The sequence below is a fragment of the Oncorhynchus tshawytscha genome, linkage group LG03 (genome assembly GCF_018296145.1).
Source record: "Oncorhynchus tshawytscha isolate Ot180627B linkage group LG03, Otsh_v2.0, whole genome shotgun sequence".
In the NCBI taxonomy this organism is placed as follows: Eukaryota; Metazoa; Chordata; class Actinopteri; order Salmoniformes; family Salmonidae; genus Oncorhynchus; species Oncorhynchus tshawytscha.
Window position 1 is genome coordinate 63,537,164 of NC_056431.1, and position 144,179 is coordinate 63,681,342.

At 44.6% G+C, this 144,179-nt stretch overlaps 1 protein-coding gene and 1 pseudogene across 2 annotated transcripts; one reads left to right on the top strand and one right to left on the bottom strand.

The window, feature by feature from the left end:
• The first annotated feature begins 18,901 nt into the window (after nucleotides 1-18,901).
• LOC112241278 (cholecystokinin receptor-like) lies at nucleotides 18,902-93,477 on the top strand. 2 transcript variants are annotated; one of them, XM_024409420.2, is made up of 6 exons: nucleotides 19,329-19,471; nucleotides 24,978-25,014; nucleotides 76,966-77,214; nucleotides 77,973-78,237; nucleotides 92,083-92,210; nucleotides 92,910-93,477. In XM_024409420.2, exons 1-6 carry the CDS (start codon nucleotides 19,457-19,459, stop codon nucleotides 93,452-93,454), a joined length of 1,239 nt encoding a protein of 412 aa, XP_024265188.1. In that variant the 5' UTR covers nucleotides 19,329-19,456; the 3' UTR covers nucleotides 93,455-93,477. The 2 variants fall into 2 exon arrangements, with proteins under 2 accessions (XP_024265182.1, XP_024265188.1); XM_024409414.2 differs by lacking the exon at nucleotides 24,978-25,014 and having other exon boundaries at nucleotides 18,902-19,471.
• A 21,722-nt stretch (nucleotides 93,478-115,199) lies between these two features.
• Nucleotides 115,200-121,361, bottom strand: LOC112224479 (annotated as a pseudogene).
• Between the last annotated feature and the right edge of the window lie 22,818 nt (nucleotides 121,362-144,179).

A 144,179-nucleotide genomic window follows, 5' to 3' on the forward strand; every position in this document is an offset into this window, starting at 1 on the left:
TGTAACGTATGGCGTAACTCCAACCCGTCCTCCTTATCCTCATCTAGGTCCCAGCCAGGCTTCAGCACCACCGCAGCCACACTGGAGACGGCGGGCTGGACCGGCTTACCTGAGGAACTGTTGGGAGAATCACGTACATAATATGTTTTCAGCATGTTAACATGACACACACGGGAAGAACGCATTCGATCTGTTGTCTTTATCACTCTTTCAAACGGTTCCCCTACCACAGGAATCGGGCAGAGTGGCGCTCGTGGAACTGTTTGATTCACTTTCCCAGTGAGTTGACATATGTGACATGTTTTACAAAATTGGACCACGTCAGACTTCAAACCTGGCCAGAAGAAATGACGAAGGACCCGGTTATAGGTCTTTGTGATCCCCAAGTGTCCAGACCACGCCTGGTCATGGGCGAGTGACAGCACCTGCTGTCGGAACGGTGTAGGAACAACCACTTGACACACTTCACTCCAGTCATTAATGGTGTCATGAGATGCCCATTTACGCATCAAAACTCCTGCTTCCATAAAGTAGGCAGTCTGTCTAGTTTTAGCTTCCTCAATGGAAATTACCGAAGCAAAACACTTGCGAAGACTGGTGTCTTCTTTTTGACATTCAATCACCTTCTCAGGGGTGACAGACAAAAGAATGTCATGTAATTGGGGCGCGATTTCATTTTCCCCTGCCTTAGTTTTTACTGGGGTAAAAACTGTCGGCAATGCAGAAGGAATACTCAGTGCATTGTCTTCTACCTCAACATTCTCAAAAATAGAACTAGCCAAATCCACCACATCTCCTAGCTTGCGAGATTGTGCCCTCGTTAACACACAAGCAGGAAAAACATGTGGAAATGCTTGAACCAATTTCTCATCTGTAGTTCTGATTTCTGGGTTGTCTACTACCTCTAACACAGGAGTGACATTACCACCAGCAATATCATTCCCTAGTAGCAATTTTACTCCTGATACTGGCAGTGTAGACACTACACCAACACGGAAACGTCCTGATACCAAGTCTGACACTAAGTGGACCCAGTGTAATGGTACAGGTACGGTTTTTGTCTCTATCCCCTGTAATATGACATGTGAGCCACAATACGTTTCAGGAGACCAGGGTAAAGCATCAGTAATGATTACTGACTGCGCCGCCCCGGTGTCACGTAGGATTTGGATAGGCTTTTGATCAGTTGGTTCTCCTGTTAAGGAAACATAACCGGCAGAGATAAACGGAGCATAGACAGGATCCGGTTTCTCAAATGCTGAGTCAATATCTCGATCCAATGGACGATCCAAAGACTTGACTAAACCCAAACTTCTCATTTTTGGGGACGGTGACTGGGACCGTTTCGGTTTATTTTTCAAAACTGGGCAGTCCGCAATCACGTGACCCTTTTGGTGACAGTAATAACATTCACGGATTTCTTGAAAAGGCTTAGGGTTGTTAGAGGAAAAGCGACCTGAACGAGGAACTGATGACGTAATCGTCCGGCCTTCAAAACATGGAGCACCAAAGACAGTCTTGTGTGTCAAAGCGTACTCATCTGCCAACACTGCTGCTTGGGCCAATGTCACCACTTTCTGTTCATTTAAATGAACTACAAGTCTATCTGGGAGGTTGCTTTTAAAGTCCTCCAACAGCATCAACTCCCGAATATCAGCAAAGGTGTTAGCTTTGCTGGCTGAACACCAACGACTAAACAGAGACTCTTTGTCCCTAGCAAATTCAACAAATGTACGGTGAGACGTTTTTGTGGTTCCTGAAGCGCTGCCTATAAGCTTCAGGCACCAACTCATAAGCCCGCAACACGGTAGTTTTAACTGTATCATAATGTAAACTGTCTTCCAGGGAGAGAGCAGCTACTACTTCCTGGGCTTTCCCAGACAATTTACATTGTAACAGAAGCGGCCAAACCTCAAGTGGCCAATGCAGCGCAGCGGCCACACGCTCAAACGCAGAGAAATAAGAATCAACTTCCGACTCTCGGAATGGAGGGACTAAAGCTATGTTTTTACTCACATCGAAGTGGGCTTGATGATGAGCAGCTTGTGGAGTCGCACTGGAGCCAGCATCTAGCTCCAGTTGTCGGATCCTCACCTCCTTGTCAGCTTCTATTTTCCTAATTTCAAGTTCAAAATTCATCTGTGTCTCTTTATCTATTGCTCCATTTCTAACCGAGCCAGCCTCACCTTCAGCCTAGCAGTCCCATCTGAACGACCCGAAGCAGAAGATAAAGGATCGAATCGGGGCAATGTAAAGGGGGTACGAGGAACCCCTTCCTCCGCCCTGTCCTCTGACTTGGCATCAGAAGGTCTACCAGTCTCCTCTCCTTGCAATGAGAGAATCCGTTCTCTCACTAAACCCTCCCTGACTAGCACCAACAGCTCAGCCTTTAGGGCTTTCTCAGGGAATACAAATCCATAATGGTCAGCTATAGCTATAAGGTCTACTTTACGAAACCTCACCAAACAATCAATAGAGGGCGCTTCAAAAAACTTGGAGATGGCACTGAACACTCCTCCCAGAGAGAGAGAGAGAGAGACCATGATGAATAACACTCCTCCCAGAGAGAGAGACCATGATGAATAACACTCCTCTCAGGGAGAGAGACCATGATGAATAACACTCCTCCCAGAGAGAGAGACCATGATGAATAACACTCCTCCCAGGGAGAGACCATAATGAAAAACATTCCTCCCAGATAGAGACCATGATGAATAACACTCCTCCCAGAGAGAGAGACCATGATGAATAACACTCCTCCCAGAGAGAGACCATGATGAATAACACTCATCCCAGAGAGAAACCATGATGAAGAACACTCCTCCCAGAGAGAAACCATGATGAATAACACTCCTCCCAGATAGAGACCATGATGAATAACATTCCTCCCAGAGAGAGACCATGATGAATAACACTCATCCCAGAGAGAAACCATGATGAATAACACTCCTCCCAGAGAGAAACCATGATGAATAACACTCCTCCCAGATAGAGACCATGATAAATAACACTCCTCCCAGATAGAGACCATGATAAATAACACTCCTCCCAGAGAGCGACCATGATGAATAACACTCCTCCCAGAGCGACACCATGACGAATAACACTCCCCTCAGAGAGATAGACACCATGATGAATAACACTCCTCTCAGAGAGAGAGACACCATGATGAATAACACTCCTCCCAGATAGAGACCATGATGAATAACATTCCTCCCAGAGAGAGACCATGATGAATAACACTCATCCCAGAGAGAAACCATGATGAATAACACTCCTCCCAGAGAGAAACCATGACGAATAACACTCCCCTCAGAGAGATAGACACCATGATGAATAACACTCCTCTCAGAGAGAGAGACACCATGATGAATAACACTCCTCTCAGAGAGAGACCATGATGAATAACACTCCTCCCAGATAGAGACCATGATGAATAACACTCCCCCCAGAGAGAAACCATGATGAATAACACTCCTGCCAGAGAGAGACCATGATGAATAACACTCCTCCCAGAGAGACACCATGATGAATAACACTCCTCCCAGATAGAGACCATGATGAATAACACTCCTCTCAGAGAGAGACCATGATGAATAACACTCCCCCCAGAGAGAAACCATGATGAATAACACTTCTGCCAGAGAGAGAGACCATGATGAATAACACTCCTCCCAGAGTGACACCATGATGAATAACACTCCTCTCAGAGAGACACCATGATGAATTACACTCCTCCCAAAGAGAGACCATGATGAATAACACTCCTCCCAGAGAGAGAGACACCATGATGAATAACACTCCTCCCAGAGAGAGAGACACCATGATGAATAACACTCCTCCCAGAGAGAGAGACACCATGATGAAAAACACTCCTCCCACAGCGACACCATGAGGAATAACACTCCTCCCAGAGAGAGAGACACCATGATGAATAACACTTCTCCCAATAGGTAGCAGCCCTCTCTCTATCTCTCTCTCTCCTTCTCTCTCCTTTGATTGGCATTCTCATAGGGTTGTTTATGTGGGTAATTGCACCTGCAGATTGACTGGCTGCATATTGAACTGGGGTAATTAAAGCTTTGGATACATTTGGTTCTGCGGTCTGGAGAAGTAATAATCAGTCATGGTTCTCTCTGAGGGAGAGCAGTTTGCGTTCATATTACCCCACCACAGGCCTTTGGATGAGTCCCTTCTCTGCAGAGCAATAACACGCCTCAGCAGGCAGCTATCTGCTACTGTACAACAGGTCCTTTGATTAAAATACAGCAGGTGTTACCGCCAATCCAGCGGCTCATTCATCTCTGCCTGCTTTTAAGGGAAACAGTGCAGGGAAGCCATGCGGAAAATAAATAGCTTGTTCCATTGGAAGTGAGTTGATAGAATAATGTGTCTTAGCCTATATGACAATAGTTTGTTATTGTCATTCTAATCAATGGAATAGATAAACATCTGTGTAGGTCCACTTCCTTGATGGGAAAAGCATTGTGTGAAAACTGTGCGTTGTGAGACATGGATCGGCTGCATTTCACACATGAAATAACAACCTATGTCAAGTTTCATATCTACATTTGGAGATGATTAAAGTACCGTATCAATATATAGATCTCCTGAAGTCATAAAGTAGAAGTCGATTGTGATAACCAAGGCCTTGCAATATTGAGCCCTGTAGACCGCTTACACTTTCTGGAATCTAAGCTTGTAAAATCAATGTGTTTATTCTCCACTTGAGGGAGCCACTGGAGTGCTCTGTTCAACCTGTCATTCATAACTTTCTACCTGAGTCAGAGGACCGTTGTCCTCCACCCCCAAACGCGGCTGCAAACAGACTCCACTACCAATCCCCTACTTCCCATAGCCGTGTAAGTAGGGGTTCTGGGGGTGCTGCAGCACCCACTGAAAAATATTAATAAAAACAAAATATGAATACATTTTTTTTTTTGATTTTCAGTTAGGTCATTCACAGCCACAACTTGTGAACTTGATTACGTGCTGCTGTGCAGTTTGTTGCTAACGTTACTTTGCTACTTTGCTACCTGCCAACTTTACAGTTTTTACTTTAATTTAAGTAATAGGAAAGAATGAAACAGCGTCTGTGCCACTAATAAGTACATATAGTAGTAGAAATGCCCTCGCACAGTCCCCACAGACGGATCATTTTCTCATGGCTTCTGAAAGGAAATGCTGTAGCCTTCTCTGGTCTCTCCTCTACCCGTTATGGGGTCTGAGACGCCAAAGCCTCCCACCATTAGCTCTGACAAATTAAAAACCCTAGTCATTGGCGACTCCATTAGACGTATTAGACTTAAAAATAATCATCCAGGGGACAGGGCTACCGAGGTTAAGGCTAATCTGAAGATGGTGCTGGCTAAGGCTAAAACTGGCGAGTGTAGAGAGTATAGGGATATTGATATCCACGTCGGCACCAACAATGTTAGGATGAAACAGTCAGAGGTCACCAAGCGCAACATAGCTTCAGCGTGTAAATCAGCTAGAAAGATGTGTCGGCATTGAATAATTCTCTCTGGCCCCCTTCCCAGTTAGGGGGAGTGATGAGCGCTACAGCAGTATCACAACTCAGTATCACAACTGGTTGAGAACTGTTTTCTGCCCCTCCCAAAAGATAGAATTTGTAGATAATTGGCCCTCTTTCTGGGACTCACTCACAAACAGGACCAAGCCTGGCCTGCTGAGGAGTGACGGACTCCATCCTAGCTGGAGGAGTGCTCTCATCTTATCTATGAACATAGACAGGGCTCTAACTCCCCTAGCTCCACAATGAGATAGAGTGCAGACCAGGCACCAAGCTGTTAGCCATCTTGCCAGCTTAGTGGAGTCTGCCACTAGCACAGTCAGTGTAGTCAGCTCAGCAATCCCCATTGAGACAGTGTCCGTTCCTCGATCTAGGTTGGGCAAAACTAAACATGGCGGTGTACGCTCTAGCAATCTCACTGGAATAAAGACCTCCTCCAGTCCTGTCATTATTGAAAGAGATTGTTATATCTCACATCTCAAAATAGGGCTACGTAATGTAAGATCCCTCACTTCAAAGGCAGTTATAGTCAATGAACTAATCACTGATCATAATCTTGATGTGATTGGTCTGACTGAAACATAGCTTAAGCATGATGAATTTACTGTGTTAAATGAGGCCTCACCTCCTGGTTACATTAGTGACCATATCCCTCACATATCCCGCAAAGGTGGAGGTGTTGTTAACATTTACGATAGCAAATTTCAAATAACAAAAAAACAAATGACTGCATTTTCGTCTTTTGAGCTTCTAGTCATGAAATCTATGCAGCCTACTCAAATCACTTTTTATAGCTACTGTTTACAGGCCTCCTGGGCCATATACAACGTTCCTCACTGAGTTCCCTGAATTCATATCGGACCTTGTAGTCATGGCAGATAATATTGACATTTTTGGTGACTTTAATGTTCACATGGAAAAGTCCACAGACCCACTCCAAAAGGCTTTCAGAGCCATCATCGACTCAGTGGGTTTTGTTCAACATGTCTCCGGACCTACTCACGGCCACAGTCATACTCTGGACCTAGTTTTGTCCCGTGGATTAAATATTGTGCATCTTAATGTTTTTCCTCATAATCCTGGACTATCGGACCACCATTTTATTACGTTTGCAATCACAACAAATAATTTTCTTAGACCCCAACCAAGGATTATCAAAAGCTGTGCTATAAATTCTCGGACAACCCAAATATTCCTAGATGCCCTTCCAGACTCCCTCCACCTACCCAAGGACGTCAGAGTACAAAAATCTGTATAACTACCTAACTGAGGAACTAAATTTACCTTGCGTAATACCCTAGATGCCGTAGCGCCCCTGAAAACTTAAAACATTTGTTATAAGAAACTAGCTCTCTGGTATACAGAAAATACCAGAGTCCTGAAGCAAGCTTCCAGAAAATTGGAATGGAAATGGCGCTGCACCAAACTGGAAGTCTTCTGATTAGCTTGGAAAGACAGTACCGTGCAGTATTGAAGAGCACTGACTGCCGCTCGATCATCTTATTTTTCAACTTAATTGAGGGGAATAAGAACAATCCTAAATGTATTTTTGTTGCTGTCGCAAAGCTAACTAGCAGTAAACAATTCATTAACTTCTTTGATGAAAAGATCATGATCATTAGAAAGCAATTACGGACTCCTCTTTAAATCTGCGTATTTCTCCAAAGCTCAGTTTTCCTGAGTCTGCACAACACTGCCAGGACCTGGGATCAGGGGAGACACAGGTTTTTTATACAATATATACAATATTTAATTAACACATTGATGAAAATTGTCATGGCCTCTAAACCTTCAAGCTGCATACTGGACCCTATTCCAACTACACTACTGAAAGAGATGCTTCCTGTGCTTCGACCTCCTATGTTGAACATAATAAACATCTCTCTATCCACCGGATGTGTACCAAACTCACTAAAGGTGGCAGTAATAAAGCCTTTCTTGAAACAGCCAAACCTTGACCTTAAACGATTGGCCTATATTGAATCTCCCATTCCTCTCAACATTTTTTGAAAAAGCTGTTGCCCAGCACCTCACTGCCTTCCTGAAGACAAACAATATATATGAAACGCTTCAGTCTGGTTTTAGACCCCATCATAGCACTGAGACTGCACTCATGAAGGTGGTAAACTACCTTTTAATGGCGTCAGCCCAAGGCTCTGCATCTGTCCTCGTGCTCCTAGACCTCAGTGCTGCTTTTGATACCATCAATAACCACATTCTTTTGGAGAGATTGGAAACCCAAATTGGGTCTACACAGACAAGTTCTAGCCTGGTTTAGATCTTATCTGTCGGAAAGATATCAGTTTGTCGCTGTGGACTATAAATTTCAGTGTTTTGTCAAGGTTCCGTTTTAGGACCACTATTGTTTTCACTATATATTTTACCTCTTGGTGATGTAATTCGGAAACATAATGTTAACTTTCATCACTATGCAGACAATACAGAGCTGTACATTTCGATGAAACATGGTGAAGCCCCAAAAATTGCCCTCCCTGGAAGCCTGTGTTTCAGACATGTCGTGTCTTTACTATGGTTAAATGAGATGACATGCTATTTTCAAATCGATTACCTAAAGTTGAATTATTTGATTAGTTGAATCAGGCAATAATTAACTTATTAGGAATCCAGGGTACCACAGACACATTAGTTGATATAGAGCAGGTATCTCTCTTAAAGATCTGAAGCTCTTTAATATCAATAGCAGTCAATCATTAATTATTGTATACCTTCTATCAGTCTCATCTGAATGTCATAAAATTCTTAGTTATCTGCACGAACCCTAGCATAAATTATGACTCAGCAATATACAAATTGTCTTAATAATTTATTTACAAACTAAATAATCACAGAAATACATAACAAACAAACAGTAGATATTGGTTACTAACAATGACAGAAAAGTCCCTAGTGGGCTAAACCGATATGACAGCTTAGTAGACAAGGAAAGGGGTGGGACTGAGAAAGAGCGGGAAAGACAAATGGATTCACTACACAGTCTATAATTATGTTCATTCAAATGCTATTCCTTTGCACATGAACAGCCACTCATTCGAGAATAATTGCAATATATATATATATATTTACGCCCGTATGTGTTTGTTGTCTTCTCTGTTGGAATCCTCGATCGTCCTGCAGGGTTCATCAGAGTCTCTGGTTAACTTTCATTGAGGTCACAAAGTCTTTCCTTGTTGTACCTGGTTAGAATGGATACTTCAGAGTACCATTCAGAAATGTTCTCAAAGAATAGATGCTTCGGCGGGTGTCTGTATTCTCATCCTAGGTTTACGTAATGTCTAGATGCAGACTAGTAATTATAGGTCTAAGATTTGCTCTTATTCTGTAGTGATCGATAGTCTCAGAGTTGAACCATTTCCAGCCGTGTAGCCAGTGTTCCACGTGGTATAGTCTTGTCCTTTGGTAGAGTTGTAGATTAAACCACTTCACACACCAGCGTCACCCGGCATGTTTTGGTCTTACAAATTCAACCATTTGCAACCTAGCTTACACCGGGGTTTGCGTGGTCTGGTGTGAATTTTATCAGGAGTGGGTTTTATGCGTTTCAGAAGAGAAGTGCGGTCCATTACGCCAACGTAATGTCTATGCTCATGTGGGCGTGGCCACTGACTAGTTAGTCTTTATATGAAAATCCTTACTCTCATTTTGAAGGTTAACATTACATCTTTTCACAAATAGTTTCAGGTTTAATCACATACGCTTCACAATGTTTAGATGTAAACCTGAAAGCTGGGAAATGTACACTTTAAGAGATAAAGTTATGTGTGTTTCATGTCCTTCATGAGATCACCAAATGAAACACTAGTCATAACTGTCCCATAAGTGTCCATGGACCCTTCCCACATTCTCAAAAGTAGAGATAATTTAATTCTCCCATTTTGGGGATTTAGAAGTTTTGCCAAGTGAACTCCTTTGTTCTCTCTCTGTGCTCTCTCCCTCTCTTTTTGCATGACCAGGGGGAGAGAGTCTCTGCCAGGAATTTATGACTTGAGTTAACAAAACCTGGGTTTAGGAGAGAGAGAGAAGGGGAGGTCCATGATCTATACCCAGAAAGGCCCATGTCATGACAGTTCCCCTCTGGTGGTTTAAATCTTGTGATTATCCTGCAAGTTGCAAACCAACATAAAATAATGACCAAGTGATGTCCTGGTTGTAGATCATCATTGCAGTCCCCCTCTGGTGGTTTACCTGAAAGCAGAGTAGTCCACCACTAGGATGGGCAGTGGATGTCTGGTTTGAGATCACCATTGCCGTCCCTCTCTAGTGGTTTACCTGGTAGGTTTCCTGGAAGCTGCAAAGTACCAAAAGAATGGCCAGGGGATGTCCTGGTTGGTGATCGCCATTGTGGTCCCCCTCTGGTGGTTTACCTTGGTAGGCTCTCTGAAAGCAGAGGAGTCCAACACAAGGATGGGCGGTGGATGTCCCGTTGGTAATCGCCGTTCCTGTCCTCTGGTGGTTGACCCGTGTAGGATTTCTGCCAATGGCCGCCACAAAAATGGTCAGTGGATGTCCGGATTGGGATCGCCATTCCGGGCCTGTCGTCCGGTTGTCCAGACTGGAAGATCAGGGCAGTAACTTAGGCAGATGTTAACAACGCACACACAATCACAAAATATATAATTACATTTCTTCCCAAATGAGCAGCGTTGTGGCACCGAGTGATGGTTGTATGGGAAACTTGTTTATGGCTCTATCACTTCCTAAGTGTCAAAAGAAATTAAATGAAAAGGAATGAAAGCATAAACAAAATATATACAAAATATAGTTATCACACCTTAATCATCTAATTGGACTGTATTCTATCTATGTCCATGGTCCTGGCAAAATGACCCTATCATGGCATTGTCTAATGTCATATCTAGGGTGTTCCTAATTTGTGGTGTGTTGCTTAGGGCACTATCCTAAGTTGATAACTACATGATAAGTCTACAGCTGCAAGGAACCAGCTTCGGGAAGTCTACAGGGATGACCTATGGACCTCTGTGGAGAAACTGGTGAGTACTGTAGCTGAAGAGTCAAAGGCGTCAGAGTACATTTTTAACTTTACTAACGCTGGTATTTTGTTTGAACCTTAAGTGATTCGAGCATAAATCCTCATTAAATGTTCCTTTGTACGTGTGCATTCATACTTACATAAGTGCACATGCCCAGGGAAAGAACCAAGAGGTTCCTGTAAACTGAGACGAGGATATCTGTCTGTGATATTGCAAAGTGTTTCACCAGTGGGAGTCATCGGGTCAGTTGCTGTGCTCTGACACTTTGTGTGGGTTGGGTGCAGGAACGTAGCGAACAGGTCAATTGTAGCGGTAGTCGTTTCGATGGCGACGTACTTGAGTTATTTTGAGCGCAGTGGTTATTGGAATTGTGGTTTTAAAACTAAACTTTCAACCAAATCTCCTGGTGTTTGTGCTACAAAACACACAGTGGCTGTCGAGGCATGTCAGTTACCACCGCGTCCGCGTGTGGCAACCTCTTCAGTACCTGCGAACTGAGACGAGGATATCGGTCTGTGATATCGCAAAGTGTTTCACCAGTGGGAGTCATCGGGTCAGTTGCTGGACTGACGCCATTAATGTCATTGTAAGGGTTGACAGTCCCCCACAAAGCAGAAGGTGTATCATCAGAAGCGCAGTGCACTCCGCGCGTTGATGCTTTTATTGCTCAGATGACTGCCGTGCATGCGGAAGTGTCTGAAGGGCAAGAGAAGTTCATCACAGCAACAGTATTGCTGGGAAGTTGCTCAATCACAGAGACAGCTGGCTCGAAATCATGAAAAGAATGGTCAATCAGGTTTGCCGATGGAATGTGTCGAGATATCGTAATATTTCATTGGATCGGATTCTGCACCAAGAGGTTTCGAAACGTCTTTTTCCCAAGGGGTGCTTTCGACAGATACCCCTCGTGGATGACTACATTGCAGCTGGCGTTTGGGGAAGACAGTGTGGTCAGGGGAGAAGGCACTGTGACCTGTGACCATACATGGTTGTTTTTCCAATCCATCAGTGGGAGTAACCGATCCATCAAGTCTGCTCCGAGTAGCAGGGTTTCAGATTCGAGGCTGGTAACATACACAGGGTGAATTAGTGATACGTCCTAGAAGTGTAGTTTCAGCATGACTCTCAATGTGAGAGATGAGGCAGTCCGAGTGAAACCTCGAAGAGTAGTGTCACATCGTTCCACTTTTAACCAACGTTTAGTTGCTTCAAAGCCCTTTTGAGATTATCAAAAAATGTTTGAGAGATGAACGATATTGTTTCGCCCGAATCAATTAGTGCATGACAAGTTAAGCAGTACTCCAGAACTGTTTCCAGGTATGGCCATTTAGAGTCACGTTTAGTGTACATATTCAGCACAAAGTGGAGCGGGCGTTCGCAAACAACATGATGTGCCATTTCTGTTCAAGGTGAAAGCAGATTGACTTTTCAGATTTTGAGTGGGCTTTAACAAAGCTTTTGATCTTTTTCTTCGCAAACCTTTGTTTCAGAGTCTATAGACAAAGTGGGCTTGTTTCTTGATCAAGTGGGCTCTGGATAGGGTCTCGAGTGAGAGCGGGAGAAATTTTAATTTTAATGTCCTTGCTAAGGGTGTTAATTCCTGCGAAACCTGGTGTCCAATAATTCCCCGTCTAGTCCTTGTGACATATCTTTTACCCTATCCTCACATTTTTCTTGCTTTAGTTCTTCACCTAGTGGAACTTCTAGAGAAGATTGGTCTAAGTTTTTATCATCCTTTAACCCTTTGTTACCCTTGTGCTCTGACACTTTGTGTGGGTTGGGTACAGGAACGTAGCGAACAGGTCAATTGTAGCGGTAGTCGTTTCGATGGCGACGTACTTCAGTTATTTTGATCGCGGTGGTTATTGGTATCATGGTTTCATGGTAGAAAATGTTGTTGTGCATCATCTCTTAACGCTCCAATACCTGATAATGCACCCTCTAACTGGAGAGAGTGCTCCTGGTCAAACTTCAAAACTGAGTGGTCAGGGCTCTTAGCGTTGTCAGCTTTTGATGCCTCAAAAGATGTGCTTGCAAGCACTCTGAGTTGTAAGATAGGGAAACCAACGTGGGCTGTAGGGCCCAAGTAGGTAATGAAGATGGGATACATGTTCGACAGAAACATTTGTTTGAATGGTAACAGCTCATTCATTCCTGTTTCAGTGAAGAAGCTTTAGGGGTGTTCATTCTGAGCTTGTTTGACAGTGTTAGCCAGTGAGCTATCGTGTTTGTGAGTCGCAGAACCACTGAATTGTAATTTCTAAGTTCTGGCAAGTTTATAGTAGTCGTTAAGCATGTGTTTCTGTTGTAGACGAATGAACCTCGTCACGTCTATTCGACGTTCGCTTCAACAGGTATAACCTGTCAGAATCTGTAAAGTTTGGGTAGCCATCCAATGCCTTTATGTCAGCTAGGAACGTCTCAGTATCGTTTGGCTGACCTAGAACGGGGTCAAAGGTGGGGAAATTCTTGACGAGTTTGTTAGTGTTCAGCGCCAAGCAGGCAGAGAGGGATGGCCTGTGGTGAAATTGAGGCCGAAAGGCCAAGAGGAGAAGCCAAGAATGGCCAAGATGAGAAGACTGAGGGACACATGAGGGAGGCAAAGTCTGAAACCTTCTATCGTCTTCACTCCTTTGAGTACCGGACTCCAGTTGCCTGAGTTCGTCACCTGAGTTCTCTTATCAGTAATTTGGTCAGTGACTTCAATGAGTTCTGCTGACCTGTCATCCAACTTAGTCATTGTGTTCATTAACTGATCTTCTTTGGTCTGCAGCATGTTGAGTAGAACATTGTTACTTTGAGTAGCGTTCAACAAAACTGCATGCATGTTATCAATTTGAGAGCTCCTGTCTGTAGATAACTCTTCAGATTTATCTAGTTTGGCGTGGACATCATCTTATTTAGTTTGGGCTAAATTGAGTTGTTCCTGTAGAATGCGATTTTGTTCCTGTAGAAGACGATTTTGTTCCTGTAGAATGCGATTTTGTTCCTGTAGAAGACGATTTTGTTCCTGTAGAAGACGATTTTGTTGAAGAGGTTGTTCTTGTTCTTTGTCATAAGTTTTTGCAATTATGTTTAATTGTTCACTTTTCAATTGCAGTTCGATGGCTAGCAGAATTTTCCCTTTTCTGCGTTTGTCATCAGTTTCCCTGTTCTCTCCACCTGTCCCTTTATGTCAGGGATGGGCAATTCCAGTCCTCGAGGGCCTGATTGGTGTCACAGTTTTGCCCCAGCCCCAGCTAACACACCTGACTCCAATAATGCCAGCACCATAACACCCTGCATACCACTGCTGGCTTGCTTCTGAAGCTAAGCAGGGTTGGTCCTGGTCAGTTCCTAGATGGGAGACCAGATGCTGCTAGAAGTGGTGTTGGAGGGCCAGTAGGAGGCACTCTTTCCTCTGGTCTAAAAAAATTAAAAATTAAAATGTCCCAATGCCCCATGGCAGTGATTGGGGACACTGCCCTGTGTAGGGTGCCGTCTTTTGGATGGGACGTTAAATGGGTGTCCTGACTCTCTGAGGTCATTAAAGATCCCATGGCACTTATCGTAAGAGTAGGGGTGTTAACCCCGGTGTCCTGGCTAAATTCCCAATCTGGCCCTCAAACCATCACGGTCACCTAATAATCCCCAGTTTACAATTGGCTCATTCATCCCCCTCCCCTCCCCTGTAACTATTCCCCAGGTCGTTGCTTTAAATGAGAATGTGTTCTCAGTCAACTTACCTGGTAAAACAACAGATAAATAAAACAATTAAAACATTTTTTTATCACCTAATCATGATCTTCAGTTTAGAATGCAATTTGATTAATTAGCTGTGTTTACTAGGGATGGAGAAAAAGTGTGACACCAATCAGGCCCTCGAAGACTGGAGATTCCCTCCCCTGCCCTATGTCTACCGTGTCCTGCTTGTGCTTCATCTGTGCACTGCAGTTTTGGAGCGATGCCAATCTTGGATGGCAAGACATCAGGGCTAAACTGGAGAGAACCTTTACAAGGCCTGAGTCCAATGGTTGATTTTGGAGGGCGTTTGTCTCCGATTTCTACTTTTTTTCCTCTAATGGCATAGTTAGTATCACTGCTGAGGTCAGAGATCAGTCCTTTTATGGGTGAGGTTTCACTAATTAGCTTGATAGCTTGCAGAACATTTGAGAGGAGAGAAAAACAATTAAAATATGTTTCCTATTTCCTATTTTTCCAAACTTTTGGTTTTGGATACGTTGGAAGCTGCAACAACGTTTGTAATGTATTTATAGGCTTTAAAGAACCATCAGTACTTTACTTTACTGACTTTATTGTCCCCATGGGGGGATTTGTTGCAGTGTCATGTACACATTTAAAGTGGTGTTTAAATACAAAACAAAACTGACAAACTTTCATAACAGTTACCAATAAAAATAATAATCACTATAATAAAGAAATAAAACATACTGTGCTTGTAATGTGGGAGTTGGATGTGAATTCATTTTCAAAGCAAATTGAATTGATTAGTCAATTATAATGATTAGCCATAACTGGATAGGCTATCTGGGAATTTAAACTTGAATTAACCTGAGAAGTTAATTCATTTAAGTTAATATTGTTAAGTTTATAATGTCTCATTTATTTGGAAGAACCCGAAAAGGTATGTTCAACAATTTAATTATTTTAATTGATTGATACGATGATATCCAATCATCTGAGATTGTCTGGATTATCATAAGTGTAACCAGTTGAGCAAATGTTATGGTATATTCACCACTAGGGTCACTTCTCCCTTTGGCCGAAGCCACATGGGATACCTGCTGGAGTCGGTAATTCATTCAGTACTGGGTAGTCCTGAATAAACTTGGCAAAAGCAAATTTTACTGACTTAATCAATGTTAATGATAAATCAAACCTGTATAGACTATTTGGGAATTAAACTTTAATTAACCTGAGAGGTTGGTTCATCTAGGTTAATATTGTAAAATATTAAGTTGTCTCATTGTAGAAAACCAATCAATTTTGATATTATTTAAAAGATCCACCTGAAAAGGTAAATCTGGCAATTTGACTTATTAGTTCAATTGAATGAGACATCGATATCCAATCAATTGCGATTGGCTGGATATCATAAGTAACCACTTGTTAAACGTGATCCACGTTTGGGTGTCACCTAACTAATTGTTGATTAAGAAATATACTGGCGATTCTTCACCACCAGGGTTCAATGATCGCACAAAGTCAACTTGAACGGAAGTACAATGGCGGAACTCTTCCGTCGCCCAAGGCGGAAGTGTTAGGCAGTGACACAGGAAAACAAAATGTCTACTATTCCTTTGTTAGCTGTAGCATCTCGTGCCAGCTAGCTATTCTCTACTGTTCCCAGAGCACAAAGGATTCCATACGGGGGTTTAGTAGTGGCATACTCTTTGCTAGCATTATATTACCTACACGCGGGGGACATAAAAACAGATACGCCTGTGGCGAGAGTCTCTTCCAGGAATGTATGACCTGATATAACAAAACCTGGGTTGAGTTAGAGAGGGGGGGGTGCTAAACACGGCTGCTAGAATCTTGACTAGAACCAAAAACTGTGATCATATTACTCCAATGCTAGCCTCTCTACACTGGCTTCCTGTTAAGGCAAGGGCTGATTTCAAGGTTTTACTGCTAACCTACAAAGCATTACATGGGCTTGCTCCTACTTATCCTTACGATTAGGTCCTGCCGTGCATACCTACACGTACACTACGGTCACAAGACACAGGCCTCCTTATTGTCCCTAGACTTTCTAAGCAAACAGCTGGAGGCAGGGTTCTTCTATATAAATCAATTTTTATGGAATGGTCTGCCTATCCATGTGAGAGACGCAGACTCGGTCTCGACCTTTAAGTCTTTATTGAAGATCCATCTCTTCAGTTGTTCCTATGATTGAGTGTAGTCTGGCCTAGGGGTGTGAAAGTGAACGGAAAGGCACTGGGGCGACGAACCACCCTGCCGTCTCTGCCTGGCCGGTTCCCTTCTCTGCACTGGGATTCTCTGCCTCTAACCCTATTACGGGGGCTGAGTCACTGACTTACTGGTGCTCTTCCATGCCGTCCCTAGGAGTGGTGTGTCACCTGAGTGGGTTGAGTCACTGACGTGATCTTCCTGTCCGGGTTGGTGCCCCCCTCAGGTTCATGCCGTGGGGGTGATCTTTGTGGGCTAAACTCAGCCTTGTCTCAGAGTAGTAAGTTGGTGGTTGAAGATATCCCTCTAGTGGTGTGGGGGCTGTGCTTTGGCAAAGTGGGTGGGGTTATATCTTGCCTGGTTGGCCCTGTCCACAGTGTCTCCCAACCCCTCCTGTCTCAGCCTCTAGTATTTATGCTGCAATAGTTTGTGTCGGGGAGCTAGGATCAGTCTGTTATATCTGGAGTATTTCTCCTGTCTTATCCGGTGTCCTGTGTGAATTTAAGTATGCTCCCTCTAACTCTCGCTCTCTTTCTCTCTTTTCTCTCTTCTCTCGGAGGAACTGAGCCCTAGGACCATGACTCAGGACTACCTGGCCTGATGACTCCTTGCTGTCCCCAGTCCACCTAGTTGTGCTGCTGCTCCAGTTTCAACTGTTCTGCCTGCAGCTATAGAACCCTGACCTGTTCACAGGACATGCTACCTTGTCCCGGACCTGCTGTTTTCAACTCTCTCTCTCTACTGCACCTGCTGTCTCTAACTCTGAATGATCAGCTATGAAAAGCCAACTGACATTTACTTCTGAGGTGCTGACCTGTTGCACCCTCTACAACCACTGTGATTATTATTAGTTGACCCTGCTAGTCATCCATGAACATTTGAACATCTTGGCCATGTACTGTTATAATCTCCACCCGGCACAGCCAGAAGAGGACTGGCCGCCCCTCAGATCCTGGTTCCTCTCTATGTTTCTTTCTAGGGAGTTTTTCCTAGCCACTGTGCTTCTACATCTGCATTGTTTGCTGTTTGGGGTTTTAGGCTGGGTTTCTGCATAGCACTTTGTGACATCTGCTGATGTAAAAAGGGCTTTATAAATACATTTGATTGATGAGTTGTTTTTCTCACAAAAGTAGTGCACTGGGCCTTTACTTGTGTTAGAAGACCGATATAGACATCTGTAGCACAGGCAAAACAGTTTAATTAAGAACCGTATCTTGCAGGATTCAATAGTTGTAAGACTTGTTGCCCTGTACCTTTTTCTGGGATTGTTATTCTAATTATTTATCTGTTATTTTACCAGATAAGTTGACTGAGAACACATGCTCATTTGCAGCAATGACCTGGGGAATAGTTACAGGGGAGAAATGAGACAATTGTAAACTGGGGATTATTAGGTGACTGTGATGGTTTGAGGGCCAGATTAGGTCTTTAGCCAGGACACTGGGGTTAACACCCCTACAATAAGTGCCATTGGATCTTTAATGACCTCAGAGAGTCAGGACACCTTTTTAACACCCCACCCTACACAGGGCAGTGACCCCAATCACTGCCCTGGGCTATTGGGATATTTTTGTTTAGACCAGAGGAAAGAGTGCCTCCTACTGGCCCTCCAACACCACTTCCAGCAGCATCTGGCCTCCCATCCAGGAACTGACCAGGACCAACCCTGCTTAGCTTCAGAAGCAAGCCAGCAGTGGTATGCAGGGTGGTATGCTGCTGGCTAATGGAATCCAGAAAGAACACAATCCTGTCCTAAAACATTTACATCAAAAGGTGCAAAGTTATGGTCAAAGACACAAAACATCCACATCAATTAGATGTTGTTCTTGATCCAATAACATGGAAAACAACCACTTTTTCTGCAGTATTAATTTACCATCCTTACAAACCACAAATGTACATTATGGTATTGTACATTTGCTGGTAATCTATGTTTGTACGGTAGACTTTTCATCACCATAAATAAAAACAATGCACAATACAGTAATTGAGTACACTGAGACAAAGTGGTTGTGTGATGATCTGGCTTAGTTGGTAGAGTATGGCCCTTGCAATGCTAGGGTTGTGGGTTTAATTCCCATGGGGGACCAGTACGGAAAATGTATGCACTCACTATTATACGTTGCTCTGGATAAGAGTGTCTATGGAAAAGGAATGACTAGACCATTATAGCTTTCACATTGAAATAAGATACATTTGCAAAGTTGTTTTTTTAAACTGGAAAACATATATTCAAGAAGGTATTTTTATATTCCACACATAATATCAGATTAACTGTTTTGTACAGATAATTATCAGACTCAAATTACAAAAGCTGGTAAACACTCAAATACATGTAGTTATTTTTTTCTCACACACAAGTAGTGCTTTACTGGTCCAGTATTAGCGACAAATACAGACATCTTCTGTGCCGTCAATTTAAAAAAAATGCTGTATCCACCACTGCATCCAAACGCAGAACCCCCACCCCCAAACTACTCCCCCCACCTTCCCACGCACTCAGCTGTCCCCCATAACCTCACCGCTGCAGTCCGAGCCACAGTCACCAGCGAGGCGCAGCGGAAAGGTGGGATCCCCGAACCTACAGCAAAGCAGAGATCCTTTCAACTCCGGGGTGAAAACTGTCAACTGGAAACTTCAAGGATGCCCAATAAAAGGGTAAAGTAGGAAATATACTTTGGAACATCTACAGACAAAGTAAGCAATCATTTGGTTGGATAATTTTGGGAAAGAATTAGACCACTTGAAAATATTTTGGTGGATTTCTATGGACGCAGTCATTTGACCAAAGCAGATACTCGCACATAGCACGAATATAATGTGCACTTCTGACATTTTTCTTTAACCCTCAAAATGGATTTACGAACACTGAACGAGACCTCTACGTTCCTGGAGTGTGTGGGAGCGCAAGACGCTGCGTCAAACAGAACAATGAACGTCAGTCTGGGACTCACAAACATCACCACCTGTGGAAACGAGTCCGTGGTGCTCAAACCGCAGCATGTCAAACAGAAAGGTGAGGAGCCGGGCCACCTATATTTATGTTTATTCATAAACCTAAATTAAGTGACCAAATACGGAAATAACGAAACACAAAAGCAGTGTTTTGGTTTGTTAACTGGATTCGTCTTGACATTCGGGATTTTCTTGTTTCTAGTTGTTTATTATTATTTGTGTACTTGTATGACATGTTTACTGCATTGTTGGGAGCTGGTAACACAAGCATTTCGCTGCACCCCCTATAACATCTGCTACACTGTTTACGCGACCAATAGGCCTACAGTTTGATTTGAAAAACCTTTTCATTTTCGTCAAACTACAGATTCCTTGATATTTCGTTTATCAATAGGCCCATTCCAAATATCGAAGTTAATCCGAGCCTGAGACAAAACAAAACAATTTGACAAAAAAGTTAATCATAATTACATGCGAAGTACAAATGCACATTTTTCCATGATGCTATTCCATAAATCTATTTAATAAATCAAATTATATATAATAGAATCATGAATTGGTTGCAATTAATAACATTTAAAAGGGCTGGAATATAATGATTGCTACAGTAATCAATGCCCCCTATCTTTCTAAGAATTGTAGGTCAACCCGAGTGCAGATGCCAAGACTTCTCCACAAAATAATTACAATAGCTCTAGTCTAGTGTGTTTTCATACAATGTGTCTCTGTCTCTGTGTGTGGTTGTGTGTGTGTGCATGTATATGTGTGTATGAGTGTGTTTGCATACAGTGTGTCTCTGTCTCTGTGTGTGGTTGTGTGTGTGTGCATGTATATGTGTGTGTATGAGTGTGTTTTCATACAGTGTGTCTCTGTCTCTGTGTGTGGTTGTGTGTGTGTGCATGTATATGTGTGTGTGTGTGTATGAGTGTGTTTTCATACAGTGTGTCTCTGTCTCTGTGTGTGGTTGTGTGTGTGTGCATGTATATGTGTGTGTGTGTGTATGTGTTTTCATAGTGTGTTTTCATGTACTGTGTAGTGTGTCTCTCTGTCTCTGTGTGTGGTTGTGTGTGTGTGCATGTATATTTGTGTGTGTCTGTGTATGAGTGTGTTTGCATACAGTGTGTCTCTGTCTCTGTGTGTGGTTGTGTGTGTGTGCATGTATATGTGTGTGTGTGTGCATGTATATGTGTGTGTGTGTGTATGTGTGTGTGCATGTATATGTGCGTGTGTGCATGTATATGTGTGTGTGTGTGTATGAGTGTGTGTGCATGTATATGTGTGTGTGTGTATGAGTGTGTTTTCATACAGTGTGTCTCTGTCTCTGTGTGTGTGTGCATGTATATGTGTGTGTGTGCATGTATATGTGTGTGTGTGTGTATGAGTGTGTGTGCATGTATATGTGTGTGTGTGTGTATGAGTGTGTTTTCATACAGTGTGTCTCTGTCTCTGTGTGTGTGTGCATGTATATGTGTGTGTGTGTGCATATATATATATGTGTGTGTGTGTGTATGAGTGTGTTTGCAGTGATGTAGCTAATTCATTTAGCAGCAGAAAAAGCAACAGCGCATTAAGCACTCATGTATCCAATCTAGTCACAACGAATCCCAATGCTGGAGAACATTACACTCATTCAGAAAGAAAATCGTCACTCCTGGAAATACACCCCTATCCCCCTTTAAAGCCTTGACTACCACCCATCCTTAAAGAAATTGTTGACAGACATTACTACTGCAATATTTAGCCTAAATGAAGCCAATCTCCAGTGCAGTCAGGAGACTGAAGCGTTGTGGCTGCTCCACAAGGTCAGCATTGCACTTTATCAATCTGGAAAACTGAATGTTCTAGCTGTATCTGTCCACTTCGAACAAGGTGGCTTTTTCCCACGCTCATTTTGATCCGTTGTCTAGAGCAAGGGCAGTGTGTGTGTGTGTGTGTGTGTGTGTGTGTGTGTGTGTGACCGTCTCTCAGATCAGATATTCCACTGTGGCGGGACATTTGATAGCTAGAGAATTTCCCAAAGAGAGCATTCCCTTCCAGCTCCTCCATCCATCCTTCTATCATTGAATGATATTGACATGCTGATGTATTGTAATGAAAATTAACTCTGAATAACTATGAGAAATGGGTTGGTGTCAGGTGTCTGAGAAATGTAATCAGAGAAATTATTTTGACATGCGAATAAGGTTGTGATACAAAACCATTATCCTTACAAACCAAGTATTATCAGGAAATTATGGTTTCTTGTCAAACAGGAGTGGAAGTGAATTGTACACCGCACCAACAAGAATAGATTAAGGAAGAGGGAATGTTGGTTAGAAATAATTATTGGGAATCAGATCGTTAATTGATTTGAGGCTATATCTACTCAGCATGGATACCAGCCTTTATGCAACTGGCCCATCAAATCAAATTGTATTAGTCACATGCGCTGAATACAACAGGTTACCTTACAGTGAAATGCTTACTTACGAGCCCCTAACCAACAGTTTAAAAAATGTCGGAGGCATCGGTTAGTTGAGGTAATATGTTCATGTAGGAGTTATTAAAGTGACTATGCATAGATCATAATGACAGAGAGTAGCAGCGTCATATAAGGGGGGGGCAAATTGTCTTGGTAGCAATTTGCTTAGATGTTCAGGATGTTCGGGAGTCTTACATGCTGACCAGACCGGACACGTCGCGTGCGCGAGCTTCACAAAATACATTTAGAAATCCATGTTATTCAATTATTGCACCCACACTGCGCGCCAACGAGCGTCTGCGACGCCAAGGGCTAAAATAGAAGTCGTTCCTATTTCTGACGCAGATCACGCTGAAAGTCATCTCCTCATTAGTTTATAGAAGCAGGTACCCACGTGCCATCTCCTCATTGGTTATAGCCACGTGGGTGATTGAAAGAAGAACTTTGTTGCTGGATGTCGTGGTAATACTATGAAAGTTTAGATGGCGATCACCATATAAGTTCAAAGATGAAAAAGCCTGGAAGGAGGAGAGATGACTAGAAACGATTCGGTTGGCCGTTTTATGTGTGGATTAATTGTCGGAGTAGAGGTCCTTGTGCATTTCAGGTAAAATAACAACTCAATGTTTATATCCCAGGACAAATTAGCTAGCAACAGCAAGCTAGCTAAATAGGACAAATTAATGTTAGCGAGCAAGTGCAAGCTAACTAGCTAAATTGCCATACATGTTTAATGCTTTTCGAACTGTCCCCAAATTAATATCATTGGTTCCGAGTTTGTTTTGATATTTTAACCTGCGTGTCGTGAATACATTTATGCACGATAGCGCACGATTGCGCACACGCGCAGACGGTTTGTGTTTCGTGTTATTGCTTGGGGATAAAAACTATTTAGAAGCCTCTTTGACATAGACTTGGCACTCCGGTACCACTTGCCGTGTGGTAGCAGGGAAAACAGTCTATGACTAGGGTGGTTGGAGTCTTTGACAATATTTAGGGCCTTCCTCTAGAGGTCCTGGATGGCAGCCAGCTTATTCCCAGTGATGTACTGGATCGTACGCACTACCCTCTGTATTGCCATGCGGTCAGGGGCCAAGCTGTTGCCATACCAGGCAGTGATGCAACCAGATGCTCTCGATGGTGCAGCTGTAGAACCTTTTGAGGATCTCAGGACCCATGCCAAATATTCTCAGTGAGGGGGAAAAGGTTTTGTCGTACCCTCTTCACGGCTGTCTTGGTGTGCTTGGACTAGAGGTCGACCGATTAATCGGCATGACTGATTAATTAGGGCCGATTTCAAGTTTTCAGATTACATTACATTGATTACATTACATTACATTAGATTACATTGCAATCCATGAGGAAACTGTGTGGCAGGCTGACCACCTGTTAAGCAAATGCAGTGTCAAAAGGACCTTGTGGCTTCAAGGAGCCAAGGTATGTTGCTACCTAGCATTAAACTTATCTCATAAAAAACAATCAATCTTCACATAACTAGTGATTAACTGCACATGGTTGATGATATTACTAGGTTACGTAGCTTGTCCTGCGTTGCATATAATCAATGCGGTGCCTGTTAATTTTCCATCGAATCACAGCCTACTTCAACTTCGCCAAACGGGTAATGTTTTAACAAAAACGCATTGCCAAAAAACCCACAATCTTTGCACAAATGTAGCTAACCATAAACATAAAAACATAAACACCATAAATACAAATGGTATAGAGAGAAATATTTGACGCGTCATGATTCCTATAATAACTACAACCTAAAACTTCTTAACTGGGAATATTGAACCACCAGCTTACATATGTTCTCATGTTCTGAGCAAGGAACTTAAACGTTAGCTCTTTTACTTGGCACATATTGCACTTTTACTTTCTTCTCCAACACTGTGTTTTTGCAATATTTAAACCAAATTGAACATGTTTAATTTTTTATTTTAGACTAAATAGATTATATTGTATTATATTAAGTTAAAATTGTCATTATTATAAATAAATAAATATATATATTATTTGGTATCTGCTTTTTTTGGTCCTCCAATAATCAGTATTGGTGTTGAAAAGTCATATTTGGTTCGACCTCTAGCTTGAACCATGTTAGTTTGTTGGTGATGTGGACACCAAGGAACGTGAAGCTCTCAACCTGTTCCACTGCAGCCTCGTCGATGAGAATGTGGGCATGCTCGGTCCTCTTTTTCCTGTAGTCCACAATCATCTCCTTTGTCTTGATCACGTTGAGGGAGAGGTTGTTGTCCTGGCACCACATGGCCAGGTCTCTGACCTCCTCTCTATAGGCTGTCTTGTAATTGTCGGTGATCAGGCCTACCACTGTTGTGTCATCGGCAAACTTAATGATGGTGTTGGAGTCGTGCCTGGCCGTGCAGTCACGAGTGAACAGGGAGTACAGGAGGGGACTGAGCACGCACCCCTGAGGGGCCCCTGTGTTGAGGATCAGGGTGGCGGATGTGTTGTTACCTACCCTTACCACCTGGGGGTGGCCCTTCAGGAAGTGTGTGTGTGTGTGTATGTAGCGTGGTGTGTGTGTGTTGTGATGTGTGTTTTGTGTGGTGTGTGTGTTTGACCAGCACTCTGTCAACAACAGCAGTTGATACAAACTGAGGCTGTGTACGGAGACGGGAGAGTCTTAAGCCTGAGGAGGCCCTTCACTGCCCTGTATGTAACACACACTATATTTAGCATGCCCCTCAGAATCACACACATTATCTGACACACGCACACACTGATGGGGAATATCCAAGACCGCAGCTGCTGCCATCATCTTTAGTCACTCAGTCACCCTAACACTTGCTCACTTTCTCACTCAACCACTCTAATTTCTCTGTTTCTCTCACTTTCACTTTGTCCCTGTGTGTTCTGGTATTTATAGAGCAGTAGACTGAAGTAGGCAGGCAGACAAACAGACAGTGCTGTATGCTAGTGGAATCACATAGAGGGTTGAGTGATTTCATAGCAAGCCAAGCCTCCTTGACCAGAGGACTAGAGGTTCATCTCTAACAGACTCAGATCACTCCCACATGCTTCAAGCCCTCTTGTCATTGTGAAGCAGACAGTCATACTTGATTTAAACTCTTTTTTGCAGGGCTGGGATGGATTCCATTTCAATTCAGTCAATTCAGGTGAGAAATTGAAAATTAATTTGACTGCAAATTACCCTTTGTTTTCAAATCAGATTATGAAATAAATTAATGAAATTTCAATACATTTTGTGAATCATTGGAGTTGAAATGTAGTTGAGCCTGGTTTGTGCTAAGGTAACTCCTCCTATCATGCATGACTAGGTGCTGCAACAGCATGAGCTATCATATCAAAAGACGTAACTCCTGACGAGTCATCTAACACGGCTATAACACAGCAACTCAGGTCGTCTGGAAACCCTTCTCACTAGCTGTAGTACATCACAACATACAATGTGACAGTCTTATAGCAGGTCATAAAGTGATATTATCTCTTATGGAATTGCTTGACATTTGTCACCTGTCGTATCATGCTTATGACATTGTAAAGTGGGCTGGATGATAGATGATCACTGTGTTACATTTTTTATTAAACTAATAAAACGTATCCCAGTAAAAAGTGTCTGCTGCCCCAGTGCACTCATATTGCTAAAGAGTAATGTTTATTCTTATGGCCCATTGTGCAGTATATGTGGTAATAAGGTGGATGTGACAAGCAGTGTCAAAGACAGGCTAGAGACAGTGACAAAGACAGGCTAGAGACAGTGACAAAGACAAGATAGAGACAGTGCCAAAGACAGGCTAGAGACAGTGCCAAAGACAGGCTAGAGACAGTGCCAAAGACAGGCTAGAGACAGTGCCAAAGACAGGCTAGAGACAGTGCCAAAGACAGGCTAGAGACAGTGACAAAGACAGGCTAGAGACAGTGCCAAAGACAGGCTAGAGACAGTGCCAAAGACAGGCTAGAGACAGTGACAAAGACAGGCTAGAGATAGTGACAAAGACAGGCTAGAGACAGTGCCAAAGACAGGCTATAGATAGTGACAAAGACAGGCTATAGATAGTGACAAAGACAGGCTAGAGACAGTGCCAAAGACAGGCTAGAGACAGTGCCAAAGACAGGCTAGAGACGGTGCCAAAGACAGGCTAGAGACGGTGCCAAAGACAGGCTAGAGACGGTACCAAAGACAGGCTAGAGACGGTACCAAAGACAGGCTAGAGACGGTGACAAAGACAGGCTAGAGACAGTGCCAAAGGCAGGCTAGAGACGGTGCCAAAGGCAGGCTAGAGACGGTGCCAAAGGCAGGCTAGAGACGGTGCCAAAGGCAGGCTAGAGACGGTGCCAAAGGCAGGCTAGAGACAGTGCCAAAGGCAGGCTAGAGACGGTGCCAAAGGCAGGCTAGAGACGGTGCCAAAGGCAGGCTAGAGACGGTGCCAAAGACAGACTAGAGACGGTGCCAAAGACAGGCTAGAGACGGTGCCAAAGACAGGCTAGAAACGGTGCCAAAGGCAGGCTAGAGACGGTGCCAAAGGCAGGCTAGAGACGGTGCCAAAGGCAGGCTAGAGACGGTGCCAAGGGCAGGCTAGAGACAGTGCCAAAGGCAGGCTAGAGACAGTGCCAAAGACAGGCTAGAAACAGTGCCAAAGACAGGCTATCGGTCACAAGTAGAATCCTCCTAGGTTCCAAATGGCACCCTGTTCCCCATATAAAGCTCTATGGGCCCTGGTCAAAAGTAGTGCACTGTGTAGGGAATAGGGTGCCATTTCAGTGTTTGGAGGGTGATAGGGTGGCCGGTGTTCCGGTGGTTAGCGCATTGGGCCAGTAACTGGAAGGTTGCCAGTTCGAATCCCGGAGCTGACAAGGCAAACGATCTGTTGTTCTGCCCTTGAGCAAGGCAGTTAGTTAACCCCCCAAAACGACTATGTCTACACGATAGTGTTGATTTGTGTGATTTTAACAAGGCATACTCAGTGGGTGTCATGTTTACTTCCCGTGAACACGTATGCACATGGATTTAGTGTGGCTTACCCCACCTCTAAACAATCACAACTACTACTTCCGTTTATGTAGTGTCCCATTCTCTCCGCTCCCCGCTGACTGTGTAAGCTAAGGAGAGATTTGTGCTGTGCTTTAAAATGGGAAAAATCTAACCAGTGTGATATCTTTGTGTGTTGTTTTCATTTGGAAATGTTGGTGCATGAGGCCGAGGTTGCTAGGCTACTGTGTATTGGGGAGAGAAACTTGAGGAAACATTCAACAAACTGGACATTCAACAAACTGGACTCTCTCTCTGTCTCCGCTACCTCTCTCTCTTCCCTTCCTTTCTCTCTTCCCTTTCTCGCTCTCTGAGAAGGGGGAATGTGTGTGTGATGGTCCATACTGATAAGGACTAGCAGGTTGTATCCCAGGGGTAATTAAGGAGAGAATTTGCTCTTCTCCTCTCCTAGTTCAAACAGCCAGCAGGATGACAAAAGTAAATGTGCTCAGGGAGTTATGGCTGTTCCCTGCAAAGCCACCGAGCACACAGGGAAACTAATTGGCTTCCCGTGTAACATATTTAATTAGAGAGAGCGAGAGAGGAACAGAGAGAGAGAGAGATAGAGAGAGAACATTTTTGTTATTGCATATCACAGCGTGATGTCATCTTTTAGGCAATGTGTTCGTTGATACAAGTAAGGCCTGTGTGATAAATCAGAGCCTGCAGCCATCACCTGCTGAATGATATAACTTCAGACAACTTAAGACAGCACAACATAAGCTCAATGAAGTTACTTTCGCTGTCGATAGAGGAAGGCTTTCTTTTAAAGCTCAAAGTGTGATATCAGTGGCACACAGCTGTTCTGATGAAACACGGGGAGAGAGACCAAATCCTCCTGAAGTTCCTCTTTGTTCCTGCTGGGTTTTCAGTATCCTGTATAAGCCTTTTACAGGGCACTGCTCTCAAAACTGCCTTCAGATAAACTGATCGATGAAGCTCAGATTGAGTGAACCAGCAGAGAGAGAATGATCCACAGTTGGATGATAAGCAGGTGGCCGTCTGAGAGATAGAGGAACAGAGAAAGACAGGCAGATTGAGAAAGAGACAGAGAGAGACAGGCAGATTGAGAAAGAGACAGAGAGAGACAGGCAGATTGAGAAAGAGACAGAGAGAGACAGGCAGATTGAGGAAGAGACAGAGAGAGACAGGCAGATTGAGGAAGAGACAGAGAGAGACAGGCAGATTGACAAAGAGACAGAGAGAGACAGGCAGATTGAGAAAGAGACAGAGACAGGCAGATTGAGAAAGAGACAGAGAGAGACAGGCAGATTGAGAAAGAGACAGAGAGAGACAGGCAGATTGAGAAAGAGACAGAGCGAGACAGGCAGATTGAGAAAGAGACAGAGAGAGACAGGCAGATTGAGAAAGAGACAGAGAGAGACAGGCAGATTGAGAAAGAGACAGAGAGAGACAGGCAGATTGAGAAAGAGACAGAGAGAGACAGGCAGATTGAGAAAGAGACAGAGAGAGACAGGCAGATTGAGAAAGACAGAGAGAGAGACAGGCAAAGAGAGAAAGACAGAGACATGCAGAGAGAGAAAGACAGAGAGAGACATGCAGAGAGAGAAAGTAATACAGTAATACAAATGGAGAGGAAAGACCTGCACTATAATAGCATACAGAGAGGTAGAGTAGACTGTAGGTATGACAGGGGAACAGAGTGAGGGGTAGAGTAGACTGTAGGTATGACAGGGAAACAGAGTGAGGGGTAGAGCAGACTGTAGGTATGACAGGGAAACAGAGTGAGGGGTAGAGTAGTATGACAGGGAAACAGAGTGAGGGGTAGAGTAGACTGTAGGTATGACAGGGAAACAGAGTGAGGGGTAGAGTAGTATGACAGGGAAACAGAGTGAGGGGTAGAGTAGACTGTAGGTATGACAGGGAAACAGAGTGAGGGGTAGAGTAGACTGTAGGTATGACAGGGAAACAGAGTGAGGGGTAGAGTAGACTGTATGTATGACAGGGAAACAGAGTGAGGGGTAGAGTAGACTGTAGGTATGACAGGGAAACAGAGTGAGGGGTAGAGTAGACTGTAGGTATGACAGGGAAACAGAGTGAGGGGTAGAGTAGACTGTAGGTATGACAGGGAAACAGAGTGAGGGGTAGAGTAGACTGTAGGTATGACAGGGAAACAGAGTGAGGGGTAGAGTAGACTGTATGTATGACAGGGAAACAGAGTGAGGGGTAGAGTAGACTGTAGGTATGACAGGGAAACAGAGTGAGGGGTAGAGTAGACTGTATGTATGACAGGGGAACAGAGTGAGGGGTAGAGTAGACTGTAGGTATGACAGGGAAACAGAGTGAGGGGTAGAGTAGACTGTAGGTATGACAGGGAAACAGAGTGAGGGGTAGAGTAGTATGACAGGGAAACAGAGTGAGGGGTAGAGTAGACTGTAGGTATGACAGGGAAACAGAGTGAGAGGTAGAGTAGACTGTAGGTATGACAGGGAAACAGAGTGAGGGGTAGAGTAGACTGTAGGTATGACAGGGAAACAGAGTGAGGGGTAGAGTAGTATGACAGGGAAACAGAGTGAGGGGTAGAGTAGACTGTAGGTATGACAGGTAAACAGAGTGAGGGGTAGAGTAGTATGACAGGGAAACAGAGTGAGGGGTAGAGTAGACTGTAGGTATGACAGGTAAACAGAGTGAGGGGTAGAGTAGTATGACAGGGAAACAGAGTGAGGGGTAGAGTAGACTGTAGGTATGACAGGTAAATAGAGTGAGGGGTAGAGTAGACTGTAGGTATGACAGGGGAACAGAGTGAGGGGTAGAGTAGACTGTAGGTATGACAGGTAAACAGAGTGAGATGTAGAGTAGACTGTAGGTATGACAGGGAAACAGAGTGAGATGTAGAGTAGACTGTAGGTATGACAGGGAAACAGAGTGAGAGGTAGAGTAGACTGTACGTATGACAGGGAAACAGAGTGAGATGTAGAGTAGACTGTAGGTATGACAGGGAAACAGAGTGAGAGGTAGAGTAGACTGTACGTATGACAGGGAAACAGAGTGAGGGGTAGAGTAGACTGTATGTATGACAGGGAAACAGAGTGAGAGGTAGAGTAGACTGTATGTATGACAGGGAAACAGAGTGAGAGGTAGAGTAGACTGTATGTATGACAGGGAAACAGAGTGAGGGGTAGAGTAGACTGTAGGTATGACAGGGAAACAGAGTGAGGGGTAGAGTAGACTGTAGGTATGACAGGGAAACAGAGTGAGGGGTAGAGTAGACTGTAGGTATGACAGGGAAACAGAGTGAGGGGTAGAGTAGACTGTAGGTATGACAGGGAAACAGAGTGAGGGGTAGAGTAGACTGTATGTATGACAGGGAAACAGAGTGAGGGGTAGAGTAGACTGTAGGTATGACAGGGAAACAGAGTGAGGGGTAGAGTAGACTGTATGTATGACAGGGGAAACAGAGTGAGGGGTAGAGTAGACTGTAGGTATGACAGGGAAACAGAGTGAGGGGTAGAGTAGACTGTAGGTATGACAGGGAAACAGAGTGAGGGGAGTAGACTGTAGTATGACAGGGAAACAGAGTGAGGGGTAGAGTAGACTGTAGGTATGACAGGGAAACAGAGTGAGGGTAGAGTAGACTGTAGGTATGACAGGGAAACAGAGTGAGGGGTAGAGTAGACTGTAGGTATGATAGGGAAACAGAGTGAGGGGTAGAGTAGTATGACAGGGAAACAGAGTGAGGGGTAGAGTAGACTGTAGGTATGACAGGTAAACAGAATGAGGGGTAGAGTAGTATGACAGGGAAACAGAGTGAGAGGTAGAGTAGACTGTAGGTATGACAGGTAAACAGAGTGAGGGGTAGAGTAGTATGACAGGGAAACAGAGTGAGGGGTAGAGTAGACTGTAGGTATGACAGGTAAACAGAGTGAGAGGTAGAGTAGACTGTAGGTATGACAGGTAAACAGAGTGAGGGGTAGAGTAGACTGTAGGTATGACAGGGAAACAGAGTGAGATGTAGAGTAGACTGTAGGTATGACAGGGAAACAGAGTGAGATGTAGAGTAGACTGTAGGTATGACAGGGAAACAGAGTGAGAGGTAGAGTAGACTGTACGTATGACAGGGAAACAGAGTGAGATGTAGAGTAGACTGTAGGTATGACAGGGAAACAGAGTGAGAGGTAGAGTAGACTGTACGTATGACAGGGAAACAGAGTGAGGGGTAGAGTAGACTGTATGTATGACAGGGAAACAGAGTGAGAGGTAGAGTAGACTGTATGTATGACAGGGAAACAGAGTGAGAGGTAGAGTAGACTGTAGGTATGACAGGGAAACAGAGTGAGGGGTAGAGTAGACTGTAGGTATGACAGGGAAACAGAGTGAGGGGTAGAGTAGTATGACAGGTAAACAGAGTGAGGGGTAGAGTAGTATGACAGGGAAACAGAGTGAGGGGTAGAGTAGACTGTAGGTATGACAGGGAAACAGAGTGAGGGGTAGAGTAGTATGACAGGGAAACAGAGTGAGGGGTAGAGTAGTATGACAGGTAAACAGAGTGAGGGGTAGAGTAGTATGACAGGTAAACAGAGTGAGAGGTAGAGTAGACTGTATGTAGGACAGGGAAACATAGTGAGGGGTAGAGTAGTATGACAGGTAAACAGAGTGAGAGGTAGAGTAGACTGTAGGTATGACAGGTAAACAGAGTGAGAGGTAGAGTAGTGTGACAGGGAAACAGAGTGAGAGGTAGAGTAGTATGACAGGGAAACAGAGTGAGAGGTAGAGTAGACTGTAGGTATGACAGGGAAACAGAGTGAGAGGTAGAGTAGTGTGACAGGGAAACAGAGTGAGAGGTAGAGTAGTATGACAGGGAAACAGAGTGAGAGGTAGAGTAGTATGACAGGGAGACAGAGTGAGAGGTAGAGTAGTGTGACAGGGAAACAGAGTGAGAGGTAGAGTAGACTGTAGGTATGACAGGTAAACAGAGTGAGGGGTAGAGTAGACTGTAGGTATGACAGGGAAACAGAGTGAGGGGTAGAGTAGTATGACAGGGAAACAGAGTGAGGGGTAGAGTAGACTGTAGGTATGGCAGGGAAACAGAGTGAGAGGTAGAGTAGACTGTAGGTACGACAGGGAAACAGAGTGAGAGGTAGAGTAGACTGTAGGTACGACAGGTAAACAGAGTGAGGGGTAGAGTAGTATGACAGGTAAACAGAGTGAGAGGTAGAGTAGACTGTATGTATGACAGGTAAACAGAGTGAGGGGTAGAGTAGTATGACAGGGAAACAGAGTGAGGGGTAGAGTAGTATGACAGGGAAACAGAGTGAGGGGTAGAGTAGTATGACAGGTAAACAGAGTGAGGGGTAGAGTAGACTGTAGGTATGACAGGTAAACAGAGTGAGGGGTAGAGTAGACTGTAGGTATGACAGGGAAACAGAGTGAGGGGTAGAGTAGTATGACAGGGAAACAGAGTGAGGGGTAGAGTATGACAGGTAAACAGAGTGAGGTAGAGTAGAGTAGACTGTAGGTATGACAGGAAACAGAGTGAGGGGTAGAGTAGTAACAGGAAACAGAAACAGGAAACAGTGAGGGGTAGAGTAGACTGTAGGTATGACAGGGAAACAGAGTGAGGGGTAGAGTAGATGACAGGGAAACAGAGTGAGGGGTAGAGTAGACTGTAGGTATGACAGGTAAACAGAGTGAGGGGAGTAGAGTAGATGACAGGGAAACAGAGTGAGGGGTAGAGTGACTGTAGGTATGACAGGGAAACAGAGTGAGAGGTAGAGTAGACTGTATGTATGACAGGGAAACAGAGTGAGGGGTAGAGTAGACTGTAGGTATGACAGGGAAACAGAGTGAGAGGTAGAGTAGACTGTATGTATGACAGGAAACAGAGTGAGGGGTAGAGTAGACTGTAGGTATGACAGGGAAACAGAGTGAGGGGTAGAGTAGACTGTAGGTATGACAGGTAAACAGAGTGAGGGTAGAGTAGACTGTATGGTATGACAGGTAAACAGAGTGAGGGGTAGAGTAGACTGTAGGTATGACAGGTAAACAGAGTGAGGGGTAGAGTAGACTGTAGGTATGACAGGGAAACAGAGTGAGGGTAGAGTAGACTGTAGTATGACAGGTAAACAGAGTGAGGGGTAGAGTAGACTATGACAGGGAAACAGAGTGAGGTAGAGTAGACTGTAGTGACAGGTAAACAGAGTGAGGGGTAGAGTAGACTGTAGTATGACAGGTAAACAGAGTGAGAGGTAGAGTAGACTGTAGGTATGACAGGTAAACAGAGTGAGGGGTAGAGTAGTAGACAGGGAAACAGAGTGAGGGGTAAACAGAGTAGGGGTATGACAGGGAAACAGAGTGAGGGGTAGAGTAGTAAACAGAGTGAGGGGTAGAGTAGACTGTAGGTATGACAGGGAAACAGAGTGAGGGGTAGAGTAGACTGTAGGTATGACAGGTAAACAGAGTGAGGGGAAGAGTAGTATGACAGGGAAACAGAGTGAGAGTAGAGTAGACTGTATGTATGACAGGTAAACAGAGTGAGGGGTAGAGTAGACTGTAGGTATGACAGGTAAACAGAGTGAGGGGTAGAGTAGACTGTAGGTATGACAGGGAAACAGAGTGAGGGGTAGAGACTAGTATGACAGGGAAACAGAGTGAGGGGTAGAGTAGTATGACAGGTAAACAGAGTGAGGGTAGTAGACTGTAGGTATGACAGGTAAACAGAGTGAGGGGTAGAGTAGTATGACAGGGAAACAGAGTGAGAGGTAGAGTAGTATGACAGGTAAACAGAGTGAGGGGTAGAGTAGACTGTAGGTATGACAGGGAAACAGAGTGAGGGGTAGAGTAGTATGACAGGTAAACAGAGTGAGAGTAGAGTAGTATGACAGGGAAACAGAGTGAGGGGTAGAGTAGTATGACAGGTAAACAGAGTGAGGGGTAGAGTAGACTGTAGGTATGACAGGGAAACAGAGTGAGGGGTAGAGTAGACTGTAGGTATGACAGGTAAACAGAGTGAGGGGAAGAGTAGTATGACAGGGAAACAGAGTGAGAGGTAGAGTAGACTGTATGTATGACAGGTAAACAGAGTGAGAGGTAGAGTAGACTGTATGTATGACAGGTAAACAGAGTGAGGGGTAGAGTAGTATGACAGGGAAACAGAGTGAGGGGTAGAGTAGTATGACAGGGAAACAGAGTGAGGGGTAGAGTAGTATGACAGGTAAACAGAGTGAGGGGTAGAGTAGACTGTAGGTATGACAGGGAAACAGAGTGAGAGGTAGAGTAGACTGTATGTATGACAGGTAAACAGAGTGAGGGGTAGAGTAGACTGTAGGTATGACAGGGAAACAGAGTGAGATGTAGAGTAGACTGTATGTATGACAGGGAAACAGAGTGAGGGGTAGAGTAGACTGTAGGTATGACAGGGAAACAGAGTGAGGGGTAGAGTAGACTGTATGTATGACAGGGAAACAGAGTGAGATGTAGAGTAGACTGTAGGTATGACAGGGAAACAGAGTGAGGGGTAGAGTAGACTGTAGGTATGACAGGTAAACAGAGTGAGAGGTAGAGTAGACTATATGTATGACAGGTAAACAGAGTGAGGGGTAGAGTAGACTGTAGGTATGACAGGTAAACAGAGTGAGGGGAAGAGTAGTATGACAGGGAAACAGAGTGAGAGGTAGAGTAGACTGTATGTATGACAGGTAAACAGAGTGAGGGGTAGAGTAGACTGTAGGTATGACAGGTAAACAGAGTGAGAGGTAGAGTAGACTGTATATGACAGGTAAACAGAGTGAGAGGTAGAGTAGACTGTATGTATGACAGGTAAACAGAGTGAGGGGGAGTAGAGTAGATGACAGGGAAACAGAGTGAGGGGTAGAGTAGTATGACAGGGAAACATAGTGAGGGGTAGAGTAGTATGACAGGTAAACAGAGTGAGGGGTAGAGTAGACTGTAGGTATGACAGGGAAACAGAGTGAGGGGTAGAGTAGACTGTAGGTATGACAGGTAAACAGAGTGAGGGGAAGAGTAGTATGACAGGGAAACAGAGTGAGAGGTAGAGTAGACTGTATGTATGACAGGTAAACAGAGTGAGGGGTAGAGACTAGACTGTAGGTAAACAGGTAAACAGAGTGAGGGGTAGAGTAGACTGTAGGTATGACAGGGAAACAGAGTGAGGGTAGAGTAGAGTAGTATGACAGGGAAACAGAGTGAGGGGTAGAGTAGTATGACAGGTAAACAGAGTGAGAGGTAGAGTAGACTGTTGGTATGACAGGTAAACAGAGTGAGGGGTAGAGTAGTGACAGGGAAACAGAGTGAGAGGTAGAGTAGTATGACAGGTAAACAGAGTGAGAGGTAGAGTAGACTGTATGTATGACAGATAAACAGAGTGAGGGGTAGAGTAGTATGACAGGTAAACAGATGAGGGGTAGAGTAGTATGACAGGGAAACAGAGTGAGGGGTAGAGTAGTATGACAGGTAAACAGAGTGAGGGGTAGAGTAGACTGTAGGTATGACAGGGAAACAGAGTGAGAGGTAGAGTAGACTGTATGTATGACAGGTAAACAGAGTGAGGGGTAGAGTAGACTGTAGGTATGACAGGGAAACAGAGTGAGATGTAGAGTAGACTGTATGTATGACAGGGAAACAGAGTGAGAGGTAGAGTAGACTGTATGTATGACAGGTAAACAGAGTGAGGGGTAGAGTAGTATGACAGGGAAACAGAGTGAGGGGTAGAGTAGTATGACAGGGAAACAGAGTGAGGGGTAGAGTAGTATGACAGGTAAACAGAGTGAGGGGTAGAGTAGACTGTAGGTATGACAGGTAAACAGAGTGAGGGGTAGAGTAGACTGTATGTATGACAGGAAACAGAGTGAGGGGAGAGTAGTATGACAGGGAAACAGAGTGAGGGGTAGAGTAGTATGACAGGGAAACAGAGTGAGGGGTAGAGTAGACTGTAGGTATGACAGGTAAACAGAGTGAGGGGTAGAGTAGTATTACAGGGAAACAGAGTGAGGGGTAGAGTAGACTGTAGGTATGACAGGGAAACAGAGTGAGAGGTAGAGTAGACTGTATGTATGACAGGTAAACAGAGTGAGGGGTAGAGTAGACTGTAGGTATGACAGGGAAACAGAGTGAGATGTAGAGTAGACTGTATGTATGACAGGGAAACAGAGTGAGAGGTAGAGTAGACTGTATGTATGACAGGTAAACAGAGTGAGGGGTAGTAGATGACAGGAAACAGAGTGAGGGGTAGAGGTATGACAGGGAAACAGAGTGAGGGGTAGAGTAGTATGACAGGTAAACAGAGTGAGAGGGTAGAGTAGACTGTAGGTATGACAGGGAAACAGAGTGAGAGGTAGAGTAGACTGTATGTATGACAGGTAAACAGAGTGAGGGGTAGAGTAGACTGTAGGTATGACAGGGAAACAGAGTGAGATGTAGAGTAGACTGTATGTATGACAGGGAAACAGAGTGAGGGGTAGAGTAGACTGTAGGTATGACAGGGAAACAGAGTGAGGGGTAGAGTAGACTGTATGTATGACAGGGAAACAGAGTGAGGGGTAGAGTAGACTGTAGGTATGACAGGTAAACAGAGTGAGGGGTAGAGTAGACTGTAGGTATGACAGGTAAACAGAGTGAGAGGTAGAGTAGACTATATGTATGACAGGTAAACAGAGTGAGGGGTAGAGTAGACTGTAGGTATGACAGGTAAACAGAGTGAGGGGAAGAGTAGTATGACAGGGAAACAGAGTGAGAGGTAGAGTAGACTGTATGTATGACAGGTAAACAGAGTGAGGGGTAGAGTAGACTGTAGGTATGACAGGTAAACAGAGTGAGAGGTAGAGTAGTATGACAGGTAAACAGAGTGAGAGGTAGAGTAGACTGTATGTATGACAGGTAAACAGAGTGAGGGGTAGAGTAGTATGACAGGGAAACAGAGTGAGGGGTAGAGTAGTATGACAGGGAAACATAGTGAGGGGTAGAGTAGTATGACAGGTAAACAGAGTGAGGGGTAGAGTAGACTGTAGGTATGACAGGGAAACAGAGTGAGGGGTAGAGTAGACTGTAGGTATGACAGGTAAACAGAGTGAGGGGAAGAGTAGTATGACAGGGAAACAGAGTGAGAGGTAGAGTAGACTGTATGTATGACAGGTAAACAGAGTGAGGGGTAGAGTAGACTGTAGGTATGACAGGTAAACAGAGTGAGGGGTAGAGTAGACTGTAGGTATGACAGGGAAACAGAGTGAGGGGTAGAGTAGTATGACAGGGAAACAGAGTGAGGGGTAGAGTAGTATGACAGGTAAACAGAGTGAGAGGTAGAGTAGACTGTTGGTATGACAGGTAAACAGAGTGAGGGGTAGAGTAGTATGACAGGGAAACAGAGTGAGAGGTAGAGTAGTATGACAGGTAAACAGAGTGAGAGGTAGAGTAGACTGTATGTATGACAGATAAACAGAGTGAGGGGTAGAGTAGTATGACAGGTAAACAGAGTGAGGGGTAGAGTAGTATGACAGGGAAACAGAGTGAGGGGTAGAGTAGTATGACAGGTAAACAGAGTGAGGGGTAGAGTAGACTGTAGGTATGACAGGGAAACAGAGTGAGGGGTAGAGTAGACTGTAGGTATGACAGGTAAACAGAAGGGGAAGAGAGTATGACAGGGAAACAGAGTGAGAGGTAGAGTAGACTGTATGTATGACAGGTAAACAGAGTGAGAGGTAGAGTAGACTGTATGTATGACAGGTAAACAGAGTGAGGGGTAGAGAGTAGTATGACAGGGAAACAGAGTGAGGGGTAGAGTAGTATGACAGGGAAACAGAGTGAGGGGTAGAGTAGTATGACAGGTAAACAGAGTGAGGGGTAGAGTAGACTGTAGGTATGACAGGTAAACAGAGTGAGGGGTAGAGTAGACTGTAGGTATGACAGGGAAACAGAGTGAGGGGTAGAGTAGTATGACAGGGAAACAGAGTGAGGGGTAGAGTGTATGACAGGAAACAGAGTGAGGGGTAGAGTAGACTGTAGGTATGACAGGTAAACAGAGTGAGGGGTAGAGTAGTATGACAGGAAACAGAGTGAGGGGTAGAGTAGACTGTATGTATGACAGGGAAACAGAGTGAGGGGTAGAGTAGACTGTATGTATGACAGGTTAACAGAGTGAGGGGTAGAGTAGACTGTAGGTATGACAGGGAAACAGAGTGAGGGGTAGAGTAGACTGTATGTATGACAGGGAAACAGAGTGAGAGGTAGAGTAGACTGTAGGTATGACAGGGAAACAGAGTGAGGGGTAGAGTAGACTGTATGTATGACAGGGAAACAGAGTGAGGGGTAGAGTAGACTGTAGGTATGACAGGTAAACAGAGTGAGGGGTAGAGTAGACTGTAGGTATGACAGGTAAACAGAGTGAGAGGTAGAGTAGACTGTAGGTATGACAGGTAAACAGAGTGAGGGGTAGAGTAGACTGTAGGTATGACAGGTAAACAGAGTGAGAGGTAGAGTAGACTATATGTATGACAGGTAAACAGAGTGAGGGGTAGAGTAGACTGTAGGTATGACAGGTAAACAGAGTGAGGGGAAGAGTAGTATGACAGGGAAACAGAGTGAGAGGTAGAGTAGACTGTATGTATGAAAGGTAAACAGAGTGAGGGGTAGAGTAGACTGTAGGTATGACAGGTAAACAGAGTGAGAGGTAGAGTAGTATGACAGGTAAACAGAGTGAGAGGTAGAGTAGACTGTATGTATGACAGGTAAACAGAGTGAGGGGTAGAGTAGTATGACAGGGAAACAGAGTGAGGGGTAGAGTAGTATGACAGGGAAACATAGTGAGGGGTAGAGTGATGACAGGTAAACAGAGTGAGGGGTAGAGTAGACTGTAGGTATGACAGGAAACAGAGTGAGGGGTAGAGTAGACTGTAGGTATGACAGGTAAACAGAGTGAGGGGAAGACTGTAGTATGACAGGGAAACAGAGTGAGGGTAGAGTAGACTGTATGTATGACAGGTAAACAGAGTGAGGGGTAGAGTAGTATGACAGGTAAACAGAGTGAGGGGTAGAGTAGACTGTAGGTATGACAGGGAAACAGAGTGAGGGGTAGAGTAGTATGACAGGGAAACAGAGTGAGGGGTAGAGTAGTATGACAGGTAAACAGAGTGAGAGGTAGAGTAGACTGTTGGTATGACAGGTAAACAGAGTGAGGGGTAGAGTAGTATGACAGGTAAACAGAGTGAGAGGTAGAGTAGACTGTAGGTATGACAGGTAAACAGAGTGAGGGGTAGAGTAGTATGACAGGGAAACAGAGTGAGGGGTAGAGTAGACTGTAGGTATGACAGGGAAACAGAGTGAGGGGTAGAGTAGTATGACAGGGAAACAGAGTGAGGGGTAGAGTAGACTGTAGGTATGACAGGGAAACAGAGTGAGAGGTAGAGTAGACTGTATGTATGACAGGTAAACAGAGTGAGGGGTAGAGTAGACTGTAGGTATGACAGGGAAACAGAGTGAGATGTAGAGTAGACTGTATGTATGACAGGGAAACAGAGTGAGGGGTAGAGTAGACTGTAGGTATGACAGGGAAACAGAGTGAGGGGTAGAGTAGACTGTAGGTATGACAGGGAAACAGAGTGAGGGGTAGAGTAGACTGTAGGTATGACAGGGAAACAGAGTGAGGGGTAGAGTAGACTGTAGGTATGACAGGTAAACAGAGTGAGGGGGGTAGAGAGTAGTATGACAGGGAAACAGAGTGAGGGGTAGAGTAGACTGTAGGTATGACAGGAAACAGAGTGAGGGGTAGAGTAGTATGACAGGGAAACAGAGTGAGGGGTAGAGTAGACTGTAGGTATGACAGGGAAACAGAGTGAGAGGTAGAGTAGACTGTATGTAAGACAGGTAAACAGAGTGAGGGGTAGAGTAGACTGTAGGTATGACAGGGAAACATAGTGAGGGGTAGAGTAGACTGTAGGTATGACAGGTAAACAGAGTGAGGGGTAGAGTAGACTGTAGGTATGACTTTGGAACAGAGTTAGAGGTAGAGTAGACTGTAGATATGACAGTGGAACAGAGTGAGAGGTAGAGTAGACTGTAGGTATGACAGGGAAACAGAGTGAGGAGTAGAGTAGACTGTAGGTATGACAGGTAAACAGAGTGAGGGGTAGAGTAGACTGTAGGTATGACTTTGGAACAGAGTGAGGGGTAGAGTAGACTGTAGGTATGACAGGTAAACAGAGTGAGAGGTAGAGTAGACTGTAGGTATGACAGGGAAACAGAGTGAGAGGTAGAGTAGACGGTAGGTATGACAGGGAAACAGAGTGAGAGGTAGAGTAGACTGTACGTATGACAGGGGAACAGAGTGAGGGGTAGAGTAGCCTGTAGGTATGACAGGGAAACAGAGTGAGGGGTAGAGTAGACTGTAGGTATGACAGGGAAACAGAGTGAGGGGTAGAGTAGGCTGTAGGTATGACAGGAAAACAGAGTGAGGGGTAGAGTAGACTGTAGGTATGACAGGGAAACAGATTGAGGGGTAGAGTAGACTGTAGGTATGACAGGTAAACAGATTGAGGGGTTGAGTATTATGACAGGTAAACAGAGTGAGATGTAGAGTAGACTGTAGGTATGACAGGGAAACAGAGTGAGGGGTAGAGTAGACTGTAGCTATGACAGGGAAACAGAGTGAGAGGTAGAGTAGACTGTAGGTATGACAGGTAAACAGAGTGAGAGGTAGAGTAGACTGTAGGTATGACAGGGAAACAGAGTGAGAGGTAGAGTAGACTGTAGGTATGACAGGGAAACAGAGTGAGAGGTAGAGTAGACTGTAGGTATGACAGGTAAACAGAGTGAGGGGTAGAGTAGTATGACAGGGAAACAGAGTGAGGGGTAGAGTAGACTGTAGGTATGACAGGGAAACAGAGTGAGGGGTAGAGTAGACTGTAGGTACGACAGGGAAACAGAGTGAGAGGTAGAGTAGACTGTAGGTATGGCAGGGAAACAGAGTGAGAGGTAGAGTAGACTGTAGGTACGACAGGGAAACAGAGTGAGGGGTAGAGTAGACTGTACGTATGACAGGTAAACAGAGTGAGGGGTAGAGTAGTATGACAGGTAAACAGAGTGAGGGGTAGAGTAGTATGACAGGTAAACAGAGTGAGGGGTAGAGTAGTATGACAGGTAAACAGAGTGAGAGGTAGAGTAGTATGACAGGTAAACAGAGTGAGAGGTAGAGTAGTATGACAGGTAAACAGAGTGAGGGGTAGAGTAGTATGACAGGTAAACAGAGTGAGAGGTAGAGTAGACTGTAGGTATGACAGGTAAACAGAGTGAGGGGTAGAGTCGTATGACAGGTAAACAGAGTGAGAGGTAGAGTAGTATGACAGGTAAACAGAGTGAGAGGTAGAGTAGTATGACAGGGAAACAGAGTGAGGGGTAGAGTAGTATGACAGGGAAACAGAGTGAGGGGTAGAGTAGTATGACAGGGAAACAGAGTGAGGGGTAGAGTAGACTGTAGGTATGGCAGGGAAACAGAGTGAGAGGTAGAGTAGACTGTAGGTATGACAGGGAAACAGAGTGAGGTAGAGTAGACTGTAGCTATGACAGGTAAACAGAGTGAGGGGTAGAGTAGTATGACAGGTAAACAGAGTGAGGGGTAGAGTAGTATGACAGGTAAACAGAGTGAGAGGTAGAGTAGACTGTAGGTATGACAGGGAAACAGAGTGAGGTAGAGTAGACTGTAGCTATGACAGGTAAACAGAGTGAGGGGTAGAGTAGTATGACAGGTAAACAGAGTGAGGGGTAGAGTAGTATGACAGGGAAACAGAGTGAGAGGTAGAGTAGACTGCAGGTATGACAGGGAAACTTAGTGAGAGGTAGAGTAGACTGTAGGTACGACAGGGAAACAGAGTGAGAGGTAGAGTAGACTGTACGTATGACAGGTAAACAGAGTGAGGGGTAGAGTAGACTGTAGGTATGGCAGGGAAACAGAGTGAGAGGTAGAGTAGACTGTACGTATGACAGGTAAACAGAGTGAGGGGTAGAGTAGTATGACAGGTAAACAGAGTGAGGGGTAGAGTAGTATGACAGGGAAACAGAGTGAGGGGTAGAGTAGACTGTAGGTATGACAGGGAAACAGAGTGAGGGGTAGAGTAGTATGACAGGGAAACAGAGTGAGGGGTAGAGTAGACTGTAGGTATGACAGGGAAACAGAGTGAGAGGTAGAGTAGACTGTATGTATGACAGGTAAACAGAGTGAGGGGTAGAGTAGTATGACAGGTAAACAGAGTGAGGGGTAGAGTAGACTGTATGTAAGACAGGTAAACAGAGTGAGGGGTAGAGTAGACTGTATGTATGACAGGTAAACAGAGTGAGGGGTAAAGTAGACTGTAGGTATGACAGGTAAACAGAGTGAGGGTAGAGTAGACTGTATGTAAGACAGGTAAACAGAGTGAGGGGTAGAGTAGACTGTATGTATGACAGGTAAACAGAGTGAGAGGTAGAGTAGACTGTAGGTATGACAGGGAAACAGAGTGAGGGGTAGAGTAGACTGTAGGTATGACAGGGAAACAGAGTGAGGGGTAGAGTAGACTGTAGGTATGACAGGGAAACAGAGTGAGGGGTAGAGTAGACTGTATGTATGACAGGGAAACAGAGTGAGGGGTAGAGTAGACTGTAGGTATGACAGGTAAACAGAGTGAGGGGTAGAGTAGTATGACAGGGAAACAGAGTGAGGGGTAGAGTAGACTGTAGGTATGACAGGGAAACAGAGTGAGGGGTAGAGTAGTATGACAGGGAAACAGAGTGAGGGGGAGAGTAGACTGTAGGTATGACAGGGAAACAGAGTGAGAGGTAGAGTAGACTGTAGGTATGACAGGGAAACAGAGTGAGGGGTAGAGTAGTATGACAGGGAAACATAGTGAGGGGTAGAGTAGTATGACAGGGAAACAGAGTGAGAGGTAGAGTAGACTGTATGTATGACAGGTAAACAGAGTGAGAGGTAGCGTAGACTGTATGTATGACAGGTAAACAGAGTGAGGGGTAGAGTAGACTGTATGTATGACAGGTAAACAGAGTGAGGGGTAGAGTAGACTGTAGGTATGACAGGGAAACAGAGTGAGGGGTAGAGTAGACTGTAGGTATGACAGGGAAACAGAGTGAGGGGTAGAGTAGTATGACAGGGAAACATAGTGAGGGGTAGAGTGATGACAGGTAAACAGAGTGAGAGGTAGAGTAGACTGTAGGTATGACAGGGAAACAGAGTGAGGGTAGAGTAGACTGTAGGTATGACAGGAAACAGAGTGAGATGTAGAGTAGTATGACAGGGAAACAGAGTGAGAGGGTAGAGTAGTATGACAGGGAAACAGAGTGAGAGGTAGAGTAGACTGTAGGTATGACAGGGAAACAGAGTGAGATGTAGAGTAGATGACAGGGAAACAGAGTGAGGGTAGATAGACAGGGAAACAGAGTGAGGGTAGAGTAGACTGTAGGTATGACAGGGAAACAGAGTGAGGGGTAGAGTAGATGACAGGGAAACAGAGTGAGAGGTAGAGTAGTATGACAGGGAAACAGAGTGAGGGGTAGAGTAGTATGACAGGGAAACAGAGTGAGGGGAGATGACAGGGAAACAGAGTGAGGGGTAGAGTAGACTGTAGGTATGACAGGGAAACAGAGTGAGGGGTAGAGTAGACTGTGACATGACATGGAAACAGAGTGAGGGGTAGAGTAGACTGTAGGTATGACAGGGAAACAGAGTGAGGGGTAGAGTAGACTGTAGGTATGACAGGGAAACAGAGTGAGGGGTAGAGTAGTATGACAGGGAAACAGAGTGAGAGGTAGAGTAGAATGTAGGTATGACAGGGAAACAGAGTGAGGGGTAGAGTAGACTGTAGGTATGACAGGGAAACAGAGTGAGGGGTAGAGTAGTATGACAGGTAAACAGAGTGAGGGGTAGAGTAGACTGTAGGTATGACAGGTAAACAGAGTGAGGGGTAGAGTAGACTGTAGGTATGACAGGGAAACAGAGTGAGGGGTAGAGACTGTAGTATGACAGGAAACAGAGTGAGGGTAGAGTAGACTGTAGGTATGACAGGGAAACAGAGTGAGGGGTAGAGTAGACTGTAGGTATGACAGGGAAACAGAGTGAGGGGTAGAGTAGACTGTAGGTATGACAGGTAAACAGAGTGAGGGGTAGAGTAGACTGTAGGTATGACAGGGAAACAGAGTGAGGGGTAGAGTAGTATGACAGGGAAACAGAGTGAGAGGTAGAGTAGACTGTAGGTATGACAGGGAAACAGAGTGAGGGGTAGAGTAGACTGTAGGTATGACAGGGAAACAGAGTGAGGGGTAGAGTAGTATGACAGGGAAACAGAGTGAGAGGTAGAGTAGACTGTAGGTATGACAGAGAAACAGAGTGAGGGTAGAGTAGACTGTAGGTATGATAGGGGAACAGAGTGAGAGGTAGAGTAGACTGTAGGTATGACAGGGAAACAGAGTGAGGGGTAGAGTAGACTGTAGGTATGACATGGAAACAGAGTGAGGGGTAGAGTAGACTGTAGGTATGACAGGGAAACAGAGTGAGAGGTAGAGTAGACTGTAGGTATGACAGGGAAACAGAGTGAGGGGTAGAGTAGACTGTAGGTATGACAGGGAAACAGAGTGAGGGGTAGAGTAGACTGTAGGTATGACAGGGAAACAGAGTGAGGGGTAGAGTAGACTGTAGGTATGACAGGGAAACAGAGTGAGGGGTAGAGTAGTATGACAGGGAAACAGAGTGAGAGGTAGAGTAGAATGTAGGTATGACAGGGAAACAGAGTGAGGGGTAGAGTAGACTGTAGGTATGACAGGAAACAGAGTGAGGGGTAGAGTAGACTGTAGGTATGACAGGGAAACAGAGTGAGAGGTAGTAGAGTAGACTGACAGGTATGACAGGGAAACAGGTGAGAGGGGGTAGAGTAGTATGACAGGGAAACAGAGTGAGGGGTAGAGTAGAAGTATGACAGGGAAACAGAGTGAGGGGTAGAGTAGACTGTAGGTATGACAGGGAAACAGAGTGAGAGGTAGAGTAGACTGTAGGTATGACAGGAAACAGAGTGAGGGTAGAGTAGACTGTAGGTATGACAGGAAACAGAGTGAGGGGTAGGTAGAGTAGACTGTAGGGGTAGACAGGACAGGTAAACAGAGTGAGGGGTAGAGTAGACTGTAGGTATGACAGGGAAACAGAGTGAGGGGGTAGAGTAGACTGTAGGTATGACAGGTAAACAGAGTGAGGGGTAGAGTAGACTGAGTGAGGGGTAGAGTAGATGACAGGGAAACAGAGTGAGAGGTAGAGTAGACTGTAGGTATGACAGGGAAACAGAGTGAGAGGTAGAGTAGACTGTAGGTATGACAGGGAAACAGAGTGAGGGGTAGAGTAGACTGTAGGTATGACAGGGAAACAGAGTGAGGGGTAGAGTAGACTGTAGGTATGACAGGGAAACAGAGTGAGGGGTAGAGTAGACTGTAGGTATGACAGGGAAACAGAGTGAGGGGTAGAGTAGTATGACAGGTAAACAGAGTGAGGGGTAGAGTAGTATGACAGGTAAACAGAGTGAGAGGTAGAGTAGACTGTAGGTATGACAGGGAAACAGAGTGAGGGGTAGAGTAGTATGACAGGGAAACAGAGTGAGGGGTAGAGTAGACTGTAGGTATGACAGGGAAACAGAGTGAGGGGTAGAGTAGACTGTAGGTATGACAGGGAAACAGAGTGAGGGGTAGAGTAGTATGACAGGGAAACAGAGTGAGGGGTAGAGTAGACTGTAGGTATGACAGGTAAACAGAGTGAGGGGTAGAGTAGACTGTAGGTATGACAGGTAAACAGAGTGAGGGGTAGAGTAGACTGTAGGTATGACAGGTAAACAGAGTGAGGGGTAGAGTAGACTGTAGGTATGACAGGTAAACAGAGTGAGGGGTAGAGTAGACTGTAGGTATGACAGGTAAACAGAGTGAGAGGTAGAGTAGACTGTAGGTATGACAGGGAAACAGAGTGAGGGGTAGAGTAGACTGTAGGTATGACAGGGAAACAGAGTGAGGGGTAGAGTAGACTGTAGGTATGACAGGGAAACAGAGTGAGGGGTAGAGTAGACTGTAGGTATGACAGGGAAACAGAGTGAGGGGTAGAGTAGACTGTAGGTATGACAGGTAAACAGAGTGAGGGGTAGAGTAGTATGACAGGGAAACAGAGTGAGAGGTAGAGTAGACTGTAGGTATGACAGGGAAACAGAGTGAGGGGTAGAGTAGATGACAGGGAAACAGAGTGAGGGGGAGAGTAGACTGTAGGTATGACAGGGAAACAGAGTGAGGGTAGAGTAGACTGTAGGTATGACAGGGAAACAGAGTGAGGGGTAGAGTAGATGACAGGGAAACAGAGTGAGGGGTAGAGTAGATGACAGGGAAACAGAGTGAGGGGTAGAGTAGACTGTAGGTATGACAGGTAAACAGAGTGAGAGGTAGCGTAGACTGTATGTATGACAGGTAAACAGAGTGAGGGGTAGAGTAGACTGTATGTATGACAGGTAAACAGAGTGAGGGGTAGAGTAGACTGTAGGTATGACAGGGAAACAGAGTGAGGGGTAGAGTAGACTGTAGGTATGACAGGGAAACAGAGTGAGGGGTAGAGTAGTATGACAGGGAAACATAGTGAGGGGTAGAGTAGTATGACAGGTAAACAGAGTGAGAGGTAGAGTAGACTGTAGGTATGACAGGGGAACAGAGTGAGAGGTAGAGTAGACTGTAGGTATGACAGGGAAACAGAGTGAGATGTAGAGTAGTATGACAGGGAAACAGAGTGAGAGGTAGAGTAGTATGACAGGGAAACAGAGTGAGAGGTAGAGTAGACTGTAGGTATGACAGGGAAACAGAGTGAGGGGTAGAGTAGTATGACAGGGAAACAGAGTGAGGGGTAGAGTAGACTGTAGGTATGACAGGGAAACAGAGTGAGAGGTAGAGTAGACTGTAGGTATGACAGGGAAACAGAGTGAGGGGTAGAGAGTATGACAGAAACAGAGTGAGGGTAGAGTAGACTGACAGGGAAACAGAGTGAGGGGTAGAGTAGAGGGAAACAGAGTGAGGGGTAGAGTAGTGACAGGGAAACAGAGTGAGGGGTAGAGTAGACTGTAGGTATGACAGGAAACAGAGTGAGGGGAGTGAGGGGTAGAGTAGGTATGACAGGGAAACAGAGTGAGGGGTAGAGTAGACTGTAGGTATGACAGGGAAACAGAGTGAGGGGTAGAGAGTAGTAGTATGACAGGGAAACAGAGTGAGAGGTAGAGTAGAATGTAGGTATGACAGGGAAACAGAGTGAGGGGTAGAGTAGACTGTAGGTATGACAGGGAAACAGAGTGAGGGGTAGAGTAGTAGGTATGACAGGGAAACAGAGTGAGGGGTAGAGTAGACTGTAGGTATGACAGGGAAACAGAGTGAGGGGTAGAGTAGACTGTAGGTATGACAGGGAAACAGAGTGAGGGAGTAGACTGTAGGTATGACAGGGAAACAGAGTGAGAGGTAGAGTAGACTGTAGGTATGACAGGGAAACAGAGTGAGGGGTAGAGTAGACTGTAGGTATGACAGGGAAACAGAGTGAGGGGTAGAGTAGACTGTAGGTATGACAGGGAAACAGAGTGAGGGGTAGAGTAGACTGTAGGTATGACAGGGAAACAGAGTGAGGGGTAGAGTAGTATGACAGGGAAACAGAGTGAGAGGTAGAGTAGACTGTAGGTATGACAGGGAAACAGAGTGAGGGGTAGAGTAGACTGTAGGTATGACAGGGAAACAGAGTGAGGGGTAGAGTAGTATGACAGGGAAACAGAGTGAGAGGTAGAGTAGACTGTAGGTATGACAGGGAAACAGAGTGAGGGGTAGAGTAGACTGTAGGTATGACAGGGAAACAGAGTGAGAGGTAGAGTAGACTGTAGGTATGACAGGGAAACAGAGTGAGAGGTAGAGTAGACTGTAGGTATGACAGGGAAACAGAGTGAGGGGTAGAGTAGACTGTAGGTATGACAGGGAAACAGAGTGAGAGGTAGAGTAGACTGTAGGTATGACAGGGAAACAGAGTGAGGGGTAGAGTAGACTGTAGGTATGACAGGAAACAGAGTGAGGGGTAGAGTAGACTGTAGGTATGACAGGGAAACAGAGTGAGAGGTAGAGTAGACTGTAGGTATGACAGGGAAACAGAGTGAGGGGTAGAGTAGTATGACAGGGAAACAGAGTGAGGGGTAGAGTAGACTGTAGGTATGACAGGGAAACAGAGTGAGAGGTAGAGTAGTATGACAGGTAAACAGAGTGAGGGGTAGAGTAGACTGTAGGTATGACAGGGAAACAGAGTGAGGGGTAGAGTAGTATGACAGGGAAACAGAATGAGGGGTAGAGTAGTATGACAGGTAAACAGAGTGAGGGAGTAGACAGAGTGACAGGTGAGTGAGAGGTAGAGTAGACTGTAGGTATGACAGGGAAACAGAGTGAGGGGTAGAGTAGGTATGACAGGGAAACAGAGTGAGGGGTAGAGTAGACTGTAGGTATGACAGGGAAACAGAGTGAGGGGTAGAGTAGACAGTAAACAGAGTGTAGAGTGACTGTAGGTATGACAGGGAAACAGAGTGAGGGTAGAGTAGACTGTAGGTATGACAGGGAAACAGAGTGAGGGGTAGAGAGTATGACAGGGAAACAGAGTGAGACAGGTAGAGTAGACTGTAGGTATGACAGGGAAACAGAGTGAGGGGTAGAGTAGACTGTAGGTATGACAGGGAAACAGAGTGAGGGGTAGAGTAGACTGTAGGTATGACAGGGAAACAGAGTGAGAGGTAGAGTAGACTGTAGGTATGACAGGGAAACAGAGTGAGGGGGTAGAGTAGAAACAGAGTGAGGGGTAGAGTATGACAGGGAAACAGAGTGAGGGGTAGAGTAGACTGTAGGTATGACAGGTAAACAGAGTGAGGGGTAGAGACTGATGACAGGTAAACAGAGTGAGGGGTAGAGTAGACTGTAGGTATGACAGGGAAACAGAGTGAGGGGTAGAGTAGACTGTAGGTATGACAGGGAAACAGAGTGAGGGGTAGAGTAGACTGTAGGTATGACAGGGAAACAGAGTGAGGGGTAGAGTAGACTGTAGGTATGACAGGGAAACAGAGTGAGGGGTAGAGTAGACTGTAGGTATGACAGGGAAACAGAGTGAGGGGTAGAGTAGACTGTAGGTATGACAGGGAAACAGAGTGAGGGGTAGAGTAGTATGACAGGGAAACAGAGTGAGAGGTAGAGTAGAATGTAGGTATGACAGGGAAACAGAGTGAGGGGTAGAGTAGACTGTAGGTATGACAGGGAAACAGAGTGAGGGGTAGAGTAGACTGTAGGTATGACAGGTAAACAGAGTGAGAGGTAGAGTAGACTGTATGTATGACAGGGAAACAGAGTGAGAGGTAGAGTAGACTGTAGGTATGACAGGGAAACAGAGTGAGGGGTAGAGTAGTATGACAGGTAAACAGAGTGAGAGGTAGAGTAGACTGTAGGTATGACAGGGAAACAGAGTGAGGGGTAGGGTAGACAGGGAGACAGTAGGGTATGACAGGGAAACAGAGTGAGGGGTAGAGTAGACTGTAGGTATGACAGGGAAACAGAGTGAGGGGTAGAGTAGTAGTATGACAGGGAAACAGAGTGAGGGTAGAGTAGACTGTAGGTATGACAGGGAAACAGAGTGAGGGTAGAGTAGACTGTAGGTATGACAGGGAAACAGAGTGAGGGGTAGAGTAGACTGTAGGTATGACAGGGAAACAGAGTGAGAGGTAGAGTAGACTGTAGGTATGACAGGGAAACAGAGTGAGGGGTAGAGTAGACTGTAGGTATGACAGGAAACAGAGTGAGGGGTAGAGTAGACTGTAGGTATGACAGGGAAACAGAGTGAGGGGTAGAGTAGACTGTAGGTATGACAGGGAAACAGAGTGAGGGGTAGAGTAGACTGTAGGTATGACAGGGAAACAGAGTGAGGGGTAGAGTAGACTGTAGTATGACAGGTAAACAGAGTGAGAGGTAGAGTAGACTGTAGGTATGACAGGGAAACAGAGTGAGGGGTAGAGTAGACTGTAGGTATGACAGGGAAACAGAGTGAGGGTAGAGTAGACTGTAGGTATGACAGGTAAACAGAGTGAGGGGTAGAGTAGACTGTAGGTATGACAGGGAAACAGAGTGAGGGGTAGAGTAGTATGACAGGGAAACAGAGTGAGGGGAGAGTAGGTATGACAGGGAAACAGAGTGAGGGTAGAGTAGACTGTAGGTATGACAGGGAAACAGAGTGAGGGGTAGAGTAGTATGACAGGGAAACAGAGTGAGGGTAGAGTAGACTGTAGGTATGACAGGGAAACAGAGTGAGGGGTAGAGTAGACTGTAGGTATGACAGGGAAACAGAGTGAGAGGTAGAGTAGACTGTAGATGACAGGGAAACAGAGTGAGGGGTAGAGTAGACTGTAGGTATGACAGGGAAACAGAGTGAGGGGTAGAGTAGACTGTAGGTATGACAGGTGAACAGGTAAAGAGACTGTAGGTATGACAGGGGAAAGGAGGTAGAGTAGAATGTAGGTATGACAGGGAAACAGAGTGAGGGGTAGAGTAGACTGTAGGTATGACAGGGAAACAGAGAGAGGGGTAGAGTAGTATGACAGGTAAACAGAGTGAGGGGTAGAGTAGACTGTAGGTATGACAGGGAAACAGAGTGAGGGGTAGAGTAGTATGACAGGGAAACAGAATGAGGGGTAGAGTAGTATGACAGGGAAACAGAGTGAGAGGTAGAGTAGACTGTAGGTATGACAGGGAAACAGAGTGAGGGGTAGAGTAGTATGACAGGGAAACAGAGTGAGAGGTAGAGTAGACTGTAGGTATGACAGGGAAACAGAGTGAGGGTAGAGTAGACTGTAGGTATGACAGGGAAACAGAGTGAGGTAGAGTGACAGGTGAAGGGAAACAGAGTGAGGGGTAGAGTAGACTGTAGGTATGACAGGGAAACAGAGTGAGGGGTAGAGTAGTATGACAGGGAAACAGAGTGAGAGGTAGAGTAGACTGTAGGTATGACAGGGAAACAGAGTGAGGGTAGAGGGACAGGTAGAGTGAGAGAGTAGACTGTAGGTATGACAGGGAAACAGAGTGAGGGGTAGAGTAGAGGGAAACTGTAGGTATGACAGGGAAACAGAGTGAGGGTAGAGTAGACTGTAGGTATGACAGGGAAACAGAGTGAGGGGTAGAGTAGTATGACAGGGAAACAGAGTGAGAGGTAGAGTAGACTGTAGGTATGACAGGGAAACAGAGTGAGAGGTAGAGTAGACTGTAGGTATGACAGGGGAACAGAGTGAGAGGTAGAGTAGACTGTAGGTATGACAGAGAAACAGAGTGAGAGGTAGAGTAGACTGTAGGTATGACAGGTAAACAGAGTGAGGGGTAGAGTAGACTGTAGGTATGACAGGGAAACAGAGTGAGGGGTAGAGTAGTATGACAGGGAAACAGAGTGAGGGGTAGAGTAGACTGTAGGTATGACAGGGAAACAGAGTGAGGGGTAGAGTAGTATGACAGGGAAACAGAGTGAGGGGTAGAGTAGACTGTAGGTATGACAGGGAAACAGAGTGAGGGGTAGAGTAGACTGTAGGTATGATAGGGGAACAGAGTGAGAGGTAGAGTAGACTGTAGGTATGAAAGGTAAACAGAGTGAGTGGTAGAGTAGACTGTAGGTATGACAGGTAAACAGAGTGAGAGGTAGAGTAGACTGTAGGTATGACAGGTAAACAGAGTGAGGGGTAGAGTAGACTGTAGGTATGACAGGGAAACAGAGTGAGGGGTAGAGTAGACTGTATGTATGACAGGGAAACAGAGTGAGGGGTAGAGTAGACTGTATGTATGACAGGGAAACAGAGTGAGGGGTAGAGTAGACTGTATGTATGACAGGGAAATAGAGTGAGGGGTAGAGTAGACTGTAGGTATGACAGGTAAACAGAGTGAGGGGTAGAGTAGTATGACAGGTAAACAGAGTGAGAGGTAGAGTAGACTGTAGGTATGACAGGTAAACAGAGTGAGGGGTAGAGTAGTATGACAGGTAAACAGAGTGAGGGGTAGAGTAGTGTGACAGGGAAACAGAGTGAGGGGTAGAGTAGACTGTATGTATGACAGGTAAACAGAGTGAGATGTAGAGTAGACTGTAGGTATGACAGGGAAACATAGTGAGAGGTAGAGTAGTGTGACAGGGAAACAGAGTGAGGGGTAGAGTAGACTCTATGTATGACAGGTAAACAGAGTGAGATGTAGAGTAGACTGTAGGTATGACAGGGAAACAGAGTGAGGGGTAGAGTAGACTGTAGGTATGACAGGGAAACAGAGTGAGGGGTAGAGTAGACTGTAGGTATGACAGGGAAACAGAGTGAGGGGTAGAGTAGACTGTAGGTATGACAGGGAAACAGAGTGAGGGGTAGAGTAGACTGTATGTATGACAGGGAAACAGAGTGAGGGGTAGAGTAGACTGTAGGTATGACAGGGAAACAGAGTGAGGGGTAGAGTAGTATGACAGGTAAACAGAGTGAGGGGTAGAGTAGACTGTAGGTATGACAGGGAAACAGAGTGAGGGGTAGAGTAGTATGACAGGGAAACAGAGTGAGAGGTAGAGTAGACTGTAGGTATGACAGGGAAACAGAGTGAGGGGTAGAGTAGACTGTAGGTATGACAGGGAAACAGAGTGAGGGGTAGAGTAGACTGTAGGTATGACAGGGAAACAGAGTGAGAGGTAGAGTAGACTGTAGGTATGACAGGGAAACAGAGTGAGGGGTAGAGTAGTATGACAGGGAAACAGAGTGAGGGGTAGAGTAGTATGACAGGGAAACAGAGTGAGGGTAGAGTAGACTGTAGGTATGACAGGAAACAGAGTGAGGGGTAGAGTAGACTGTAGGTATGACAGGGAAACAGAGTGAGAGGTAGAGTAGACTGTAGGTATGACAGGGAAACAGAGTGAGGGGTAGAGTAGACTGTAGGTATGACAGGGAAACAGAGAGAGGGGTAGAGTAGTATGACAGGTAAACAGAGTGAGGGGTAGAGTAGACTGTAGGTATGACAGGGAAACAGAGTGAGGGGTAGAGTAGTATGACAGGGAAACAGAGTGAGGGGTAGAGTAGACTGTAGGTATGACAGGGAAACAGAGTGAGGGGTAGAGTAGTATGACAGGGAAACAGAGTGAGAGGTAGAGTAGACTGTAGGTATGACAGGGAAACAGAGTGAGAGGTAGAGTAGACTGTAGGTATGACAGGGAAACAGAGTGAGGGGTAGAGGTATGACAGGGAAACAGAGTGAGGGGTAGAGACTGTAGGTATGACAGGGAAACAGAGTGAGGGGTAGAGTAGTATGACAGGGAAACAGAGTGAGGGTAGAGTAGACTGTAGGTATGACAGGGAAACAGAGTGAGGGGTAGAGTAGTATGACAGGTAAACAGAGTGAGGGGTAGAGTAGACTGTAGGTATGACAGGAAAACAGAGTGAGGGGTAGAGTAGTATGACAGGTAAACAGACTAGGCAGGTAGAGTATGACAGGAAACAGAGTGAGAGGTAGAGTAGACTGTAGGTATGACAGGGAAACAGAGAGGGAGTAGACTGTGAGACAGGGAAACAGAGTGAGAGGTAGAGTAGACTGTAGGTATGACAGGGAAACAGAGTGAGAGGTAGAGTAGACTGTAGGTATGACAGGGAAACAGAGTGAGAGGTAGAGTAGACTGTAGGTATGACAGGGAAACAGAGTGAGAGGTAGAGTAGACTGTAGGTATGACAGGGAAACAGAGTGAGGGGTAGAGTAGACTGTAGGTATGACAGGGAAACAGAGTGAGGGGTAGAGTAGACTGTAGGTATGACAGGTAAACAGAGTGAGAGGTAGAGTAGACTGTAGGTATGACAGGGAAACAGAGTGAGGGGTAGAGTAGACTGTAGGTATGACAGGGAAACAGAGTGAGGGGTAGAGTAGTATGACAGGGAAACAGAGTGAGGGGTAGAGTAGACTGTAGGTATGACAGGGAAACAGAGTGAGGGGTAGAGTAGACTGTAGGTATGACAGGGAAACAGAGTGAGAGGTAGAGTAGACTGTAGGTATGACAGGTAAACAGAGTGAGGGGTAGAGTAGACTGTAGGTATGACAGGGAAACAGAGTGAGGGTAGAGTAGACTGTAGGTATGACAGGTAAACAGAGTGAGGGGTAGAGTAGGTATGACAGGTAAACAGAGTGAGGGGTAGAGTAGACTGTAGGTATGACAGGTAAACAGAGTGAGGGGTAGAGTAGACTGTAGGTATGACAGGTAAACAGAGTGAGGGGTAGAGTAGACTGTAGGTATGACAGGGAAACAGAGTGAGGGGTAGAGTAGACTGTAGGTATGACAGGTAAACAGAGTGAGGGTAGAGTAGACTGTAGGTATGACAGGTAAACAGAGTGAGGGGTAAACAGAGTGAGAGGTAGAGTAGACTGTAGGTATGACAGGTAAACAGAGTGAGGGGTAGAGTAGACTGTAGGTATGACAGGTAAACAGAGTGAGGGTAGAGTAGACTGTAGGTATGACAGGTAAACAGAGTGAGGGTAGAGTAGACTGTAGGTATGACAGGTAAACAGAGTGAGAGGGAGTAGTATGACAGGTAAACAGAGTGTAGACTATGACAGGTAAACAGAGTGAGGGGTAGAGTAGACTGTAGGTATGACAGGGAAACAGAGTGAGGGGTAGAGTAGACTGTAGGTATGACAGGTAAACAGAGTGAGAGGTAGAGTAGACTGTAGGTATGACAGGGAAACAGAGTGAGAGGGTAGGTAGAGTAGGTAAGGGAAACAGAGTGAGGGGTAGGTAGTATGAAGGGAAACAGAGTGAGGGGTAGAGTAGACTGTAGGTATGACAGGTAAACAGAGTGAGGGGTAGAGTAGACTGTAGGTATGACAGGTAAACAGAGTGAGGGGTAGAGTAGACTGTAGGTATGACAGGTAAACAGAGTGAGAGGTAGAGTAGACTGTAGGTATGACAGGGAAACAGAGTGAGGGGTAGAGTAGACTGTAGGTATGACAGGGAAACAGAGTGAGGGGTAGAGTAGACTGTAGGTATGACAGGTAAACAGAGTGAGGGGTAGAGTAGTATGACAGGTAAACAGAGTGAGGGGTAGAGTAGACTGTAGGTATGACAGGGAAACAGAGTGAGAGGTAGAGTAGACTGTAGGTATGACAGGGAAACAGAGTGAGAGGTAGAGTAGACTGTAGGTATGACAGGGAAACAGAGTGAGGGGTAGAGTAGACTGTATGTATGACAGGGAAACAGAGTGAGGGTAGAGTAGACTGTAGGTATGACAGGGAAACAGAGTGAGGGGTAGAGTAGTGTGACAGGGAAACAGAGTGAGGGGTAGAGTAGTATGACAGGGAAACAGAGTGAGGGGTAGAGTAGAGTAGTATGACAGGGAAACAGAGTGAGGGTAGAGTAGACTGTAGGTATGACAGGGAAACAGAGTGAGATGGTAGACTGTAGTATGACAGGAAACAGAGTGAGGGGTAGAGTAGACTGTAGTATGACAGGGAAACAGAGTGAGGGGTAGAGTAGACTATATGACAGGGGAGTGAGACAGAGTAGATGACAGGGAAACAGAGTGAGGGTAGAGTAGACTGTAGGAATGACAGGTAAACAGAGTGAGGGGTAGAGTAGACTGTAGGTATGACAGGGAAACAGAGTGAGGGGTAGAGTAGACTGAGAGGTAGGTATGACAGGGAAACAGAGTGAGGGGTAGAGTAGACTGTAGTATGACAGGGAAACAGAGTGAGGGGTAGAGTAGACTGTAGGTATGACAGGGAAACAGAGTGAGGGTAGAGTAGTATGACAGGGAAACAGAGTGAGGGTAGAGTAGACTGTAGGTATGACAGGGAAACAGAGTGAGGGGAGTAGGGGTATGACAGGAAACAGAGTGAGGGTAGACTGTATGACAGGGAAACAGAGTGAGGGGTAGAGTAGACTGTAGTATGACAGGAAACAGAGTGAGGGGTAGAGTAGTATGACAGGGAAACAGAGTGAGGGGTAGAGTAGTATGACAGGGAAACAGAGTGAGGGGTAGAGTAGTATGACAGGGAAACAGAGTGAGGGTAGAGTAGACTGTAGGTATGACAGGGAAACAGAGTGAGGGGTAGTAGACTGTAGGTATGACAGGTAAACAGAGTGAGGGGTAGAGTAGACTGTAGGTATGACAGGGAAACAGAGTGAGAGGTAGAGTAGACTGTAGGTATGACAGGGAAACAGAGTGAGGGGTAGAGTAGTATGACAGGGAAACAGAGTGAGAGGTAGAGTAGACTGTAGGTATGACAGGGAAACAGATTGAGGGGTAGAGTAGACTGTAGGTATGACAGGGAAACAGAGTGAGGGGTAGAGTAGTATGACAGGGAAACAGAGTGAGAGGTAGAGTAGACTGTAGGTATGACAGGGAAACAGAGTGAGAGGTAGAGTAGACTGTAGGTATGACAGGGAAACAGAGTGAGAGGTAGAGTAGTATGACAGGGAAACAGAGTGAGAGGTAGAGTAGACTGTAGGTATGACAGGGGAACAGAGTGAGGGGTAGAGTAGACTGTAGGTATGACAGGTAAACAGAGTGAGAGGTAGAGTAGACTGTAGGTATGACAGGGAAACAGAGTGAGAGGTAGAGTAGACTGTAGGTATGACAGGGAAACAGAGTGAGGGGTAGAGTAGTATGACAGGGAAACAGAGTGAGAGGTAGAGTAGACTGTAGGTATGACAGGGAAACAGAGTGAGAGGTAGTATGACAGGTTCAGAGTGAGGGGTAGAGTAGACTGTAGGTATGACAGGAAACAGAGTGAGGGTAGAGAGTAGTATGACAGGGAAACAGAGTGAGAGGTAGAGTAGACTGTAGGTATGACAGGGAAACAGAGTGAGAGGTAGAGTAGACTGTAGGTATGACAGGGAAACAGAGTGAGAGGTAGAGTAGTATGACAGGGAAACAGAGTGAGAGGTAGAGTAGACTGTAGGTATGACAGGGGAACAGAGTGAGGGGTAGAGTAGACTGTAGGTATGACAGGGAAACAGAGTGAGGGGTAGAGTAGACTGTAGGTATGACAGGTAAACAGAGTGAGAGGTAGAGTAGACTGTAGGTATGACAGGTAAACAGAGAGAGGGGTAGAGTAGTATGACAGGTAAACATAGTGAGAGGTAGAGTAGACTGTAGGTATGACAGGGAAACATAGTGAGAGGTAGACACAGTTTGTTGATTTGGGTGCAGGCATGCATTAGTAGTCAATCCAATCCATATACTATGCCAGTGGTTTCAGCACCACAACCAATCAACATGCACGCACACATACACACGCACTCACGCACACACACAAACACACACGTCTGAGGCTGTCAAGCCCTGAGGGTGAGTGTTTTTAAGTATACCATTTCTGAGACACAGATACATGAATTTGTGCAGGTTTGTGTTTGTGTGCCTTTTTGTGATGCATGCACTTTACTGTAGGTGTGTTTATGTAGAGTCACCTGGGTATCTCTAATCCCTTGGGCATGGTCGCCGTGGGCAACCGGCTTTGGAGAGCACTCAGACTGTCTGTGTCAGTGGTGGATGGGTGGGCTGGTGGGCTGAAGTTTGAGTGACATGAAGAGAGACAGGACTTAAACAGGATATGACCCGCTGCAGGCCAAAATCCCCTGGGGTTATCGCTGCCTCTTCGAATACATGACCAACCAAACATCTCTCTCTCTTCTCTCTCTTCTCTCTGTCTCTCTCTCCTCTTCCTCTCTCTTCTCTTCCTTCTCTTCCTTCTCTTCCTTCTCTCTCTTCTCTTCCTTCTCTTCCTTCTCTCTATCTCTCTCCTCTTCCTCTCTCTTCTCTTCCTTCTCTCTATCTCTCTCCTCTTCCTCTCTCTTCTCTTCCTTCTCTCTATCTCTCTCCTCTTCCTCTCTCTTCTCTTCCTTCTCTCTATCTCTCTCCTCTTCCTCTCTCTTCTCTTCCTTCTCTCTATCTCTCTCCTCTTCCTCTCTCTTCTCTTCCTTCTCTCTATCTCTCTCCTCTTCCTCTCTCTTCTCTTCCTTCTCTCTATCTCTCTCCTCTTCCTCTCTCTTCTCTTCCTTCTCTCTATCTCTCTCCTCTTCCTCTCTCTTCTCTTCCTTCTCTCTCTCCTCTTCCTTTTCTCTCTTCTCTTCCTTCTCTCTATCTCTCTCCTCTTCCTCTCTCTTCTCTTCCTTCTCTCTATCTCTCTCCTCTTCCTCTCTCTTCTCTTCCTTCTCTCTCTCCTCTTCCTCTCTCTCCTCTTCCTTTTCTCTCTTCTCTTCTTTCTCTCTCTTCTCTTCCTTCTCTCTCTTCTCTTCCTTCTCTCTCTTCTCTTTCTCTCTCTTCTCTTCCTTCTCTCTCTCCTCTTCCTCTCTCTCCTCTTCCTTTTCTCTCTTCTCTTCCTTCTCTCTCTCCTCTTCCTCTCTCTCCTCTTCCTTTTCTCTCTTCTCTTCCTTTTCTCTCTTCTCTTCCTCTCTCTATCTCTCTCTTCTCTTCCTTCTCTCTATCTCTCTCTTCTCTTCCTTCTCTCTCTTCTCTTCCTCTCTCTCCTCTTCCTTTTCTCTCTTCTCTTCCTTCTCTCTCTTCTCTTCCTTCTCTCTCTCCTCTTCCTCTCTCTTCTCTTCCTTTTCTCTCTTCTCTTCCTCTCTCTCCTCTTCCTTCTCTCTCTCTCCTCTTCCTTTTCTCTCTTCTCTTCCTCTCTCTCCTCTTCCTTCTCTCTCTCTCTTCCTTCTCTCTCTCCTCTTCCTTTTCTCTCTCTCTTCTCTCTCTCCTCTTCCTTTTCTCTCTTCTCTTCCTCTCTCTCCTCTTCCTTCTCTCTCTCCTCTTCCTTTTCTCTCTCCTCTTCCTCTCTCTCCTCTTTCCTTTTCTCTCTTCTCTTCCTCTCTCTTCTCTTCCTTTTCTCTCTCTCTTCCTTTTCTCTCTTCTCTTCCTTCTCTCTCTCCTCTTCCTTTTCTCTCTTCTCTTCCTCTCTCTTCTCTTCCTTCTCTCTCTCCTCTTCCTTCTCTCTTCTCTTCCTTCTCTCTCTCCTCTTCCTCTCTCTTCTCTTCCTTCTCTCTCTCCTCTTCCTCTCTCTTCTCTTCCTTTTCTCTATCTCTCTCCTCTTCCTCTCTCTTCTTTTCTTCTCTTTCTCTATCTCTCTCTCTCTTCCTTCTCTCTCTTCTCTTCCTTCTTCTCTCTCTCTCTCCTCTTTTCTCTCTTCTCTTCCTTTTCTCTCTTCTCTTCCTTCTCTCTCTTCTCTTCCTCTCTCTTCTCTTCCTTCTCTCTCTCCTCTTCCTTTTCTCTCTTCTCTTCCTTCTCTCTCTCTCTTCCTCTCTCTTCTCTTCCTTCTCTCTCTCCTCTTCCTCTCTCTTCTCTTCCTTCTCTCTCTCCTCTTCCTTTTCTCTCTTCTCTTCCTTCTCTCTCTCCTCTTCCTCTCTCTTCTCTTCCTTCTCTCTCTCTTCTCTTCCTCTCTCTTCTCTTCCTTCTCTCTCTCCTCTTCCTCTCTCTTCTCTTCCTTTTCTCTATCTCTCTCCTCTTCCTCTCTCTTCTCTTCCTTCTCTCTATCTCTCTCCTCTTCCTCTCTCTCTCTTCCTTTTCTCTCTTCTCTTCCTTCTCTCTCTCTCTTCCTCTCTCTTCTCTTCCTTCTCTCTCTCCTCTTCCTTTTCTCTCTTCTCTTCCTTCTCTCTCTCTCTTCCTCTCTCTTCTCTTCCTTCTCTCTCTCTTCTTCCTCTCTCTTCTCTTCCTTCTCTCTCTCTCTTCCTCTCTCTTCTCTTCCTTTTCTCTATCTCTCTCCTCTTCCTCTCTCTTCTCTTCCTTCTCTCTATCTCTCTCCTCTTCCTCTCTCTCCTCTTCCTTTTCTCTCTTCTCTTCCTTCTCTCTCTCCTCTTCCTCTCTCTTCTCTTCCTTCTCTCTCTCCTCTTCCTTTTCTCTCTTCTCTTCCTTCTCTCTCTCTCTTCTCTCTCTTCTCTTCCTTCTCTCTCTCTCTTCCTTCTCTTCTCTTCCTTCTCTCTCTCTCTTCCTCTCTCTTCTCTTCCTTCTCTCTCTCCTCTTCCTCTCTCTTCTCTTCCTTCTCTCTCTCTCTCTTCCTCTCTCTTCTCTTCCTTCTCTCTCTCTCTTCCTCTCTCTTCTCTTCCTTCTCTCTCTCTCTTCCTCTCTCTTCTCTTCCTTCTCTCTCTCCTCTTCCTCTCTCTTCTCTTCCTTCTCTCTCTCTCTTCCTTTTCTCTCTTCTCTTCCTTCTCTCTCTTCCTCTTCCTCTCTCTTCTCTTCCTTCTCTCTCTCCTCTTCCTTTTCTCTCTTCTCTTCCTTCTCTCTCTCCTCTTCCTCTCTCTTCTCTTCCTTTTCTCTATCTCTCTTCCTCTTCTCTTCTCTTCATCTCTCTCCTCTTCCTCTCTCTTCTCTTCCTTCTCTCTATCTCTCTCCTCTTCCTCTCTCTCCTCTTCCTTTTCTCTCTTCTCTTCCTTCTCTCTCTCCTCTTCCTTTTCTCTCTTCTCTTCCTTTTCTCTCTTCTCTTCCTTCTCTCTCTCCTCTTCCTTTTCTCTCTTCTCTTCCTCTCTCTTCTCTTCCTTCTCTCTCTCCTCTTCCTCTCTCTTCTCTTCCTTCTCTCTCTCCCTTCCTCTCTCTTCTCTTCCTTCTCTCTCTCCTCTTCCTCTCTCTTCTCTTCCTTTTCTCTATCTCTCTCCTCTTCCTCTCTCTTCTCTTCCTTTTCTCTATCTCTCTCCTCTTCCTCTCTCTTCTCTTCTCTTCCTCTCTCTCTTCTCTTCCTTCTCTTCCTTTTCTCTATCTCTCTCCTCTTCCTCTCTCTTCTCTTCCTTTTCTCTATCTCTCTCCTCTTCCTCTCTCTTCTCTTCCTTCTCTCTATCTCTCTCCTCTTCCTCTCTCTTCTCTTCTCTTCCTTCTCTTCCTTCTCTCTGTCTCTCTCTCCTCTTCCTCTCTCCTCTTCCTTTTCTCTCTTCTCTTCCTTCTCTCTATCTCTCTCCTCTTCCTTTTCTCTCTTCTCTTCCTTCTCTCTCTTCTCTTCCTTCTCTCTCTTCTCTTCCTTCTCTTCCTTCTCTCTATCTCTCTCCTCTTCCTCTCTCTTCTCTTCCTTCTCTCTATCTCTCTCTCTTCCTCTCTCTTCTCTTCCTTCTCTCTATCTCTCTCCTCTTCCTCTCTCTTCTCTTCTCTTCCTTCTCTTCTTCTCTCTCCTCTTCTCCTCTTCTCTTCCTCTTCCTTCTCTCTCTTCTCTTCCTTCTCTCTATCTCTCTCCTCTTCCTTTTCTCTCTTCTCTTCCTTCTCTCTCTTCTCTTCCTTCTCTCTCTTCTCTTCCTTCTCTTCCTTCTCTTATCTCTCTCCTCTTCCTCTTCTTCTCTTCCTTCTCTCTATCTCTCTCCTCTTCCTCTCTCTTCTCTTCCTTCTCTCTCTTCTCTTCCTTCTCTCTATCTCTCTCCTCTTCCTTTTCTCTCTTCTCTTCCTTCTCTCTCTTCTCTTCCTTCTCTCTCTTCTCTTCCTTCTCTTCCTTCTCTCTATCTCTCTCCTCTTCCTCTCTCTTCTCTTCCTTCTCTCTATCTCTCTCCTCTTCCTCTCTCTCCTCTTCCTTTTCTCTCTTCTCTTCCTTCTCTCTCTTCTCTTCCTTCTCTCTCTTCTCTTCCTTCTCTTCCTTCTCTCTCTCTCTCTCTCTTCCTCTCTCTTCTCTTCCTTCTCTCTCTTCTCTTCCTTCTCTCTCTTCTCTTCCTTCTCTCTCTTCTCTTCCTTCTCTCTCTTCTCTTCCTTCTCTTCCTTCTCTCTATCTCTCTCCTCTTCCTCTCTCTTCTCTTCCTTCTCTCTATCTCTCTCCTCTTCCTCTCTCTTCTCTTCCTTCTCTCTATCTCTCTCCTCTTCCTCTCTCTTCTCTTCCTTCTCTCTATCTCTCTCCTCTTCCTCTCTCTTCTCTTCCTTCTCTCTATCTCTCTCCTCTTCCTCTCTCTTCTCTTCCTTCTCTCTATCTCTCTCCTCTTCCTCTCTCTTCTCTTCCTTCTCTCTATCTCTCTCCTCTTCCTCTCTCTTCTCTTCCTTCTCTCTATCTCTCTCCTCTTCCTCTCTCTTCTCTTCCTTCTCTCTATCTCTCTCCTCTTCCTCTCTCTTCTCTTCCTTCTCTCTATCTCTCTCCTCTTCCTCTCTCTTCTCTTCCTTTTCTCTATCTCTCTCCTCTTCCTCTCTCTTCTCTTCCTTTTCTCTATCTCTCTCCTCTTCCTCTCTCTTCTCTTCCTTCTCTCTATCTCTCTCCTCTTCCTCTCTCTTCTCTTCTCTTCCTTTTCTCTATCTCTCTCCTCTTCCTCTCTCTTCTCTTCCTTTTCTCTATCTCTCTCCTCTTCCTCTCTCTTCTCTTCTCTTCCTTTTCTCTATCTCTCTCCTCTTCCTCTCTCTTCTCTTCCTTCTCTCTATCTCTCTCCTCTTCCTCTCTCTTCTCTTCTCTTCCTTTTCTCTATCTCTCTCCTCTTCCTCTCTCTTCTCTTCTCTTCCTTCTCTCTATCTCTCTCCTCTTCCTCTCTCTTCTCTTCTCTTCCTTCTCTCTATCTCTCTCCTCTTCCTCTCTCTTCTCTTCTCTTCCTTTTCTCTATCTCTCTCCTCTTCCTCTCTCTTCTCTTCCTTCTCTCTATCTCTCTCCTCTTCCTCTCTCTTCTCTTCCTTTTCTCTATCTCTCTCCTCTTCCTCTCTCTTCTCTTCCTTCTCTCTATCTCTCTCCTCTTCCTCTCTCTTCTCTTCCTTCTCTCTATCTCTCTCCTCTTCCTCTCTCTTCTCTTCTCTTCCTTCTCTTCTTCTCTCTATCTCTCTCCTCTTCCTCTCTCTTCTCTTCCTTCTCTCTATCTCTCTCCTCTTCCTCTCTCTTCTCTTCCTTTTCTCTCTTCTCTTCCTTCTCTCTCTTCTCTTCCTTCTCTCTCTTCTCTCTCTTCTCTTCCTTCTCTCTATCTCTCTCCTCTTCCTCTCTCTTCTCTTCCTTCTCTCTCTTCTCTTCCTTCTCTCTCTTCTCTTCCTTTTCTCTCTTCTCTTCCTTCCTCTCTCTTCTCTTCCTTCTCTCTCTTCTCTTCCTTCTCTTCCTTCTCTCTCTCTCTCTTCCTTTTCTCTATCTCTCTCCTCTTCCTCTCTGTCCTCTTCCTCTCTCTTCTCTTCCTTCTCTCTATCTCTCTCCTCTTCCTCTCTCTTCTCTTCCTTTTCTCTATCTCTCTCCTCTTCCTCTCTCTTCTCTTCCTTCTCTCTATCTCTCTCCTCTTCCTCTCTCTTCTCTTCCTTCTCTCTATCTCTCTCCTCTTCCTCTCTCTTCTCTTCCTTCTCTCTCTCCTCTTCTTCTCTCTCTTCTCTTCCTTCTCTCTATCTCTCTCCTCTTCCTCTCTCTTCTCTTCCTTCTCTCTATCTCTCTCCTCTTCCTCTCTCTTCTCTTCCTTCTCTCTCTCCTCCTCTTCCTCTCTTCTCTTCCTTTTTTTTATCTCTCTCCTCTTCCTCTCTCTTCTCTTCCTTCTCTCTATCTCTCTCCTCTTCCTCTCTCTTCTCTTCCTTCTCTCTATCTCTCTCCTCTTCCTCTCTCTTCTCTTCCTTCTCTCTATCTCTCTCCTCTTCCTCTCTCTTCTCTTCCTTCTCTCTATCTCTCTCCTCTCTGTATGCTCTTCCTCTCTCTTCTCTTCCTTCTCTCTATCTCTCTCCTCTTCCTTCTCTCTTTCTCTTCCTTCTCTCTATCTCTCTCCTCTTCCTCTCTCTTCTCTTCCTTTTCTCTATCTCTCTCCTCTTCCTCTCTCTTCTCTTCCTTTTCTCTATCTCTCTCCTCTTCCTCTCTCTTCTCTTCCTTCTCTCTATCTCTCTCCTCTTCCTCTCTCTTCTCTTCTCTTCCTTTTCTCTATCTCTCTCCTCTTCCTCTCTCTTCTCTTCCTTTTCTCTATCTCTCTCCTCTTCCTCTCTCTTCTCTTCTCTTCCTTTTCTCTATCTCTCTCCTCTTCCTCTCTCTTCTCTTCCTTCTCTCTATCTCTCTCCTCTTCCTCTCTTCTCTTCTCTTCCTTTTCTCTATCTCTCTCCTCTTCCTCTCTCTTCTCTTCTCTTCCTTCTCTCTATCTCTCTCCTCTTCCTCTCTCTTCTCTTCTCTTCCTTCTCTCTATCTCTCTCCTCTTCTTCTCTCTTCTCTTCTCTTCCTTTTCTCTATCTCTCTCCTCTTCCTCTCTCTTCTCTTCCTTCTCTCTATCTCTCTCCTCTTCCTCTCTCTTCTCTTCTCTTCCTTTTCTCTATCTCTCTCCTCTTCCTCTCTCTTCTCTTCCTTCTCTCTATCTCTCTCCTCTTCCTCTCTCTTCTCTTCCTTCTCTCTATCTCTCTCCTCTTCCTCTCTCTTCTCTTCTCTTCCTTTTCTCTATCTCTCTCAATTCCCTCTCTCTTCTCTTCCTTCTCTCTATCTCTTCAATCTTCCTCTCTCTCCTCTTCATTTTCTCTCTTCTCTTCCTTCTCTCTCTTCTCTTCCTTCTCCTCTTCTCTTCCTTCTCTTCCTTCTCTCTATCTCTCTCCTCTTCCTCTCTCTTCTCTTCCTTCTCTCTCTTCTCTTCCTTCTCTCTCTTCTCTTCCTTCTCTCTCTTCTCTTCCTTCTCTTCCTTCTCTCTATCTCTCTCCTCTTCCTCTCTGCTTCTCTTCCTTCTCTCTATCTCTCTCCTCTTCCTCTCTCTTCTCTTCCTTCTCTCTATCTCTCTCCTCTTCCTCTCTCTTCTCTTCCTTCTCTCTATCTCTCTCCTCTTGGATCTCTCTTCTCTTCCTTCTCTCTATCTCTCTCCTCTTCCTCTCTCTTCTCTTCCTTCTCTCTATCTCTCTCCTCTTCCTCTCTCTTCTCTTCCTTCTCTCTATCTCTCTCCTCTTCCTCTCTCTTCTCTTCCTTCTCTCTTCTCTCCTCTTCCTCTCTCTTCTCTTCCTTCTTCTTCTCTCTCCTCTTCCTCTCTCTTCTCTTCCTTCTCTCTATCTCTCTCCTCTTCCTCTCTCTTCTCTTCCTTTTCTCTATCTCTCTCCTCTTCCTCTCTCTTCTCTTCCCTTTTCTCTAGTCTCTCTCCCTCTTCCTCTCTCTTCTCTTCCTTCTCTCTATCTCTCTCCTCTTCCTCTCTCTTCTCTTCTCTTCCTTTTCTCTATCTCTCTCCTCCTGTTCCTCTCTCTTCTCTTCCTTTTCTCTATCTCTCTCCTCTTCCTCTCTCTTCTCTTCCTTTTCTCTATCTCTCTCCTCTTCCTCTCTCTTCTCTTCCTTCTCTCTATCTCTCTCCTCAGATCTCTTCTCTTCTCTTCCTTTTCTCTATCTCTCTCCTCTTCCTCTCTCTTCTCTTCTCTTCCTTCTCTCTATCTCTCTTCTTCCTCTCTCTTCTCTTCTCTTCCTTCTCTCTATCTCTCTCCTCTTCCTCTCTCTTCTCTTCTCTTCCTTTTCTCTATCTCTGCCTCTTAAAAGGTCTTCTCTTCCTTTCTCTATCTCTCTCCTTTTCCTCTCTTTCTCTTCTCTTCCTTTTCTCTATCTCTCTCCTCTTCCTCTCTCTTCTCTTCCTTCTCTCTATCTCTCTCCTCTTCCTCTCTCTTCTCTTCCTTCTCTCTATCTCTCTCCTCTTCCTCTGTCTTCTCTTCTCTTCCTTTTCTCTATCTCTCTCTTATCTTGAGAGGCTCTCTTCTTCCTTCTCTCTATCTCTCTCCTCTTCCTCTCTTTCTCTTCCTTTTTTCATCGTTCCTCTCTTCTCTTCCTTCTCTCTGTTCTCTCTCCTCTTCCTCTCTCTTCTCTTCTCTTCCTTTTCTCTATCTCTCTCCTCTTCCTCTCTCTTCTCTTCCTTCTCTCTATCTCTCTCCTCTTCCTCTCTCTTCTCTTCCTTCTCTCTATCTCTCTCCTCTTCCTCTCTCTTCTCTTCTTCTCTCTAAAGATGTTTTTTCTGTCTTCTCTTCCTTTTCTCTATCTCTCTCCTCTTCCTTCTCTCTGAGCCATGTTTCCGTGAAGCAGAGAAACAGTCTCTGATGTCCTTGGAATCTCCCTTGCTCTCTCTCTTCCTTGTTGTCAAGAGACTGGACATTGGCAAGAAGAATGCTCCTCTTCCTCTCTCTCCGGAGTCTTCCAGAAGACTCTCTTCTCTTTTTCTGAGTCGTTTTTTTTTGGTCTCTCCTCTTCCTCTCTCTTGGTTGTCTTCCTTTTCTCTATCTCTCTCTCTTCCTCTACTCTTGAGTCTGATCTTTCTTCAGTATTCTTGTCTGTCTTCCTCTGACCTTCTCTTCCTTCTCTCTAAAAAAACAAAAAACTCTTCCTCTCTCTTCTCTTCTTCTCTCTCTCTCTCTTCCTCTCTCTTCTCTTCCTTCTCTCTATCTCTCTCCTCTTCCTCTCTCTTCTCTTCCTTCTCTCTATCTCTCTCCTCTTCCTCTCTCTTCTCTTCCTTCTCTCTCTCCTCTTCCTCTCTCTTCTCTTCCTTTTTTTTCTATCTCTCTCCTCTTCCTCTCTCTTCTCTTCCTTCTCTCTATCTCTCTCCTCTTCCTCTCTCTTCTCTTCCTTTTCTCTCTTCTCTTCCTTCTCTCTATCTCTCTCCTCTTCCTCTCTCTTCTCTTCCTTTTCTCTCTTCTCTTCCTTCTCTCTCTCCTCTTTCCTCTCTCTTCTCTTCCTTCTCTCTATCTCTCTCCTCTTCCTCTCTCTTCTCTTCTCTTCTTCTCTATCTCTCTCCTCTTCCTCTCTCTTCTCTTCTCTTCCTTCTCTTCCTTCTCTCTATCTCTCTCCTCTTCCTCTCTCTTCTCTTCCTTCTCTCTATCTCTCTCCTCTTCCTCTCTCTCTCTTCCTTTTCTCTATCTCTCTCCTCTTCCTTCTCTCTCTTCCTTCTCTCTATCTCTCTCCTCTTCCTCTCTCTTCTCTTCCTTCTCTCTATCTCTCTCCTCTTCCTCTCTCTTCTCTTCCTTTTCTCTATCTCTCTCCTCTTCCTTCTCTCTCTTCCTCCGCTCTCTCTTGCTCTCTCTCTCTCTCTTCCTGCACTGTTGGTTAAGGGCTCGTAAGTAAGAATTTCACGGTAAGGTACCTGTTGTATTCGGCGCGTGTGACAACTACAATTAGATTTGATTTCAAATGTTCTACCATGGCTATGCACAGTGTTCTAACAATGTCTATCTCTGTTTCTCTCTTTGTCTCTGTCCTAAACCTGAGCTACGTTTCATTTCAAACCGTTGCCCCCTCACGTCTGATCCAATCACTCACTCATATTCTTGCTTTGGCCCACATTGTGTTAGGCTCAGTGAAATACTGTACATGATAGCACAATTTAAGTGACATTTGAAATGAAGCCACTATAGTGTTTTACTCTGCACTATCAGGTCTTAGCTGTTTATATCACTTCTCTCCAATGAACATTCCTTCTTCCCCTATTCAATCATCACCTTACTATGTTCAATTCCTTTTTCTTCACCAATAGACACAGCTAGAAATGTCATCCCCATAATAAATGGTGGTGTATTAGGCCATGGTCTGTAAGTGATTAGTGTCTCACGGATTACTTTGAGAATCCTCCATTTAGTTTCCAGACCGGAAGAGGTATCCCAATGGAACCTTTAAGGTAGTCAACAGAGACTGGAATTATCTTTATTTTTATATACCTTCCTTCCTTCCTCTCTGTCTTTTTCTCACTCTTTCTTTCTCTCTGTCTCTCTGTCTCTCTCTAACTCTCTCTCTTCCTCTCTCTCTCTCTCTCTCTCTCTCTTGCCATCAAAAGGAACATAAATTTCAACATACCAATTAGGATTTGGCTAAAAATACTTGAATCAGTCATAGAGCCCATTGCCCTTTATGGTTGTGAGGTCTGGGGTCCGCTCACCAACCAAGACTTCACAAAATGTGACAAACACCAAATTGAGACTCTGCACACAGAATTCTGCAAAAATATCCTCCGTGTACAACGTAGAAAACCAAATAATGCATGCAGAGCAGAATTAGGCCGATACCTACTAATTATCAAAATTCAGAAAAGTGCCGTTAAATTCTATAACCACCTAAAAGGAAGTAATTCCCAAACCTTCCATAACAAAGCCATCACCTGCAGAGAGATGAACCTGGAGAAGAGTCCCCTAAGCAAGCTGGTCCTGTTCACAAACACAAACACACCCTACAGAGCCCCAGGACAGCAACACAATTAGACCCAACCAAATCATGAGAAAACAAAAAGATAATTGCTCAACACATTGGAAAGAATTAACAAAAAAACAGAGCAAACTAGAATGCTATTTGGCTTTACACAGAGAGTACACAGCGGCAGAATACCTGACCACTGTGACTGACCCAAAATTAAGGAAAGCTTTGTCTATGTACAGACTCAGTGAGCATAGCCTTGCTATTGAGAAAGGCCGCCGTAGGCAGACATGGCTCTCAAGAGAAGACAGGCTATGTGCTCACTGCCCACAATATGAGGTGGAAACTGAGCTGCACTTCCTAACCTCCTGCCCAATGTATGACCATATTAGAGAGACATATGTTAACATTGCCAAAGCCAGTGAGGTAGATAATATACAAAAGTGAAATAAACACTAATAATAAACAATAAAAATGAACAGTAAACATTACACATACAGAAGTTTCAAAACAATAAAGACATTACAAATGTCATATTATATATATATATATATATATATATATATATATATATATATATATATATATATATATATATATATATATATATATATATATATATATATATATATATATACAGTGTTGTAACAATGTACAAATGGTTAAAGTACACAAGGGAAAATTAATAAGCATAAATATGGGTTGTATTTACAATGGTGTTTGGTCTTCACTGTTTGCCCTTTTCTCATGGCAACAGGTCACAAATCTTGCTGCTGTGATGGCACTGTGGAATTTGTGGAATTTCACCCAGTAGATATGGGAGTCTCTCTCTAACTCTCTCTCTCTCTTCCTTTCTGTCTCTCTCTCTTCCTCTCAGTCTCTCTAACTCTCTCTCTCTCTCTCTCTCTTCCTTTCTGTCTCTCTCTCTTCCTCTCAGTCTCTCTAACTCTCTCTCTCTCTCTCTTCCTCTGTCTCTCTGTAACTATCTCTCTCTTCCTCTGTGTCTCTCTGTCTTTCTCTAACTCTCTCTCTCACTTCCTCCGTGTCTCTGTCTTTCTCTAACTCTCTCTCTCTCTCTCTTCCTCTGTCTCTCTGTCTCTCTCTAACTCTTCCTCTGTGTCTCTCTGTCTTTCTCTAACTCTCTCTCTCACTTCCTCCGTGTCTCTGTCTCTCTCTAACTCTCTCTCTCTCTTCCTCTCTCTAACTCTCTTCATCTCTGTCACTGTCTTTCTCTAACTCTCTCTCTCTCTAACTCTCTCTCTTCCTCTGTCTCTCTGTAACTCTCTCTCTCTTCCTCTCTGTCTCTCTCTAACTCTTCCTCTGTGTCTCTCTGTCTTTCTCTAACTCTCTCTCTCACTTCCTCCGTGTCTCTGTCTCTCTCTAACTCTCTCTCTCTCTTCCTCTCTCTAACTCTCTTCATCTCTGTCACTGTCTTTCTCTAACTCTCTCTCTTCCCCCCTCTCTCTCTCACTTTCTCTCTGTCTAACTCTCTCTCTCTCTCTCTGTCTAACTCTCTCTCTCACTTCCTCTGTGTCTCTGTCTCTCTCTAACTCTCTCTCTCTCTTCCTCTCTCTAACTCTCTTCCTCTCTGTCTCTGTCTCTCTCTAACTCTCTCTCTCTCTTCCTCTCTCTAACTCTCTTCATCTCTGTCACTGTCTTTCTCTAACTCTCTCTCTCTTTTTCTCTCTGTCTAACTCTCTCTCTTCCTCTCTGTCTCTCTGTAACTGTAACTCTCTTCCTCTGTGTCTCTCTGTAACTCTCTTCCTCTCTCTCTCTTCCTCTGTGTCTCTCTGTAACTCTCTTCCTCTCTCTCTCTTCCTCTGTGTCTCTCTGTAACTCTCTTCCTCTCTCTCTCTTCCTCTGTGTCTCTCTGTAACTCTCTTCCTCTCTCTCTCTTCCTCTCTGTCTCTCTGTAACTCTCTCTCTCTCTCTCTTCCTCTGTGTCTCTCTGTCTCTCTCTTCCTCTCTCTCTCTAACTCTCTTCCTCTGTGTCTCTCTGTCTCTAACTCTCTTCCTCTCTGTCTCTCTGTAACTGTAACTCTCTTTCTCTCTGTCTCTCTCTAACTCTCTTCCTCTCTGTCTCTCTGTAACTGTAACTCTCTTCCTCTCTGTCTCTCTCTAACTCTCTTCCTCTCTGTCTCTCTGTAACTGTAACTCTCTTCCTCTCTGTCTCTCTCTAACTCTCTGTCTCTCTCTTTCTCTCTGTCTCTCTCTCTCTCTCTTCCTCTCTGTCTCTCTGTAACTGTAACTCTCTTCCTCTCTGTCTCTCTCTAACTCTCTTCCTCTCTGTCTCTCTGTAACTGTAACTCTCTTCCTCTCTGTCTCTCTCTAACTCTCTTCCTCTCTGTCTCTCTGTAACTGTAACTCTCTTCCTCTCTGTCTCTCTGTAACTCTCTTCCTCTGTGTCTCTCTGTAACTCTCTCTCTCTTCCTCTCTGTCTCTCTGTAACTCTCTCTCTCTTCCTCTCTGTCTCTCTGTAACTCTCTCTCTCTCTCTCTCTCTTCCTCTCTCTCTCTAACTCTCTTCCTCTCTGTCCCTCTGTCTCTAACTCTCTCTCTTCCTCTGTCTCTCTCTAACTCTCTTCCTCTGTGTCTCTCTCTCTCTCTCTAACTCTCTCTCTTCCTCTGTCTCTCTGTAACTCTCTCTCTCTTCCTCTCTGTCTCTCTCTAACTCTCTTCCTCTGTGTCTCTCTGTCTTTCTCTAACTCTCTCTCTCACTTCCTCCGTGTCTCTTCCTCTCTCTAACTCTCTTCATCTCTGTCACTGTCTTTCTCTAACTCTCTCTCTCTCTTCCCCCCTCTCTCTCTCACTTTCTCTCTGTCTAACTCTCTCTCTCTCTTTCTCTCTGTCTAACTCTCTCTCTCTCTTTCTCTCTGTCTAACTCTCTCTCTCTCTTTCTCTCTGTCTAACTCTCTCTCTCTCTTTCTCTCTGTCTAACTCTCTCTCTCTCTTCCCCCCTCTCTCTCTCACTTTCTCTCTGTCTAACTCTCTCTCTCTCTTTCTCTCTGTCTAACTCTCTCTCTCTCTTTCTCTCTGTCTAACTCTCTCTCTTTCTCTCTGTCTAACTCTCTCTCTCTCTTCCCCCCTCTCTCTCTCTCTTTCTCTCTGTCTAACTCTCTCTCTCTCTTTCTCTCTGTCTAACTCTCTCTCTCTCTTTCTCTCTGTCTCTCTCTCTCTCTCTTCCTCTCTGTCTCTCTGTAACTGTAACTCTCTTCCTCTCTGTCTCTCTCTCTAACTCTCTTCCTCTCTGTCTCTCTGTAACTGTAACTCTCTTCCTCTCTGTCTCTCTCTCTAACTCTTCCTCTCTGTCTCTCTCTAACTCTCTTCCTCTCTGTCTCTCTGTAACTGTAACTCTCTTCCTCTCTGTCTCTCTGTAACTCTCTTCCTCTGTGTCTCTCTGTCTAACTCTCTCTCTCTCTTCCTCTCTGTCTCTCTGTAACTCTCTCTCTCTCTCTCTCTTCCTCTCTGTCTCTCTCTTCCTCTCTCTCTCTAACTCTCTTCCTCTGTGTCTCTCTGTCTCTAACTCTCTCAATTCAATTCAATTCAAGGGGCTTTATTGGCATGGGAAACATGTGTTAACATTGCCAAAGCAAGTGAGGTAGATAATATACAAAAGTGAAGTAAACAATAAAAATTAACAGTAAACATTACACATACAGAAGTTTCAAAACAATAAAAACATTACAAATGTCATATTATATATATGTATATACAGTGTTGTAACATTGTACAAATGGTTAAAGAACACAAGGGAAAATAAATAAGAATAAATATGGGTTGTATTTACAATGGTGTGTGTTCTTCACTGGTTGCCCTTTTCTCATGGCAACAGGTCACAAATCTTGCTGCTGTGATGGCACACTGTGGAATTTCCCCCAGTAGATATGGGAGTTTATCAAAATTGGATTTGTTTTCAAATTCTTTGTGGATCTGTGTAATCTGAGGGACATATGTCTCTCTAATATGATCATACATTGGGCAGGAGGTTAGGAAGTGCAGCTCAGTTTCCACCTGATTTTGTGGGCAGTGAGCACATAGTCTGTCTTCTCTTGAGAGCCATGTCTGCCTACGGCGGTCTTTCTCAATAGCAAGGCTACGCTCACTGAGTCTGTACATAGTCAAAGCTTTCCTTAATTTTGGGCCAGTCACAGTGGTCAGGTATTCTGCCGCTGTGTACTCTCTGTGTAGGGCCAAATAGCATTCTAGTTTGCTCCTAACTCTCTTCCTCTGTGTCTCTCTGTCTCTCTAACTCTCTCTCTCTCTTCCTCTCTCTCTGTCCAACTCTCTCTCTCTCTTCCTTTCTGTCTCTCTAACTCTCTCTCTTCCTCTGTCTCTCTGTAACTCTCTCTCTCTTCCTCTCTGTCTCTCTGTCTCTCTAACTCTCTCTCTCTTCCTCTCTCTCTGTCCAACTCTCTCTCTCTCTTCCTTTCTCTCTCTAACTCTCTCTCTCTCTCTCTCTCTAACTCTCTCTCTTCCTCTGTCTCTCTGTAACTCTCTCTCTCTTCCTCTCTGTCTCTCTCTAACTCTTCCTCTGTGTCTCTCTGTCTTTCTCTAACTCTCTCGCTCACTTCCTCCGTGTCTCTGTCTCTCTCTAACTCTCTCTCTCTCTTCCTCTCTCTAACTCTCTTCATCTCTGTCACTGTCTTTCTCTAACTCTCTCTCTCTCTTCCCCTCTCTCTCTCTCTTTCTCTCTGTCTAACTCTCTCTCTCTCTTCCTCTCTCTCTCTCTTTCTCTCTGTCTAACTCTCTCTCTCTCTTCCCCTCTCTCTCTCTCTTTCTCTCTGTCTAACTCTCTCTCTCTCTTCCTCTCTCTCTCTCTTTCTCTCTGTCTAACTCTCTCTCTCTCTTCCCCTCTCTCTCTCTCTTTCTCTCTGTCTAACTCTCTCTCTCTCTTCCTCTCTCTCTCTCTCTTTCTCTCTGTCTACCTCTCTCTCTCTTCCCCCCTCTCTCTCTCACTTTCTCTCTGTCTAACTCTGTCTCTCTCTTCCTCTCTGTCTCTCTGTAACTCTCTCTTCCTCTGTGTCTCTCTGTCTCTCTCTCTCTTCCTCTGTGTCTCTCTGTCTCTCTCTCTCTTCCTCTGTGTCTCTCTGTCTCTCTCTTCCTCTCTGTCTCTCTGTAACTCTCTTCCTCTCTGTCTCTCTGTAACTCTCTCTTCCTCTGTGTCTCTCTGTCTCTCTCTCTCTTCCTCTCTCTCTCTAACTCTCTTCCTCTCTGTCCCTCTGTCTCTAACTCTCTCTCTTCCTCTGTGTCTCTCTGTCTCTCTCTCTCTTCCTCTCTCTCTCTAACTCTCTTCCTCTCTGTCCCTCTGTCTCTAACTCTCTCTCTTCCTCTGTGTCTCTCTGTCTCTCTCTCTCTTCCTCTCTCTCTCTAACTCTCTTCCTCTCTGTCCCTCTGTCTCTAACTCTCTCTCTTCCTCTGTCTCTCTCTAACTCTCTTCCTCTGTGTCTCTCTCTCTCTCTCTAACTCTCTCTCTTCCTCTGTCTCTCTGTAACTCTCTCTCTCTTCCTCTCTGTCTCTCTCTAACTCTCTTCCTCTGTGTCTCTCTGTCTTTCTCTAACTCTCTCTCTCACTTCCTCCGTGTCTCTGTCTCTCTCTAACTCTCTCTCTCTCTTCCTCTCTCTAACTCTCTTCATCTCTGTCACTGTCTCTCTCTAACTCTCTCTCTCTCTTCCCCCCTCTCTCTCTCACTTTCTCTCTGTCTAACTCTCTCTCTTTCTCTCTGTCTAACTCTCTCTCTCTCTTTCTCCCTGTCTAACTCTCTCTCTTTCTCCCTGTCTAACTCTCTCTCTCTCTTTCTCTCTGTCTAACTCTCTCTCTTTCTCTCTGTCTAACTCTCTCTCTCTCTTCCCCCCTCTCTCTCTCACTTTCTCTCTGTCTAACTCTCTCTCTCTCTTTCTCTCTGTCTAACTCTCTCTCTCTCTTTCTCTCTGTCTAACTCTCTCTCTTTCTCTCTGTCTCTCTCTCTCTCTCTTCCTCTCTGTCTCTCTGTAACTGTAACTCTCTTCCTCTCTGTCTCTCTCTAACTCTCTTCCTCTCTGTCTCTCTCTAACTCTCTCTCTCTCTTCCCCCCTCTCTCTCTCACTTTCTCTCTGTCTAACTCTCTCTCTCTCTTTCTCTCTGTCTAACTCTCTCTCTCTCTTTCTCTCTGTCTAACTCTCTCTCTTTCTCTCTGTCTAACTCTCTCTCTCTCTTCCCCCCTCTCTCTCTCACTTTCTCTCTGTCTAACTCTCTCTCTCTCTTTCTCTCTGTCTAACTCTCTCTCTCTCTTTCTCTCTGTCTAACTCTCTCTCTTTCTCTCTGTCTCTCTCTCTCTCTCTTCCTCTCTGTCTCTCTGTAACTGTAACTCTCTTCCTCTCTGTCTTTCTCTAACTCTCTCTCTCTCTTCCCCCCTCTCTCTCTCACTTTCTCTCTGTCTAACTCTCTCTCTCTCTTTCTCTCTGTCTAACTCTCTCTCTCTCTTTCTCTCTGTCTAACTCTCTCTCTTTCTCTCTGTCTAACTCTCTCTCTCTTCCCCCCTCTCTCTCTCACTTTCTCTCTGTCTAACTCTCTCTCTCTCTTTCTCTCTGTCTAACTCTCTCTCTCTCTTTCTCTCTGTCTAACTCTCTCTCTTTCTCTCTGTCTCTCTCTCTCTCTCTTCCTCTCTGTCTCTCTGTAACTGTAACTCTCTTCCTCTCTGTCTCTCTCTAACTCTCTTCCTCTCTGTCTCTCTGTAACTGTAACTCTCTTCCTCTCTGTCTCTCTCTCTAACTCTCTTCCTCTCTGTCTCTCTGTAACTGTAACTCTCTTCCTCTCTGTCTCTCTCTAACTCTCTTCCTCTCTGTCTCTCTGTAACTGTAACTCTCTTCCTCTCTGTCTCTCTCTAACTCTCTTCCTCTCTGTCTCTCTGTAACTGTAACTCTCTTCCTCTCTGTCTCTCTGTAACTCTCTTCCTCTGTGTCTCTCTGTCTAACTCTCTCTCTCTCTTCCTCTCTGTCTCTCTGTAACTCTCTCTCTCTCTCTCTTCCTCTCTGTCTCTCTCTTCCTCTCTGTCTCTCTGTAACTCTGTAACTCTCTTCCTCTCTGTCTCTCTCTTCCTCTCTCTCTCTAACTCTCTTCCTCTGTGTCTCTCTGTCTCTAACTCTCTCAATTCAATTCAATTCAAGGGGCTTTATTGGCATGGGAAACATGTGTTAACATTGCCAAAGCAAGTGAGGTAGATAATATACAAAAGTGAAGTAAACAATAAAAATTAACAGTAAACATTACACATACAGAAGTTACAGAAGACATACACATACAGAAGACTCTCTGTTAACTCCATCCCTCTATTCTCTGTCTCTCTCCTCCTACCTCTAGAGGTGGACTCTCTGTTAACTCCATCCCTCTATTCTCTGTCTCTCTCCTCCTACCTCTAGAGGTGGACTCTCTGTTAACTCCATCCCTCTATTCTCTGTCTCTCTCCTCCTACCTCTAGAGGTGGACTGTCTGTTAACTCCATCCCTCTATTCTCTGTCTCTCTCCTCCTACCTCTAGAGGTGGACTCTCTGTTAACTCCATCCCTCTATTATCTGTCTCTCTCCTCCTACCTCTAGAGGTGGACTCTCTGTTAACTCCATCCCTCTATTCTCTGTCTCTCAAATCAAATCAAATCAAATCAAATTTTATTTGTCACATACACATGGTTAGCAGATGTTAATGCGAGTGTAGCGAAATGCTTGTGCTTCTAGTTCCGACAATGCAGTAATAACGAGCAAGTAATCTAACTAACAATTCCAAAAAAAACTACTGTCATACACAGTGTAAGGGGATAAAGAATATGTACATAAGGATATATGAATGAGTGATGGTACAGAGCAGCATAGGCAAGATACAGTAGATGATATCGAGTACAGTATATACATATGAGATAAGTATGTAAACCAAGTGGCATAGTTAAAGTGGCTAGTGATACATGTATTACATAAGGATGCAGTCGATGATATAGAGTACAGTATCAACGTATGCATATGAGATGAACAATGTAGGGTAAGTAACATTATATAAGGTAGCATTGTTTAAAGTGGCTTGTGATATATTTACATCATTTCCCATCGATTCCCATGATTAAAGTGGCTGGAGTAGAGTCAGTGTCATTGACAGTGTGTTGGCAGTCTCTCCTCCTACCTCTAGAGGTGGACTCTCTGTTAACTCCATCCCTCTATTCTCTGTCTCTCTCCTCCTACCTCTAGAGGTGGACTGTCTGTTAACTCCATCCCTCTATTCTCTGTCTCTCTCCTCCTACCTCTAGAGGTGGACTCTCTGTTAACTCCATCCCTCTATTCTCTGTCTCTCTCCTCCTACCTCTAGAGGTGGACTCTCTGTTAACTCCATCCCTCTATTCTCTGTCTCTCTCCTCCTACCTCTAGAGGTGGACTGTCTGTTAACTCCATCCCTCTATTCTCTGTCTCTCTCCTCCTACCTCTAGAGGTGGACTCTCTGTTAACTCCATCCCTCTATTCTCTGTCTCTCTCCTCCTACCTCTAGAGGTGGACTCTCTGTTAACTCCATCCCTCTATTCTCTGTCTCTCTCCTCCTACCTCTAGAGGTGGACTCTCTGTTAACTCCATCCCTCTATTCTCTGTCTCTCTCCTCCTACCTCTAGAGGTGGACTCTCTGTTAACTCCATCCCTCTATTCTCTGTCTCTCTCCTCCTACCTCTAGAGGTGGACTGTCTGTTAACTCCATCCCTCTATTCTCTGTCTCTCTCCTCCTACCTCTAGAGGTGGACTGTCTGTTAACTCCATCCCTCTATTCTCTGTCTCTCTCCTCCTACCTCTAGAGGTGGACTGTCTGTTAACTCCATCCCTCTATTCTCTGTCTCTCTCCTCCTACCTCTAGAGGTGGACTCTCTGTTAACTCCATCCCTCTATTCTCTGTCTCTCTCCTCCTACCTCTAGAGGTGGACTCTCTGTTAACTCCATCCCTCTATTCTCTGTCTCTCTCCTCCTACCTCTAGAGGTGGACTCTCTGTTAACTCCATCCCTCTATTCTCTGTCTCTCTCCTCCTACCTCTAGAGGTGGACTCTCTGTTAACTCCATCCCTCTATTCTCTGTCTCTCTCCTCCTACCTCTAGAGGTGGACTCTCTGCGTATCCTGCTCTATTCGGTCATCTTCCTCCTCAGTGTGTTGGGCAACCTGCTCATTATCGTGGTCCTGGCAGTCAACAAGCGCATGAGGACGGTCACCAACTCCTTCCTGCTGTCCCTGGCGGTCAGCGACCTGATGATGGCCATCTTCTGCATGCCCTTCACCCTCATCCCCAACCTCCTGGAGGACTTCATCTTTGGAGCCGCCATGTGCAAGATAGTGGCCTACCTCATGGGTGAGACAGGAGGAGAGCGGGGGGGAGAGAAGAGGAGAGAGAGAGGGAGACTGACTAGGTATCATGTAAGATGTATAGAGTAGGGCAGTGTAAAGGAAAACTTGGCACCTAGTGGCATGGAAGGAACTGAGACAGAGAATCATCATTAGGATGCATTGAGAGAGCAAGAGGGGAAAGGGCAGGATCTGGGAATCTGCTGGCCGTGCTCTCCAGCTGCTCCCGATGGTCCCCACAGAATAACGCAGCACAGGACACCTCACAGACCTGCACACAGACATACATAGAATATCGCACATGGATGAACACACACAAGCATGCAGGCTCCCAGGCTCCCAGGCCCCCCCCACACACACACACACACACACACACACACAGTCTAATGTCATGTTCCAGCTAGTAGGAGGATATGGATTAGGAGGAGAGCATAGAATCCTTTCCCTTCTCCAGTCTGGGGGATCAGATCAGGAGGTTCAGGATGTGATTTCCTCAAACACTATCTGTATTTAGCCAACATCTCCCACTCATGTTTCACTAACACATCCTTAAAAACACATCTTCACTCAAAAGTGCTCAGTACGTCCTGATCTATGATTCATAACCTTCAGTTAGGGTCACATCTGATAATTTACAAAAGTTGGAACCTTTCAAGATGTAAACTTAGCAGAACTCTTACGTAACTAACAGAAAAGGTTGTACATATTTGAAACTTTTAAAAGTGTTGTTTATGTGTCGTTTCTCATCTCTTTACTTTCCAACAGGTGTATCCGTGAGCATCTCCACCTTCAGCCTGGTTGCCATAGCGATCGAGCGCTACAGCGCCATCTGCAACCCGCTGAAATCGCGGGCGTGGCAGACCCGTTCCCATGCCTACCGGGTGATCGCCGCCACCTGGTTCCTGTCCTTCATGATCATGACCCCCTACCCCGTGTTCAGCCACCTGAAGCATGTTCCCCTAAAGGACAACATCACCATCGCACGCATGTGTCGCCACATCTGGCCCTATCCGGAGGTGGAGCAGGCCTGGTGAGTGTGTGTGTGGGGGGGAGGTGGTGTGTGGGGGTGAGGTTGAAGTGTGTGTGTGTGTGTGTGTGTACGGGTGGGTGTGTGTGTGTGGGGGTGAGGTTGTGTAAGAAGTGTGTTTGTGTGTAAGGGTGGGTGGGTGTGTGTGGGAGGTGAGGTTGAAGTGTGTGTGTGTGTGTGTGTGTGTGTGTGTGTGTGTGTGTGTGTGTGTGTGTGTGTGTGTGTGTGTGTGTGTGTGTACGGGTAGGTGGGTGTGTGTGGGGGTGAGGTTGTGTATGAAGTGTGTGTGTGTAAGGGTGGGTGTGTTTGGGGGTGAGGTTGTGTATGAAGCGTGTGTGTGTAAGGGTGGGTGTGTGTGTGTGTGGGGATGAGGTTGTGTATGAAGTGTGTGTGTGTAAGGGTGTGTGGGTGTGTGTGGGAGGTGAGGTTGAAGTGTGTGTGTGTGTGTGTGTGTGTGTGTGTGTGTGTGTGTGTGTGTGTGTGTGGGTAGGTGGGTGTGTGTGGGGGTGAGGTTGTGTATGAAGTGTGTGTGTGTAAGGGTGGGTGTGTTTGGGGGTGAGGTTGTGTATGAAGCGTGTGTGTGTAAGGGTGGGTGTGTGTGTGTGTGGGGATGAGGTTGTGTATGAAGTGTGTGTGTGTAAGGGTGTGTGTGTGTGTGTGTGTGTGGGGTGAGGTTGTGTATGAAGCGTGTGGGTGTGTGTGTGTGGGGGTGAGGTTGTGTATGAAGTGTGTGTGTGTAAGGGTGGGTGTGTGTGTGGGGGTGAGGTTGTGTATGAAGCGTGTGTGTGTAAGGGTGGGTGTGTGTGTGGGGGGGTGAGGTTGTGTATGAAGTGTGTGTGTGTAAGGGTGGGTGTGTGTGTGGGGGTGAGGTTGTGTATGAAGCGTGTGTGTGTAAGGGTGGGTGTGTGTGTGGGGGTGAGGTTGTGTATGAAGTGTGTGTGTGTAAGGGTGGGTGTGTGTGTGGGGGTGAGGTTGTGTATGAAGCGTGTGTGTGTAAGGGTGGGTGTGTGTGTGGGGGTGAGGTTGTGTATGAAGCGTGTGTGTGTAAGGGTGGGTGTGTGTGTGGGGGGGTGAGGTTGTGTATGAAGTGTGTGTGTGTGTAAGGGTGGGTGGGTGTTAATTCCTCTCATCTTACTTTTTGCTTAGTGCTGTTGTCCTAATACTGCATTTTAGGGGGTTTGGTTGGAATTGTGATAACGAACAAAATAAAATCTGTCTACACCTATACATTAGGGTGATGATACAGCAGTGTTGTTTTTGCATACTCATTAGAATATAAACACATTACTAAAATGGGTGCAACAGCAAAATAAGGTGTAACTTTCCACTAAAACAAGCTTTAGGTTTGATGTAGACTTCTCCAGGGAGAAAACACTGGCTGTAGCTGTAATGCGGCTCAGTCATTTTTCTTTCATGTTGGTACCACGCACGCACGCACGCACACACACACACACACACACACACAAACACATTCCTGAGGTTCTCCAGAAAACTAAAGTAAAAGTGAGAGAGACAGCTTGGAGGGAGGAGCAACGCCTGAAAAGGTTTGTTTACTTTTTATTTGGCTCTTTCTCTTCAAAGCAGCTCATCACTCTCCTCTACCTCCAACAGTGATAACTCCTCTCCTCTACCTCCACCAGTGATAACTCCTCTCCTCTACCTCCACCAGTGAGAACTCCTCTCCTCTACCTCCACCAGTGATAACTCCTCTCCTCTATCTCCACCAGTGATAACTCCTCTCCTCTACCTCCACCAGTGATAACTCCTCTCCTCTATCTCCACCAGTGATAACTCCTCTCCTCTATCTCCACCAGTGATAACTCCTCTCCTCTATCTCCACCAGTGATAACTCCTCTCCTCTACCTCCACCAGTGATAACTCCTCTCCTCTATCTCCACCAGTGATAACTCCTCTCCTCTATCTCCACCAGTGATAACTCCTCTCCTCTATCTCCACCAGTGATAACTCCTCTCCTCTACCTCCACCAGTGATAACTCCTCTTTCCTCTATCTCCACCAGTGACAACTACTATCCTATATCTCCACCAGTGATTCCATCCTCTCCTCTATCTCCATCAGTGATATCTCCTCTCTCCTCTATCTCCACCAGTGATACCTCCTCTCTCCTCTATCTCCATCAGTGATACATCCTCTCTCCTCTATCTCCATCAGTGATACCTCCTCTCTCCTCTATCTCCACCAGTGATACCTCCTCTCTCCTCTATCTCCACCAGTGGTAACTCCTCTCATCTATCTCCACCAGTGATAACTCCTCTCCTCTATCTCCACCAGTAATACCTCCTCTCTCCTCTATCTCCACAAGTGATAACTCCTCTCTCCTCTATCTCCACCAGTGATACCTCCTCTCTCCTCTATCTCCATCAGTGATACCTCCTCTCTCCTCTATCTCCATCAGTGATACCTCCTCTCTCCTCTATCTCCACCAGTGATACCTCCTCTCTCCTCTATCTCCACCAGTGGTAACTCCTCTCGTCTATCTCCACCAGTGATAACTCCTCTCCTCTATCTCCACCAGTGATATCTCCACCAGTGGTAACTCCTCTCCTCTACCTCCACCAGTGATAACTCCTCTCCTCTATCTCCACCAGTGATACCTCCTCTCCTCTATCTCCACCAGTGATAACTCCTCTCTCCTCTATCTCCATCAGTGATAACTCCTCTCTCCTCTATCTCCACCAGTGGTAACTCCTCTCGTCTATCTCCACCAGTGATAACTCCTCTCCTCTATCTCCACCAGTGATATCTCCACCAGTGGTAACTCCTCTCCTCTACCTCCACCAGTGATAACTCCTCTCTCCTCTATCTCCACCAGTGACAACTACTATCCTATATCTCCACCAGTGATACCTCCTCTCTCCTCTATCTCCATCAGTGATAACTCCTCTCTCCTCTATCTCCACCAGTGATACCTCCTCTCTCCTCTATCTCCATCAGTGATACCTCCTCTCTCCTCTATCTCCATCAGTGATACCTCTTCTCTCCTCTATCTCCACCAGTGATACCTCCTCTCTCCTCTATCTCCACCAGTGGTAACTCCTGTCATCTATCTCCACCAGTGATAACTCCTCTCCTCTATCTCCACCAGTGATACCTCCTCTCTCCTCTATCTCCACCAGTGATACCTCCTCTCTCCTCTATCTCCATCAGTGATACCTCCTCTCTCCTCTATCTCCATCAGTGATACCTCATCTCTCCTCTATCTCCACCAGTGATACCTCCTCTCTCCTCTATCTCCACCAGTGGTAACTCCTCTCGTCTATCTCCACCAGTGATAACTCCTCTCCTCTATCTCCACCAGTGATATCTCCACCAGTGGTAACTCCTCTCCTCTACCTCCACCAGTGATAACTCCTCTCCTCTATCTCCACCAGTGATACCTCCTCTCCTCTATCTCCACCAGTGATAACTCCTCTCTCCTCTATCTCCACCAGTGACAACTACTATCCTATATCTCCACCAGTGATACCTCCTCTCCTCTATCCCCACGAGTGATACCTCCTCTCTCCTCTATCTCCATCAGTGATAACTCCTCTATCTCCACCAGTGATACCTCCTCTCTCCTCTATCTCCACCAGTGATAACTCCTCTCTCCTCTATCTCCACCAGTGACAACTACTATCCTATATCTCCACCAGTGATACCTCCTCTCTCCTCTATCTCCATCAGTGATAACTTCTCTCTCCTCTATCTCCACCAGTGATACCTCCTCTCTCCTCTATCTCCATCAGTGATACCTCCTCTCTCCTCTATCTCCATCAGTGATACCTCCTCTCTCCTCTATCTCCACCAGTGATACCTCCTCTCTCCTCTATCTCCACCAGTGGTAACTCCTCTCATCTATCTCCACCAGTGATAACTCCTCTCCTCTATCTCCACCAGTGATACCTCCTCTCTCCTCTATCTCCACAAGTGATAACTCCTCTCTCCTCTATCTCCACCAGTGATACCTCCTCTCTCCTCTATCTCCATCAGTGATACCTCCTCTCTCCTCTATCTCCATCAGTGATACCTCCTCTCTCCTCTATCTCCACCAGTGATACCTCCTCTCTCCTCTATCTCCACCAGTGGTAACTCCTCTCATCTATCTCCACCAGTGATAACTCCACTCCTCTATCTCCACCAGTGATAACTCCTCTCCTCTATCTCCACCAGTGATAACTCCTCTCCTCTATCTCCACCAGTGATAACTCCTCTCCTCTACCTCCACCAGTGATAACTCCTCTCCTCTATCTCCACCAGTGATAACTCCTCTCCTATATCTCCACCAGTGATACCTCCTCTCTCCTCTATCTCCACCAGTGATAACTCCTCTCCTCTATCTCCACCAGTGATACCTCCTCTCTCCTCTATCTCCACAAGTGATAACTCCTATCATCTATCTCCACCAGTGATAACTCCTCTCCTCTATCTCCACCAGTGATACCTCCTCTCTCCTCCATCTCCACAAGTAATAACTCCTCTCTCCTCTATCTCCACCAGTGATACCTCCTCTCTCCTCTATCTCCACCAGTGATACCTCCTCTCTCCTCTATCTCCACCAGTGATACCTCCTCTCCTCTATCTCCAACAGTGATACCTCCTCTCATCTATCTCCACCAGTGATAACTCCTCTCTATATCTCCACCAGTGACAACTCCTCTTCTCTATCTCCACCAGTGACAACTCCTCTCCTATAGCTCCACCAGTGATACCTCCTCTCCTCTATCTCCAACAGTGATACCTCCTCTCGTCTATCTCCACCAGTGATAACTCCTCTCCTATATCTCCACCAGTGATACCTCCTCTCCTCTATCTCCACCAGTGATAACTCCTCTCCTCTATCTCCACCAGTGATACCTCCTCTCTCCTCTATCTCCACCAGTGATACCTCATCTCTCCTCTATTTCCACCAGTAATACATCCCCTCTCCTCTATCTCCACCAGTGATAACTCCTCTCCTCTATCTCTACTAGTGATACCTCCTCTCTCCTCTATCTCCACCAGTGATACCTACTCCCCCCTCTATTTCCACCAGTAATACATCCCCTCTCTTCTATCTCCACCAGTGATAACTCCTCTCCTCTATCTCCACCAGTGATACCTCCTCTCCTCTATCTCCACCAGTGATAACTCCTCTCCTATATCTCCACCAGTAATACATCCCCTCTCCTCTATCTCCACCAGTGATACCTCCTCTCTCCTCTATCTCCACCAGTGATACCTCCTCCATCCTCTATTTCCACCAGTGATACCTCCTCTCTCCTCTATCTCCACCAGTGATACCTACTCCCCCCTCTATTTCCACCAGTGATACCTCCTTCTCCTCTATCTCCACCAGTGATAACTCCTCTCCTATATCTCCACCAGTGACAACTCCTCTCCTCTATCTCCACCAGTGACAACTCCTCTCCTATATCTCCACCAGTGATACCTCCTCTCCTCTATCTCCACCAGTGATACCTCCTCTCCTCTATCTCCACCAGTGGTAACTCCTCTCCTCTAACTCCACCAGTGATAACTCCTATCCTCTATCTCCACCAGTGATACCTCCTCTCTCCTCTATCTCCACCAGTGATTCGTCCTCTCCTCTATCTCCACCAGTAATTCATCCTCTCTCCTCTATCTCCACCAGTAATTCCTCCTCTCTCCTCTATCTCCACCAGTAATTCCTCCTCTCTCCTCTATCTCCACCAGTAATTCATCCTCTCTCCTCTAGCTCCACCAGTAATTCCTCCTCTCTCCTCTATCTACAACAGTAATACCTCCTCTCTATTCTATCTCCACCAGTAATTCCTCCTCTCTCCTCTATCTCCACCAGTAATTCCTCCTCTCTCCTCTATCTCCAACAGTAATACCTCCTCTCTATTCTGTCTCCACCAGTAATTCCTCCTCTCTCCTCTATCTCCACCAGTAATTCCTCCTCTCTCCTCTATCTCCACCAGTAATTCCTCCTCTCTCCTCTATCTCCAACAGTAATTCCACCTCTCTCCTCTATCTCCACCAGTAGTACCTCTCTAATATCTACCTCTTCTTCTCCCGCCTCTTTATAGCCCCCTCTTTGCGTCCTCATCTCTCCGTCTGTCCGTCCGTCTGCTTGTCAGTCAGCTCGTCCCTCCTTCTGTCCGCCTCTGTTTCTCTCTCTCTGTCGCTCTCTCTCTCCTTATCCCCCATCCCCTCTCTCTGAGGCCCTGACATAGAACAACCTAACCTGTAAATGCCAGCTTGTTATGTTACAGGGCTCATTGTAATGACTGGAATGGAAATTATGGAACGTAGTCAAAGATGTGGTTTCATTATGTTTGATACCATTCCATTTATTCTATTCCAGCCATTACATTGAGCTCTTCCAATTCAATTCAATTCAAGGGCTTTATTGGCATGGGAAACATGTGTTAACATTGCCAAAGCAAGTGAGGTAGATAATATATAAAGTGAGTATATAAAGTGAAATAAACAATACAAAATTAACAGTAAACATTGCACATACAGAAGTTTCAAAACAATAAAGACATTACAAATGTCATATTATATATATACAGTGTTTTAACAATGTACAAATGGTAAAGGACACAAGATAAAATAAATAAGCATAAATATGGGTTGTATTTACAATGGTGTGTGTTCTTCACTGGTTGCCCTTTTCTCGTGGCAACAGGTCACAAATCTTGCTGCTGTGATGGCACACTGTGGAATTTCACCCAGTAGATATGGGAGTTTATCAAAATTGGATTTGTTTTCAAATTCTTTGTGGATCTGTATAATCTGAGGGAAATATGTCTCTCTAATATGGTCATACATTGGGCAGGAGGTTAGGAAGTGCAGCTCAGTTTCCACCTCATTTTGTGGGCAGTGAGCACATAGCCTGGCATAGTTAAAGTGGCTAGTGATACATGTATTACATAAGGATGCAGTCGATGATATAGAGTACAGTATCAACGTATGCATATGAGATGAACAATGTAGGGTAAGTAACATTATATAAGGTAGCATTGTTTAAAGTGGCTAGTGATATATTTACATCATTTCCCATCAATTCCCATGATTAAAGTGGCTGGAGTAGAGTCAGTGTCATTGACAGTGTGTTGGCAGTAGCCACTCAATGTTAGTGGTGGCTGTTTAACAGTCTGATGGCCTTGAGATAGAAGCTGTTTTTCAGTCTCTCGGTCCCAGCTTTGATGCACCTGAACTGACCTCGCCTTCTGGATGACAGCGGGGTGAACAGGCAGTGGCTCGGGTGGTTGATGTCCTTGATGATCTTTATGGCCTTCCTGTAGCATCGGGTGGTGTAGGTGTCCTGGAGGGCAGGTAGTTTGCCCCCGGTGATGCGTTGTGCAGACCTCACTACCCTCTGGAGAGCCTTACGGTTGAGGGCGGTGCAGTTGCCATACCAGGCGGTGATACAGCCCGCCAGGATGCTCTCGATTGTGCATCTGTAGAAGTTTGTGAGTGCTTTTGGTGACAAGCCGAATTTCTTCAGCCTCCTGAGGTTGAAGAGGCGCTGCTGCGCCTTCCTCACGATGCTGTCTGTGTGAGTGGACCAATTCAGTTTGTCTGTGATGTGTATGCCGAGGAACTTAAAACTTGCTACCCTCTCCACTACTGTTCCATCGATGTGGATAGGGGGGTGTTCCCTCTGCTGTTTCCTGAAGTCCACAATCATCTCCTTAGTTTTGTTGACGTTGAGTGTGAGGTTATTTTCCTGACACCACACTCCGAGGGCCCTCACCTCCTCCCTGTAGGCCGTATCGTCGTTGTTGGTAATCAAGCCTACCACTGTTGTATCGTCCGCAAACTTGATGATTGAGTTGGAGGCGTGCATGGCCACGCAGTCGTGGGTGAACAGGGAGTACAGGTGAGGGCTCAGAACGCACCCTTGTGGGGCCCCAGTGTTGAGGATCAGCGGGGAGGAGATGTTGTTGCCTACCCTCACCACCTGGGGGCAGCCCGTCAGGAAGTCCAGTACCCAGTTGCACAGGGCGGGGTCGAGACCCAGGGTCTCGAGCTTGATGACGAGCTTGGAGGGTACTATGGTGTTGAATGCCGAGCTGTAGTCGATGAACAGCATTCTCACATAGGTATTCCTCTTGTCCAGATGGGTTAGGGCAGTGTGCAGTGTGGTTGAGATTGCATCGTCTGTGGACCTATTTGGGCGGTAAGCAAATTGGAGTGGGTCAAGGGTGTCAGGTAGGGTGGAGGTGATATGGTCCTTGACTAGTCTCTCAAAGCACTTCATGATGACGGATGTGAGTGCTACGGGGCGGTAGTCGTTTAGCTCAGTTACCTTAGCTTTCTTGGGAACAGGAACAATGGTGGCCCTCTTGAAGCATGTGGGAACAGCAGACTGGTATAGGGATTGATTGAATATGTCCGTAAACACACCGGCCAGCTGGTCTGCGCATGCTCTGAGGGCGCGGCTGGGGATGCCGTCTGGGCCTGCAGCCTTGCGAGGGTTAACACGTTTAAATGTCTTACTCACTTCGGCTGCAGTGGAGAGACCGCATGTTTCCGTTGCAGGCCGTGTCAGTGGCACTGTATTGTCCTCAAAGCGGGCAAAAAAGTTATTTAGTCTGCCTGGGAGCAAGACATCCTGGTCCGTGACTGGGCTGGGTTTCTTCCTGTAGTCCGTGATTGACTGTAGACCCTGCCACATACCTCTTGTGTCTGAGCCGTTGAATTGAGATTCTACTTTGTCTCTGTACTGGCGCTTAGCTTGTTTGATAGCCTTGCGGAGGGAATAGCTGCACTGTTTGTATTCAGTCATGTTACCAGACACCTTGCCCTGATTAAAAGCAGTGGTTCGTGCCTTCAGTTTCACACGAATGCTGCCATCAATCCACGGTTTCTGGTTAGGGAATGTTTTAATCGTTGCTATGGGAACGACATCTTCAACGCACGTTCTAATGAACTCGCACACCGTATCAGCGTATTCGTCAATGTTGTTGTCTGACGCAATACGAAACATCTCCCAGTCCACGTGATGGAAGCAGTCTTGGAGTGTGGAGTCAGCTTGGTCGGATCAGCGTTGGACAGACCTCAGCGTGGGAGCTTCTTGTTTTAGTTTCTGTCTGTAGGCAGGGATCAACAAAATGGAGTCGTGGTCAGCTTTTCCGAAAGCTCATCTCCATTTTGGATAGATAATTCATCGTGTTGTTGTTTGTTTAGTGTTTTCCAATTTTCCCAGAAGTGGTTAGAGTCTATGGATTCTTCAATTACATTGAGCTGATTTATGACATGCTGTTCCTTCTTTTTCCGTAGTGTATTTCTGTATTGTTTTAGTGATTCACCATAGTGAAGGCGTAGACTCAGGTTTTCCGGGTCTCTATGTTTTTGGTTGGACAGGTTTCTCAATTTTTTTCTTAGATTTTTGCATTCTTCATCAAACCATTTGTCATTATTGTTAATTTTCTTCGGTTTTCTATTTGAGATTTTTAGATTTGATAGGGAAACTGAGAGGTCAAATATACTGTGAAGATTTTCTACTGCCAAGTTTACACCTTCACTATTACAGTGGAAAGTTTTACCCAGGACATTGTCTAAAAGGGATTGAATTTGTTGTTGCCTAATTGTTTTTTGGTAGGTTTCCAAACTGCATTCCTTCCATCTATAGCATTTCTTAATGTTACTCAGTTCCTTTGGCTTTGATGCCTCATGATTGAGTATTGCTCTGTTTAAGTAGACTGTGATTTTGCTGTGGTCTGATAGGGGTGTCAGTGGCCTGACTGTGAACGCTCTGAGAGACTCTGGGTTGAGGTCAGTGATAAAGTAGTCTACAGTACTACTGCCAAGAGATGAGCTATAGGTGTACCTACCATAGGAGTCCCCTCGAAGCCTACGATTGACTATGTACATACCCAGCGTGCGACAGTGCTGCAGGAGTTGTGACCCGTTTTTGTTGGTTGTGTTGTCATAGTTGTGCCTAGGGGGGCATATGTGGGAGGGAATGCTGTCACCTCCAGGCAGGTGTTTGTCCCCCTGTGTGCTGAGGGTGTCAGGTTCTTGTCCGGTTCTGGCATTTAGGTCGCCACAGACTAGTACATGTCCCTGGGCCTGGAAATGATTGATTTCCCCCTCCAGGATGGAGAAGCTGTCTTCATTAAAGTATGGGGATTCTAGTGGGGGGATACAGGTAGCACACAGGAGGACATTTTTCTCTGTTAGGATAATTTCCTTTTGAATTTCTAGCCAAATGTAGAATGTTCCGGTTTTGATTAATTTAATGGAGTGAGTTAGGTCTGCTCTATACCAAATTAGCATACCCCCTGAGTCCCTTCCCTGTTTCACACCTGGTAGTTTGGTGGATGGGACTACCAGCTCTCTGTAACCTAGAGGGCAACCAGTGGGTCCGTCTCCTCTATACCAGGTTTCTTGCAGGAGGACAATGTCTGTTCTTTGGTGAAGTCTGGGTTTCTGCTCTTTAGGCCAAAGGCAGATGACCTCAGGCCTTGGATATTCCAGGATGATATAGTGAAGGCTTTTTGTTCCATAGAGTGTCCAATGTTCTTGGTCGTGGTTTGTCCTCAGGCCAGTAAGTGTGAGCAGAGCCTGCTGGGCATCTGGTAAATGCCATTGGCTAGGGCGAGTGTGAGAGTGGGGGTTGGGCTGTTTGCCCGCTCACTACCTGGGCGTATGTGTGGCTTCCATGTTGAGGCCCTCTTTGCGGGGGTGGGGTGCATGGGGTGGGCAGGAGTGGCATAGGTCTGATCTGAGGGGGCCTAAATGGGGTGTGGGCATGGTTGACGTGGGGGTGTTGATTGGTTGGGGTGGGGGTGTGGATGTGTCTGGGGGTGCTGTGGTCTGGATGTAATTCCTCTTGGCGTGGGTCCTCTATGTGTAGGTCCAGGGGGGGGTCCTGCAGGTCTGGGAGGGTGTCTCGCTGGTCTGGGTGGGGTGTTTATTGATCTGTTGCTCCTGTGTGAAGTGTTGGGGATACGTTTGAGAGTGATGTCCTTTAGAGTTCGGGCAAAGGTGGGCACTGCTGCCTTGTAGAGGTGGACCTGGTCATAGAGGCTGTTCAAGTCCAGGGTGGAGTGGTGGGCCAGGAAAACATTTGGTTTGAGGCACAGTCACGAGAAATACTTGCGTTTACCCGCTCTATTGTGGCAGGGTAGAAGTCTTTTCGTGGTAGCAGGGTGTAGATAACCACTTGTGCGTTGGGGAAAGTAGAAGAAGCCTTTTCAATCACTCCCTTCAGTGCTGTGGCCACCCTTTCCTGCTGTGCTCTCAGGTCGTTTGTGCCTGTGTGTATTATTATGTGGCTAGGTGAGCCTAGTTGGTCCTCAGACAGAAGGTCGAGGGCGCGCTGGGTGTTTGGACACCAGAGTTTAGACACACTGTGTTTGGGAAAAAGTTTATTTTCTTCTATATATTTCCCATTTGAGTCCATAAGTAGTACAATCTGTGTCTTGTGTTTGTCCTCAGTGGGTGTGGGGGGGTTATCAGAAGGGCTATCAGGGTGGCTGACAGGGGGGTGCTCAGAGGGGGTGAGTGCCGCTGGGCTTGGGGTTCTTCATTTGTCTGTTCTGCTGCGATGTCGACTCTATGGTCAGGGTCTGGTGTGGACTGTTCTGCTGTGGTGTCGAGACTTTTGTCGGGTGCTGAGGTGGGCTGTTCTGCTGGCTTCTCTGTGGGGGTGCCACCTCTCTAGTGGGTTGTTCTCTGTCACACGCCGTCCCCCTCAACCTCTCCTCCGTCCCTCTCACCCCTCTACTCCATCCCCCTCAACCTCTCCTCCGTCCCTCTCACCCCTCTACTCCATCCCCCTCAACCTCTCCTCCACCAGCAGTCTGATCCTCTCCTCTTGTGCTCTGTTCTTCTCCTGATAATGCTCTTTCTCCTGTTGAAGTTGTCTCACCACTGTCCAGAGTGCAGATATGTCTCTCTCCACCTCCAGGATTCCGGGTCTGGTTAAGGGGGTGTGGTTGTGCTGGACTGTTGTCTGGGTCTGTGCTGACTGAAGTGTAATCACCTGCTGTTCCAGCTCCACCTGCCTTACCTCCAGCTGGGTGAATTTGTCCTTCATTTCAATGAGGGAGTGGTAATCTGTGCTGGGAGGTTGACTCTCCGCTGGGGGCTGCTTGTCTGTGGGGTTACATAATGAAGAGGTCTGGTCTGACCCGCTCGGGGTGGGGGTGTCTTTATCAAGGGAGAGCTTCTCCTGCTGGGCTAATTCTTTGATTAGGTGAAAGTCCAGCTGAAACTGTTTGGGGTTACCCTGTACCATTACTGTTCTGGACTTATAGATATTTATATTACCTGACTCAGAGTCCTCGTTATCAAGTATTCTGAGTTTCCACCCCTCGTTAACCCCCCCTCTCTTATCAAAGGGGTAGTGTGCTAATATAGGACTGTGCCATGCCAGGGGATGGTTTGTGTGGAAGATAAGGTTGCTGATGTTCCCATTTTTGTAATGTCTCTTGATTTTCCACAAGGAGCTTCATTTTGTAATCTTTTCTTGCCTTATCATTCTTTACATGCACAGGGTACTGTATTTTAATTACCTCTGAACAGCGGGAGGCAGCTTCTAAGGCCTCTCCATTTGGTTGGGGTAGACTGTGTGACTCTCCTGCCATTGTTGGGCTAATGGGCTTTGACACCTCTCACTTGACACGTCAGTGCTAGTTGAAGCTGAATCAAGCTTGGCAGAATTATGTTAGAATTCAGTCCTTATAAAGTAATGTTGTGTATTTTTCTTCTTGGCTTTTGGAAATAAAATATAGTTTCAGACTAAACATTACTCACTCAGTTCCAGGTTGGGATGGTGTTTTCAGGTTTCTGTTGTTTTCCAGAGAATTTGCTGTATAGAGTAATAATCCTTGGTAGTTCCGTAATTCCGTCCAAAATCAGGTTGTAGGTTTTAAGTTTTGATTTGAAGTAGGGGTTATGTTGTAGAGGGTAGAATCCAGTATTTGTTCCTGACAAAAAATCCAAGTTTATCTAACTCCTAATCTATATTTTTTAAGAAAATGCTGAAAAATGGAGGAGCTCATCTGATCCTGACCTCTGCTCTGCTCCCCTTCCTCCTATAGCTCCTTCCACCAGCCTACTCCGCTGTAGTCAGACATCCATTTGACATCATTATTGAGATTAATTAAATGCACGAAACGTACTCTCTTTACCCTCTCTTTCACTCTCCAAAGGGTTCAATAATGAGTTACAAAAGCAAGTTAAAACACTTGTAGGAACCAAACAGATAAAGAGACAGTTCCAAGGAAGAATGGATGCACATAACTATTCTAATCTAACTATGTCACTATTCTAATCTCCTACAGGCTCTCTTATGATTGTGGAATATTGTTCTAATAGCCATGGTGCCTCTAAACAATTTCAATGGACTATCAAGGACATAATTCATGTGGCTTTAGCCAGAGAGCTAATTTAATTCAAACTATTTATATTCCTAATCGACTAGCTCAATGTCCCTGTTAACATATTTAATACTTTTCGATTACCCGTTCCACATATTTTGTCCTCCACGACGACTAAATAGAATAACAGCATTGTGGTGGAATGTCTTCTACACTGGGTATCAACCATTATTGTCTCCAGCCGTTGGACCACAGCAAAGATATTGAAGAATTGAAGATCCCCATCTCTGGTTTGCACCTTCTAACCCAATGTCTATTTGACTTCCTCTGCCTAACCTCTTTCTGGAAGTCTCCTGTGAGAGCGAGCCCTTTTCTCCTATGCTCTCTCTATGCTCCTTGAAGAAGCTGGCCTCGGGAACAGATCTAGGATCAGAGTAGTCACCAAACATCCTAACCTTAACCATCTCAAGAGGGGTAAGGCACAACATACCTTGGATTAGTGTCTAAGGTCAATTTGTTAAACCCACTTCCTGTGTGTGTCCCAGGAACATGATGTTGCTGCTTACGCTCTTTGTTGTTCCGGGGGTGGTGATGATTGTGGCCTATGGACTCATCTCCAGAGAGCTGTACCGGGGAATCCAGTTTGAGATGGTTCAGAAGACATCATCCCCCGGTGAGACCTACATTACTGTTATTTAATTATTCACACATTTATTTACATCTTGCAGTGGAGAGGTTAGTAAGAAGATGTTAGAATGCTGAATTGGAATGAACTTTGAGTACTAGAATAAATAGTTATCATCCAGTTACTGCCCAGTAGTGTTTCCCAGATGTTTGAATTCTGAACCAGATTATTAGGATTTGGGCTGTCTCTTTTCTGTGGTCACACAGAATGAACATTTCATTAGCATTTCAATCATGTTAATGTGTTGCAGGTTAGAGCAACGTAACCTTTAGTCAGTGTGGAAGTGAGTAGCTGGAAGGATCTGATATATGGAGTATATCTGCTGCTGATGGCTGTAGACCTTCACCATCTGTCTGTCCAATATGAGAGAGGGAGGGATGGAGAGAGAAACAGAGGGGTAGTGATATGGAGGAAGAGAGAAACAGAGGGAACATTAGCCCTCAGATGAGAGATGTGACTCAGGTTTTTGGTGATGCGCCTCCTCTAAAATACATCTGTGACCCAGGGTTGTGTGGCTCATCATGGCTAAATTTAGATATATGGGGTGTTGAATGGATCATAAATATTTGTGACCGTCTGAAATTATTAGTTACAAAACCTAATTGATCTGACCCCTCCTCACAGTTTTGGACCTCTACTTGCCTGCGAAGTAAATCCTCTGTCATCTTCTTTGCCCCGCCCCCTCAGGTCTAAAGAACGGTCTGACCACCACCGGGGCTTGCGGCAGCGACGACGGTGATGGATGCTACGTCCAGCTCGCCAAGCGACCGCGCTCCATGGAGATGTCCACTCTGACATCATCGACGGCAACCGCGTCCAAATTGGAGCGTCCCCGCTGCAACACCTCGGAGGCCAAGCTCTTGGCCAAGAAGCGCGTGATCCGGATGCTGGTGGTGATTGTTGCTCTGTTCTTCCTGTGCTGGTTGCCCCTCTACTGCGCCAACACCTGGAAGGCTTTCCACCCTGTCTCTGCCCGCCGTGCCCTCTCTGGTGCCCCCATCTCCTTCATCCACCTCCTGTCCTACACCTCGGCCTGTGTCAACCCCATCACCTACTGCTTCATGAACACACGCTTCCGCACTGCGCTGCTCGCCACCTTCGCCTGCTGCTGCCGCCCGCCCTGCCGACACAGACGCCACGGGCTGCGGGATGGAGAGGAGGACGCCATGGCTATGGGGGTGTCCATGTCCAAATTTAGTTACACCACGGTCAGCACTATGGGGACGTGCTGAGGGAGGAACCATTGACTGACTGGGGGACGAGGGGGACATGGGGGGACAAGGGGGACATGGGGGGAAACCAGAGAGATATGTTATGTCATTCGTATAGGGAAACTGTTAACCTGTGGATGGTAGGTATGGGGAGATGCACCCACGGGCTATAGGGAAACCAACGCCTGACCATTACTGCAACGCTAATGTCAAGGCAGCCAATGGGGTCAGAGAGATAGTTAGATATGTCTATCTGAAGGGATGAACTAAGCATGGGTAAATCAAACCTGTAGTATACACTCAAAAAGGGAAAATACTCATGACCCATGGAGAATGCTTTCCTAACATACCCACAGGAAAATTATACACCGTGTAATAGTTGCCAAACAAAAGAAAATAAGGAAATATTATCGTAGCACAGTTTTGCGTTAGCATTTGTCCCAAGTGATGGGAAAACAATGTTTTGTTCCATAGTATACGTATGCCAATGTAGTTATTTCAATCATGTTTACTGATGAATCCCTCATATAGGACGGGGAATTATTATGTGGGTGGGATATAAGGGATGTGTGTTGGTAGCACAGGCGGCTGGTGGCACCTTAATTGGGGAGGACGGGCTCATAGAAATGGCTGGAATGGAATGAATGAAATGGCATCGAACACGTCAAGCACGTGGTTTCCGTTCCATTTACTCCATTCCAGACGTTTCTATGAGCCGTCCTCTCAGCAACTCCTGTGGTTAGCAGGGCGGTGTACACCTGAATGATAAGCTTTAGGGGTTTCGCAGGGCAGTAGCTTGACACATAGTATCAGTAATACCTTTACAAAGCTTCTACTTATTGTCACTTTACTTTGGATGTTAAAATGCTGAATATGTGCTTGTTATTAGTGTCGTCAATGTCCTGAAGGTAGGAACTCTGTTGTGCCTGCCTATAAAATGTTGCGCTTTCTTCAAGCATTATCTTCAAGCATTATCTGTTTTCTGCGCTGTGGACTGTGTCATTGTAAATAGTGTGTTACATTGTGCTCTTAACCAGACTGGGTTGGGTGTGGATTGGCCAGACTTAACTGCGACCAACCCAACCTTAGTGAAGACAGCAGAGAACACAACTAAGGAGATGTACTGTTACTTCATATTTGGGCTGTTAATCTGGATCCAGACAGTTGTTATCACAGTAGACTTTCCACCCCATGGAAAGGGTTTCTCTGCCTGATTCTCTTTTAGAGGTGCATCTTTGCTTTTTTGAAACAGTATGTGCTCTATGGTCAACTAAAGTGCCATCTGGTATGTGTATCCACTGCAGGGTTGCTATATGTGTTTGTTGTGTCGCTGCTAACAGGGTGTGTGATGGTACTTAGCTGAGCAGGGGACGGACTCAACCGACTGAGTGGCTCACGTATTATCTAGGTATAGCCCAAATCACGGGCTTACGCAACTCTTTAAAAATGATATTATTTGGAGGCTGCTGTTTGAAATTAAAATGAGATGTTTGGAACTGAATTACTGCTCCCTCTGAGTTACCAAACACATCGTTATTATACACTATACTGTCTTGTCATCTGTCTGGCTGCAGGGTGGTGCACATTCGTTATATTTGATGCTCTCTTTTTGGCGTCTCTGTTGGGCAGGTTGGCGTTCATGCATGAGGTTGATCTGGCATCCTAATCCCTATATAGTGCACTACTCTGGTCAAAAGTAATGCACTATATAGAGGACAGGGTGGCATTTCAGACGCAGGCCTGAGTCTCTTCCTCATCCACTCTGCTTGTACTAATTGTGTTATGACCTCAGCCTGTGAGAGTGGAGGGTATACTTCTCTCAGCCCCACTACAACACAATGCTGTCAATTTCACCAAGAAAGATGTATGGTGTGCTTTTTAAGGTCATTTGTGAGGGGCACAGGTCCATCATTTGGTTGAGCAGTACAGACAAGGGACTGTTCCGTGTGGCTGCCCCCAAATGTATGTATGGAATCTAAAAGCGCTCATGATTTGTTGAACTCTCCATAGTTGCTATAGTTTTAGGACTAGACCATGTCGAGACAGACTGTTGCTCGGCGAGCACCGCCCGCTGAGCACCACCCGAACAAGGAGAGGAACCACCTTCGGTGGAAGTCACGACATAGACCTTTGCCTTAATATAGGAGACTGGGTCAAGAGATAGTGATTCGATGGCATGGGACCTTCAACCATCTCTGAGGCTGACTGTAGAGTATAGGACATGGTTTCTCTGCCTGAGTGTTTAGGACAGGGTTTATTTGGCTTGCAAAACAATTACTCAGTCTTCTATTCACCTTTCCTTCTCTTCTCTTTCCCCCTCCTCTCCTCTCCTTTCCACTCTAAACATTCTCTCTGCTGATTAACGACCATCTGCTGCTCCCGTTCCTCCTTATCCTCCAGCAAAAAGACAGAGAGGGTGTTGCGTTCAAAAACGTCCCCTCCAGGGAGAGCGGCAGAGAGCGGGAGAGGAGTCACACTCAAAACCTTCACCAGGCTTTACTCAGACGTACACTGTTCACTGATTACTACTCATTCTCAGAGCACCTGAGGCACTCAGATCTGTCCACTGACCTTCTCTGTCTCAAACATTTCTCTCTGTCCCCCTTCGTCTGCTAACTGTGGCAGAGACGTCAGAGTCAGAGGGAAGGCTTCAGCCTGGAGTGTGTATCCAGGGACAGACTGAGAGAGCAGAGCAGTGAGCTGGGAGGGTTTTCAGGCTGACATACAGGCTGGAGAGAGGATGTACTTTAAGCAGATGTCACCCAGATGTCAGAGCAGAGCCAGGGCAGCATGGTGTGGGCGAGAGAGGGGAACTGAATCATCCCTATCTGTCTGTCACATCCAAATGAGCAGCATTCCCATTCATCAGATTCAGCCAATGGAAGGGGACTCCTAAATGTCAACCAAATCATAACACACTGTACTGCTCAAATGACCTCTCTAGCTATTTCCACTTTGGATTGATTAGTACAAAGATAAATAACACAGACTTACTCTCTATCCCAGTAGTGGTATCATTCTGTTGAACACCCTGAAACAGAGGTAAATGAGCGCGGTCTCTCTCTCTCTCTCTGTCTCTCTCTCTGTCTCTGCCTCTCTCTCTCTCTCTCTCTCTCTGTCTCTGTCTCTGTCTCTGTCTCTCTCTCTCTCTCTCTGTCTCTCTCTCACATACACACACACACAAAGTGACAGGACATATTAATGCCATTACTGGTGGCATCTGTCTCAGGAATGCTGTATCATTTGATGTCAGTAAGCCTCTATGTCAGTATCAATGAGAGCTAGCATTGATCATCATGGTTGTTTTAACAGAGGACATCCTCCTGTGTCAGATTAAAACACTTTCCTCATCTATAATCCTAATCTCAGTTTTTACCTTTATAATGAACGGCTAGACTGATTGCTGCTGTCGCGGCATGATTCATTTACTTTGTACAGGGTGATTCTTTGTCCCTCCCAATCAACATAGGCTGGCACAGAACTAGTATTGTCTAGTCCAGAATTCAATGCTTTGGAGATCTATTAGCTGAACACTTTTGGATTAAAACTATGGTGTATGTTCATTTTCAATGGTAAAAGGCCAGAGGATAATATTTCTAGTTTTAGTCATTTTGTTGTCATACAGTTTGACAGAGAAACACATGGAGTGAAATAGTCATTCCAGTCAATTTCATGCAGATGAATTGCAGGCTATGTGTGAGGGTTAAGCTGGCTGTTCTTGGATATTATTGAATTACTGTTCATGTTTCCCATGGGCAGATTAGGGATTAGAGGGCTCTCCTCACGGTAAATACCAGTCAGAACACACTGGCAGATATGTCCTCCGGCTGGGTATCAACAGTGCACTGCCTTCCCTTCACTCCAGCATACAGACCAACAAGACCCCTAGCTCCTGCAGAGTGTGTGTGACAAGACTGTGTGTGTGTGTGACAAGACTGTGTGTGTGTGTGACAAGACTGTGCGTGTGTGTGTGTGTGTGTGTGAGACAAGACTGTGTCTGTGTGTGCGCGTGTGTGTGAATGTATGTGTATGTGCAGGCGTCTTTTTGTGAATGACTTTCAATCGCCATTCTTCATATCTTCATATTTGGCACTCTAGATGTCCATGTGTGTGCAATAGTTACATTATAAGGTTAGTCAAGATACTGTTTAAGAGACAGTTTTATATTCGGTTTTTAGATTTGCATTCATTCAAACTTTGGGGATATTCCATTTGGGAACTGTCTGTCTATATTATGTGTGATGTAGGGTAGAGTGTAGCATTGTGGGTATTTCTAAGAGTCTGTGTGGACTATTTGTGCTGCAGGCAGGGGGAAGAGGATAACGTGTTGGGGGAAGAGAAGAGGAGAAGGAGGAGGGCATATTTAGATCTACTTGAATGATCCCAGTCACAAGGCCACCATTGCCTTAAGCATGTGTGTGTCTTTATGTGTCTGTATGTGTGTGTGTGCTGTGTGTGTGTGGGTGTTTGTGTGTGTCTGACTCATTCCGTTCGATGGGAGTTGAGTTACGAGGGGGCGATGGAAGCATAAGGGAACTCTACCCTAGAATGTTTGTGGGCTATGTGTGTGTGTGTGTGTGTGTGTGTGTGTGTGTGTGTGTGTGTGTGTGTGTGTGTGTGTGTGTGTGTGTGTGTGTGTGTGTAGTTGTCTGTTTATGTGTGTGCGTGTGTGTGTGTAGTTGTCTGTTTATGTGTGTGTAAGTAACCCACTCTGTCTGTGTGTATCATACCAGTGAGAACCTGTGACTGTCCTGACCAGACATATCATGTTCTCTGGGCCAGTGAGTGTGTTTTTCTGCTGCTCAGCTTTAGTGAGTGTGTTTCTCTGCTGCTCAGCTGCAGTGAGTGTGTTTCTCTGCTGCTCTGCTGCAGTGAGTGTGTTTCTCTGCTGCTCTGCTGCAGTGAGTGTGTTTTTCTACTGCTCAGCTGCAGTGAGTGTGTTTTTCTGCTGCTCAGCTGCAGTGAGTGTGTTTCTCTGCTGCTCTGCTGCAGTGAGTGTGTTTTTCTGCTGCTCTGCTGCAGTGAGTGTATTTTCGTGCTGCTCTGCTGCAGTGAGTGTGTTTCTCTGCTGCTCAGCTGCAATGAGTGTGTTTTTTTCCTGCTCTGTTGCAGTGAGTGTGTTTCTCTGCTGCTCAGCTGCAGCGAGTGTGTTTCTTCGCTGCTCTGCTGCAGTGAGTGTGTTTGTGTTGCGGTGAAGAGCCCTGTATGTTTACATGCGCTTCAGAGTGTGTCGTTTTCTGTTCAGGCTTAGGCTACCCAGCTCTCTGTTAGAAGAGGCCCAACCTGCTCTCTCTCTCTCTCTCTCTCCTGTCACTAATTTAGAGCTATTATGGTTGTTGTTGCAGCTACTGTCTGATATTTCTGACTTGGCAGAGACATGAGAGATGTGCTATCGCTCAAATTTATGGTTGTTTGGTTCGCATGTGGACTTCTGCAGATTTAAAATATGTGCGTGCATGTGTGTGGTGCACAGCATGAGCCTTTGGCTTGATAGGACTGACTTACTGAATCAGTGCTCCTCATGTGTGACAGCACATTTCTCTCTCTCTCTGCTGGTATAAACTGTGTTAGTGACTGCAGAGATCTGTTCTGCTTTCACAGTGTTTAAATATGTATCTGAAACTGGTCTCATCCAGCTGGAACTGCTATTGCTTTCATGTGTAATGTTATTCAATAAAAATAAAGCATATCTTCGTCAACTGTCCACTATACTTCCTCTATCAACACTCTAACGACCCTATATGCTATAGTGTCATTGTCGTATTGCATGATGAGTGAGATGGGAAGTCACTGGACTGTTTAAAAGATAGTAGCCCTGTACTGAAACTTACTGGCTGTTTGTCTTCAATATCAGAGCAAATAGAGAGAAACTGTATCAGTCAGCTGCAAAATATCGCTCTCTCCTTGACGGGATATCTGCCAGATCTCTCTCTACATCTCACCACACACACACACACACACACACACACACACACACACACACACACACACACACACACACACACACACACACACACACACACACACACACACACACACACACACAAAGGCAGTGCTGCAATCTGAGAGGGTGAAATGGTAAGTGCACAGGAACTTTCTCCTCCAGTCAGTTTCCTCCTGCAGGTCTTCTCAGAGTGCTCCTACTGGAAACCACAGGCTACTGATGCAGCCTGGTCACACCAGATCAACTTCAGTTTTTCAACGTTTGTCCAGGTCCCCAGGACATCGGGAGATGCTTTCAATACCGTCCTCTAGGGAAAACTGACTGAGTGATGATCTATGTCATCAAAAAAAAGCATATGGTTCCCTGATATGTGACATGTATTAATGCCAAAATAACATGCAATCCACCTCCAAAAAATAGTTATACATTGTAGTAGTCTACATTGTAGAATAATAGTGAAGACATCAAAACTATGAAATAACACATATGAAATCATGTAGTAACCAAAAAAGTGTGAAACAAATCCAATTACATTTGATATTTGAGATTCTTCAAATAGCTACCCTTTGCTTGATGAAAGCTTTGCACACTCTTGGCATTCTCTTAACCAGCTTCATGAGGTAGTCAACTGGAATGCATTTCAGTTCAAATTTCTTCAGGATCGGTGGGTCCCCAGCGGGACAGTTGAGCTAACATAGGCTAATGCGATTAGCATGAGTTTGTAAGTAATAAGAACATTTCCTAGGACATAGACACATTGGATATTGGCAGAAAGGTTAAATTATTGTTACTCTAACGGCACTGTCCAATTTACAGTAGCTATTAGAGTGAAAGAATACCACGCTATTGTTTGAGAGTACACAGTTCTGAACATGAAAAGTTATTAATAAACAAATTAGGCACATTTGGGAATTCTTGATACAAAATTTTGAACAGAAATTCCAATGGTTCATTGGATCAGTCTAAAACTTTACACATACACAAATCTAAATTGCACCTGGGCTGGAATAATACATTATGGCCTTTCTCTTGCATTTCAAAGATGATGATACAAAAAATGGTTGGTTTTTTCTTTGCATTATCTTTTACCAGATCTAATGTGTTGTATTCTCCTACATTCCTTTCAAATTTCCACAAACTTAAAAGTGTTTCCTTTCAAATGGTACCAATCAAATGCACATCCTTGCTACAGGCAGTTAGATTTGGGTATGCCATTTTAGGTAATAATAAAAAAGGGTCCAATCCTCTAAGTACATTGCTTATTTAGTATTTACTCTGGTATAATGCTGTATCGATTGTCGTTGGGAGAAGGAGAAGAGGACCAAGGTGCAGCGTGGTAAAATTTAAAATACTTTTAATAAATACGAATACTTGAACAAAAAACAACAACACGACAAACAAACAGTTCTGCAAGGTGCAATACACACAAAACAGAAAACAACTACCCACAACCCATAGTGGGAAAACAGGTGGCCTAAGTATGGTTCTCAATCAGAGACAACGATTGACAGCTGCCTCTGATTGGGAACCATACCAGGCCAAAACCAGAAATACAAAACATAGAACAAAACATAGAATGCTCGCCCTGACCAAACTAAAATAGAGACATAAAAAATGAACTCAGGTCAGGACGTGACAAATGCCTATAAAAGGTTGACAGACTGTATGGAGGATTTCTTCTGACATTTCTGTAATTCTTATTAAGGATTAACGATATCAGTTTGTACTTCCAGGAAAATTAAATAGCAACCAGTTAGAGTTCATTTGACCTGAAAATATGCCAGCTGCACACGTTCTCTGTGGCTGGCATTCCTGTAACTTTAGTAAATGACCGGTAGCTTTGCAAACCTAATTAATTATGAACCTTGAAGAATATGAGCAAACAAGAGAAAAAAAAGATAGCTGTGATATTGGGCTCCACAAAGAGCTGAATAAAACACCTCAGTCTATGTAATACAGAGCCTACTGATCTGTATACCTATTTATTTGAAGGGGCTAATATCCAATTTCCCCTTGAGCGAGACAGGGAGCCGAGAGAGACAGAAAATGTGGAAAGAGCAAGAGAGTGATCAACACACGTAGATAAAGCTAGAGAAGGGGAGTAAAATTAACATTTTTATGGGCAGCATATCTACGTTAATGTCCCCCTCCCTTCTCCCACACCAATCACCAGATTATTACATCTGACAGTTTCCCTCTCGAACAACACTGCCTCATTCTGTTTGCGGATTACGTTCCTCTCGACTGAACCTATCAGTACCCCCATTGGAACAAACTATTGCCGGGTAATACACAACTGAACGACCAGCAAGTTGTAATAGCGGTGGCCAAATGAGACGCCAAGATTAAACAATGAGCTCTGGGTGTGGTGTACACGGCTGCTGTGGCTGTTTTACAGGTCTGAGTTATGTTTTGTGTCATAGGGACACAATCCCACCTGGGTTTGAGGTGTTTACTGCGCTGCGTGAGAATGCATGTAATGGGAAGACATTTTGTGTTCCTTTACTGATGGGGATCACATGGGCTGTGTGGATAGGAGCATTCAACGGTGCTGATGGCTGGTGCACATGATGGACAAACACACGTACGACACACTCTGTTTTCTAAACACGTCTTTAACAATCTTCTTATACTCTCTGTAAACGCTCTTGATTTTTTTCCCATTCACTTCTGGGAACTGTTACATTGATTTGATTTGCTTATTGACATGAAGACTTATAGATTATTACATAATGGCAAATAGAAAAACAACTGTCCTTATCCCTGAAACCTGCCTATCATTGGTGATGTCAATCACCATTAAATCCATCAATGGTGTTCAGACAGCAACACTGCCACAGAAGTGACACCAATATACACTGCTCAAAAAATAAGGGGAACACTTAAACAACACAATGTAACTCCAAGTCAATCACACTTCTGTGAAATCAAACTGTCCACTTAGGAAGCAACACTGATTGACAATAAATTTCACATGCTGTTGTGCAAATGGAATAGACAACAGGTGGAAATTATAGGCAATTAGCAAGACACCCCCAATAAAGGAGTGGTTCTGCAGGTGGTGACCACAGACCACTTCTCAGTTCCTATGCTTCCTGGCTGATGTTTTGGTCACTTTTGAATGCTGGCGGTGCTTTCACTCTAGTGGTAGCATGAGACGGAGTCTACAACCCACACAAGTGGCTCAGGTAGTGCAGCTCATCCAGGATGGCACATCAATGCGAGCTGTGGCAAGAAGGTTTGCTGTGTCTGTCAGCGTAGTGTCCAGAGCATGGAGGCGCTACCAGGAGACAGGCCAGTACATCAGGAGATGTGGAGGAGGCTGTAGGAGGGCAACAACCCAGCAGCAGGACCGCTACCTCTGCCTTTGTGCAAGGAGGAGCAGGAGGAGCACTGCCAGAGCCCTGCAAAATGACCTTCAGCAGGCCACAAATGTGCATGTGTCTGCTCAAACGGTCAGAAACAGACTCCATGAGGGTGGTATGAGGGCCCGACGTCCACAGGTGGGGGTTGTGCTTACAGCCCAACACCGTGCAGGACGTTTGGCATTTGCCAGAGAACACCAATATTGGCAAATTCACCACTGGTGCACTGTGCTCTTCACAGATGAAAGCAGGTTCACCCTGAGCACATCTGACAGGCTTGACAGTCTGGAGACGCCGTGGAGAACGTTTTGCTGCCTGCAACATTCTCCAGCATGACCGGTTTGGCGGTGGGTCAGTCAAGGTGTGGGGTGGCATTTCTTTGGGGGGCCACACAGCCCTCCATGTGCTTGCCAGAGGTAGCCTGACTGCCATCAGGTACCGAGATGAGATCCTCAGACACCTTGTGAGACCATATGCTGGTGTGGTTGGCCCTGGGTTCCTCCTAATGCAAGACAATGCTACACCTCATGTGGCTGGAGTGTGTCAGCAGTTCCTGCAAGCAGAAGGCATTGATGCTATGGACTGGCCCGCACGTTTCCCAGACCTGAATCCAATTGAGCACATCTGGGACATCATGTCTCGCTCCATCAACCAACACCACGTTGCACCACAGACTGTCCAGGAGTTGGCGGATGCTTTAGTCCAGGTCTGGGAGGAGATCCCTCAGGAGACCATCTGCCACCTCATCAGGATCATGCCCAGGCATTGTAGGGAGGTCATACAGGCACGTGGAGGCCACACACACTACTGAGCCTCATTTTGACTTGTTTTTAGGACATTACATCAAAGTTGGATCAGCCTGTAGTGTGGTTTTCCACTTTAATTTTGAGTGTGACTCCAAATCCAGACCTCCATGGGTTGATACATTTGATTTCCATTGATAATTTGTGTGATTTTGTTGTCAGCACATTCCACTATGTAAAGAAAAAAAGTATTTAATAAGAATATTTCATTCATTCAGATCTAGGATGTGTTATTTTAGTGTTCCCTTTATTTTTTTGAGCAGTGTAGCATCCTCCAATCACAGCACAGAAGTTAATCTTTGACCCCTTGACATGGGTAATTGTGTCAGTTGCTCCTGGTATCTGGTTTCTGTTATTTAGTCTATGGCACATTCCTCCTGATATCCTGTGTGTTTCCAAGCAGCACTTACCTTAGCTATGAGGTTTGTGTTTGTTGAGTGATGTGGTGATTGGTGAAGAACTTGTTATGATCGAACAACGTAATGCATTTTCATTTTCAGTACATTTAACCTTAAATCAAAGCAGTAACAATTTGATGCTATGGTTATTTTGTGGAAAACATTCAAAATAAAATGAAATTCAAATATGGTCTTAAGGCTGGAATCTGCATTAAGGGAAACAGTGCCATTGTTCGCCACAGCAGTTATTATTATTTGTTTTTTTAAAGGGGCACTGCAGTTAAAAACGTGATAAAATGAATGATATTTCCACACTCTGAGGTCGAAAGAACATTCTGAATTTGTGAAAGTTATAATCACTTTTTGGGTAAGAGCTGTTTGAAAAAATGCCTGGAATTTCAGCCTGTTCCTTTGGAATGTACCTTTTGGCCCACATCATGATGTCACAATGTGATCTGATTATAATAGACTGCTGACTGTTCATCTGGGTAAGGGGTGGGCTCAGTCTAGACCATCCTATCAGCCAATCAGGGCTGTGTATTTAAGAAATAGAGGAGAGGCCCATGCAGCATCATGTATTAAAAAATAATCGCAATACAAACACATTTAGCAGATGTTCTTATCCAGAACAACTTACAGAAACATTTAGGGTAAAGTGCCTTGCTCAAGGACACATCGACAGATGTTTCACCTAGTTATTTCAGGGTTTCAAACCAGTGACGTTTCGATTACTCGCACAACACTCCTAACCCGCTATGGTACCTGCCGTCTTCTGCTGCTCTATCGAGTCTGCAATGATTTCAACAGACGTCACGCACATGCCTGGTGTGAAAAGGTTTTGCACGTTAGGTAGCATGTAGAGGACTGCTTTCCAGTTCCTTACCCTATTCAACCCACCAAAAATAGATTTGAATGGTACAGTAATTATTAGCAATGTAATTGCTAGACATTCAAAACATGCCAGACATGCCACAATTTAAACCCAAACACACAACGTGCAGGCTTTCAGGATATGTCTGTAAGAAGAGCTTTTATGCCTCCTAGTGTGTTTGTGTGTATTGTGTGTTTGTGTGCATGCGTTGGATTGTGTGTGTTTTACATAGTTCCATCCAATATGTCCTTAAAGTGCAGGAAGCTATGTGTAATGAGTCAGGTACCAGGGAGCAGTGAGAAAGCTTTTACAGAGAGTAGTTCTGATTGAGTTGATCCATAATCCGCCATCACAACACACGCACACACACACACACACGCACACACGCACACACACACGCACACACACACACACACACACACACACACACACACACACACACACACACACACACACACACACACGCACGCACGCACGCGCACACACACACACACACACACGCACGCACGCACGCACGCACACACGCACACACACACACACACACACACACCTCAGGGGAAAAATATAGATGAAATAGTCACTCTGTGATGTCAGAGTATAACTCGATGAGTACATTATCCAAGCAACCTCAGGTTCCACCTAAGGTGTATCTATCACACACACCCAGCCTGCCATCAAAACAATGTTTTTTTCCTCAGAACCTCAGCTCCATATTTTGCCACTGCTCTCAGCATGGAAGGCTCAGGAGCAGTCAGACATGGATATGATTAGAGCTAGTCATTCCAAACAACTTCTCATAGGTTTGTGACACATTTTGGATGAGTCTATTTTTGATGCATTAATTCTGAATGGTTCCACGGTTAATTATGCGTGTTTACAGACTTAAAACAGAAACAACTCAAAGTGTTACGTTTATGTACTAATGTTCCTAGTGGTTAAGGTTATGGCTATGATTTGGGGATGGTTTAACACAAAATAATTAAATATGACACGCTATTACCATCAAATATCATATTCTCCCGGCTTACTACAGCATTAGTTCGCTCCCCCTAAGTTCATCACTGATCTATCATTCTGCAGTCTGTTCTACTCTGTACCTTGGCAGACCTCTCTGTGACCTGTGCCGATTATTATCAAACATTTTATTCAAATGAAATGGAAAATTAGGGTACCTTAAGAATTTATCTGGGGGATTTAAGGAGATTTGTTAGGCCAGTAACCAAAGCACGTCTGCAGCTTGTGAGCCTAGTGTTTAGTGTTTGGTATGGTTTCCCAGCTGTGCTCTGGGACCTGTGTCTTCAGGGGTGACAGTAGAACTGAAGAAGTGAGGCTAGAGGATCCACTCCAGTCAAAATCTGTCCACGTGGGAATATAGCTACGTATATGCAGACCGATAAGCAGATGCCTGTCTTACCGCCTTTGGGACAATGACTCCCATTGTTAGGGTGGAGACCATCTCGTCATTATATACAGTATCTCTGGTGACACGTAGCAGGTGAGAGGGCCAGGGACCTCATATAAAACATTGCATATGCACAAAGTATGCCCCCCAAAAATTGTGCGCCAGTTTTAATGCATTATTTGGCAGTTTAAAAAACTGAACTTGATGTGAGAATGTGCTTACCCTCCCTCAAACTTTAGACCATGTGGACACACTGTTTCTAGAGGTTGTCTTGCATTGCAGGAAAGCAAAAGTAGACTAGTAGCAGCCGTATGCAGGAATAATGACATCTATTTGCTGATATTGATTTCATTTCCATGATCATTGCAGAATAAATTCCTCACCTTTTCTGACTGAGATAGTTTCAGACTGGAAATAGCCTATAGACCTATAACAAGTGAGGTTAGGCAACCATTCATCCCATCTCTCATTTAACTGGACCCACTTCACTGTAGCATAGTAAACACTTAAGCTATTTTAAGTATTTTGCTCTATGCGTTCCGAAACCAGTTTAACGGTAGAACAGACCTTTAACGGTAGAACAGACCTTTAACGGTAGAACAGACCTTTAACGGCAGAACAGACCTTTAACGGCAGAACAGACCTTTAACGGCAGAACAGACCTTTAACGGTAGAATAGACCTTTAACGGTAGAACAGACCTTTAATGGCAGAACAGACCTTTAACGGTAGAACAGACCTTTAACGGTGGAACAGACCTTTAACGGTAGAACAGACCTTTAACGGTAGAACAGACCTTTAACGGTAGAACAGAACTTTAACGGTAGAAAAGACCTTTAACGGTAGAACAGACCTTTAACGGTGGAACAGAACTTTAACGGTAGAACAGACCTTTAACGGTAGAACAGAACTTTTCACGGTAGAATAGACCTTTAACGGTAGAACAGAACTTTAACGGTAGAACAGACCTTTAACGGTGGAACAGACCTTTAACGGCGGAACAGACCTTTAACGGCAGAACAGACCTTTAACGGTAGAACAGACCTTTAACGGTAGAACAGACCTTTAACGGTAGAACAGAACTTTAACGGTAGAAAAGACCTTTAACGGTAGAACAGACCTTTAACGGTAGAACAGACCTTTAACGGTAGAACAGACCTTTTCCATGAAGGTTTTTAGACTACGTCTGAATACTGTAATGTAGCATTTCTTAAGTAGACAATATTTAATTTATAAACATAATACATATATCATAACCACTGCAAAATAAATTCCTCAACTTATATTCCCGATGTAACCATACAGCAACCAGGCACATCTCGAATTTAATTGGACCTAGTAGCCTACTAAATAGAGGTTATATGTATTTCAAGTTTTGCAATATCATAGGCAGTGCGGTTTATAATACAGGTATGCAATCGAATTTAACAGCTGGTCTTTTACATTGAAGTAGGCCTATGTACACAGCAAATTTGAAAGTGTTAATTTAACACTTAAAAAAAAAAAAGTTTAATTTTAACCCTTTTTCTCCCCAATTTCATGGTATCCAATTGTTTTAGTACCTACTATCTTGTCTCATCGCTACAACTCCCGTACGGGCTCGTGAGAGACTAAGGTTGAAAGTCATGCGTCCTCCGATACACAAGGAGGAGGTGAAGGCCCTCGGAGTGTGGTGTCAGGAAAATAACCTCACACTCAACGTCAACAAAACTAAGGAGATGATTGTGGACTTCAGGAAACAGCAGAGGGAACACCCCCCTATCCACATCGATGGAACAGCAGTGGAGAGGGTAGCAAGTTTTAAGTTCCTCGGCATACACATCACAGACAAACTGAATTAGTCCACCCACACAGACAGCATCGTGAAGAAGGCGCAGCCTCAGGAGGCTGAAGAAATTTGGCTTGTCACCAAAGCACTCACAAACTTCTACAGATGCACAATCGAGAGCATCCTGGCGGGCTGTATCACCGCCTGGTACGGCAACTGCTCCGCCCACAACCGTCAGGCTCTCCAGAGGGTAGTGAGGCCTGCACAATGCATCACCGGGGGCAAACTACCTGCCCTCCAGGACACCTACACCACCCGATGTTACAGGAAGGCCATAAAGATCATCAAGGACAACAACCACCTGAGCCACTGCCTGTTCACCCCGCTATCATCCAGAAGGCGAGGTCAGTACAGGTGCATCAAAGCTGGGACCGAGAGACTGAAAAACAGCTTCTATCTCAAGGCCATCAGACTGTTAAACAGCCACCACTAACATTGAGTGGCTGCTGCCAACACACTGACTCAACTCCAGCCACTTTAATAATGGGAATTGATGGGAAATGATGTAAAATATATCACTAGCCACTTTAAACAATGCTACCTAATATAATGTTTACATACCCTACATTATTCATCTCATATGTATACGTATATACTGTACTCTATCATCTACTGCATCTTTATGTAATACATGTATCACTAGCCACTTTAACTATGCCACTCTGTTTACATACTCATCTCAGATGTATATACTGTACTCGATACCATCTACTGTATCTTGCCTATGCCGCTCTGTACCATCACTCATTCATATATCTTTATTTACATATTCTTTATCCCCTTACACTTGTGTGTATAAGACAGTAGTTTTGGAATTGTTAGTTAGATTACTTGTTGGTTATTACTGGTTATTACTGCATTGTCGGAACTACAAACATTTCGCTACACTCACATTAACATCTGCTAACCATGTGTATGAGACAAATAAAATTTGATTTGATTTGAACCCAACCAAGCCACACTGCTTCTTAACACAGCGCGCATCCAACTCGGAAGCCAGCCGCACCAATGTGTCGGAGGAAACACCGTGCACCTGGCAACCTTGATTAGCGCACACTGCGCCCGGCCCGCCACAGGAGTCGCTGGTGCGCGATGAGACAAGGACATCCCTACCTGCCAAACCCTCCCTAACCCGGACGACGCTAGGTAGGGATGCACAATTGGCATCCCTACCTGCCAATTGTGCATCGCCCCACGGACCTCCCGGTCGCGGCCGGTTACGACAGAGCCTGGGCGCGAACCCAGAGTCTCTGATGGCACAGCTGGCGCTGCAGTCTCTGATGGCACAGCTGGCGCCCTTAACTCCTGCGCCACCCGGGAGGCCCTAATTTAACACTTTTTGACTGTGTTAATTTAACACGTTGTGTAATGTTATTGAAACACTGAGTGTTAAGATATAACACTTCAGTTGTTGTTCAAATTACCCATGGGAGTGTATTTTCAACACCCTCTGTAACGGTCTTCTTCCTCCTCTGATGAGGAGTAGTAGGAAGGATCGGAGGACCAATGCGCAGCGTAGTACGTGTTCATGATACTTTTAATAGAACACAGAAAAATACAAAATAACAACGTGAAATAACAAAAACCGGAACAGTTCCGAGTGGAACACACAGACACAGAAAACAATCACCCAGATCTCAAGGGTGAAAACAGGCTGCCTAAGTATCAATCAGGGACAACGATTGACAGCTGCCTCTGATTGAGAACCATACCAGGCCAAACACAGAAATACCAACTCATAGAAAAACAAACATAGACAACCCACCCAACTCACTCCCTGACTATACTAAAACAAAGACATAACAAAATAACTAAGGTCAGAAGGTGACAGTGACAGTACCCCCCCCCCCAATTGTGCGGACTCCGGCCGCAAAACCTGAACCTATAGGGGATGGTCTGGGTGGGTGTCTGTCCGCGGTGGCGGCTCTTGCGCGGGACGTGGACCCCACTCCACCATAGTCTTTGTCCGCCTCTTAGCCCGCCTCCGTGGCACCTTTCGAGCGGCGACCCTCGCCGCCGACCTCGGACTGGCTGACCTCCTGACTGGCGGGCGGCTCTGGCAGCTCGGGACAGACGGGAGACTCTGGCAGCTCGGGACAGACGGGAGACTCTGGCAGCTCGGGACAGACGGGAGACTCTGGCAGCTCGGGACAGACGGGAGACTCTGGCAGCTCGGGACAGACGGGAGACTCTGGCAGCTCGGGACAGACGGGAGACTCTGGCAGCTCGGGACAGACGGGAGAATCTGGCAGCTCGGGACAGATGGGAGAATCTGGCAGCTCAGGACAGACGGGAGACTCTGACAGCGCTGAGCAGGCGGGAGCACCTGTAGGGAGGAGACGGAGAGACAGCCTGGTGCGGGGGGCTGCCACCAGAGGCCTGGTGCGTGGAGGCGGCACCGGATAGACCGGTCCGTGGAGGTGCACTGGAGGTCTCTGGAGGTCACTCCCCTTGTGCCACCCCCCAAGAAATTTTTGGGGCTGCCTCTCGTCCCAGCCGCGCTGCCGTGCTGCCTCCTCATACCACCGCCACTCAGCTTTCGCTGCCTCCAGCTCTGCCTTGGGGCGGCGATATTCCCCAGCCTGTACACAGGGTCCTTTGCCATTCAAAATCTACTCCCATGTCCAGGAGTCTTGAGATTTCTGCCGCTGCCCGTTACCACGCTGCTTGGTCCTTGGTTGGTGGGTGATTCTGTAATGGTCTTCTTCCTCCTCTGATGAGGAGTAGTAGGAAGGATCGGAGGACCAATGCGCAGTGTGGTACGTGTTCATGATACTTTTAATAGAACACTGAAAAATACAAAATAACAACGTGAAATAACAAAACCCGAAACAGTTCCGTGTGGAACACACAGACACAGAAAATAATCACCCACAAATCAAGGGTGAAAACAGGCTGCCTAAGTATGGTTCTCAATCAGGGACAACGATTGACAGCTGCCTCTGATTGAGAACCATACCAGGCCAAACACAGAAATACCAACTCATAGAAAAACAAACATAGACAACCCACCCAACTCACGCCCTGACCATACTAAAACAAAGACATAACAAAATAACTAAGGTCAGAATGTGACACCCTCTGTATTAAGCAGCAACATGTTCCAGTGGTGAGGGTCAACCCCAGAGAATGCATCATGTAGCTGAATTGACACCAGGAAGTGAGAAATATTCACACTAGGAAATAACCATTTTGTCTGGTTCGTTCCCACTCAAATCAACTCTGCAAGTTGTAGGTGAGTTAAACAGGAGCAATAAAGAATAAAGGATTCCTTACAAGAGTAGTGACTCTGCTTTGTTTCTTTTCTTTAGGCCAAAGTGAAATCAGTGCATCACCGACACATCAGAATGAAATCAGTGCATCACCGGTGCTTCAGAATGAAATCAGTGCATCACCGACACATCAGAATGAAATCAGTGAATCACCGACACATCAGAATGAAATCAGTCCATCACCGACAACATCAGAATGAAATCAGTGCATCACCGACAACATCAGAATGAAATCAGTGCATCACCAGTGCATCAGAATGAAATCAGTGCATCACAGGTGCATCAGAATGAAATCAGTGCATCACCAGTGCATCAGAATGAAATCAGTGCATCACAGGTGCATCAGAATGAAATCAGTGCATCACCGGTGCATCAGAATGAAATCAGTGCATCACCGGCGCATCAGAATGAAATCAGAGCATCACCGGTGCATCAGAATGAAATCCGTGTATCATCGGTGCATCAGAATGAAATCCGTGTATCACCGGTGCATCAGAATGAAATCAGTGCATAACAACCGTGATGGAAATTCTACCCTTAATCAATAATGAGGAGAGGAAAAATTAATAATCAATCAAGGTATTGCTTTTATTAAAATACTTGTTATAACAAGGAGGCTGGTCGCCCCACCCCGCAGGTGGTGGAGTGAGAGACCCCTGAGTTGAGTTAGCTTCTGGGTTATATACTATGTCAGGATAGGGCAGGATAGATGCAACTTCAGATATGACGTACTATGGTTCCAAACACCAACCCCACACATCCCGTGCCAGACCTTGGTCCCCAAATACAAATAACTTGTTTTGTTCAGTACTAAGAACTTAGGACATTTGTTGTTACTTAGTTTCCACCTTGAACTAGGGCAGAGAACAATCTCCCCCTAGGAGGAGGTGACTAACGCACAGACACTGTTGAGACAAGTGATTGTTTCCCCATTACTCACGCCATCCCTTCATATGGTTTGCAATAAAGACACAGTTCACATATGAAAACAATGTTTCCTTCTGACCTCCTTTGCCACACTCCCTGCTGATATTCTGCATAGCAACAGGGACATGTGATAGACAAGCCTGACTTCTCCCCTCTCTGGACCGCTCAGTACATGTACTATATGAGAACAAGAGTATTTGCAGAGTTTCTATTTAAAACAAGTGAAAGTTCTCCTAAGAATAGAAATGCAATTTTCCAATTATCGGACTGTTACTTAATCATGTAAAACAAAGGAACAACATAAAGGCTGTCATCAGCACCATAAGCACTTTGAAGGACAAAAGGCTTATAGCCATTTCAGATCATCAACTTTGACAACAACATCAAACACAGTGAATGCATGATAATGTTCACTGAAATGATCAGTATGAACTTGTCCAGGGAAACAATAGTCAATCATGATGATCTTAGTTATTTTACAAAAAACTGGCATTTCATGCTCCATCTTTGTGTAAATTGGGCTCCTGATTAGCACAGCGGTCTAAGGCACTGCATCTTAGTGCTAGAGGCGTCACTACAGACACCCTGGTTCGATTCCAGGCTGTATCACAACCGGCCGTGATTGGGAGTCCCATAGGGCGGCACAATTGGCCCAGCATCATCCGGGTTTGGCCGGTGTAGGCCGTCGCTGTAAATAAGAATTTGTTCTTAACTGACTTGCCTAGTTAAATAAAGGTCAATAAAGTCAATAAAAAATAAAAGTCCCTCTCTGTACTCCGTGCCATCCATCTTAACACAGCTGGTAGAGTGAATGTCTTTCTGCATAGTGACCTGAAGTGACGCTGCCAACTCATCACCACCAGTAAAATCAGGGAAAATGCCTTCATCAGTCCATACTCAGTATGTTGCAATGGGGATGTCTCCCACTGATGGTCTACAGCAAATTGGTGTTTTTTGGCAAGGGACTTAGTAATGTTCTGGAAGTTTTTGAGGGTGTTCTTAAAAGGTTTTTGCTTTGCCTCAAACCTCATGCTCCACATATGTCATAAAGGACTGATTTGTCTTTTGCATGCTGAGTAATGTATCATAAACTGATGTTTGGGTATCAAGTTGTGAGTACAACTGTTTGAAAAGTGTATGATGTTCAATTATCAAATGATTCAAATACACAAACATGCCCTGGCTAAGAAACAGGGAAAAAAATCAATGCTGATTATTTCTAGTAAGATGAGCAGAAAATTCCAATTCTCATTTCCTGGTGAGCTACATCACCCAAAATCAAGGGAACATTTCTCAGTTTGAATAGAATTAAGTGCTATGCTATTTCTACTGTTCTCTAGGTTGACTTTAGTTCGACGGTTTTTGCGCTCCAAGCACCCATAGTCAAATTAGTAGATTCTAGAGAGAAGCTCACGTTTCAAAATAAAATTCAGAGACATATTCAAACAAAAATGTTAACTAAAACTGAGCCACCCCTTCAATAATGTCATGCATTATGTCCACAGAAAAATGACTACAAACATGGAAGTGCTGCAAACTGTTTTCGTTTGGAATTTTTCTTTACACCATACACAGATGGGAGCTGTGGGTCTGAAAACAACTAATTCAAATGCATTTCAAATGGATCATTACCAGGCAAGACAATCTTAGGGTCATCCTGTAAACTGTCTGAGCATCAGACTTTTCTATCAAACAGAACGGGCAAAAGTAATGACCACTGATGTACTCTGTGAAACCAAGGACTGCATGTATCCCCAAATTGTCTCCAGTTATTTGGCAGACAGTTGTAAAAGGCAAATTTACACCATCACTCTCCAATTTTTTAACATCAATAACCAAGGGCTCAAGAATGGCATCAAAGCCATATTTCTTTAGATCTTGATAATGAAATAATGACAGTAAATCAATATTAATCACAGCAGAGTTCAACTTGGGTGGCAGATTCCTGAGGACAAAATCAAAGGAGCCTATCATGTGAAAACCACGCTTGGATCCAAGCGGATTGGCAGTTTCAGTCATCATAGTATAATTGGATCTGTAAAGCTATGTTTTGAGTCATAGTAACTTCCATCACAAACGTCTTCTTAAGTGTCTTCCACAGATGTATCCCTAGGTGCATTTTTCAATAACTTTGAGATTTCCAAATTGCGACACATGAACGTCAATATTTCCAGTATAGGAATATATACAAAAGTGTCTTTCACTGGGACTTGAACACACATGCCTGTTTGTTCATTTTGCCTGCTATCGTATCTAACTCCCAACACTACTTCTACTGGCTACACAACAATCCATTTTGGGTTTAAGAATTTTGTTCTCTTTGTTTCTGTGTTAAAACTGGCGAATGGGTTTTCTAAGTCCTCCAAATGATCCTCTGCAGCAGACATAGAGGGCCTATCCATAGGCATAGCAGACTGAACATCTGGTTTCATTTGGGAGTGCAGGCCAGTAGTAAGCTCTTCCAAATAACACAGAAGACCAATCTAATCTTAGTGGAGGGATAGAAGCTATGCTCAAATGAGATATCAATGACTGGCTGTTTCTGTGCAACGCTTGACAACAAAAGCACCATAACATATATTTATCTAGTTAAGAAGTTGTCCTCAACTCTACAGCAATGTTGTAGATGGTTGTCTGCACAAATTAGTCGAAGTTGATAAGAGCGTCATCATATGTCAGGTTAAAAACAAAGTGTGCTTTGAACAGTTCATCAAACCCACACAAACCACTATTTTCCTGCCAGGGAACAAGCCTCTTGTATACCACAGTGTAGTATTTGTCAATCTTTCCCTGTCTTCTTACAACGGCAAGGAGATATGGCTGTCGACCATGCCTCCCATTACGATTAGCTTTAATGCTGCAGCTTGACCGCAACACACAAAGGATATTTTTAAGTCACTGTCCCCATGGTAAGACAATGAAGTAACAACCCAAAACGATGACTGTATCATCTCACCTTAAGAAAGGGTACTAGTCTGCCCACAGCAGCACTGATCTTGGTCCTCTTCCCTCCTGCTGCTGGTGGGAGGAGATGAAGCAGCAGGGAGGACATATCATTGTCCCAGTCTGAGGGCAAGAAAAGGAAAACACACACAATCACATAAAACAACATCGCTGAGTTTGAAACATTTCACTACCCACAAGAGAATCCACTTACTGGCTTCACTGTCATTCCCTGGCAGTATTTCTGCAAACTTCAGGAGGCAATGCAAATTGGAAGTCGTAGTCAGGAATTTTGCCAGTTTGATGACTTTAGGCTTCAATACAGTGCCCCACTTTTCAAGGAGCTTAGAGGATGTTTCATCGTCAAACATCTGCAAAAAGTCCTGATTCACCTAAAACAAAGTGGATCAACTCACCTTCATGACCAACCCAAAATCATGTTCTCAATCAGACAAATAGCCTGTAGTTCTGATTCCAACACATACTACATACCACATATTACATACTATATCACTCACCAATCCTTTGATGTCCAGAAACCTGGGAAAGACTGTGAGGACATCTGTGCTTCTTTCTGGACTATAAACTCGTTCCTGGCAATACTGGAACACCTCCATCTACTGGTAGATTTGTTTTTCATTGGCAGAGTGGACAAGGAATGATATGGCCTCCTTGTAAGCATCATCAACAATCTGTTGGTCCAGGCCAGTCCTCCTCTCATGGGCTGGGCCCCCCGACTGGGGTGAAATACTCTACTTGATGGGTCGAAGTGAACTCTTCCTTGATACGGTCTTCAGGCGATAATTCAGATATCATTATAGATATCAGGATCATAGAAGTGTTCCTTAGATGTGGGAAAAGGTGACCAACATGGTAGTCAAATGTTTATTATTTTTTAGACTTGATTCTCTGACGTTGATGCCCCTTTCAGTCCACAGAACAAGTGTCTAAATATTAAAGCATGAATGTTCTACCAGCACTTACATAGCCTTTGGCGGAAAAGGGATCTCTCGACGAAGGAAAGAGGGTCACAATTCCAAGAGCATAAGGTTCTCTCTGTTGATGAGTGGGAAGCCTCCTGCTCAAAAACAGTAAAGCATACACACGCCAAATATGTTTAACCAAAGTTTTGTTGATGAAGGTGCTGTATCTTTCTACAGTCTCATAATGATGCCAAATTACATTTTGTCCATTGTTTGTGGTCAGATTGGCTAATGAGAAGCTTACCCATGCATCTCTTTCATGTGGCTGACTAAGATGGCAATCATCTCTCCTGGTTCGGTGGTCCAATGTTTTGGTTGTCTGGCACTCTTCTAGTACGTCTTACCCACCAGGAAAAGTTTAACAATTTAGGGTTGGTTTCTGCTGTTGGAATCTCCATGAAGAGCAAACTCAGAAATGGCATTATCAACATCTAGTATCAGTATTCATTATACCAATTTTGCTGCTGCGGAGTCGATGGCATTATCTCCTAAGGTTGTGTTGGCCTTTTTACAAGGTCTTTCTGGAGATCTCAGGTCTAAATCACTTGACGAGAGGGATAATGTGTCTGTGGAGGAACTAGGTGTTGAACAGCCTGCAGGAGAAATGTCTGAGCACAAACAATGGATCAAAGCAATCAAATCACATTTCATTGGTCACATGCTCCAAATACAACAGGAGAAATGACTATAGCACAGCTCTGAGACAGTACAATACATGAATTATGCCAATTATCCCAAACGTCAAGAGCGATAATATATCCATTACCACATGAAACGGGGAAAAAAGATCAGAAATTGCCAGGTGAAAGGGGCATGATTAAATTCATTACATCATTTTCATGCAAACAACTTTACCGTGAAACGCTTCCTAACAAGCCCTTAACCTACGAGCCATGTTATTTTCTCACAACTTTTAAAAGATGAACTAAAATCCCCATAATTGACTGCTTTCTATTTTCAAGTAAAACATTTCAGAAAAACCCTGACTGCATTTTGAAATTGGTACATTTTTGTGAATGTCCTCAAACGTTATACTTCAACTGGTAATCTCGGTTGCAGTAATTCTCTAATAATCATACTCCTTCCATTTATATTAATTCTACTATCAAGGCTCAGGAGAAGACCCAGATGCAGACAGTTTCGAAGTAACAAAAGTTTATTACTTTATATAACCAGCCAATTACATTTCACACAATGGATGTTATGACTAATGCACATAACCATAAAAAAGGAGTCCGATCCGTCTTGTGCTCTAATGGTTCATTCATGGTCAAACCGTATTTCTCTATTATTACTAAAGATCACCTGGCGCAGTAAATTTGACATGGTCATTTTATGGTCTGTGAGGCAGTTAGATTCTTTAACTTCAGTGAATTATAGATTACCGTTTCCTTCTCTGCCAGCAATACAATGTTGGACCGTCTAATCTGACACACACACACACACACACACTATTGGCCTGATGGTGGTGTGTGTAGGGTGGATATCACAGAGATTCGGTGGTGTGTGTAGTGTGGATATCACAGATATTCTGTTAAACTGCCAAGGCTGAACACTGTACCCCATCAAGGCTATGCCTGATATGTTCCATTATCCTAACATAATCTTATGTTCCATTATTCTAAATAATGCGTTATCTACACTATATATTGTGATAGTGTTATGTGAGTGTTTTCCTCAAGACCATAATGTTGTGTTTCTGTAGTGGTAGAAACAGCAAAGCCCTGCCAGGGGAAACAGTGTGTTCAGTCTCCATAGCAGGTGTGCTGGGCTCTCAGACCACCTGCTCCTGTTTACAGGCCTCTGGAGGATACGTGTGTGACTAGACTACATACTCCAGCCACTCTGGAATAACCAAGCTTTGCTGAAATATGTATCGCTGATCTGTAGCTTCCATTTTCTATTTACTCCAAGGCTGCCTTACTGTTTTGTTTTCGTATTCCATAAATACCCTATCTAGATTAATAGTGAAACCCATGACGACGCAACATCAGCACCTTAACCCAGCATCGCTAATTTGTTTGTAGATATTTTTCTCTTTAAAAATACATTAGAAGAACCACATTCCTTTTTTACATCCTTTGCATTACAAGTAGCTGTCAGTGAATAGGCTCTGACGTTCACATCATTGCCGAAATGAGTCCCAGGTGACGTTTTGATGAAAGGTTTCCTATCTGCGTTATGCTGGATTGATTAGCGTAATTGGTCTGTGTTGCGTGGCTACGATCGGAGCGGGCCCATCGGAGGTTCTGATGTCAAGGTTTTGATCCATCTTTATCCGTGGTGAGACGCGGGCTACTCTGACTACGAGTATATGTCAGAGCGATGGAGTTCCATGACGGCCGCTGAAAGCAAAGCAGCTCAACACATCATCTTTCTCTCTCTATTTACACATGGATTTATTCATTCACTTCATTATTTATTTGGTTTTTGATATTCCCAGGGGCCTGCCGTAGTTTCACAGGCTATCCAGGACTATGAAGACCCTCTGTGTCATCCCTGGAGCAGAGCAGTCTCAATACATCTCCTGTCTCTCCCAGCCAAACCAAGTCTGTCAACGCATCATACACACAACTCTGTTATGACAGGAAGCACTGCCGCAGGCTATGTTTGTCCGTCAATCAATCCTGTCCCCATAAACTAAATCATGCCAGAATGTGCATCAAAGGGTTCCACCCAAAAAACAAGTGACAGTTTTCCATCCCCTATGGGCCCAGGCAGACAGTCTAAAGGTTTGTCTGAAGGCGTTGTCTTTGAAATAATCACCAAAGCAGGCAAAAAGCAGGATAAACTGAGGAACATGGTTTAAACGTAAGGTTTGAAAATAATACACGATAGATTTATGCAATAAGTGTATTTATCAGTGTTCAGCATGAACCTAGAGCGATTCAAACACACCTTGTGTATTTCTGAAACAAAAGTAGTGAGGTTGGTCGGGGAGGATGGGGGGGGTAATCCGCGACCATCTATCAATCCAAAGGTTGCGTGTTCGAGTAGCGTAGGGGACAACTGTAGCATTTTAGCTAAACCTTCCCCAAGTTCACCTAACCTTCATCCTTTTAGTTCTCTTATCCCTTCAGGTGAATTATCCTAACCTTTGTCGTTAGTTCATCTTAACAGCAACATAATTTGCCCTTGTAATTCTCCTTTTGTTGTTTTGATGCAACAAGCATCCTGGTCTCAGAGAAAATACATATAGTACTAAACATCCTCCAAGACATATGATAAGTTATATCATCCAATTTGTATGCTATTTTACAATCCAGGTAAAACGTATGATATTATACGTCCTCTAATTAGTATATTGTACGATCTCTATTCCATTCACAATGTAACATGGAGTTGAGTTGGAGTTCCATGAACTGTTTGATGTGTTCTTTGTGCTTTGTTAGAATAACAGGTCATCATTTCCTCAGGATTTTTATCTCCTCTAGTGGCCTCACCTTTCTCAGCTCTGGTGAAAATCAATGTTTGAAAATGACATCAAAAAATGAATCATCCCCGAGCCGACAAGCCCTCTCCCAAACCATCACCAGAGATAGATCACACTAACCTATCTGACGTGGCACTGACAGGAATGTCAGAATGTCTACAGGGAATCACGAAGGGAATGATGTGAATAAAACATATTTTCTGACAGCTAGGCTACTTAGTATGCAATGTATGAAGGTAAAAGACAAAACGGTTTTATCCACTTTAATGAATCTAATGTCTATCTCTTGTATTGGGGGGTCTGTAAGTTGATGTATTGTTTCAGATTTGATTGAACTTAAGTACTTACATCATTAGACATCTCAGATAAGTCAGTATTTCATTTTAAATGATTTCATGGGGATCTAATGTCATAACTGCACTGAAGGAGTCCATATTGAATAAATGGGAAAGAAGCAGAGAATATTCATATAAATCACATGATTGCGACTGGCATTTAATTGCTTGATTTAAGTAGACAACCTTCTTTCCTGGGGATGATTACTGGTATTAAGTAATCTCTCTCTCTCTCTCTCTCTCTCTCTCTCTCTCTCTCTCTCTCTCTCTCTCTCTCTCTCTCTCTCTCTCTCTCTCTCTCTCTCTCTCTCTCTCTCTCTCTCTCTCTCTCTCTCTCTCTCTCTCTCTCTCTCTCTCTCTCTCTCTCTCTCTCTCTCTCTCTCTCTCTCTCTCTCTCTCTCTCTCTCTCTCTCTCTCTCTCTCTCTCTCTCTCTCTCTCTCTCTCTCTCTCTCTCTCCTCTCTCCTCTCTCTCTCCCTCTCCCTCTCCCTCTCATATGAAGGGATGTAAGGACATGGAAATAACTGGATCATTATAGCTTTAACAGATTAATTACAGGATGGAAATAACAGAACAACGTGTCCTTAAATACAGTCACTCCTGTGATCAAGTTAAGGGTGGACACAGTTTGTGTCTGTGTGATTGTGTGTGTGTGTTTGTGTGTGTGACATTGCCCTATAAGGAAAGGTGAGAAGAGACAGTGAGAGGAGGAAGAGAGTTAGGTTTCAATTGGGATGGTGCTTTACTGGATTTCACAATATACCTCCGAAGGTGTCATCCTGACATATTCTCACAGTGAACAATGTGTGAATAGAGTCAAGTCATGTTACTCATTGGAGGTCACAGACCTCATATCTGTCTATCTGTACTGTACAAGGAGACAAGCTGAAAGAATGAAGAAAGGGAGGTGGCGCAGTCAGATCCACAGATAGGAAGACAGATGGGTAGAGAGAAAGAAAGAGCAGTGAAAAGGAGGAGAGAGAAAATATCTCCCTCAGCTCAGAAGAGACCTCCCCAGATGTGACCTTCCTGTTGTATGCAGCACTCCAACACACCTCTGTTTGGTTCTGTCGCTCCATCCACCTCTTCTGGAGAAGCCCGTAAGTAGTGCTGATGGATCTCATTAACAGAGATCCAAGTCTGCTCTGTGACTGCAGCAGCAGCTCAGGGCTGTAATGCCTCTAACAGGAAGAGGAGAGCTGGAGGGGAGGGAAACCCAACAGGAGGAGGAGAGCTGGAGGGGAGGGAAACCCAACAGGATGAAGAGAGGGCTGCTGGGTTAATTGAATGTTGATGAGGTGCGTCAAAACTATCATGCTCCAGGCATGCAGGAAGGACATATTCATAGTTAATAACTCCAATCACCTCGGCTCTCGATCTCCCCGGTCAGTAAGTTGCTTCTGTCGCGCATCACTGCAGTAACCATTGTTGTGTTAAATAATATAACAGTCTACATTTAATAAACATGATTATCTGACTCCATTTGATATGATAGTAAAACCATGTGCAATCAAGTATTTATTATGCATTTAAATAAGACTATTCAATCACTTTGTAAAATGAATGGATTCACATACAAGGCATGAAGCTTAAGTTACAAAGCAATACTGACGTTAACAAAGCATTCACAATTACAGTCATATACATATCCTCAGGTTAACTTACAAGACAAAGCATGAACAAATAGATGCCTACAGTACTAGGGCAGAGGCCTAGAAGCCTAGGAAATGACAACGTATCATACAGCAGTTCAAAATGAACCGGATACAGGATGAGAGAAAACAACAGACCTGTAAATATGTATATTGTCAGGACTTCTAGAAGTAGTGGGTGGAGGAGTCAGGCTGAGAGAGCAGGGTAGTTAGATACGTGCATTTGTGACATATACATTATTATTTGTATTGTTATTATTTTGTTTTTGTTGTTTCATTCGCTTCCCTATGACATGCACTTTTGGAGATCAGCGCTTAAGAATGTCACTGGAAGTGGCTAATGATACTTAATAAATGTGTTTTTTCCCCCAAACTTTGTCTAAGAACACTAGTTAGAACTGGGCAGACCACCCTCTGTATTTTTGGTTAGTTAGCTAGCTGTTGTTGAAGCAGGTAGACTAGCTTAGGGGTCTTTTTGGATATTTGTTTCTTTCCTTGGGTCCAGCTCAGCCCCTTTTCCTGCCCCCCTTTACCGTGTGTTTGAAAATAAACCCTGAGTGTTTGACGGTAATTTATTTGTCTGTGGTTTTTCGTTCTCACTGTTACTTTGTCACTATTATACTTTGCATGAGTTATGTTACAAGTCTCGTTACCATCCTCCCTAGACAGCCGGGCCAAAGGGATTCGTAACATAAGTGGGGGCTCATCCGGGATATGTCATTACTGACACACACCCATGGCGCTCGTGCAGATTGTTATAGTGGTATAGTTCAGTGTTGAGCGTCATAGCTGATGTAGCATTAGTGTTTGCTATTTGTTGGCTCTTGTGTAGTAGTTCAAGATGGCTACTTTTGATTTGAAATCCTTTTTGGATAACCCTTCGTGGGAGGTTTTTGACAAATGTCGTAGAGTTGATTTACAAACCTTGGCTGACCATTATTCAGTAGCTATTCTGCAGAATGTAGTTAAGGCGGAGGTTAAAAAGCTGGTGTTAAATGTATTGTTGGAAGAGCAGGTGCTTGTGTTACCGCTGTCTGAGTCTACTACCCCTGTAGGGGATGTTGCTGCTCCTGTAAGCCCATTGGTGTCTGAGAACGAGGGCGAGGCTAAAGCTCCAGCCACATTGCCCCGTTTTGATCCACTCTCCCCACTGTCAACCGGTGATGCCAGGAGGGATGTCCGTTCAACACAGTTTCAACTGGAGGCGGAAGAGAGAGCCCAAATTAGGCTGGAGACTCTCCAGTTGGAGACGTGTAAAATGGAGGGAGAAAAAGAAAGAGACCTGCAGCATTTGGAGATGTGTAAAATTGAAAAAGAACGAGAACAGCGCCAATTAGATTTGGAGATGTGTAAAATTGAGGTAGAAAAAGAAGAGTTGGAATTCAAAATGCGCCAGATGGAACTAGAGGCAGAGACAGCGAGGCTAGCCTCCTTTACTACTGTGCCTGTTCGTGAGGCGTCTTCAACAGCTGTAGCTTCCAACATGTTTGACATTAGTAGGCAGATTGCCTTAGTATCTTTGTTCAGAGAGTCAGAGGTTGACTCCTATTTTTGTGTTTTTGAATATATAGCCGTAGCATTGAAATGGCCTGAAGAGGTATGGTGCCCATTACTTCAGTGTAAATTAACTGGTAAACTGGTAAGCCCACAAGGTTTTATCAGTGTTACCTCTTGAAGACAGTTTGAATTATGAGGTGGTCAAAGCTACTGTTCTTCGCGCCTATGAGCTTGTGCCTGAGGCATACCGACAGATATTTAGGTCTCAAAGAAAGTATTTTAGTAAGACTTATGTGGAATTTGATAGAGACAAGGGAAATCTGTTTGATAAATGGCATGCTGCTAGTAAAGTAACTGATTTCAACTCTCTCGTGGAGTTAATCTTGTTGCTTACCCTAAATGAACAGAAAGTATCCTCCCTGTCAGAAGCGTCTGTGTTAGGAGTTTGTGTTGACGCACAAGAGCGTGTTTTCGGCTCATACTGAGAGTAGAGCCACTGAGTTGCCTACTTCTAGGCCTAGTCAGCCAGCAGTATATCAAGCACGCCAGAAAAATGAGCGTCCCTGTTTCTATTGTCATAAGGTGCTATTGTCATAAGGTGGGACATGATTAATGATTACTTCCTGCTAAACTGCAAACAAGGGATGCCTCTTCGTGCCAAGCCACCAACAGGTGTTGGTCTAATTTGTACGGTTGGTAGGTCTGAAACAAAATAGGTGCCTCAGGCTAACTGTAGTTTGAAAGTCCCAGTCCCCGACCGCAGTTATGAACCGTTCATTTTCGAGGGGTTTGTGTCCCTAACGATTGACAGAGCGTCTCAGCATCCGGTTAAAATCCTTAGAGATACTGGTGCGACGTAGTCATTTATATTGTCTGTTAAAATCCTTGTCAATTACACACCGGGTGGCAAGTGCATATCACCCAGAGTCTCCGGGTGCACTTGAACGATGGCATCAGACACTGAAGTCTATGCTACGTAAATATTGTTTGGAATCTGAGAAAGATTGGGAGTTCCTCTAGTTTTGTTTGCTGCTCGTGAAACTGTGCAGGAGTCCCTAGGTTTCAGCCCTGGCTGAACTAGTGTTTGGTCACACAGTGAGAGGACCAATGAAAGTCCTTAAAGAACAGTTTTTGTCCCAAGAGTTGTGTACAGGAGATGAGAATGTGTTGGACTACGTTAGTCACTTTCGTGAGCGCCTACACCAAGCTTGTGCTCTCGCAAAGGAAGCTCTGTCTTCCTCACAGAGGAGTATGAAAAGACACTATGATAAACAGGCTGTTTCTCGTCCACTACAGCCAGGTGACCAAGTACTGGTGTTTTTCCCTGTTCAAGGATCTTCACTGTCAGCTCGTTTCACTGGTCCTTATTTCATTGAAAAGAAATTAAGTGAAACTGATTATGTGCTTCAAACTCCTGATAGAAAACGGCAATTTCGTGTGTGCCACATTAACATGTTGAAAGCATATCACCCCCGACCCATCACCCAGGTAGATGGTTCAAAAACAGAGGCAGGTACTGCTGTCTCCTCTGCTTCTGCTGCTATGATAGTGGACTGTCATATTGATGATGTTGATGGAGATGGATTGGAGTTGTGCAATACTCAGCAGCAGTGTGTTAGATTGCCCAACTCAGAAATGCTGCAGTCTATCCAGTCAGGTCTGGTTCAGTTAATGGACAGACAGGCCGATGATATTGCAGCCATTTTGTCCCAGAAAATATAAAATTATAAAAGCAGGATTAAAAAATAAATCATTGACTAACCTTTTGAAAATCTTCATCAGATGACAGTCATATGACATGTTACACAGTACATTTATGTTTTGTTCGATAATATGCATTTTATATCCATAAATCTCGGTTTACATTGACGCCATGTTCATAAAATTATCAAAAATGTCCGGAGAAATTATAGAAAGCTACGCCAGATAACAGAAATACTCATCATAAACTTTGACTAAAGATACATGTTCTACATATAGTTAGAAAGATACACTGGTTCTTAATGCAACTGCTTTGTCACATTTTTTTAAACGTTACAGAATTAGTTGACTATGCAATAACCTGAGACGGCGCTCAGACGTAACAATATTTCTCCGCTATGTTGGAGTCAACAGAAATACAAAATTACAACATAAATATTCCCTTACCTTTGATGGTCTTTGATCAGAATGTAGTGGAAGGAGTCATACTTACCCAATACATCGTTTTGTTTCATAATGTTCAATTCTAGTGTCCATGTAGTAGCATATGCTACCCCTTTCAGCTCAAATGCCCAAAAAATGACTTCTGGTCCAGAATAATTGCGCATCAAAACTTCCAAATTACATATTACAGGTCGACAAAACTGGTCAAACTAAGTGCAGAATCAAGCTTCAGGATGTTATAAACGTACAAAACGAATGGCATTCCAACCGGACAATCCTAGTTCATCTGGGGCTGATTGGAACAAAGGAAGCTCTCTGTCCTAAGCGCGCCTTCACGCATGTGAAAATTCTCGCGACACCCACAGTTGTTCCCCCCATTGGGTCAAAGTTCACAGCATTTGCGCCATTAAACACTCTACTGAATGAGGACATCTAGTGGAAGACATAGGAAGTGTTTCCAGATCCATAACTGGTTGGGAAGGGAGGGGGCGATGACGTCAAAGTTGCCCCAACTTTCAGGATTCCAAAACTAGTTTGGAAGATTGCCTGCCCTGTGAGTTCTGTTATACTCACAGACATAATTCAAACGGTTTTAGAAGCTTCAGAGTGTTTTCTATCCAATAATAATAATAATATGCATATATTAGCAATTTAGGACAGATTTTTATGCAGTTTACTATGGGCACGCAATTCATCCAAAGGGGAAATACCGCCCCCTATCCTGAACAAGTTTTAATTAAAGGATTACTGGCAGGTTCCGTTAACCTCACGCGCTTCTGAGATTTCTGCCTTTGTAACCCCAGACAACTTCCTACAGTACTCAGTCATGGCTTTTGGGATGCAGAATGCACCAGACACTTTCCAACGACTTGTTAACTCTGTATTAGCTGGTGTTCCCAATTGTAGTGCATACCTTGATGATCTAGTGATTTATTAGTCTGAGTGGTCAGATCATGTTGGGTAGTATGTGAACGGTTGGCAGCTGCTTCTAACCCTGAACTTGGCAAAGTGCGAGTTTGGGAAGGCTACTGTTACCTATCTCTGTAAAGAGGTCGGCCATGGACAGGTGCCCCCTGTTGATGCCAAGGTCTTGGCTATAACTGCATTCCCCGCACCAGCCACCAGACGAGATCTACGCCGCTTTTTAGGGATGGTTGGCTACTACCGTAGATTCGTAACTATGTGTGTGTCAGTGGAGGCTGCTGAGGGGAGGATGGCTTACAATAATGTTTGAAATGGAGTCAATGGAATTGTATCAAACACTTTTTTCCCACCATTCCAGCAAAACTACTGCTACAACTCATTTCTACCTCCATCCCTCCCTCTTTCCTCCTCTCCTTCCGACATCATATTGTACCACATCATAGTGGGCGGTGCAGGTGATCCCAGTAATAATCAGGGTCCCTTTGGATCTGGGATGCAGTCCTTACCCGATGTGTCACACAGCAATGACTAGTTTGATCCACTACCTGCCTGACAAACAAAGTTGTGTTAGTTAGAGGGAAGGAAATAAAGCGAGCGAAAGAGAGAGTAGAAGAGAGAGCGAGAGAGAAAATCAGATGTAATCATCTGTCACTCGACTAATTACAGTAATAACAGCCAGTATGAAGATGAATGTCTTGTTTTTCTACCTGCATAAAACCAGTGGAGTTAACACTATACTCTCTCCACTCTACACAAAGCAGTGCAGTTTTTTTGAGCAAATGGTTTATTATTTTCTCTCAGTCCCTGTACTGGTTGACTCAATATCATGACCTTTAACCTTGAGGTAGTAATGTATTTGTTTTTATTAAAATGTAATTTCCCTTTTGTACCCAGCCATGGATAAAATGTAAACATTTGACTTAATGCAAAAATGACAGAATTAGAGGAGCAATGTTCCAAAACACAATGCTAATGACTCTCCCAAGGCTTCAGTTGACCAGAATTGAATTGACACGTTCTGCTATCTGTTTAGACAAATCACCTGACACACATTTACACCTTTAAGTCAATCCTATGGACTGACAGATTGTGTCATCAGACAGATGGAGAGATGACCCAGAATTGGCATTGATTTACTAATCAGCCTCTCCATCACTTGACATCAGTACTGATGACAGCAATGACCACTGTGTCACGCCTCACCTTCCCCCCCGGTCCCCAAGGAGTCACACTGTCGACATGGCGACACCAGGAAAAGGTAACCTGTCTGTTCCGTCCACCAGGGGCGTTAAGAAGAAATCTTACCCTATGAGGTCCAGAACCTGCTGGTTTTCTCTTCTACCTGACAATGAATTGCACCCATCCACGTGGGGTCCCAGGTCTAATTCAGGGCCTGATTAGAGGGGAAGAATGGGGGAAAAAAACATTACAACTGGCTTTCTAGGTCCAGATTTGAATTTGAGGGCTCTATACCATCGTACTCCTATAGTCTAGAGGGCTATGACAACATAGTATGACCCATAATGGGGCTCAGCTGGGTCCAATCTATTACACTAAGTATGTGTCTAGCCCTGAAATACCACAGCAGAACCACTGTTTCTGTTCACTCACTAACTCAGCCACTCATCCCGCTAGGCTCTATGGATTTCACTGTAAATAATGGCACCTTGCTGATAGGCTGGATCTATTCAATCCATTCTAAATCCCTCAGGAGACAAGTGGATGTCATTCTACCTTCCTGTTTTACATATGTCCCCTAAGTGAACGGCTTTTCTGCTTGATAGGTTTTAGGACATCCTCTGTGAGGTTTCTGAGAGATGTGATACGTCTAAGCATACAGAGTATGTGATTACACAAGTCGTTATGTTTTCTAGCAGCCATTTTTCAAATAGAAAAATGCTCTATGAGATGCATCAGTCCAAATTTTACTATTAAATTCCTATTCATTTTTCCATATCCATTCCGTTTGAGAACACACATTGCAGAATAATGTTTTTTATAGGCTGAGGGTCTCTTAGCTCTGCGGTTGTTTTACAAGCAGTGGTGAGACAAATGAAGTACTGTACAGCTGATGTGTAATTCAAGGTGATGATTTGAATAGAAACACAGCTTGTGGTTGGTCACGGAGGCTTGTCAACGTTAAATAGGTGTGTTTAAAAACCTGTTATTGTTATGCAGACATAGGCAAGGATGACTTGTTTTTATTTTACTTTACCTTTATTTAACCAGGTAGGCCAGTTGAGAACAAGTTCTCATTTACAACTGCGACCTGGCCAAGATAAAGCAAAGCAGTGCAACACAAACAACACAGAGTTACACGTGGAATAAGCAAACGTACAGTCAATAACACAATAGAAAAAGTCTATGTACTGTACAGTATGTGCAAATTAAGTAAGATTAGGGAGGTAAGGCAATAAATAGGCCATAGTGGCAATATAATTACAATTTAGCAATTAAACACTGGAGTGATATATGTGCAGTAGATGAATGTGCAAGTATAGATACTGGGGTGCAAAGGAGCAAAAATTAAAAAAAATAACAATATGGGGATGAGGTAGATGGCTGGTCTATTTACAGATGGGCTATGTACAGATGCACTAAACTGTAAGCTGCTCTGACAGCTGATGATTAAAGCTAGTGAGGGAGATATGAGTCTCCAGCTTCAGTGATTTTTGCAATTCATTCCAGTCATTGGCAGCAGAGAGCTGGAAGGAAAGGTGGCAGAAGGAGGAAATGGCTTTGGGGGTGACCAGTGAAATATACCTGCTGGAGCGCGTGCTACTGGTGGGTGCTGCTATGGTGACCAGTGAGCTGAGATAAGGCGAGGGTTTACCTAGCAAATACTTATAGGTGACCTGGAGCCAGTATGGGGCGGCAGGGTAGCCTAGTGGTTAGAGCATTGGACTAGTAACCGAAAGGTTGTAAGTTCAAATCACCGAGCTGACAAGGTACAAAATCTGTCGTTCTGCCCCTGAACAGGCAGTTAACCCACTGTTCCTAGGCTGTCATTGAAAATGAGAATTTGTTCTTTAACTGACTTGCCTAGTTAAATAAAGGTAAAATAAAAAAAGTGGGTTTGGTGACAAATATGAAGCGAAGGCCAGTCAACGAGAGCATACAGGTCGCAGTGGTGGGTAGTATATGGGTTTTTGGTGACAAAAACTGTGATAAACTGTGTCAAATTTGCTGAGTAGAGTATTGGAGGCTATTTTATAAATTACATCGCCGAAGTCAAGGATCAGTAGGATAGTCAGTTTTACAAGGTTATGTTTGGCAGCATGAGTGCAGGAGGCTTTGTTGTGAAATAGGAAGCCGATTATAGATGTAATTTTGGATTGGAGATGCTTAACTTTTTATGGCTACAGGGGCAGTATTGAGTAGGTTGGATGAAAAGGTGCCCATTAAAAATGGCCAGATCCTCAGTTTCAGTTGCTAATATATGCATGTCATTATTAGTATTGGATAGAAAACACGTTGAAATTTCTAAAACTGTTTGAATTATGTTTGTGAGTATAAAATAACTCATATTGCAAGCAAAAACCTGAGAAATTCCACTTCCTGTTTTTTCTGGGGGTGGCAGATTTTCAACCTAGCTCTCATTGAAATTACAGCGAGATATGGATGAGTTTTCACTTCCTACGCCTTTCACTAGATGTCAACAGTCAATAGAACTTTGTCTGATGACTCTAATGTGAAGGGGGTTCGAAAGAGACAGGAAATAGTCACCACTGCCATGAGTTGACCATGCTTTCACTATGCGCGTTCACAAGGGAAGGACCTGCGTTCCACTGGTCATCTGAAGTCATTCTAATTCGCTCTAACCAAAGTAGCTAATTGGACATAAATAACGGACATTATTGAACAAATCAAGCATTTATTGTGGACCTGGGATTCCTAGGACTGTATTCTGATGAAGTTCATCAAACGTTTTTTTGAAATCTGACACAGCAGTTGCATTAAGGAGAGGTATATCTATAATTCCATGTGTATAACTTGTATTATCATCTACATTTATGATGAGTATTTCTGTTGAATGACGTGGCAATGCAAAATCATTGGATGTTTTTGGAACTCGTGAATGGAATGCTCCAATGTAAACTCAGATTTTCTGATATAAATAGGAACTTTATCAAACAAAACATGCATTTATTGTGTAAAATGAAATCCTATGAGTGTCATCTGATGAAGATTATCAAAGATTAGTGATTCATTTTTCTCTCCCTCTCTTTAGCTGGTAAAATTGGCTGTGTATTTTAGTGAGTTGTTGGTGAGCTAACATAATCGTTTGTGGTGCTTTCCCCGTAAATCCTATTTGAAATCGGACACTGTGGTGGGATTAACAACAAGACTACATTGAAAACGATATACGATACATGTATGTTTGAGGAATTTTAATTATGAGATTTCTGTTCTTTTGAATATGGTGGCCTGTACTATCACTGGTTGTTGTTATATCGCTCCCGGTAACGGGATCTGAGCCATAACAAGTTAATGTGAGTCTGGAAGGAGAGTTCACAGCCTAAGAAGACACCTAGGTATTTGTAGTTGTCCACATATTCTAAGTCAGAACCGTCCTGAGTAGTGATGCTAGCGGGCGGGCAGGTGCGAGGAGCGATCGGTTGAAGAGCATGCATTTAGTTTTACTTGCATTTAAGAGCAGTTGGAGGCCACGGAAGGAGAGTTGTATGGCAATGAAGCTCATCCGGAGGTTTGTTAACGGGATTGATTTGACAACACCCAGTGAAATAGCAGCGCGCCAAAAATCAAAAACAGAAATACTCATAATAATAATTCATAAATCATACAAGTGTTATACATCAGTTTAAAGATTAACTTCTTGTTAATCCAGCCACAGTGTCAGATTTCAAAAAGGTTTGGCAAAAGCAAACCATGTGATTATCTGAGGACAGCGCCCAGCATACCAACACATGACAATCATATTTCAACCCGCCAGGCGGGACACAAAAGTCAGAAGTAATGATATAATTCATGCCTTACCTTTCAAGATCTTCTTCTGTTGGCACTCCAATATGTCCATTAAATTCTGTCGTTATATCCCCAAAATGTCAATTTATTTGGCGCGTTTGATTCAGAATATACACCGGTTCCAACTCACGCAATATGACTACAAAGTATCTAATAAGTTACCTGTAAACTTGATCCAAACATTTCAAACAACTTTCCTAATACAACTTTCGGTATTTTTAAATGTAAATAATTGATCAAATTTAAGACGGAATAAACCGTGTTCAATAGCGGATAAAAACAAAGTGGAGCGAGCTTTCAGGTCGCGCTCCCCTAACACAACAGTACACTTGGCTACTTCTTCATTTCTCAAAGGAAAAACATCGACCAATTTCTAAAGACTAAAGACATCTAGTGGAAGCAGTAGCACCTACAACCAAGTGCCTTAGAAATCTAGATCCACATAGAAAACCCATTGAAAACACTGTCACCTGAACAATAACAAAAATATTCCTGGATGGTTTGTCCTCTGGGTTTTGCCTGCCAAATAATTATGTTATACTCACAGACATAATTGTAACAGTTTTAGAAACTTTAGAGTTTTTTCTATCCAAATCTACCATTACCATTATCTACCATTATATGCATATCCTAGCTTCTGGGCCTGAGTAGCAGGCAGTTTACTTTGGGCGCGCTTTTTATCCGGACATAAAAATAGTGCCCCCTAGCCTTAAGAAGTTTTTAACACAGTGTCCAAAGAAGGGACAGAAGTATACAGAATGGTGTCGTCTGTGTTGAGGTGGATCAGAGAATCACCAGCAGCAGGAGTGACATCATTGATGTATACAGAGAAAAGAGTCGGCCTGAGAATTGTACTCTGTGGCACGCTCATAGAGACTGCCAGAGGTCTGGACAACAGGCCCTTCGATTTGACACACTGAACTCTGTCTGAGAATGAATGATAAATGAGTAGAGGGGAACACACATTAGAATGTATGCTTATTCTGAAATAGACAAGGGATCGCAAACAGTTCTGAGATTACATATTTCTGCAGAAAGAAGCATAATACAAGCGATACAGAGGAGGCTGGTGGGGGGAGTTATATGAGGATAGGCTCGTTGTAATTGCTGGAATGGACTTAATGGAAATGAGTCAGTCCTGAGTAGTTTCATGACATATGGCTTTAGAAAAAAGCATCTCATGGATGGCAATATATACGCATTCCAGAGGAGGCTAGTGGGAGGAGTTATAGGAGGACAGGCTCGTTGTAATGGCTGGAATGGAATGAATGGAACGAAGTCAAACACATCAAACACATGGAAACCATGCGTTTGACTTGTTTCCATTCATTCCTTTCAAGCCATTACAATGAGCCCTTCATCCCATAACCCCTCCCACCATCCTCCTCTGATTCATTCAAATGAGCATTACCTTTTCCCATTGTAAACGTAGACCCGTGCCCTGCTGCTTGCAACTTTAGCTAATAACCAGTGATCCAGAACAGACACCTGGCTATTACTCTGTTGAGGCTGCCAATCATCCAAATGAATATCAATACATTACACGTGATACAATCAACATAGCACACAATCAATCAACACAATCAACAGAGCACACAATGCGAAGGGTCTATCCAGGGTCCTGAAAAATGATATTACTCTGTGGTGACTTCCTGAACCCTTTATCTTCACCACAACACATTTCCTGCATGGGGTTTGAGGAAGAAGCACCATTTCCTGACTGGCACTTTTATCAGTGTGTCTTGTAAAAAAATACTTTTCAATAACAGAAATAGCAGAAGTGAATACCACTCGGTGGCAATAGTAGGGAGAGGATGAGTGTATCAGGAATACAGATGAGTGAATGTTTGACCTTTCCACAAACAGACCTTGGCTTCATTCAACAGGAACTCCTGTGTTAATTTCTCGGCGACATTCAAAACAAAATTGCACAGAATATTCTAAATCCAGCAACACATCATCCAATATTGGATTTACTATTACCAGTCAGTCTAGTGGACTTCTACATGTTTCAGGTTGTCACGTTTGATGATGGTACAGGACTCTGGTACAGGAAAAGTTACTACACCTAATATATCTGGAGAACAAACCCACTAGGAGTAGGAATCTAGACACACATTGTCAGACTGACAAACAGACATACTGTGGGTAGCAGTTTAGAACACACTTCATAAGGAAATATCACACACTCAGGTCCTCTCATGAAATATTGAACTGACACGGACTAGTGGTTGTACCGTATTTAACACTAGACACTTGTCATGATGGGTGGAGACGGAGGAAGGGAAGACGGGCATGCAAATAAAACATCTTAACGACATTTGGTCAAAAAATCTGACATACTTTGTCTGTTTACTGAAAGAAGGCGTGATGCTACATGGTCCAGATTGACAGATTGGAGTGAAGCACTGGCTCAGATTTGTATTAGAAACATAAATCCTCAAAGCCTATTTTTCAGTTACTTAGCAACTACAAATTACTTCTTTGTGTGTCACTTCCCAGTCAGATACAAAACTGGTAATCAGAGCTGGCACACAAGTTGTGGTTGGTAGGGGAGTGTTTGAGAACACATGGTGTGAACACATTTTCAATACTGTATAATTTACACTGCACTCACCCATTTGAACAATCAGGCACGCACACACACGCACACCCACACACACACACACACACACACACACACATATACACGCACACACACGCACACACGCACACCCACACACATATACACGCACAAACATGCACACACATGCACACAAGGACACACGCACACACACGCACACCCACACACGCATACACCCATACACGCACAAACATGCACACACGCACACACATATACACGCACACCCACACACACACACACCCACACACATGCACACCCACACACACACACACACACACACACACACACATATACACGCACAAACATGCACACACGCACACGCATATACACGCACAAACATGCACACACGCACACACACGCACACCCACACACGCACACCCACACACGCACACACATATACACGCACAAACATGCACACACGCACACACACGCACACCCACACACGCACGCACATATAGACGCACAAACATATACACGCACACACATATACACGCACAAACATGCACACACACACACACACACGCACACCCACACATACACACGCGCACACACATATACACGCACAAACATGCACACGCGCACACACACGCACACCCACACACGCACAAACATGCACACACGCACACACATACACACGCACACCCACACATACACACGCGCACACACATATACACGCACAAACATGCACACATGCACACACGCACATCCACACACGCACACACATATACACGCACAAACATGCACACACGCACACACATGCACACACGGACACACGCACACACACGCACACCCACACACGCACACACATATACACGCACAAACATGCACACACGCACACACATATACACGCACACACACACACACACACACCTACACACACGCACACCCACACACACACACACACACACACACACACACACACACATACACGCACACACATGCACACACGCACACCCACACACGCACACACATATACACGCACAAACATGCACACACGCACACACACACGGGCACACGCACACACACGCACACCCACACACGCACACACATATACACGCACAAACATGCACACACGCACACACATGCACACACGCACACCCACACACACATATACATGCACAAACATGCACACACGCACACACATGCACACCCACACACACACACACATATAGACGCACAAACATATACACGCACACACATATACACGCACAAACATGCACACACGCACACACACACAGCACACCCACACATACACACGCGCACACACATATACACGCACAAACATGCGCACACGCACACACACGCACACCCACACATGCACAAACATGCACACACGCACACACATACACACGCACAAACATGCGCACACGCACACACATATACACACACAAACATGCACACATGCACATGCACACCCACACACGCACACACATATACACGCACAAACATGCACACACACACGCACACACACGCACACCCACACACGCACAAACATGCACACACGCACACACATACACACGCACACCCACACATACACACGCGCACACACATATACACACACAAACATGCACACATGCACACACATGCACACCCACACACGCACACACATATACATGCACAAACATGCACACATGCACACACATGCACATGTATATTTATGAAATCAAATTGACAATCAAGCTGACCTAAGGACCAGTGATTGACATCCAACTGGATCTCATATAAAATAATATGATAACCACTTATTGTTTCACTAAACAATTGAAGTTGAATCTTCTGTCTAAATAGTCTCTCATGTCAGATGTGTACACATAAACTATCCCTATGTATTGTCATAGGGCCTCGGGGCAAAATAGCTCAAAAATATTAATAAAACGTACACAGGCACACAAGAGCTCACAGACAGACAGACCGTTTCTCCGGCATTAACAGGTCAGATGGCCCAATCACATCTGAGGATGACTTGTCAGATCAGTCAGAGCCCGCCCCTCTCGTTAATCAAGATATACACTACACGGCCAAAGGTATGTGGACACCTGCTCGTCAAACATCTCATTCCAAAATCATGGTCATTAATATGGAGTTGGTCCTCCCTTTGCCGCTATAACAACCTCAACTCTTCTGGGAAGGCTTTCCACTAGATGTTGCAACATTGCTGCAGGGATTTCCATTCAGCCACAAGAGCATTAGTGAGGTTGGGCACTGATGTTGGGCGATTAGGCCTGGCTAGCAGTCGGTGTTCCAATTCATCCCAAAGGTGTTTGATGGGATTGAAGTCAGGGCTCTGTGTAGGCCAGTCAAGTTCTTCCACACCAATCTCGACAAACCATTTCTATATGTACCTCGCGTTGTGCACAGGGGGATTGGCATGCTGAAACACAAAAGGGCCTTTCCAAACTGTTGCCACAAAGTTGGAAGCACAGAATTGTCTAGAATGTCATTGTATGCTGTAGCTTTCAGATTTCCCTTCATTGAAACTAAGGGGCCTAGCCCGAACGTTGAAAAACAGTTTCAGACCATTAATCCTCCTCCACCAAACATTATAGTTTGCACAATGCCAACTGTTTGGAACTCGGTAGTGAGTGTTGCAACCGAGGACAGAAGATTTTTTACACGCTACACATTTCAGCACTGGGTGGTCCCGTTCTGTGAGCTGAGCCATTGTTGCTCCTAGACATTTCAATTCACAATAACAGTAGTTACAGTTGACTGGGGCAGCTCTAGCAGGACAGAAATTTGACAAACTGACTTGTTGGAAAGGTGCCATGTTGAAAGTCACTGAGCTCTTCAGTACGGGCCATTCTACTGCCAATGTTTGTCTATGGAGATTGCATGTTCGTGTGCTCGATTTTATACACCTGTCAGCAACGGGTGTGGCTGAAATTGCCAAATTATCTAATTTGACAGGGTGTCCGGTGTAGTGTACATTACCCACCTGATCTTCACTTATAAACGTTAGGTAAATTTTACACTACATTTCTGCCTACGCCATTTCTGAAAAGACTGTGCATGTACAAGAATATTGAGATTCATAAACCTGGCGCACGCCATACTTATGTTTCCCGTTATAAATCAGAGGTGTCATAAACTGTTTGCGCGTGAACGAGCAATAAAATTCCTCCTCAAAAACACCTCCATTCACCTTTTATGGTGACAATAATGCCCTTTATTTGCTGAAAAATAAATATTTTATGTTAATTTTCTTGGTGTTACATTTTTTGTGTTAAGAGGTGTTGATTTAATGTTGAGGCGAGGGGTTCCCCTACAGGAACTCCACATCCCCCGTTCAGCTGAAAAGGTGGCGCAGGGAATGCAAAAATATTATTTTGAAATATTTAACCTCCACACATTAACAAGTCCAATACCTCAAATGAAAGATAAACACCTTGTTCATCTACCCAGTGTTTCAGATTTTTTAAATGTTATAAGGCGAAAACACAACATATATTTATGTTAGACCACCACCAAACCAAAGAAAAAACGTAGCCATTTTTTCCAGCAAAGATAAAAATCACAAAAGCAGGATTAAAAAAAATATCAATCACTAACCTCTTGAAAATCTTGAAAATCTCAATGTCATATGACATGTTACACAGTACATTTATGTTTTGTTCGATAATATGCATTTTATATCCATAAATCTCGGTTTACATTGACGCCATGTTCAGAAAATTCTCCAAAATATCCGGAGGAATTATAGAAAGCTACGCCAGATAACAGAAATACTCGTCATAAACTTTGACTAAAGATACATGTTCTACATATAATTAAAGATACACTGGTTCTTAATGCAACCGCTGTGTCACATTTTTTTTAACGTTACGGAAAAAGCCTAACATTGCAATAATCTGAGATGGCGCTCAGACGTATCAATATTTCTCCGCCATGTTGGAGTCAACAGAAATACAAAATTACAACATAAATATTCCCTTTGATGATCTTTCATCAGAATGTAGTGCAAGGAGTCCTAGTTCAACAATAAATCGTTTTGTTTCATAATGTTCAATTCTAGTGTCCAAGTAGCAGCATTTGCTACCACTTTCAGCTCAAATGCCCAAAAAATGACTTCTGGTCCAGGATAACTTTGCACCAAAACTTCCAAATGACATATTACAGGTCGACGAAACTGGTCAACTAAGTGCAGAATCAATCTTCAAGATGTTATAATCATATAGATCCAATAGCATTCCAACCGGATCATTCGTTTTCATCTGGGGCTGATTGGAACAGCCGAAGCACTCAAACGCAAACGCGCCTCAACAAAATGGAAATCTTTTGCGACACCTACTACTTTCCTTCCCATTGGGTCAAAGTTCACAGCAAATACTCCATTACACTTTCTACTGAATGAGGACATCTAGTGGAAGACGTAGGAAGTGTTTCCAGATCCATAACTTGTTGGGAAGGGAGGGGGCGATGACGTCAAAGTTGCCCCAACTTTCAGGATTTCAAAACTTGTTTGGAAGATTGCCTGCCCTGTGAGTTCTGTTATACTCACAGACATAATTCAAACGGCGGTTTTAGAAACTTCAGAGTGTTTTCTATCCAATGGTAATAATAATATGCATATATTAGCAATTTAGGACAGATTTTGATGCAGTTCACTATGGGCACGCAATTCATCCAAAGGGGAAATACTGCCCCCTATCTCTAACAGGTTTTAAGAGTTGTTTTTACACCCTCTGTGCTCATATAACTCCCAGGTGAGAGTTACTGTACAGAGGTTGGGTCGTGGCACTGAGCAGTGTAGATTAAGCTTCCGGTAACTTGAAACTACCTTTTCCTGCTTCTACATCTGTATTGCTTGCTGTTTGGGGTTTTAGCTCGGTTTCTATATGGCACTTTGTGACATCGGCTGATGTAAAATGGGCTTTATAATAAATTTGATTGATTGAATGATTTTCATCTAATTGCCAACTGTGCTAGGACAGCTGGAATTGCGCAGCAGTGTAGTTAGCTGGTGGCCAAACTTGTTACAGTATATCGGATAAGTGAATGGTTGAGATATTTGTTTGTAGATATAGCTGCATCTGAGAAGTATAGATTTAGAAGGTTGCTAGCTAGCTAACATGGTTAGTGAACGTTAGCACTAGATTATTTAGCTATCTAGCTAAATGTTAGCGGGAACTTCATCCGTTCGTTAAATTAGCGATTTGAGAAAATACTTCGAAATCCAAAAGGATCAGAGTTAGGCTGTACTGTTTTTTGATTTCAACCATGTGCGTGTTGAGGCCAACTAACATCAGTGGTGCAGTAGGTGCATGGTGTTAATTGGGGTGTGACCTAATGTTAGTGTGATCAATTTGAGCCTTGTTTGGTGCAGCATGTAGCTAGCCAGGAAGTGAAGGTAACAACAAGGCCATTATCTACTCATTTGTTTTTCATAATGCATAACATCATAATGAAGCGTTTGTCTGGCCCAAAAAATTATTAGATAGCTAGCTCGCTATATAGCAAGCTACAACACCGACCAACATCTTGCAACTTTCTTAGCGCTAACGTTAGCTAGCTAGAGCACGTGGCCAGACGTGATAGGGTTGTCCTTGGAAATTTAGATGTCTATGGTGTGTGATTGTTGTTAATCACAGATCAGACATTGTGTTCAAGCCAATATGGCTTGAAATGTATTGGCCAGTTTCTTTCCAATAGATTTGAGTGGTGGTGGTGACTGTTTGTAGCTAGTTAGATAGGTTGGTTGATTTCACTGGAATATCCCAGATCCTCAGGCAGGCAGGCCTGTTACATCATTAAATTGGCATTTGGAACAACTGGTTGATCCACTGTAGGGAGGACAAAGGGGAGAGGGTATAAGGGGGCATTTTGTGACTGTTTATATTAGTACAGCTACACCATAAAACATTTGCCAAATGTCACTTAAAAATGACATTGTGTATAATTGCATTTGGAGGAGTGCAGTGTAACATGTTGGTGAAGGTCCAATATAAGCAATGCAAGAAAAGTTACAGCCTGGGTTCTCTTATGGATATTTCACCAATCAAGGTGAATATATGAACCGTCTGATGTATTTTCTTAATTGAACCCTTAGACTTGATTTGGGTCAGACCCATTCTGTTGCCCCTTAGGTGGCTTATCTCTCTGTATTCTGATTAGTCTCTATTTTTTGTGTTCAAATAGGTTTGAACGGCCCTCTGCAGCACAAATACAAATGTTTGATGATTCACAAACTGAGGTGGAGGAGGATGTCCTGCTGGACCTGACTGAGGCAATCCAGAGCTGTGCCTCACAATCAAAGATCTTGATGAATGTATCTTTCTACAGTCTCACATAATAATATCGAGTAACATAAATGTATAGATTGATTAACGAATAATGTCAAGAATAATGGCGCTGGAGGGGATGGCTGCCGTTTTACAGGCTCCTACCCAAATGTGCTTTTCTGTTTTTTACAAAATGTTGCTGCTACCATCTCTTATGACCGGAAAGAGCTTCTGGACATCAGAACAACGATTACTTACCTCGAACTGGACAAATATTTTCTCTTTAATGAGTCCGACACGAAGGATATACTGCTTTGTTGAGACAAGGCCCAATCCCCGTCATCAGCATGGAGAAAAGACAGAGAAAAAGGCGGAGGAGGGCGGAGTGCCTTGTAAGAATTCGCTGACAAGTAAACCACCACTACCCATGTTATTATTGGCCAAAGTGCAATCATTGGAAAACAAACTGGACGATCTACGATTAAGACTATCCTAGCAATGGGACATTAAAAACTGTAATATCTTATGTTTCATTTAGACTTGGCTGAACGACGACACAAATAATATAGAGCTGACTGGCTTACCCGTGTTTCCGAAGGATAGAGCAGCTAAGTCTGGTAAGATGAGAGGCGTGTGTGTGTGTATATATACAGAGCCTTGCGAAAGTATTCGGCCCCCTTGAACTTTGCGACCTTTTGCCACATTTCAGGCTTCAAACATAAAGATATAAAACTGTATTTTTTTGTGAAGAATCAACAACAAGTGGGACACAATCATGAAGTGGAACGATATTTATTGGATATTTGGATATTATTGGATATTTCAAACTTTTTTAACAAATCAAAAACTGAAAAATTGGGCGTACAAAATTATTCAGCCCCCTTAAGTTAATACTTTGTAGTACCACCTTTTGTTGCGATTACAGCTGTAAGTCACTTGGGGTATGTCTCTATCAGTTTTGCACATCGAGAGACTGAAATTTTTTCCCATTCCTCCTTGCAAAACAGCTCGAGCTCAGTGAGGTTGGATGGAGAGCATTTGTGAACAGCAGTTTTCAGTTCTTTCCACAGATTCTCGATTGGATTCAGGTCTGGACTTTGACTTGGCCATTCTAACAGCTGGATATGTTTATTTTTGAACCATTCCATTGTAGATTTTGCTTTATGTTTTGGATCATTGTCTTGTTGGAAGACAAATCTCCGTCCCAGTCTCAGGTCTTTTGCAGACTCCATCAGGTTTTCTTCCAGAATGGTCCTGTATTTGGCTCCATCCATCTTCCCATCAATTTTAACCATCTTCCCTGTCCCTGCTGAAGAAAAGCAGGCCCAAACCATGATGCTGCCACCACCATGTTTGACAGTGGGGATGGTGTGTTCAGGGTGATGAGCTGTGTTGCTTTTACGCCAAACATAACGTTTTGCATTGTTGCCAAAAAGTTAAATTTTGGTTTCATCTGACCAGAGCACCTTCTTCCACATGTTTGGTGTGTCTCCCAGGTGGCTTGTGGCAAACTTTAAACAACACTTTTTATGGATATCTTTAAGAAATGGCTTTCTTCTTGCCACTCTTCCATAAAGGCCAGATTTGTGCAATATACGACTGATTGTTGTCCTATGGACAGAGTCTCCCACCTCAGCTGTATATCTCTGCAGTTCATCCAGAGTGATCATGGGCCTCTTGGCTGCATCTCCGATCAGTCTTCTCCTTGTATGAGCTGAAAGTTTAGAGGGACGGCCAGGTCTTGGTAGATTTGCAGTGGTCTGATACTCCTTCCATTTCAATATTATCGCTTGCACAGTGCTCCTTGGGATGTTTAAAGCTTGGGAAATATTTTTGTATCCAAATCCGGCTTTAAACTTCTTCACAACAGTATCTCGGACCTGCCTGGTGTGTTCCTTGTTCTTCATGATGCTCTCTGTGCTTTTAACGGACCTCTGAGACTATCACAGTGCAGGTGCATTTATACGGAGACTTGATTACACACAGGTGGATTGTATTTATCATCATTAGTCATTTAGGTCAACATTGGATCATTCAGAGATCCTCACTGAACTTCTGGAGAGAGTTTGCTGCACTGAAAGTAAAGGGGCTGAATAATTTTGCACGAACATTTTTCAGTTTTTGATTTGTTAAAAAAGTTTGAAATATCAAATAAATGTCGTTCCACTTCATGATTGTGTCCCACTTGTTGTTGATTCTACACAAAAAAATACAGTTTTATATCTTTAAGTTTGAAGCATTTATGTTTGAAGCCTGGCAAAAGGTCGCAAAGTTCAAGGGGGCCGGATACTTTCGCAAGGCACTGTATATTTGTCAACAACTGCTGGTATGCAATGTCTAATATTAAAGAAGTCTCGAGGTATTGCTCGCCTGAGGCAGGATACCTCATGATAAGCTGCAGACAACACTATCAACCTAGAGAGTTCTCATCTATATTATTCGTAGCCGACTATTTACCACCACAAACTGATAATGGCACTAAGACCGCACTCTAGGCCACCTTTACTCACAAAGAGACGCATACAAGGCTCTCCCTCCATTTGGCAACTCTACCATAATTCTATCTCCCTGATTCCTGCTTACAAGCAAAAACCAAAGCAGGAAGTACCTGTGACTCGCTCAATACGGAAGTGCTCAGATGACGACGATTCTATGCTACAGGACTGGTTTGCTAGCACAGACTGGAATATGTCACTGGATTCTTCCGATGGCATTGAGGAGTATACCACCTCAGTCACTGGCTTCATCAATAAGTGCATAGACAACGTCATTCCCACAGTGACCGTTCGTACATTTCCCAACCAGAAGCCATGGATTATGTACAAGCAACATCCACACCGAGCCTCTAGCTCACTAATCTCGACGTTTACAAGAAATTTCTCTATGCACTCAGACGAACAATCAAACAGGCAAAGCGTCAAAACAGGACTAAGATTGAATCCTACTCCACCGACTCTGATGCTCATCGGATCTGGCAGGGCTTGAAAACTATTGAGGACTACAAAGGGAAACCCAGCCATGAGTTGCCTAGTGATGCAAGCCTACTAGACAAGCTAAATGCATTTTTTGCTTGTTTCGAGGCAAGCAACACTGAAGAATGCATGATCACACTCTCCATGGCTGATGTGAGCAAGACTTTTAAACAGGTCAACATTCACAAAGCCGTGGGGCCAGATGGATTACTAGGATGTGTACTCAAAGCATGTGCGGACCAACTGGCGAGTGTCTTCACTGACATGTTCAACCTCTCCCTGACTGAGTCTGTTATACCTAGATGTTTCAAACAGAACACCATAGTCCCTGTGCCCAAGGAAGCAAAGGTAACCTGCCTAAATGATTACCGCCCGGTAGCACTCATGTAGATAGCTATGAAGTGCTTTGAAAGGCTGGTCATGACTCACATTAACACCATCATGCCAGAATCTCTACACCCACTCCAATTTGCAAACCACCCCAACAGATCCACAGATTACACTGCCCTTTCCCACATGGACAAAAGGAACATCTATGTGAGAATGTTGTTCATTGACTACAGCTCAGCGTTCAACACCATATTGCCCACAAAGCTCATCGCTAATCACATCACATCTTCCTCTGCAACTGGGTCCTGCACTTCCTGAAGGGTTGCCCCCAGGTGGTAAGGGTAGGGAACAACACATCTGTCACGCTGAACGTCAACACTTGGGCCCCTCGGGGGTGCTTGCTTTGTCCCCCCGTACTTCCTTTTCACTCACGACTGCGTGGCCAATCACAACTCCAATACCATCATCAAGTTTGCTGATGACACCACAGCCTATTGCGAGGTCAGAGACCTGGTAGTGTGGTGCCAGGGCAACAACCTCTTTCTCACAATGTGATCAAGACAAAGGAGGTGATCGTGGACTATAGGAAAAGGAGGGCCGAACAGGCTCATTAACATCGATAGGACTGAAGTGGAGCGGGTCGAGAGCTTCAAGATCCTTGGTGTCCACATCAGCAACAAACTATCATGGTCCAAACACACCAAGACAGTTGTGAAGAGGGCATGACAACACCTATTCCCCCTCAGGAGACTGAAAAGATTTGGCATGGGTCCCCAGATCCTCAAAAAGTTCCACAGCTACACCATCAAGAGCATCCGGACCAGTGACATCACTGCCTGGTATGGCAACTGCTCGTCTTCTGACCTTAAGGCACTACAGAGCGTCCAGTACATCACT

What these genes read in the sequence shown, in the direction of transcription:
- LOC112241278 (XM_024409414.2), top strand. Translation starts at nt 19,309, where the DNA reads ATGGATTTACGAACACTGAACGAGACCTCTACGTTCCTGGAGTGTGTG. An exon ending in GCAGCATGTCAAACAGAAAG is followed by an intron (nt 19,472 to 76,965) that starts GTGAGGAGCCGG and finishes TCCTACCTCTAG; the next exon opens with AGGTGGACTCTCTGCGTATC. An exon ending in TCAGAAGACATCATCCCCCG is followed by an intron (nt 92,211 to 92,909) that starts GTGAGACCTACA and finishes CCGCCCCCTCAG; the next exon opens with GTCTAAAGAACGGTCTGACC.